We start from the raw sequence: 144,179 nt of genomic DNA, 5'->3' as shown, positions 1-144,179 counted from the left end.
GTGTGCCAGAAACTATTCTAAGCACTTTATAAATGTTAGCTCATTTATTTATTTCTTACAACAACCCTATGAGGCACATTTAGTACACCCTATTTAGTAGCTTATTTATTATTCCCCTTATTTACAGGTGAGGAACCAGAGGCACAGAGACCTTAAGCAAATTACCTAAAGTTACACAGCTAGTCAATGGAGAAACTATATTTCAATATATGTATGTGGCCAGGTTCCAAAGTCAGTTCTACTCATGCTATCCTGTTCTTTAAACCTTTATCTCTACTATTTCATAGCCATAATATTAAGAACCTTCTCCAACAATATTTTCACAGTAAGCAACACTTTATGTTAGATATTAGATATCAGGGTCTAGTGAAGCAATTCTTTGTAAAAGTCAAAACCGTGTAACAGAATGCAGAAAAAGGCTAAAGCTATTCCTGCATCCAGATAAGGCTTGAGGCAAGATCAAGATGCTGAGTGTATTTCTTTAAAAAGAAAAACAAGAAAGGTTAGACTAGGCACTTCCCAAAGAACGATATACAAAATCACACAAAAAGTATACAATATCATTGGTCATTGCGTCAGTTATCAAATTATGCCCACTCAGCTCCAAATTCCGCCTTCAATACGTGCTCTGTGATAAGAGAATTCCTTTTAAGTATTTCTCCCTTAAACTGAGCACAATGTTAAGCTTTCTCATTAGAGGGCGCTGGAGGAGCATCAGGAAGGAAGTTTTCACCCACAGTTTTCCTGGTGCTGCAAGGTGTGTGGGTGGTGTGGCTGTGAGGACATCTGCCCCATGTCCCTCAGTTGGGAAACCAGCAGCCAACACCTCCTGCTGGCAGAAGGATTCCCTCTGCAGGCAACAATGTGACCTCCTGAGACTCAGAAGGTTCCACCTTCCTGCGGTTCTCTCTGCAGAGCAAGAATGGCATGGGGCCCAGAGGAAGCCCACCCATCTGGGCTGATCTCCTGGTGCCTGCTTACAGTCCAGGGGACTGATATATGCTGCCATTAGCCTGGAAGGAAGCAGGCAATTTTTCACTGCTCAGTGGGCTGAAACCACATACCTCCTTCAAGGTTTTAACCCCAGCCTTGAGGAGTGAGTCCCTTTCCAGGTTTGTCCTTTCTTGGGCACTCTCTCTCAGTTCTAGGGTAGTGCAGGGTTTTCTTATCTGTCACAGTTACTCTTTTATCATAGTTTGATCATTCCTTATATTAAACTTCGGTTATTTCATCCACCATGTGGTTTCTATGTCTTGTTTCAATCCAGACTAATGCTACCAAGTACAAATTAAAACTACCAAGAGATACAATTACATGCACATTTGAATGACTAAACATATTTTAAAAATGGATAATACCAAATATTGGTGTAGGGCACCTGGAACTCTCATTTGTTGCTGACAGTATAAAATATTACTAGCCCCTTGGGAAAAAAAAAAAGGCTCACAGTTTCTTATAAAACTAAATATACACCTATCCTATGATTTATGAATTCCACTCCAAGAGAACTCAAAACATATATTCACAAAAAAGGTTTGTCTAGGAATGTTCTGATATATTTTATTAATAATAGTCCAAAGCTGAAAACAAATAGATGTCCATCAATAGGTACATAGATAAATAGGCTGTTAAATTCATTTGATTGAATGCTACTCAGTAATAAAAGAAAAAAAACTATTGATATATAGCAACATGGGTGAACCTCAAAAATATGCTGAGTGAAAGAAGCCTTAATAAAATGTTAATACTACATAATCCTATCTTTATGGTGTTCTAGAGCAAGTGAAATAACCTTTGATGGGGGGGGCGGGACTCCAATGATTGTGTCTGGGAGGGGTACAAATTAATTGGGAGGGAACTTTAATGAACTTTCTTAGGTGATGGTGATATTCTACCTCTTGATATTCTACAGCAAAGTATCAAGAGAGGATCTTTAAAAAAATGGGAGTTTAAATTATACAGGTTATGCTTTGGTTAAATTTATCAGATTTGTGCATTTCATATCACAATATTTAACCTAAAATTGTTTAACAAATCATATATATATGCAAGGATGGGGTCCAGCTAGCCCGCCCCAATGGGGGCCGATTGGGCCAGGCCTATGGGGCAAGGGGACGTGGAGGTTGGTAGCTGGCTTCATCCCCAATCGGGTGGGTGGTGCTGATCAGGCCGAGCCGGCCGGGGGGGCCTGGAGAGGTTAGTTGGCCCTGACCCCTTGGGGATCTATAAGGGGAGGGGCTGGCTGGGGCGGGGCGTGGGAGGTTGGTCAGCTGGCCCCGCCCCCGAGTGGGGTGAGGGGAGCAATTGGGGGTGGGGCTGGCCAGGGGGAGGGATTGTGGGCAGTTGGGGGGGTGGGAATTGGGGCTCTGATCCAGCAGCCATTGCAGTGCACATCATAGCAACCAGTTGTTCCGGTCGTTCTGGTCATTCTGTTGTTCAGGTCTGGGCTTTTATATTATAGGCTTTTATATATATAGATATATACCAAAGTGTTTAGGTAGGAAATATACTGATGCCTGCAACTTATTTTGAAATTCATTCAAAATATAGATGAACAGTTGGATACCTTGAGGATGGATAGATGAATGAATATAAGATAATGAAAATATAGAAAAGTGTTAATTGTGGAATCTTTAACAGGGTGATTGGGATACCCTATTAATAATTTTTTTCAATTTTATAAAAAAGTAATTAGAAAAAAAGCTGGAGGTGATTAAAACCATCTTAGATTTTTGTCTCTTAAACCTGTTCAAACTTGACTTTCTGTGAGATCATAGTGCCAGTTTTATGTGAGTGTTGTGAACTGAGAGTCTATTTTGAGCTCATGCGGGATCACCCATAATATAAGTACTTTTTCCAGTGCTAAAGACTAAGGCAAACTGACTGGCTTGAATTTACTGTTATAGCACCTCTCCTCTCTTACAATCCATCACGGTCTGTGTGATAGCCTGGAGTGTCTTTGTTTTATGTGATGAAGGCACATGTGCTTTCATGAGGCTATATTTGTACTCTCTAATTGTTATAGACAGCCTGACTTAAAACCATACCACCTAGAACTAGCGTATAAATTGTTTTTATCTATTGGCCTTTTGTTTCCTACATGTACATTTTGATTAAGTCTCCCAAAATCAGATCCATCTTCTATTAATTTTGCATTCTCTATCCAGAGAATAATGTATAGTGCCATAGACACAGGGGATACTTACATGATGATGGTGTCAATTATTTACATGTTTAAAAGCTTTTTGAAATATTCAGGTAATGCCAGGACCCTCACCAAATAATACTTAATTCACTCAGTCAGTAGTATAACTAACATTATGTAGTTTATTCAAATAAATAATCTTTGATTTAAAAAAAATCTGCATGTTAGAAAGTTCCAAATAGCTTTTATATTTTTATATAGGGGAAAAAGAATCAACAGCTACTTAAGTCTCCTTTGGACACAAAGTCCCTGAACTTCTAGCCATCATAAGGGTGCTGGTGAAGGGTAACAGCCCAGGTAAACCATGGACAAGTAAAGATCAGATGATATTACAGGTCTTAAGTAGTCATGGAAAAAAGAAAAGTATATAGACTCATAGCTCTGAAGTAATGATATTCCCTTAATCATTTGTTTATCTTTCAAATAGCTAAGGGAAATGCTTCAAATAAACAAAAAATAGAAAGCATTATTGTATATAAGTATGATAGGTTCTGAGTCAACCTTCCAAGTAACAGAAATATTTCCTACCTTCTATATAAACTATTTAGGACCAAATCTCAAATAAAAATAAATTTCTTTATCCCTAGGTAAAAATGAAAATTAATTTTAAAGCCAAAAGGCCATAGATTTATCAGCTCAGTTCTAACTTGTAGACCTCAAAACATGCCTAAAGTAGAAATCAGAAAAACACTGGGACATTTACAAAAGGCTATCATGCTTTTTTACTGCAAATAGCAAGACCCAGAAGGTGAGGTTAGCTATCTGCATGACGATTTCCCAGAAGTAGTCAATTCTGTACTAATATTTGTAGAAATTACTGTTAAGATTAAGGAGGCTGGCTGTTAGGCAACAGGAAATGATCAACGTAGAAGGCAATTATTGAAAATTTTAGAATGTGCAATGTGATGAAATGACAGAAATATACAAAATCTTTAAAATGATGGTGTAGGCAGCTGGGGGGAAAATTATCAATATTTAACGTTTTCCCAAATATGTTATCTAAAAGAGATAAGCAATCTAGTTTCAAGAAACTTAAAGGGACTGATCCATTTTTAACTTAGCTTAAATAAATAAAATACTCATTAACACCATAAACATCTTTTGCTCTCATGATATGTTGACCATAAGACATTGTAATTATTTAATTTTTCAGATACCATGATACTGAGGAGATAACCTTGCTAGCCCACTTATAAGGTTTACCTTTAGTTTCAAATTCATCACATTCTTACTCCTAAACAGCCTAACTTTGCCCATTCCATGTGCATACTTTGAAATTTGATAACCCCTGAATCAACAAATATTAAACTTTCAGATTGTGTAGAGTATTGTAACTGCATAATAGCTGGCATTTACACAATTGTCTTGTGTTTATTTCTGAGTTACACCAGTACCTGCTGATTAGGTTTTATTTAATCATACGTATGCAATTTCAAGTCATCCCCTAAATCACATATCTTCACCTGAAACTTTTTACACACCAATATAAACCAATATAACTTTAATTTCCTTGCAAATGAACATATGCTTACCAATTATTTCAAATTATTTCCACCATTGCATAAGCCCTGTAATAATTTTTTTTGCCATGAGTATAACTATACTTTTTAATTAAAATACTAACTAGCTTTTCCCTAAAGCCTTCTCCTCTAAAATTTAAGGTACAATGTTAGTCTTCCTCTCTTGTAACTTTCAGTACTCTTATGGGGAAAGGAGAAGAATATTATATATGTTATCATTAATAGTTACATATCTGACCATTTACTTTAACATATCAATCATAAGCCAGGGGCCAGAATTAAGCAGATTTTATTTTTAGGCACTGGCCTGATCTATGACATGTCTGCTAGTTGAAAAGTGTTAATGAAAGCTATTTAGCCCACATGGCTTCAGGGAACAGGTTTAGCACACCATAAATCCTATGTTTTGCCTTATTTACACCACTTACATGTGCAACCTTTATTCTGTTCATCTACTTGGAGCATAATTTAATTTACTGAAGAGTGCACATTACTCACTGAACCTTAACATGGACTTGATTCAACTATAACTATTGTAAGCTAATTGTACTGTGTTGGAATTGAAACTGATAATGATGTGCAGTGGCAAGTTTAACAAATTTTCGATTACCGCATTCAATTACTTTTGGTGCATCCCACTTATCAGTGAGCCAAACACTTAATTCATTTAAGGTTTTGACAAAGAATATGAGATGAGATGATTTTATTCAGGACAGGCCTTGCACTCTCAATGTTACTAAACAACTCCCTCTGTTGTTCTACAGGTTGATTTTAGACTCTAGTTGTGTTGTAGAAAATATAGTGCTTATTTGTCAGGTGTTCCAGTCTGGAAACAGGTTACCTAACATACTGAGATTTGCTTTAATGTATATGTTGGCAAATTAATATTTGTGGCTTATGAATTCATAAATAAAAATGAAGTTATTTTTGAAGATCAATGATGAGTCAATTACTATTTATTTTATAACTAATTTTAAGTTTACATTTATTAATGCTAACCTATTTAAAAACAAAGATTGTTTTTAAAATGTAGGTCACCTAATTTAATTATATTTTTGTAATTCTCTATAGATGACGTTAGCTAACACTTAGGAAATTTTACTTAGAAAACCGAACAATATTTAGTAAAAGTCCCTATTAAGTTTTTTTATAAAGAAAAGTTAATCATTTGCCTATAAATCTAAATGTTGATGAGAATTTGGAAGAAGATTTTTAAGGCAGAAAAACAAGAATAGTGAATGGTGACAGTTTCTTTGAAACAAGTTAAGCTATATGTCAAATAGAGGTTCATTATCTCTTACAAAACAAAATATAAATATATCTGCTTTGGTAGGCAGCTCTTCTTTCTTTTAACCTTTCTTTTCAGGAGGGAGATATTTGAGTAATACTGACATTCATCACTGTTATCATTTGAGTTTTATATTACTGAACTAGAGGCCCAGTGCATGAAATTCCTGCACGAGGGGTGGGGGGGTCCCCCTCAGCCCAGCCTTCACACTCTCCAATCCAGGACCGATCAGGGGATGTCCTGGGGATCAGGCCGAAACCAGCAGTCAGACATCCCTCTTATAATCCAGAACCGCTGGCTCCTAACTGCTCACCTGCCTGCCTGCCTGATCGTCCCTAACTATCCCCCCCTGCCATCCTGGTCACCCCTAACTGCCCCCTCTTATCTTCTCATTCCCTCTCCACCTCCCACCCCCGCCCCCTCCCGCTCATGCCCTCACGCCCCCTAGTGTCTGTGTCCTTTGGTTATGCTTATATGCATATATACAAGTCCTTTGGTTGACCTCTCCCCTTTATCCCCACCCTCCCTTACCTTCCCTCTGAGGTTTGAGCATCTGATCGATGCTTCTCTGTCTCTGGATCTGTTTTTGTTCATTAGCTTATGTTGTTCATTATATTCCATGAATGAGTGAGATCATGTGACATTTATCTTTCTCTGACTGTCTTATTTCACTTAACATAATATTCTCCAGGTCCATCCATGCTGTTGTAAATGGTACGAGTTCCTTCCTTTTTACAGCAGCATAATATTCCATTGTGTAGATGTACCACAGTTTATAATCCACTCATCTGCTGATGAGCACTTAGGCTGTTTCCAAATCTTAGCTATTGTAAATTGTGCTGCTATGAACATAGGGGTGCATATATCCTTTCTGATTGGTGTTTCTAGTTTCTTGGGATCTATTCCTAGATGTGGGATCACTGGGTCAAATGGGAATGAAAACATGCTCCAAGTCACTAATTATCTGAGAGAGGCAAATCAAAACAATAATGAGGTACCATCTCACAAATCAACAAATGACAAATGCTGGCAAGGATGCGAAGAAAAAGGAACCCTTGTTCACTGCTGGTGGGAATGCAAACTGGTGCAGCCACTGTGGAGAACAGTATGGAGTTTCCTCAAAAAACTAAAAATGGAACTCCCATTTGACCCAGTGATTCCACTTCTAGGACTATATCCCAAGAAACCAGAAACACCAATCAGAAAGGATATATGAACAGAGTGTTTTAGACATTATTTCCCAGTCTTAACCCAGATTCTATGAATATGATTAAAATCTTTCCTTAATAAGAACATGCAAATGTGTCCAAAGTATTATGTGCATCTTTACTTTTAGAATGATGATTTGAGGAACTCTCTTATGTAATAAGCCATCTTTTGACCAGTGGAGGCTGCAGGAATATTCCTGGAAAAAAAAAAATCAAAGGCTAGAAGGCTCGAAATTTAGTCCTCACCCTGTGGTTTCTTGATGTGAACTTTAGGCTAAGCATATAACTTCTCTATGGTTTATGTAACTCCCCAGAAAAAGAGGCAATGGTAATGAACAGCTAAAACTTACTTAGGATGCACCATATATTGTCTGTTATTTAAACATCCACTCATTTGATTATTTTGACAACCCTTTTGACATTATCATCTTTAGCACAGAGATAAAGAAACAGAGGACCAGACTCCTTAAATACTTTTCTCAGTATCACAAATCTTAGATGTGACAAAGTAGGAATTTAAACCCAGACTTATTGGATTCCTCAGCTCAGGTATTCCCCACTGTACTTACTTCTCTATATATTTAAAGTGTCCTGAGAGTGCAATTAACCTAATGGAAGTATTGAAATAGGTATTGGTTGGGATGGTAGAGCAGATGGGAGCAATACCTGGCTTGCTTTCATGATTCCATATTTTTTACACTATCTTTAGCTCCTCTGATGAAAGAACAATTTTTCACTCTAGTCGAGTAGTGTTAGAAAGATTTTCATTAGTAATTATAGTAGTTTTATATTGCTTTGGTAACAAGTTATCACAAAACCAGTGCCAGAAACAACACACATTTCTTATCCCACAATATTGTAGGATAGAAGTCAGATACAAGTCTTATTAGACTAACATCAGAATCTTAGAAGTGTTGCATTTTTCTGTGGAGGGTGTAGGAGAGAATGTTTCCTTGCCATGTCCAGCTTCTAGAGGCCACACTCATTCTTTGACTAGTGATTCCCTTCCTTAAGATTCAAAGCCAACAATGTTACATCTGTCTAACTCTTCTTTATCACATCTTTCTCTGACTGTAGCCCTAAAGATTTCTGTGTTCAAGAACTCTTGTGATTATCCACCAGATAATGCAAAATAATCCTTCCATCAGAAGGTCTTTAACCTTAATAGCATCTGCAAAGTCCTATTTGTTATGTAACATAGCCACCAGTTCCAGTTTTTTTTTTTCAAAAATAATGAGGATATCTAATCTTTAGAAGGATATTTTATTTTCTTATCTGATTTTTCCTTAGTGTTTTCTATTCTACTCCATGGTAGATATTAGGAACAGCAATGAGTACAGTCCCAAGTCTGGTTACAATGCCAACCAATAGAATGGTTGCTTCTTGGGCAAAATTCCTTAAGGAAGCAAAGCCTAAGGGAAGAACCAATGAAATGATGTGTGATTAGACTATTTGATTCAATAGTATTGACCATGACTAAATCAATGGCAGCCAGTGTAAGTACATCCAGCATCCAAAATCTCAAAAGTATATAAGCTTAATTAAACTGTTATGTAGAAATCATGTTTTGACCTCATATTTATCTGATCTTATTCTTTACCTTTTATACAAAACACCTGGTGACTTGTACATATTTCCCTTTGAGGTGAGCCTGGTTTGACCAGGTTTCATCACTCAGGTTCAGTTCATTTGCATAAGACTTTCTCTCATAAATCATTGCCATGAGGTAAAGACCCTGCTGTCAAGTTCATTGTGAGAGGTATGTGCAGTTCACTCTTACTGAGACTTGAGTTCTACTTGGCCAGATTCCACTTAATATTGTAGAAACAAAATGTAAATTATTTTGCAGCTCTACTATCTCCTTCTTGTTTTCTCTGTTTTTCTCTAAGACCTTTTGACTTGAATATACCTTCCTAAATTACTGACCTTAACTCAATTAAATCCTACACTTTGAATAGATTATCTTCTAATTAATTCTTCCACTTACCTTTCTCCTGAAGGAAAGAGTATCTGAAATAGTGTTGTTGTTTTTCTTGGCCTACATTTTTTTATTTTGATTTTTTCATAAATAAAATAAATTAGCCATTATTTTATTTATCAAATTACCTTATTTTGATTAAGGTAATCCTGTTAATAGTGAAAAGGTTTTTTTGTTTCTTTCAAAATGAAAATAATCCATGATGTGCTTTCTTTTTTATTCTTTCCTTTGAATTTTCAAATAGTGTTAATTTTTTTAAAAAATTTATTGTTAGAGAGAGAGGAATGAAGAGAGAAACATGGATAGATTGCCTACTGTGTACAGGAGAAAACTCCAACCAATTGAGCCACCCAGCCAGGGCAATGTTAACTTTTTGCAGAACAGTTTTTTTGTTTGTTTGCTTGTTTGTGATATAATCTTATTGTTTGGTAGGCAATCATTTTCTCTGACAATCTAGGAGTGTTAATTATCATCTAGTAGGATTCATAATTATTGTTTTCTTGCAATATCTTCCTAACTTTTCAGTTGCATTTTTTGGTGATGCTTCTATAGCTTAACTAATTATTATATCAGAATCATTGTCTTCAAGGCCTATAGAATGGTATTTCATAATTTTGTGTTGTGGTTGCTTTTTTTTTTTTTCTTTTCACTGATGCTATTATTTTTTGTCACCATAATGTAAGTATCTGGAAAAGGAAACTTGGACAAATCACTCATATGAGGAGCTGAATCCTTAAGACATTCAAATATTGTTGTCTCAATAATATTTTTTAATGGAGGTGTTTGAAGAAATGTCAAGGGATATCTGAATCATATTCTCAGACTAATTTTAAATGAAAAATACTCTACTTACTATTTAGTATAGCAACAACAATAAAATAGCTGTGGTAAGCAGAATTCTAAGATTGGCCCCATAATCGTACCCCTTGGTGGGAATCACCTCCTCTAGAACACAGGTGAGACCTGTAAACACAATGGGATGTCACTCCCAGGATTAAGTTCTTGTTCATGGCAAAGGGGAAAGTATTTAGCATGTGTAATTAAGGCCCATAATTGGCTGTCTTTAAGTTAATCAAAAGGAGATTATCATGAGAGGCCCTGACCTAATGAGATGAGCTCTGTTAAAGAGAATTTTTAAAGTTGAACATGGAAGAAGTCAGGGAGAGCAAAGCACCAGCAGATGTACAGTGGGCTTTGAAAAAACAAACGACCGTATCATGTAAGGGCAGCCAGCAATTGCTGAGGGCCTCAGTCTCTGAGGCCCTGAAGGAACTGAATTCTGCCAACAACAGGTGAGTATGGAAGAAGACCTTGAGCCTCAGATGAGATAGAATCCCCAGGGAATACCTTGACTTCCTATGAGCAGAAGGTCCAGTTCAACTGTGTTCAGACTAAGGCTACCTGTAAACTGTGATGAAGCAGAATTTTTGGGCTGGAGCTGTGAGATGATAAATTTGTGTTGTTTTATTATCTACACTAATAAAAGAGAAACATGGTAATTAGCGTACTACCGCTACCCTTTTCATTGGCTAATCAGTGAGTATATGCAAATTAACTGTCAGCCAAGATGGCGGCTGGCAGCCAGGTAGCTGGAAGTGAACATGAGGCTTGCTTGCTGTAGTGAAGGAGGACTCCAACGTTCCCCACCTGCGCTGCCAGCCTCTGAGTTGCAACTCTAAGAAACTATGTACTATGTTGCAAATAAGAAGATAAACAAAACCCCAGAAACTGGCTATCATTCAGCCAGGCTTTAGCAACATTGTATCGATGTTTTCAGCGGCCAGGCCTCAGAGCTAAAGCTGGCCCAGAATAAAAAAAAAAAAGAAAACAAGGAGCAGTTGGAAGCTTCAGTCACTCACTTCCGGAAAACAGCCCTCAGCTCCTCACCCAGACTGGCCAGGCCCCCCAGTGGGGACCCCCACCCTGATCCAGGACACCCTTCAGGGCAAACCAGCCTGCCCCCACCTGGCACCAGGCCTCTATTCTATATAGTAAAAGGGTAATATGCCTCCCGGCACCGGGATCAGCGGAGCAGTGAGGCTCCCGGCACCGGGATCAGCGTGACAGGGGGCAGCGCCCAAACCCCCTGATCGCCCTGCGGCTCTGTGTGTGACAGGGGGCAGGGCCACAACCTCCCTATCCACCCTGCTCTGTTCGTGACAGGGGAAGGCACCCCAACCCCCTGATCAGCCCTGCTCTGTGCCTGATAGGGGGGAGCTCCCCAATCCCCTGATTGCCCTGAGGCTCTGTGTTTGACAGGGTGCAGCGCACCAACCCCCTGATCGGCCCTGCTCTGCGTGTGACAGGGTGCGGCCCCCCAACTCCCCCTGCCACGGGCCCTGCTCTGTGTGTGACAGGGTAGTGCCATAACCTTTCCATCGGCCCTACCTCGAGTGTGACAGTGGTGGCACCCCAACCCCCTGATCCGCCCTGCTCTGTGTGTGACAGAGGGCGGTGCCCCAACTCCCCTATCGGCCCTACTCTGTGAGTGACAGCGGGGAGCTCCTCAACCCCCTGATCGGCCCTGCTCTGTGCTTGACAGGTTACGGAGCCTCAACCCCCCTGATGGGCCCTGCTCTGTGTGTGACAGCTACCCCCTGACCGGCCCTGCTCTGTGCATGACAGGGGGTGGCGCCGCAACCTCCCCATTGACCCTGCCTTGAGTGTGATGGGGCGGTGCCCCAACCCCCTAATCGGCCCTACCCTGAGGGTGACTGAGGGTGGCATCGCAACCTCCCAATCCACCCTGCTCTGTGCATGACAGGGGGCGGCGCCCCAATTCCCCAATCAGCCCTGCTCTGAGCCTGACCAGGGGCTGCACCTAGGGATTGGGCCTGCCCTCTGCCACCCGGGAGCAGGCCTAAGCCAGCAGGTCGTTATTTCCCGAGGGGTCCCAGACTGCGAGAGGGCACAGGCCTGGCTGAGGGACCCCTCCCCCCCCCCCCCCGAGTGCACAAATTTTTGTGCACCGGGCCTCTAGTATAGCAATAAAAACCCCCTAACTAATAGCTAACATTTATTTATCAATTTCCAGGCTCTGTGCACATAGATATTTCTGATAGCCCATAGATAGTTCTATTTAATACTCACAACAACCCTGTGGAATTGGATCTATTGTTTTTAAATTTTTACAGATGAGAAAATTAAGCATTTGAAAGGTCAAAACACTTGGTGCAGGTCACAGAGCTGGTTAATGAAGGAATTAGGATTTGAACTTGAGCTTTAATCACTTGGCTAGACTATGTTCTTTAATGGGATACATTCCATAGAATAATTCAAGTCAATTTTGTTCCGATTACCACCTATTCAGATACTGTCTTTATCTTGTGCATATCCAACAAAATGTGACAAATACTAAAGAATAAATAGGCTTTGATGAAATCCAACTTTTCTGGATGGTTTCATAAAAAGACCTTTATGCAAATACTTCACCAATTATAGAAGAAAGTTTTTTGAAAATAAATGCTTTTTTCAAAAGTTACTTAATTGCTATTTTACTTAGAAGAAGAACAATCTCTTTCCATCTAGCAGGTAGTAATGAGAAGTCATTATCTTGCACTCTTCTTTAATTAACATCAATCCTGATTAGTCAGAATAAATTAGGCTCTTTGTCTTTTTCCATAGTTGTGGTTTTTCTGGTATAGAAGCCATTCAATTATGTGTTATCACTTACAAAAGGTGTCAGTATAATTATACTACTGTATGTCAAATTTCACTTTTAAACATTTTAATATAAAAATGTAAGTTTTTGTTTCTTTTTTGCTTAAAATATGGGAACTTAATGTTCCATACATTTTTTATATTAATGACAAAATACACATAAAATTGATTATAATTTTTATATTAAAAACAATTTTTATATTAAAACAAAGGTTTAATAAGGCTCTGGGATTTTTATAGCTAGTATTTTTCATAATATGCAATGAACACAACAGTAAAAATATCAGAAGTACTACCTGATTGTTACTACAAATTGGGGAAAGGGCTGCAGTGCAGGATATAATGATTCTGACTAGAATATGGAATATAATTTAAAAATCCAAATTTTTAATTTGGTATATCTATATGGAAACTAAGGCCTTAATTAAAAATATTATTTTCCATTCTCTTTTTACGTTTTATGTATGCACTGATATAACTGATATTTTGCCTACTTTATGATCAAAATGATCTACCCCCTCCATATGATCACTGGAAACTAAGTGACATAATATAACTTTAAATTTTTAAAAAATATATTTTATTGATTTTTTACAGAGAGGAAGGGAGAAGGATAGAGAGTTAAGAAACATCGATGGGAGAGAAACATCGATCAGCTGCCTCCTGCACACCTCCCACTGGGGATGTGCCCGCAACCCAGGCACATGCCCCTGACCGGAATCGAACCTGGGACCTTTCAGTCCACAGGCTGACGCTCTATCCACTGAGCCAAACCGGTTAGGGCAACTTTAATTTTTTTAACAGAATGGAAATAGGTATTCAGGTCCTGCTTTACCTAAGTAATTGGCACTAAAATGGAAATAATTATTGGCTGCCACCCAGATTAGTTAGGATGAGAACAAATAAACATTCTGCCCTTCCAACGCCATTATAGAAGTACTATTTTCTGAGTAGGGCTGGCCTATCTAATCTATTCATTAGAATAAAAATAAGAAATTGTACTATATTTAACCTTGCTTTGAAAAGAAAACTTTATTCTCTAGCCATATCTAGAAAACGTTTTAAAGATCAGAACTCCTAGAGCAGGGGTAATCCGCAGATATTTGGATAAAAACAAAGTGTTATTTGCTGCCCTGGCAGCATTTATAAATCACACTTCTTAGTGTGGCTGTAGCTGCTTTCTCCACTTCCTTTGCTTTCACGTTTTCATCAGGGCAGGCTCTCTCTGTAGTGACTTACCAACCCAAACCGCCAACATTTATTTGTTTAAACTACAAAAATATACCTGAAGTTCTTTTTCTCTGAGACTTTCGGGTTGTGCTCTTTTCTGTGGCATTTATTTGGTATTTGTAAGGTTAACTGATTATGTGTGAAACATATATGGAAGCAGAACAGTCTTCATATTCCTCGAGCTAGTGAGGTTACAGATCATAGACTCTGCCCAGAGGAAGCCAGGTTTTTTATTTGCAACAAAAATGATTTCTTTTTAGAATCATTTGCTCTGTTTATTTGACATGGTCCTCTGACAAAAACGGTTGGGCATAGCAGTTACAGATAAACCAATCCTAAATATTGCCTCTTCTGCTTTAATTTTTTTTTTTTTTTTTTTTTTTTTTTTTTATTTTCCTCTTAAAGTATTACAAAGGGTATTACATAAGTATCCTTTTCCCCCCCCCCCCGCCCTTGACAAACCACTACCCTCCCTTACCCCCCAGTGTCTTATGTCCATTAGTTATGCTTATATGCATGCATACAAGTCCTTCGGTTGATCTCTTACTCCCCTCCCTCCTGCCCCCCAACTCTCTCTGGCCTTCCCACTGCAGTTTGACAATCAGTTTGAGGCAGCTCTGCCTCTGTATCTATTATTGTTCAAAAGTTTGTAATGGTCTTTATTATCCATGAATGAGTGAGATCATGTGGTATTTTTCCTTCATTGACTGGCTTGTTTCACTTAGCATAATGCTCTCCAGTTCCATCCATGATGTTGCAAATGGTAGGAGTTCCTTCTTTTTAACAGCAGCATAGTATTCCATCGTGTAGATGTACCACAGTTTTCTAATCCATTCATCTACTGATGGGCACTTAGGCTGTTTCCAGATCTTAGCTATGGTGAATTGTGCTGCTATGAACATCTGGGTGCATATATCCTTTCTGATAGGTGTTTCTGGTTTCTTGGGATATATTCCTAGTAGTGGGATCACAGGGTCAAATGGGAGTTCCATTTCCAATTTTTTGAGGAACCTCCATACTGCCTTCCATAGTGGCTGCACCAGTCTGCATTCCCACCAGCAGTGCACAAGTGTTCCTTTTTCTCCACATCCTCTCCAGCACTTGTCGTTTGTTGATTTGTTGATGATGGCCATTCTGACAGGTGTGAGATGGTACCTCATTGTTGTTTTGATTTGCATCTCTCGGATGATTAGTGACTTTGAGCATGTTTTCATATGTCTCTTGGCTTTCTGAATGTCCTCTTTTGAAAGGTGTCTATTTAGATCCTTTGCCCATTTTTTGATTGGATTGTTTATCTTCTTTTTGTTAAGTTGTATGAGTTCCCTATAAATTTTGGAGATTAAGCCCTTATCAGATATGACGTTGGCAAATATGTTTTCCCACGAGGTGGGTTTTCTTGTTGTTTTGTTGATGGTTTCTTTTGCTGTGCAGAAGCTTTTTATTTTGATGTAGTCCCATTTGTTCAGTTTCTCTTTAGTTTCAACTGCCCTAGGAGCTGTATCAGTGAAGAAATTGTTTTGGCATATGTCTGAGATTTTGTTGCCTTTGTATTCTTCTAGAATTTTTATGGTTTCCTGTCGTACATTTAAGTCCTTTATCCATTTTGAGTTTATTCTTGTGTATGGTGTAAGTTGGTGGTCTAGTTTCATTTTCTTGCATATGTCTGTCCAATTTTCCCAACACCATTTATTGAAGAGACTATCTTGGCTCCATTGTATGTTCATGCCTCCTTTGTCAAAAATTAATTGAGCATATTGGTTCGGGCTAATTTCTGGACTCTCTATTCTATTCCACTGATCTATATGTCTGTTCTTGTGCCAGTACCAGGCAGTTTTGAGAACAGTGGCTTTGTAATACAGCTCGATATCTGGCATTGAGATCCCACCTACTTTGTTCTTTCTCAGGATCGTTGCAGCTATTCGGGGTCTTTTTTTATTCCAGATGAATTTTTGGAGAGTTCGTTCTAGATCTTTGAAGAAGGCCATTGGTATTTTAATGGGAAGTGCGTTGAATGTATAGATTGCTTTGGGTAGTATGGACATTTTAATGATGTTGATTCTACCAATCCAAGAACATGGTATGTTCTTCCATCTGTTTATGTCTTCCTCTATCTCTTTTTTCAACGTCCTGTAGTTTTCTGAGTAGAGGTCTTTAACCTCTTTAGTTAAGTTTATTCCTAGGTATCTTAATTTTTTTGGTGCGATGGTAAATGGGATTGTTTTTCTGATCTCCCTTTCTGAAAGTTCACTGTTGGTGTATAGAAATGCCTCAGATTTCTTGGGGTTAATTTTGTATCCTGCTACATTGCCAAATTCATGTATTAAGTCTAGTAGCTTTTTGATGGAGTCTCTAGGGTTTTGTATGTATAATATCATGTCATCTGCAAATAAGGACAGTTTTACTTCCTCTTTTCCAATTTGGATGCCTTTTATTCCTTCTTCTTGCCTAATTGCAATGGCTAATACTTCCAGTACTATGTTGAACAGGAGTGGTGAGAGTGGGCATCCCTGTCTTGTTCCTGTTCTTAGGGGAAATGGTGTTAGTTTTTGTCCATTGAGTATGATGTTGGCTGTGGGCCTGTCATATATGGCTTTTATTATGTTGAGGTATGATCCTTCTATTCCCACCTTTCTGAGAGTTTTTATCAAAAATGGGTGTTGGATTTTGTCGAATGCTTTTTCTGCATCAATTGATATGACCATGTGGTTTTTTTCTTTCAATTTGTTTATGTGATGTATCACATTTATTGATTTACGGATGTTGTACCATCCTTGCATCTCTGGGATGAATCCTACTTGGTCATGGTGTATGATCCTTCTGATGTACTGCTGGATCCGATTTGCTAAGATTTTGTTGAGGATTTTGGCATCTATGTTCATGAGGGATATTGGCCTGTAATTCTCTTTCATTGTGATGTCTTTACCTGGTTTTGGTATTAGGGTGATGCTGGCTTCATAGAATGAGCTTGGAAGCGTTCCTTCCTCTTGAATTTTTTGTAGTAGTCTGAGGAGGGTAGGTTTTAGTTCTTCCTTGAATGTTTGGTAGAACTCCCCTGTGAAGCCGTCTGGCCCTGGGCTTTTGTTTGCTGGAAGCTTTCTGATGACTGCTTCAATTTCTTCCATAGTTATTGGCCTATTGAGGTTTTTAGATTCTTCCTGATTGAGTTTTGGAATGTTGTATTTTTCTAGGAATTTGTCCATTTCCTCCAGGTTGTCCAGTTTGTTGGAGTAGAGTTGCTCGTAGTATTGTTTAACAATCATTTGTATTTCTGTGGGGTCTGTTGTTATTTCGCCTCTATCATTTCTGATTTGGTTTATTTGGGACCTCTCTCTTTGCTTCTTGGTGAGCCTGGCTAGGGGTTTGTCAATCTTGTTTATCCTTTCAAAGAACCAGCTCTTGGTTTCATTGATTTTCTGTATTGTTTTTTTGGTCTCTATTTCATTGATTTCTGCTCTAATCTTTATTATCTCCTTCCTTCTGCTCACTCTGGGGTTTTCTTGTTGCTCTCTTTCTAATTCTTTGAGTTGTAGAGTTAGATGATTGACTACCATTTTTTCTTGTTTTTTGAGATAGGCCTGTAGAGCTATAAACTTTCCTCTCAGGACTGCTTTCATTGTGTCCCAGAGGTTTTGGATTGTTGTGTTTTCATTGTCATTAGTGTCCAGGATGTTTTTAATTTCTTCTTTGATGTCATCGGTAACCCAATCAATATTTAATAACATGCTATTCAGCTTCCAAGTGTTTGAGTATTTTGGGTTGTTTTTATTGTAGTTTATTTCTAACATTATGCCATCGTGGTCTGCGAAGAAGCTTTTTATGATTTCAATCTTCTTGAATTTGTGGAGACTTTGCTTGTGACCCAATATGTGGTCTATTTTTGAATATGTCCCATGAGCACCTGAGAGGAATGTATATTCCGCAGCTGTGGGGTGAAGTGTTCTGAAGATGTCAATTAAGTCCATCTGATCTAGTGAGTCATTTAGGATTGCTGTTTCTTTGCTGAGTTTTTGTCTAGCGGATTTATCCAGTGATGTCAGTGGTGTATTAAAGTCCCCTACTATGATTGTATTGTTGTCGATCTCTCCCCTGATATCTTCCAGAAGTTTTCTTATGTATGTGGGTGCTCCTGCATTGGGTGCATATATGTTTACCAGGGTTATATCTTCTTGTTGTATTGATCCCTTTAGTATTATGAAGTGGCCTTCCTTATCTCTGGTTATGGCCTTCACTTTGAGATGTACTTTGTCAGATATAAGTATTGCTACCCCAGCTTTCTTTTCCTTTCCATTTGCGTGAAAGATATTTTTCCATCCCTTCACTTTCAGTCTGTGTGAGTCCCTTCTAATGAGGTGGGTCTCTTGTAGACAGCAGATGTATGGGTCATGTTTTTTTATCCATTCAGCCACTCGATGTCTTTTGGTTGGAGCATTTAGTCCATTTACATTTAAAGTTATTATTGAAAGGTATTTGTTTGTAGCCATTTCTTTTTGTGTGTGTGTGTGTGGCTGTTTTCTTTCTGAGCTTGATATTTCTTCTTTTTACACCAGTCCCTTTAGCATTTCTTGCATGGCTGGCTTGGTGGTGATAAACTCCCTTAGCCCTTTTTTGTCTGTGAAGCTTCTTATTTCCCCTTCAATTTTGAATGATAGCCTTGCTGGATAGAGTATTCTTGGATTCAGTCCTTTGCTTTGCATCACTTTGTAGCTTTCCGTCCATTCTTTTCTGGCCTGATGTGTTTCTGTTGAGAAATCATTTGATAATCTAATGGGAGATCCCTTGTATGTTACTTTCCGTCTCTCTCTTGCAGCCTGTAAGATTCTCTCTTTATCCTGAACATTTGCCATGGTAATTATGATGTGTCTTGGTGTGGGTCTTTTCGGGTTCACCTTGTTTGGGACTCTCTGGGCTTGTGTGACTTTTTTCTTCCCCACCTCAGGGAAGTTTTCTGATATTATTTCTTCGAATAGGTTTTCTAATCCATGTTCATCTTTCTGTTGTTCTGGCACCCCTATTATTCGTATGTTGTTTCGTTTCATGTTGTCCCAAAGCTCCCTTAGGCTCTCCTCCTGTCTTTTAATTTTTTTCTCCATTTGCCGTACAGTTTGAGTGTGTTTTGCTTCCTTGTCTTCTAATTCACTAATTCGGTCCTCCGCTTCTCCCAGTCTACTGTTGATACTTTCAATGGAGTTTTTTATTGAAGCTATGTCACTCTTCATTTCTTCTTGGGACTTACTTAAGTTGTTGATTTTTTCATCTGTTTCTTCTAGCTTCTTGCATAAGTAGTTGAGTTTTTCATCTGTTTCTTCTTGCTTCTTGAACATGTGGTGCATGTACTCTAGGAACCTTATTCTGAATTCTTTTTCCGTCATGTTGCATATCTCTGTCTCACTTAGCTGCTTTTCTGGCGAGTCCTCCTTTTCTTTCCTTTGGGGGTTTCTTTGCCTACCCATGTTTGATCTCGCTGACATATGTAGATGTTGAGGTGTTCAGTGGCTGCTCCCTGGGTGGCAGGGGCTCCTTGGGTTGTGGTTGCTGCTCAGACGGTTGCGGTAGCAGCTGCTTTCCAGTTGGCAGCAGCTCCTCTGGTGGGTGTTGTTCACAGCTGTGTTGGCTCTTCTGGCTGGTGGGGGGAGGCTTCACGTACAGTTGCTGTTCCACAGACAGAGGGTGTGGTGATCAGGAGGCTGCGGTGATCAGGAGGCGGTCTGGGAAACGCTCCTCTTACCAGCACTGCATGGTCTGGGAAACGCTCCTCTCTTATGGGCACTGCATGGTCTGATCAGTTCCTCAGGATGCCCCCTTTAGTCTCAGTTCTCCGCAATCACAAAATCCAAATCTCAAATCTCCTGGCGCCAGCAAACCCGCGGAACTCCTTACCCTGGTCAGGGTCTGTGTCTGTCCCAAGAGACGCGGCTGTCTGCCATGCGGTCTCCCTCCGACCCTCTGGGCTCAGGTCTGGCAAACTTTCCTGCCCAGATCCCTGGTTTTTAACCTTTCCAGGGGAGGTCTGCCCTTCCAGGCTGCAAGCCGTCTCACCAGCTGAGTAAATTTGCCAATTCGGGGTGGGTGTTATTAGTTTCAGCTGCTTACTCCGTTTGCTCCGGGACAAGACCTGGGACGCGTCTGCCTATATCGCCGCCATCTTGCTTCCTCTCTTCTGCTTTAATTTAATCAACATGATTTAGAAATAAAGTCAGGGAGGGAAAGGAAAGAATGTCTATGGATTTTGTATTCTTCTATTAATAAATTCTCAATTCTTTTATTAACATAGAAGAGAAGGAAATATCAGAGCTACAGTAGAAATTTGAATATTAGGAGGAAAACAGACCATGTACTTAAAAACAAGACTTATAGTACAGTACAGAGCTTGAATCACTAATTTGTTATTTTTGACAAGCAATTCAGTATAATAACCACTAGGAAATTAAAAATTTAGTGTTTTTTTTTTTTTTAATAAAACCAAGATTGCCGAAACCGGTTTGGCTCAGTGGATAGAGCGTCGGCTTGCGGACTGAAAGGTCCCAGGTTCGATTCCGGTCAAGGGCATGTACCTGGGTTGCGGGCACATCCCCAGTAGGAGATGTGCAGGAGGCAGCTGATCGATGTTCCTCTCTCATCGATGTTTCTAACTCTCTATCTCTCTCCCTTCCTCTCTGTAGAAAATCAATAAAATATATTAAAAAAAAAAAAAAAAAAAAAAAAAAAAAACCAAGATTGGTTGAGCACATGTTTTGAACTTTGTCAACTAAGCGATTAAAGTTCAAATGTGCAAAATAAGTTATATATGACACACATTTTTAAAATTTTTAGGGTAGTTTTGGAAGAACTCATAGGAGACCCAAGAGAAAATGTCACTAGTTTACATAATAGTTTCTAAACAAATAAGACTATTTCCCACAAGCCTGTGAAATGCCCTGTGTTTAGTATCTCACACAGCATTCAGCGCATTTTGTTTAGCAGAAATGGCTTATTTAAAAGAATAGGGATCTTTTTTTCCCTCTCAATCTTTTTTACCCCTAGCATCTAATATAATAGCCGAGGCATTGATTAATCATGAATACTGACTGAATATCTGTTTCCACATCAATAGATTTGGCTGTGTCTTCTGAATTCCATTTGAATTTTGAGCACATGTTATTTTTCAGCCTTACGTTCAGCCTTTCTGAAATTACAAGGTGTGTTAGGAAAAAAGTCCAGGTGGCAGGAATGATAAAACATGTGCTAATCTTAGGAGAGACTGCTAATGAAGAAATCTTTATGTTCTCCTAAATCAGGGCTTTGTAAAACGTCTGCGCACCATCTGCATTGGGGTCCCTGGTATGCTTGGCCCACTCTGGAGCTGTGAATCAGAATATTGTAGGGAACAAAATTTTCCACCCCCAAATTAATGTGTCTCTTTGGCATGAGGGTTACTTTAGGCTAGTATATTTTCATCATTATTGTTGAAAGTATTACAAATGTCTCCTATTTCTCCCTTTGAGTTCTCCCAGCCCACTCCCACCCCCCACCCCAGGCCTTCACCACCCTATTATCTGTGTTCCTGGGTTATGCTTATATGCATACAAGTCCATAGGTTGATCTCTTCCCACCTGCCTTCCCTCTGAGGTTTGACGGTTTGTTTGGTGCTTCTAGGTCTTTGGTTCTACTTTTTGTTCACCAGTTTTATGTTGTTCATTAGATTCCACATGTGAGTGAAATCAATACTTATCTTTCTCTGATTGTCTTATTTCGCTTAGTATAATGCTTTCCAGGTCTATCCATCTGTTGCTAAGGAAGTTTGTTGTTTTTTTTTTTTTTTTTTTTTTTTGGTTATTGTTGTTTTACCTCTCTATTAACAGCCTAAAAAAGAATTTAAATAGAAAGCCTGATCTAGGAAGAGACCTATCACCAGAGGTAACTGGAAAGAGTATGGGCTAGGTGTGGTAACCTGGGGGAGAAACTTAGCAAGACCTCTTAGTGCACATTCCCCTCTGTGTCCCTCTTTCTCTGAATAGGATGGCAAATATTTGTTTACCAAACATTATCTCTTTCCATCTCAGATTTATTTCCAACGTCTCCTTGCAGAGCTAACTGATCATTACATTTAGCCAAGTCTTTTTTGTGTCTCTCAAATCACCATCCCAACCCCTCATTTTAATAGCCATAATTCTAATATCCTAGTAACCATGAATATATGGGAGGCAGAGCCCAGAGTGGTAAGTGGCCACTGGCTGGGAGAAGCAGGGGGGTCAACAAAGCTCTGCTATTTTGAGGCCTTTTCTTATTTTCAGCCTCAAGGCCATTCCAGATAACTGTACCAGAAATCTGAGCTTTGGATAATTGGCTTGAATATTATTTTGCACTATCTCTATCAATCAGTCTTTCTGATATATATATATATATGATTTTCTCTCCCTAGAATAACTATGCCTTTCTAAAGATTAGGTATAGTCAGTCTTTATTATTCTCAGTAGTTATCCTCTATAATAAAAGGCTAATATACAAATAATAGACCAAATGGTGGAACAACCAAACAACCAGTCGCTATGATGTGCGCTGACCACCAGAGGTTGCGTGCAGAACATGGCAAGAGTGGACAGCAGGCGGCAGAATGTGGAACATGGCGGGCGATGGCTGCGGTGGGAAGGTGGAGCAGGTGAGTGGGGGTGCCAGACCAAGGCAGAGCTCCAGTCGCTGTCATCAGGGCAAGCCTCTGATGGTTACTGAAAATTCTTTGCTCCCAAGAGCCACGGTCCCGCCTGGCACTTGTACCTGCTGTCAGCACGGGTCCTGCTTGCACCCGCTTCTGGCGCCGGAGCTGCCACTTGCACTCACTGCCAGCACCTGGCACTGGCCCTGATCACTCGGCACTGTCAGCAGGTGTGAGCAGCAGCTGCAGGCCCTGATCGTGCCTCAGGGCTTCTCCACCTACTGCTGCTCTTGAGGGGAGATCGGGGCAGCAGCCACTGCTTGCACCCACTGCTGGTGCCGGCCCCAATTGCTCCATGCCATCAGTGGGTGAGAGCTGTCAGCACATGGGAGCCCGGCAGTGGGAGCAGGGCTGCCAGCAGACAGGGGACCAGGGTCCATGGCAGGAGGGGCTGGGCAGGGACATGGAGGATGGGCTGAGACCCGCCCCTGTGCCCACTGTATCTTCACGGCCCACAATTCCTTTCAAGGTACACAAATTCATGCACTCGGACCCTAGTGTTCTATAAAGTCACCACAAACACCGATTTAGGGGATTCTGAACAATTGCTCTCAGGGGTAACGTAGGTTTAGGTTCCTGGGAACCTTTGTTTCCAACATTTTCATCAACTGATCAACAAATAACCTTGTTTTATGTGTCCTCCTGCTTAAAGATGCCTTATTTAATATATATTGTTGATTCATTAGGTTTGATTTCAAGGCCAAAAGACTGTAACTCATGCCTGAATAAAGCTTATCTAACACACGTGCTTTTTCCATAAAGTACATCACAGCCTTCTTACGCTTATGGATACTAGACAGCACTTCAGCACCACACATGGGGGCCATTATAAACCGCAGAACAGCCAACAAAATAGCCAACAAAAAAGTGAAAAATGGCACTAAATAAATCTCCAAAAGGACAATTTGCTTCACTGTGAGACCTGAAATAAGAAAGTAGAGGTTGCCTTCAGCTGGAATGTGCATGTCAGGTGGCTCAAAATTTTCACTCCTTTGTGTATGTTCAAGAATGAACTCTAAAGTGGTAGATTGATTTGGGGTTAGAAAAAATTTTTAGCAAGTCAGACAACTGAAAACTACACAATTTGTGAATAATGCAAGTCAACTATACCATGTTTTGGATGGTTAGGGACTTTCCTTAATATTTAATACAATCCTACACAGAGTACATATTGAATTAGTAAAGTGAGTCTATCTTTTTCATGGATGGACAAGTCTTCAAAATAAACCTGTAATTGATAAGTAATGATTAGGTGATGCCAGTTTGTATATATAAATATAAAACAATGTAAAAACACAAAATATATCAAGCCATGTTCCAAGTAAATGTAACCCTAAATTTGTGCTAGGTATTCTGCTGAGAACTTAACATGTATGGTCTCCTTTACGGAGGTTCAGCATAGTGAAGTCATATATTCAAGTTCATACCGCTAATAAGTGTCATTTACTTTCTTAGCTAGAGTGAATTTAATTGTATTGCATCTTTGTTTAAAGTAACAGCTAACATTATTTACTACTAGAGACCAGGTACACGAAATTCATGCACTTGGCTGGGGGTCCCTCAACCCTGCCTGTGCCCTCTTGCAGTTCTGGAGCCCTTGGGAGATGTCCTACTGATGGTTTAGGCCCACTGCTGGACATCCTTAATGCTGCTGGGGAGGCAGGAAAGGCTTCTGCCACCACTGCTGCACTCACCAGCCGTGAGCCTGGCTCAGGGCTTCTGGCTGAGCAGCGCTCCCCCTGTGGGAGCACACTGACCACCAGGGGGTAATTCCTGCATCGAGCATCTGCCCCCTAGTGGTCAGTGCATGTCATAGCAGCCAGTTGTTCCACCATTCATTCGAATTGCATATTAGTTTTTATTATATAGGATTATATGCATATATATAAGAGAGAGAGTGAGAGAAGTTTTAGTTTGTTTACAAAGTCATGTTATTATGTTAATTAATCACATGTTTCTATATCTATTTTTCATTATATTTTCATGTATAATCCATATTTGGTCTATTTTTTCTAAAATATAAATTGTTAATATATGTATATATTTTACATATACATAGATTCTGAATTTAATAACTTTTGCATGGTTTTCTAGCACATAAAATTAAGTACTTTTTGTGTCTTTGAACAAGGTTTTAACTGCTACAGATGACAGTGAGGTTTATAATTGTCATTATTGTCTCTTCCCTCTAATTTAACTTTCATAAATGAGCCTTCAGTCCAAATCTCTTTTTTTGAAGCATACTCCTCATTTCTATCTTTCCCATTTCAGGAACTTAGAGGAGATCCTCCTTCTCCTTAATTCCTGTCCCTGTGCCTACCTTCTCTCTCTCTCTCCATACACACACACTCATTTGGGTGTGACTTTTCAATTTTCAGGGTTTGATTTAGGAATCCTATTTACAGCAGATCACTAAGATGCTCTGTTCCTGTTATTTCAGCCCTTTATGATCATTTTGTCTGCCTCACTGGACTATAATAGGATATGACTGTGTTCAGCACTACTGCCTGTCTTGGTTTTGGTGAAACTTCATATAAGTTCCAGGTCACGATACATGTGTAGAGTAGCTATGAAGAGAGAATGAGATTAGTAAATAATTTGAAAATCAGTTATTTATCTTATTTAATGTTATATGTGGGAGTCCTCTTACTTCTATGCCTATAAAGTTTTAGTGTTTTCTGGGATCTGCCATCATGTTTTACCACATCGTGCTAATTCATCCTGCTATGAAAGTTATAAAATGCAGGAAGCTTAAATAAGTCTGGGGATTGCTAATCATCACCTTTTTCATGAAACATAATATATTTGCTTTCTTTACAGTATTTAATTTATGATAATCAAATGTATGTGAAATATTATTGCATCAAAAGGATGTAATGTGCATTTCTTGTGTGACAGTAAACTTATCCTTAAGAAACAAAGACAGACGAAATGACAATAGCTTCTGATCTCAACTTGCTAAATAATCACTTGCATTTTTGTGAGTTAAAAAGTTATGCTTTTGTTTCTTAATTATTTTCTAACTATGAGTTCCAGAATTGCATGTAGAATCAATATTCTATTAATTTTGAAAACATTTCATTTTATTAATCAGGACACAATAGTGCAAATGGGCATCACTTGACTAAACTGGCTGGTGGAAACCTGGTCCAACCTCTCTCTTGGGCCAGTAATGGACTCTGAGCTCAGAAGCCTGAGTTCAAAACCTGCCCTGGTCCAAAATTAGTAAGTAAGGCCAAGGTACAGTGGATACTGTTAATCATAGAGAGAGCTATAAAGAGGTGTGAGACCTAATTCTTGCCTTCTTGAAGCTTTTAAGAAAGACCTTTCACCAATGGATATTCAGAATGTGAAAATGTAAATCTTTTTTTACTCTTTCCAGAACATTGCTTTTGCAAGTTGGAACCAATTATGCCATAGGCCACAATCTCTTTTTTTAATTGAAGAGAAACACTTAATTAGCTAAGAATATAGGGTAATTAAATTCAGTTGAGAATTTATGATTATTACAAAGTAAAACACCTCAGAATGGGAGCAGAAAAAAAAAATGCTCAAGAAAGAAACGAAGATGCCATGGTGTAACCAAGCATAATTTACCTCGGTGTATTCAGCTAATGTTCATACCTTGCCTGTGTTGCCTGTGTTGCCTGTGTTGCTACTTAGTAGTCTATCTTAGAATATAAATGATACCCAAAGGGCCTGTTTTAGGTGCAGATCAAGGTAATGACTAAAATTCATGATATCCAAATTAGGATTTTAAAATTATTGTTTTAATTTCCAGGGATGTTAAGAATTTAACTTTTTGGTTTTGAAATTTCCTCATTTATTTATTTATTTAATTTACCTTTACTGTTGAGAGTATGACAAATGTACCCCATTTTTTCACCATTGCCCACCTCCACCAGGTTCCCACCACACCCGAAGCCTTTACCTCACTATCATCTGTGTCCATGGGTTATGCATATATGGTTAATATCTTTGGTTAATATCTTCCCACCTCCCCAACCCTCTTGCCCTCTGAGATCTGTCAGTCTATGCCATTTGTTTTATTCTCTGCTTTCTCCTCTTTTATTCCTTTGGGTAAAATTTATGTGAAACCTATGAAGATGTTATTTTGGAATAAGGACAAGTAGCAGTTTGGAGAAGTGCATTCTGGTTCATCCACAGGTAAGCCAGAAGAGCCCATGATGTAAGAGGTTGTCTTTAGGTGAGCACCAAAAAGAACATTAATCAGACTGTCTCCAAGGATTCGGAAATGGGTAAAAGGGGCCACTCTATTTTGGTTCAGGATTACAAAAATCAGCATTGAAAGGGTGAGGCCTTATGAGACCCTATCCATTATGTAATGCAGATAATTAGCTTTCTGGCTTGCTGAATAAAATGGTATTCATAATAAAATTGAAAACTTTTCTGAAGGTCAGTCATGCTATATTTATTGCTTCCTCTTCTCTATAAGCCAGAACATTCTGTCACTGTTGTAATACAAGCCAACAAGAGCCAAATAAATCTTTGATTCCTTTGGCTCACTCTCCCATTAAACACAAGCCATAGTAAAGTTGTGAAAATTGCCTGAGAAGGATGTATAGAAATTGGTTGGTTCAGAGAAGACTGACCATAGTTGTAAAAGGGATAAAAGTATGACTTGTCTGAAAACTCTAAAGAAGTTAGGGCTGTTTAATTGAAAGAAGAGGAGGCTATATTTCAAATTTCAAGATTATTCACTGTTTTATCCATCTCCACAGAAGTTGAACTAACAAGGTATTACTTTGAAATTTTCCTGTGACCAGCACATTTTACTCATTTTATGTTGATTATACTGTTTTGTTTCATTTTTCATTAAAAAATCTGAACTTGGTGTGGGAATGAAAATATAAAATAAAGAATCTGAACTTGTGTTTGTCATTCTTCCATTTTAAATAATAAGCAGTGAGGAGAGATAATAAAATAAAGAATATTATTCTCTTCTGTTGCTTCTAACTTCTGAAGGATAGTATTTTTTTCTTGGTATAAACAAGTTTTGACAAATTTTTGTTTATCAAACTCAAATACGTATGGATTAAACTCCCATGTTACTTGGCTCCAGCCGTGCTGTGAGTTATTACTGCCAAGACTTACTAATAATGACAAAAGGAAGAGATAAACATGTTAGAAGTTAAATTGCATGCCTTGTCATGAAATGACAAGATTTGGAATCATTACCTTTGTATTTCTAAATAAAGTTTAATTTATAGGGCCTAAAAGTTGTTTTGAGTCAATCAGTAATCATTTACGAAGTTCCAAATATTAGAGAGATTCCGAGTTCTAGATGTTTATGATCTGGTGGTAAGTTAATTAAATGAATTAAAGGTGGTGAGTAATGCCTAACCACATACATGTGCCCAAAGGAAGCACAAATCCTGGGTGCGCCAGAGAAGGTAGAGGGGTCTAAAGAGAAGCATTTCATGGCTGTTAACTCCAGTGCTTCACATTCACATAGCCCAGTTCCTTTCTGTGCCGCCATGCCAAGTACATTTCCACCAGACTCTCTCTCTCTCTCTCTCTCTCTCTCTCTCTCTCTCTCGTTTGTTTGTTGTTCTTTATATCTGATCTTCTCATTACTCATATTTTCTTCATGATTTTTTGCCTATCAAAGCCTCAATCCCCTGCTTTTGCATTCTTTAATATTCTGCTTTTAAGAACCACCTTCTTTTTTTTAAAATTAAATTTTTATTGTTCAGATTATTAAAGTTGTTCCTCTTTCCCCCCCCATAGCTCCCCTCCACCCAGTTCCCACCCCACCCTCTGCCCTTACCCCCTCCACTGTCTTCATCCATAGATGTACTATTTTTGTCCTGTCTCTTCCGCACCCCCCACACCCCTTCCCGCCCCCCCCCCAAGAATAGTCAGTTCACTCCCTTTCTATGTCCATGATTCTATTATAATCACCAGTTTATTCTGTTCATCAGATTATTTATTCACTTGATTTTTAGATTCACTTGTTGATAGATGTGTATTTGTTGTTCATAATTTGTATCTTTACCTTCTTCTTCTTCTTCCTCTTCTTAAAGGATACCTTTCAGCATTTCATATAATACTGGTTTGGTGGTGATGAACTCCTTTAGCTTTTTCTTATCTGTGAAGTTCTTTATCTGACCTTCACTTCTGAATGATAGCTTTGCTGGGTAAAGTAATCTTGGTTGGAGGTTAAGAACCACCTTCTTAAAATGCTTCTCCATTCTTATCTGGAGAAGGAACTACTGAAAATCGCTGCTCATTTGCACACCAGATCATGTCATGGGTAACAAACCAAAGCCTGGGTCAGGAGTCCTGTGCATCAGAGTCACACTTTCTCCCTAGTGCTTTTTAAATAGGAGCTTGGGCCTGGTGTCTTCCCCTGGGATGAGAGCATAACCAATGTTATAAATAAGGGTAAATAAGTGTGTCTGGTCAGGTAGTGTGAGGACTGGAAGCAAAAGCTCTCTAAAACAGAACAAGATTTTAGACTGATTATTTGTGACTCAAGAATTTAACAAACAGTAGTTAAAGAAATATATATCCTATGTACAAATTTAAAAACTGAATAGTTTTGAAATCAATAAGGAAAAAGAGAACCTTTTAAAAATTACGTTTTATTTTGATTAGCAAGAGAATCTCTCAGGGAGCATTCTGGAAATGTTTCACCCACAGGAAGAGATTGTGGTACTTTCACTTAGAGAAATATAAAACAGTAGAGGATCTAGAATATGATAAGCTGGGAACTGAGAGAGTATCACTGCAAGTATAGACAGGAAATTTCACATTTCAGCCTAGCCATAATGCTCAACTAAAACTAAACCAAATCCTAACCATAAGAGAGTTCTCCTTTGAAATGGCCCTTTTTCCTGGATAACATGGAAAGCAAACCTTTTTAAGCTTTAGTTTTTAAAGAGACAGTGCTATTTAGCATTAAATTGAAAATTGTATACACACAGAGGCATGTTAAAGCTGTCTTGTTTTTTCCCTTTAAATAGGTATAAGGTCACATGGGTGTGTTTTCCCCCACTACATTCAAAAATGTCACCAGTGATTATTTTATCATATGGTGATCCCGGATTAAAGTTTTAGTCTATGTTCATGTTAAAACAGATAAAGGACAAACGACAATGTAACCAAGAAAATTAAATATAAACTTGCTACTTGTTCTAATTACAAAGTTTAGTGCTTGTGGGTTCTAATTTTTCTTTTCCTGGGCAGTTGCTTTGTATTCATTAGCAAATCAATTCATGGCATTGAAAATCTCCTGCTCCCAGTATTATGCCATTTATCAAATGATACAGGAAAAGTAAGATATGACTGTTGCCCACAATAAGCTCATAGTTTATTTGAGGACACAAAAGTCATACACAGAAAACAATTCATTGATGAGACATAGTCATGTATTATATGTATGCAGGCCCTGCTTTCACTGTGTTTGCAGATATCTGATTTAAAATATATTATTGTAGGGTAAATTCTCTACTGGAAATGTGCTGTATGCTGGACACTTATCTTTGTCGTTTAGGGGCATATTTGGCTTACATACTACTTAAAAAATTAGTTTAAAGTTTTGTTAAATGTGAGTTCACTTAACACACATTATCTACTGTACGTAATGCATTATTTTCATATATCTTCCTTAATCTGCACAACATTTCAGCCTGCCGGGAGCCGGTCCATCCTTGCTGCTTGACACAGTCGCTGCAGAGAAGAAACATCTGCACAGCGTATGTTTCGGGGGACCTGGCGTATGTGGCATACTGTTCTTGATATGTTTGCTCCCCTTAGTGCTATGTGTTTTAACCAAGGTCACCTCTCCGAGAAAGGTTGTTTCCCCAGGTAGGGATTTTTCCCTGAAGTTAGGGAGGAGATAAAACCCCTTAACTAAGTGCCAGGTGGGTAGTTAATCATGCTTAAGCTACATAATCTTTACTCCCTGGAATGGAGATAAGAAACACCCTAACCTTTGGAATAGAAGTTGATAGGATTAAAATCAACTGGTATAAATACAGATGTAACAAGACAACAAAACACAGAACCTAGAGACAGGACTTGGCTGGAGATCCTAGACAGAACCTAGAGACAGAACCTAGAGACAGAACCTAGACACAGAACCTAGACACAGAACCTAGAGACAGAACCTAGAGACAGAACCTAGGGACAGAACCTGGACACAGAACCTAGAGAGAGAACCTAGGGAGAGAACATGGCAAAAGATCCTGGACAGAACCTGCCTACAGAACTTCGCTGGAGAACCTAACCAGAACTTGGCTGGAGATCCTGACCAGAACTTGGCTGGAGTTCCTGGCTAGAGATCCTGGCTAGGCTGCTGATCAACTGAATGCTGTCTCCGTGTCATTCCTTCTTCGCCGACTCCGTCCACACCTTTGGGGACCCCTGGACCTGCTGGGGCTGGACCCCAACATCAGCCCGGTCCATGTTCTTTATTTACAGATTAAGAAGTGGCTCAGAGAAGATTAAGTAATGAGGCTGAAGTTCCATACGTACTAAATGTCAATGCTGAGGTTTGAAAATTCATTTTTCCCATTCCAATTTTAGTTGTCTTTTGACTCTCTATCCTATAGGCTTCATCCAATGAATGTGTGGATAAATGATTGAGAATTGATTATGGTTCTTTACCAGGCATTGCCAATGCTTAATGCTCTAAAATGCAAACCAGAGAGGATACTACTTGTCCAGATATAACACATTCTATTGTCCAGATGATCAGAGATGAAAACCATTATATTTAAGATGCTAGTTGAAGTATCTGACACTAAGTAAGAAAAAAGAGAAAGTATGGCCAATGTGGACTAGCATCACTAGAGCAACTTCATGGGAAATTTGATGAATTTCTTGAAAGTGTAATAACAACTATATGAATAAATAGCTTCATTTTGCTTCTTTTCTCCTGCTTCCTTTCCTTCCTTTCTTTCTCCTTATCTGTTCCATAACTAGAATGTGCAGTACATTAGTTATGATTTTCTGTTGTAAATCACTTGGTATACAATTTCTCATGTTATCCTGATAAGAATCTTTTAGGTTAAGCACAGCAGGTGTTACCTCCCCTTTCTGATCGGGAAATCTATACCCTTGTTTCCCTACTTCTTTCTTGCCTTGCATACTAATATACGTCCCCAAGTTCACTCAAGTCCCATTAAGAACTGCTAGAGTCCTCAGGGAGTGTCTGTGTGTGTTCACACAGCTGATTTTCTAGGATTTGGTAGGGTTTCTCCGGATGGTACTTCAGCTACATTTTCTGAGTGCTGCCACCCAAAAATGCCATTGCTGCCACTTTCACTGGTCTCATCACCAGTGCATTGCATCTACACCCTCAGAAAGGCAAAACTGGAACAGCTGCACTTTTTCTCTCCTTCTCTATATCATGCTCTTAAAGATTCTAAATGTATCACAAGTCTTTAGAGTCAGTTTTTAGTCACAGCCCATTTGCAAGATCCAAATTCACAGGGAGCTCAGGGCAGGGCAAACACTAGCACTTAGTCCTGACTTTTCTTAACACTGTTATTTCAAAAGTAAACTCAAATTGTTTCAGATTATCTCAAATTCCAAATCAATGCCTGAGATTAAAATGTTTGTATTTGTCCATATAAAAGAGTCATGATCACTTTTGCTTTGACACTAATATTTGTATTATTATTCAGTCAAACTTCTGCTAGAAATTTCTGTATTCATAGGGATGGTTTCTTCAATTCCTCCTGCAAACAGGTCGCTGGCAGGCTTCTTTCCTCGGGTGGCCAGACATGATTGATCTATCATTGGTAGATGAAGGTGGAACCTGTGAGTAAGAGGCAGGTCTAAAAATAAACTTTCTAGCTATAGAAAAAAAATGTGTAATGCTTCAGAAAGGTAATTAAATCACTTTAAAATTTAATTTTTAATAATTTTTATATTAAAAATGAATACATTTTAAAGTAATAATTCCAGGGTAGGATATAAAGGTTTAACCCCTAGAGTGCCGGAGAGCGCAATTGTGCTCCTCGTGCAGTGTCACTATTAGGTGCTAGTAGTTCACTCTTTATTGACAGATGGCACCTAAGTGCAGATTACTTATGATGCCAAATGTTTGTAGTTCTAAAATTGACCACTGGCATTTATCTGCCTAATTTTTTACAGGTACTACGATTTTATGAAGTTTACTCAGATTTTGTAGCCCTAAAGCTTCGAAATGGTGTCCAGTTCTAAGTCTGCTTTTATTAGTGATGATGATATTGCTAAATATGTCAATTCTTGCTGTGAAGATAACGATTTTGTGGAAGATATTGGAGAAGGGTGTCCCTCTATGTTAACATTATATGTTTTGTTCAAGTTTTTTTTTCTACTAGTATTTTATAATACAATCAGCAAACAATATATGTCAAAGATGAAGACAAATGTAGTAAAGGTTTCCTTAAGTTTTTGAATATGTAACTTCATTTACTTGTGATTCATAACTTTTTTCCTAAGCTGCTGTAAAATCAGCAAAAATGCCTTGGCAATTTTAGCATAGTTCCTAGGATATTGGTTGGCACTCAAAGGGTTAAACAGTGGGAACTCAGACAGGAGCGATTTTGACAAAGGTACAGAGATGTATCTGAGTTTATTTTACTGGGAAAAGCCAGAGCTTCCCTTTGCCATAAGAGGTTGCTGCTGATAAGAAAATGTGTGCAGACCTTTGAAAGCTACACAAATAAATTTTCAAATCTCCTCTTAATATCCTATTAAATTATTTTTATGCCATGGCTTATTTGTAGCCTCCTATGCTATACAACTTATAGCTTCCTCTTGTTTCCAATTATTCAATATCATTTTATGGTTATTAGAATTTGTCTTAAATAAAAAATTTTAATTTGATGAATTCCATTGATTAATATTCTTTAAGAATCTAGAAAAACACACAGTAAAGTCAGTGTTTATAATGAAACAAATTGGTTTACTCATAACATAGTCATATCTTCTAGTAACCATCAGCTCTGCTACATTAGAGACCCTAACACTGGCTTTTACTTAAAAGAAAAAAAGTTACATAAAGAAAATATTTTAGAACTACTTTCAGATTCAAGTTCAAAATCTTGTTTTGGACTAAGGACTCAGTGGGACTTCATTAGAATTGCTACTGAGGCTTTGATTGAAAACTCAAAAGAGTGCCTGCATTCCTTTTGCAGAGGCAGCTCTGCAGAATTTGGAATAACACCCCTGAGAAGCATTAAGCAACAAGTCATGATTTCACACTTTCCTGTCTCATTTGTTTGAGAGGGTAGTTTTCTTTTGCGAGAAAGGGTAAAAATGAGGCCATTAGTTTCATTTTCAATCACTTCTAGCATTGTGCCAAGTTTAGGTCAAGTTAAGTTTTTAGCCGAATTTTTATCTGAATGGACATGTGCCCTTTAGAAATAAGATTGGTACTGAATTTTCAAATTAACAGTTAGCATTGTAAATAGATAGATTTTCGAATTGACTTCTGATCCACAAATCAAGTTCTATTACCTTTCCTTCTATCACACCAGTGATGAGGACACTTAACACCAAAGGCAGACTGGACTAGCAAGAGCTGCGTTGAACTTGCCTTTCCATTCGTTGGGTTAATTACATCATGTAAAGCTCTGTTAAGGTGCTGGTTTTTCTAAATATGAGTTATATGGTTCTCATATTTAACCTAAAATGTATTATTTATTTGAATACTGATGTAGCACTAGTTTTTAAAATGTTGGTAGAATGAGCTATAACTGATGGTTTAATATGCATTAGTCTCTAAGAGTTAATGAAGATAAAGGATTTCTTACACAAAATGTTTAATAACTCACTTAAATTCACACACTTAAAAAGTGTTCTAGTTCAGATTAAAAGTTAGGAACCCAATCAGTCCTATTATTATTTCTGCTAAACTGCACTGTTTATCAGAACTTTTCTTAACACTGTCATTTCAAAAGTAAACTCAAAATGTTTCAGATTATCTCAAATTACAAATCAATGCCTGAGATTAAAATTTTTGTATTTGTCCATATAAAAGGGTCATGATCACTTTTGCTTTGACACTAATATCTGTTTTGTTGGAAATGTTTATGGAAGGCATACTCACAAATAACTTCTTTTGCACTGCTATAAAAGAATATAGATTGTAATTTGTATTTAATTTTTTTTCTTTTTACATGCACCTTCCTTGTAGACTTCTTCAGAACACAGACTAGTTTCTTGAGCCTAGTATATTAGGCAGTAAAGAACCCGATGTGTGCACATTTTTAACTGAGGCAGAGCTAGCTGGTTTCTGGTTTAGTTTCTATGCCAATGCCTTCATACTCACAAATACATTAGGTAACCAGAAAGATGGCCTGATCCAATGTTGCTCTTGGATATCAGTCCACTCCCTCCTTTTAGCAAAATCTAGTATCTAGGCTTCAGGTACTCAGGGCTGGAATTAAAAAGAAAATGAAAGTTTTTTGATCTTAGTACAAATTTTTTCTTATTTTCTATCATCTAATTTTGTTTTAAAACCTCAGACAACTCATATATTGCTACACTTAATTTTAATTATCAATGTTATTTAATTAATATTCCATCCTATCTAATAAAAGAGAAACATGGTAATTAGCCGTACCTCTGCTACCCTTCCCATTGGCTAATCAGGGAGATATGCAAATTAACTGCCAGCCAAGATGGTGGCCGGCAGCCAGGCGGCTTGAAGCTAACAGGAGGCTTGCTTGCTCCAGTGACAGAGGAAGCCAACATTCCCAGCCTGCTGCTGCCAGCCTCTGAGTTTGCAGTTTGAAACATTTTTACAAATATAGAAGCTAAACAAAACCCCAGAAACCTGCTTTCAGCTAGCCGGGATCTCAGAGCTGGAGTTGATACAGTGTTTTGATTATAGAACCCAAACAAACCAGATACCTGCTTTCAGCAGCCAAGGCCTCAGAGCTGGAGCCAAGCCTCAGAGCTAAAGCTGGCCCAGAATAAAAAAAAAGAAAAAAAGGAGCGGTTGGGAGCTTCAGTCACCCGCCAGCCTGAAAACAGCCCTCAGACCCTCACACAGACTGGCCAGGCACCCCAGTAGGGACCCCCACCCTGAAGGGGGTGTGACCAGCTGCAAACAGCCATCAGCCCCATACCCAGGCTGGCCAGGCAGCCATACGGGACCCCCACCCTGATCCAGGACACCCTTTAGGGCAAACCAGCCGGCCCCCACCTGTGCACCAGGCCTTTAAACTATATAGTAAAAGGGTAATATGCCTCCCAGCACTGGAATCAGTGTGACATGGGGCAGCACCTAAACCCCCTGATTGCCCTGGGGCTCTGTGTGTGATAGGGGGCAGGGCCACAACTTCCCTATCCGCCCTGATCTGTTCCTGACAGGGGAAGGTGCCCCAACCCCCTGATCAGCCCTGCTCTGTGCCTGATAGGGGGGAGCTCCCCAACCCCCTGATCGATCTGCGGCTCTGTGTGTGACAGGGTGCAGCACCCCAACCCCCTGATCGGCCCTGCTCTGTGTGTGACAGGGTGCGGTGCCCCAACCCCCTCCGCCACGGGCCCTGCTCTGTGTGTGATGGGGTAGAGCCATAACTTCCCCATCAGCCCTGCCCTGAGTGTGACAGTGGAGGTGCCCCAACTCCCTGATCGGCTCTGCTCTGTGGGTGATAGAGGGCGGCATCCCAACCCCCCCCCACCCCCAACGAGCCCTGCTCTGTGTGTAACAGGGTAGAGCCATAACCTCCCCATTGGCCCTGCCCTGAGTGTGACAGGGCGCGGTGCCCCAACCCCCTGATCTGCCCTGCTCTGTGTGTGACAGGGGCTGGTGCCCCAACTCCCCTATGGGCCCTACTCTGTGAGTGACAGCGGGGAGCTCCTCAACCCCCTGATCGGCCCTGCTCTGTGTGTGACAGGGGGGAGCTCCCCAACCCCCTGATTGACTCTGCTCTGTGCGTGACAGGGTACAGAGCCCCAACCCCCCTGATGGGCCCTGCTCTGTGCATGACAGGGAGCAGCGCCCCAAGCCCCTGATCGGCCCTGCTCTGTGCATGACAGGGGGTGGCACCGCAACCTCCCCATCGACCCTGCCTTGAGTGTGACAGGGGGCGGTGCCCCAATCCCCCAATCGGCCCTACCCTGAGCATGACTAGGGGTGGCATCACAACCTCCCGATCCACCCTCCTCTGTGGATGACAGGGGGTGGTACCCCAACTCCCCAATTGGCCCTGCTCTGAGCCCCACCAGGTGCTGCACCTAGGGATTGGGCCTGCCCTCTGCCACCCGGGAGCAGGCCTAAGCCAGCAGGTCGTTATCTCCCGAGGGGTCCCAGACTGCGAGAGGGCACAGGCCGGGCTGAGGACCCCCCCTCCCCCCTGAGTGCACAAATTTTTGTGCACCGGGCCTCTAGTTATTTAATAAGCACATTTAATTTATAATGTCAGCAATTTGAGGAATCACAATAACTGTTCTTTGTTGCTTTGTGGTATATTTTGTATCTTTGCAAGCCAGCTTTAGTTAGAAAAATTTTGTCTTAGATTTGTTAACTCTATTTTTATATCACAAATCTTCTGTTTTTTAGGATGTGTCATATATTATATTAACCATTCTCCACTTTGCTGGTTTTAACTTAGCTCTGTGTGTACTCAGTGTTTTAAATGTTCCAAAAAATCATCATTCTTCATTTTGATTTGTTGGCGGTGCAATCCATTTACTGAACAAAAAGTCATTCTCAGATCACAGTGATTTTCTTTGTTTTGTTCTGCTTGCCCAATTTTGTTTTAATGCACAGTAGCAAGAGGCTAAAATTTCCTGTAAGTCAAATAATAAAACTAAGGAAAAATACCCATAAGAAAAATAATTAGATGTTTAATAATTCTCCATCAATATATAAAAGTTAAAGGACAAAAAAATAAAAAAGGATTGTTTTGTTCATAGTAAGAAACTATCATGACCCAATGCTTGATGGACCAAAATGTAGACTTTCAAATTAATCTGAAAACAGATTCCTTTACCTAGTATTTTTTTGTGATTTAAAAGATAGTTAATGTGGTCTTTTCCTTCCTTAGAAAATATTAAAAGTGAAAAGGACAAGATTTTGAAGAAATTATGTTAAACATATCTTTGTGTTATTCTGTATGGCAGTATTTTCAGTAAAGGTCAAACATTATCAAGTTAAATTATATCTAAGTAAATATATTTTTAAAGAGATTATTGTGTTTCTATGTATAGACATATGAATTCTTAGCCTATAAACTCTTTGTTTATGTGTAGTATAGAAGATGACAGCATACCCTCTCTATTTACTCAATATCCAGTCTGCAGCTTCAGCCACTAACAAACCCCATTTAGCATAAGACTGACTTAAACTAAATTATACTAAGAATAATTTAATACAAATGGTATTATAAATTTGGTGAAGGATAAATTGCATTAGTAAGGAAATATTATAGAAGAATGAATTAATGTGAAAATAATATGTCAATTTGAAACTCTTATTAAAAATTGTTGATTTTCACCCTGGCTAGTGTGGCTCAGTTTGTTGGCTGGTTGGAGCACCATCCTGTACACAGAAAGACTGCAGGTTCAATTCGTAGTGTGGGCACATATCCAGGTTGCCACTTTGATTCCTGGTCGGGGAGCTTTCAGGAGGCAACTAACTGATCTCTCTCTCTCTCTCTCTCTCTCTCTCTCTCTCTCTCCTCTCTCTCTCTCTCTTCCTCTTACTAAAATAAATTAAAAATATTCAAAATTGTTTATTTTCATTAAGAAAAATGATAGAATGAATATAATAAATACTATTATATTCACCTCTTTAATGATATAAGAAGAGTAATTTCTAAAAAAAGAAATATTGTGGGGTTGTAGAGTTACCTCACTGAAAGGCCATTTATTTACCTATATCACACCTGGTTGTGTAGGTGGCACAAGTTTAGCTATAGTTTAAACTGCCTAGCTTCTTTTTCATGTAGAAAATTATGTTTCTACGGCTAACCCAGATTTCCCATAATTTGACAATTTTGGGTCTTATTGATCTTAATATGTTTCTCATTAAAATATAACTTTGCCATAATTCACTTAGTTCCTGGAATTCTTAGAGTTCTTTCAGTTCACTAAATGTTCCATACTTTCTGTCCCCTTCTGTGGGGATTTATACCGCCTGCTATTTCTAATGTGACTGTCTTACACCCTCTTTTGAAATTGTTCCAAAACAGTTTTGGTATCACTTTCCCATCACTGTTTATGTCCACAACCCTGCATCTCAAAGCTCTATTATTTGCCTGTTTTACCTCTAGGCTGAACTAGATAGGTGGCACCAAAATAACAAGAATTGTAACATGATAACAAATCCATAAATATTTGTAGAATGAATGAGAGTTAGAAATAAATGCTTGAGAATGTTTCTGAACCTCTTGATTTTTTTCACAAAGCCCAGTGGAATCTTTCAGCCCTGAAAATGCATATGAAGATAGAAATAAAAGAAACTAACAATCATTATTGCTATCATGCTGCTATGGGATAGACAAGAAGCCAGGTGCTTTGCATTCAGTGTCAGAGAGAAAAGTCTCAATAATTCTAAACCCCTCCTGTGAGAAGTGAGTACATTAATAGATCATAATCTCATTGTAATTTGTTATTAATTACACCCTGGCCCTAATCGTATTCTTACACGCTAATCTCTAAAAACCACATTCAAGCCTGCAAAATTGAAGGCAATAATAATATTGTCATGTTGTCAAAAACATACAAATAAAATGTTCTTGAGATTATATATATATTGAAAGTGATTTCTTTTTACTATGTTACAATATGACACTATGTGCTCCATACACTCTAAATTATGAGTATAATAGGTAATACACATATTTGTGATGGATAAAGTCCTGAGATGTAGTCACCAATGAATGCAGAGAAAAGTCAGAGCAGTCCAGGGAATATGGCTTTCTCTGGCCCTACTCACATAACCTCTGTGCTAGAGAGCCAATGTTGTCTGTGAAGTTTGCATTTCTCTTATTTTTTATTTTATATACTTTTGTGATTAGCCTCCCCACACTTCCCATCCTATGTCAGATTTTAAATTCTTAGAGAAAGGCAGGTCATATTTTTTCCTTTCTTTTGTCCATTTCAATAATTTTGGCTGCATGCAAAAATGAAGCTGCTGACCCACAATTGGTAGTTATAATTGACTTTTCTATTTCTAGTGATGGATTTTTATTGATCCAACCACACACTCCCAGCTGTTTTGATCAATAGCATTTTGACACAAACATATACACATAGTGACTTTCCATGTAGGTTATGCCAGAACAAAGCAACATGTGTAACTAATGGGCGGTAGAGGTTATAGTGTGGATGGAGTTTATCAGAGTGTAATAACCAGAGAAAAGAAATAACTCATACTCTTGTTTTAGCTATTTCACAAGAAAAACAGATGAATTGCTTACTGATTCATGCATGTTTATGTTAATATTTTAACACTACAAATAGTATAGCACAATCTTATGGAGTTGTGTTGTGCAAGTAATAAATATTTATAATTAGACAATAAGAAACAGAAAAAAAATTCTCCTTTTTCTTCAATCTTGCTTAAAGGAAAAGTAACCTCCATGTTGGTCAATATATAATTTTTACCTCAAATTTTATTATGTCTCAGTTAAGAGCAATTAAAACAACATATTAACCTGACCAAAGCTGGAGATACTAGCATACTCCTACAGTTTAGCACATTTCCAACTCAGTGCAAGTATGAATATCATTTGAAAGGTGTACACAGAAACCCAGCTCTTTATATATGGCCTCTCTCATAAAGAAACATATCTTCTAACCTCCAGTAGTTTATTTAAATACACTCTTTAATTCTCGTGCAGAGCATAAAGTTATGGGAGTCCGAATGATGATTGCAACAAACATATCCTAGTTATTTCAGACTGATGGCGGGCTTTTGCCCCTCCTACAAATATGTTAGGCAGCTGTTGATGAAAAATGGAAAATCAGAGGGATTTTTATATTTTGTTATAAATAGAAATTTACTATTTATAACAAATGTCACACATGGTTTTCAAATGGATTTTTCATAGAGCATGAAATTATATGAAAACTGCTTTCAACTTGTTTGAAATTATGGTTGGGATCAGATGCCAACTCAACAGATTATACTCTGAAAAATAATTAATTGTATCTTAATTTCTTCCTTTTTTTGGAACTGAGCATTGTGATTCAGGATTGCAACAAATGGGACTTACTTTAGCTGAAAATAGAGTTTATAAATTGTAAACTATTAAAGAATATCTACAAAAATAAACAAACCAAGTTTGAAAAATAATTATCCTTCTAATATACTGTTACTCAATTTAAGAGCCCAAATCTCTTTACATCAGTTCCAATGATTTTTGTGATTAATCCCAATGCTAATGTTTGTCATTTATTAAAAAAGAAGCAAACAAAAATATGATTTTATTTATGAAATCACCAAAATGGTGGTCATTTATTGATTTGAAATTTCTCTCATTATCAAAAGCAAGCTAGAGACAGTAGACTTCTCAAGCAGTGAAAAATATTCATTCTAAAACAATATTATGAATACTTTTTCATGAGAAAGAGGTGGTAAATTGTATTAGTGATTAAAATATTTTTCTTATTTATTTTCCAGTGAGGTTTGTGGGAATTGTTTACCATCACACTATCTGCTCTAATTGTGTTTGCAGGTGTGGGGTGGAAGTCTGGAGGGAGAGAGGTGAATTTAATGCCTGGGGCCAATTCTTCAAGCTTGACTATATAGTCTTCAAACTGTTGCTAAGTGCCTGCCATAGATTTCTCTTTTGGAAGGTAGAGTAGAAAGGTCAAAAATGGAGATGCTGTGAGCAGCAAATCACAAAATCAACCTTTTCAATTCAAAAATTGAGGCAGCTTAGTAAAGGAAGTTGATGTGGGTATTCAAATATAATGTGCATCACTCCTATAGGACTGGATTTTTCATTTTGGTTTTAAGTTTAATATTCAAAATAACATTTAAACAAGTATCACAAATGGTACATACAATTATATATATTTAGCAGGCATCTCTAGATATATTACTTTACTATTTTATGGATGAATGGTAGTTAATAAGTTTTAGAATGTGTTCAAGTCATTTAGAAAATGTTTTTATTTTTTTCCTTACTTTTTCTGCATGATATATACCCTGTATTAACTTCTGACTCTTTCTTCCAATTTATAACTTACCCTTATTCATATTCTTACTTAAGCACTCTACCCAAAGAATATTCTAGAAGGAGAGTCATATAAGCATCTTTAACAAATTTCTGTTCTCTCCCAGTATAGAACACCTGGGGAGGAGGAATGGCTAATAAAGGAAGTCTGTTTGGGGGCAGGATTACTTGAATTTAAATGTCTTTCTTTTACCTGTAGAGCATTTACAGCATTATCTTGCAGTGTACTTATTTTTTTACTTAGGAACCCATGGTTTTAGTTTTTAAAAATGGCATTACATCTTAAGCACTGCTGCATAACATTTTTTTTCTTTGTTTAGCATTTCAGGAAGGCTGAGAAAGCATTGTTTGTGCTTGCCCATCTCTTAACTCGCTGAATTAAGAGCTGCACCTTCAGAAAGAAAAGGGAGAATTATAAATGGTCTTTCCCCTTCTGTTTTTATCCAGAGACCCAAGGCTCGAAGCAGTTTAAACAACACAAATACCACTCACTAGGCAGTCCCAGGGCCCGTCTCCTCTTGTTTAGCAGGAATCAGTTTTAATAACCTGCATACTAAGTACTACTGGATCTCCTAGGCCAGTGGCCGGCAAACTGCGGCTCACGAGCCACATGCGGCTCATTGGCCCCTTGAGTGTGGCTCTTCCACAAAATACCACATGTGGGCCCACATGTACATTGCGATTGAAACTTCGTGGCCCATGCGCAGAAGTTGGTTTTCTGCCTGGGCGAGTCTATTTTGAAGAATTGGCGTTAGAAGAAGTGGAGGATGTTGGTCAGTCGGGCGATGGGATACGCGGTGCAGGCGGGCCACGGGATACACAGTGCGGGGGAAGGTACATTGTTTTGAGGTAAGTTCGCTGAGGTCGACCCCTTCCAACTCTCTCATCCACACTCGTCTATCTGAAACAAGTATCCAAGAGGAGTGTGGAGGGGAGAGTTGGAAGGAGTCGACCTCAGCGAACGTACTTCAATCAGACTGAGGACATTTTTAGCAAAGGCCAGCTTAGGAGTACCCTAATTAAGTTAATAACAGTGTATCTACCTATATAGTTTAAGTTTAAAAAAATTGGCTCTCAAAAGAAATTTCAATCCTTGTACTGTTGATATTTGGCTCTGTTGACTAATGAGTTTGCCACCACTGTCCTAGGCCAGTGGTCGGCAAACTGCAGCTTGCGAGCCACATGCAGCTCTTTGGCCCCTTGAGTGTGGGTCTTCCACAAAATACCGACTTCTGCGCATGGGCCATGAAGTTTCAATCACACTGTACGTGCGCGTCGGCACATGGTATTTTGTGGAAGAGCCACACTCAAGGGGCCAAAGAGCCGCATGTGGCTTGCGAGCCGCAGTTTGCCAACCACTGTCCTAGGCCAGTGATGGCGAACCTTTTGAGCTCGGCGTGTCAGCATTTTGAAAAACCCTAACTTAACTCTGGTGCTGTGTCACATATAGAAATTTTTTGATATTTGCAACTATAGTAAAACAAAGACTTATATTTTTGATATTTATTTTATATATTTAAATGCCATTTAACAAAGAAAAATCAACCAAAAAAATGAGTTCGAATGTCACCTCTGACACGCGTGTCATAGGTTCGCCATCACTGTCCTAGGCCAACATCTCACAGAATCCCTTGGGGAGTCTCTGTAATACGTAATGAAAGGTGAGACAAGGGAGGCAGGACTTTCAGGAACTGGGAAAATAGCCAAATTCCTTCTATGCTCTTTTCACTCTGGTTTCATAATTTTCTCATGTTAACAAGAGAGCAGAGTTACCATTAGGAATTAGAGTTAAAGGAATGAAGAGAGCTCAGAGTTCCCAAGCAAATGGGTCCCTTCTCACCCAGTGGATTTGAATGGGTCTCAAATCACTGCAGATTTGACAGGTTTCATAAGGCTGATCAAACAAAGTTTTAATTTTGTCTAATAAAGGAAAGCTCTATCTTGGGCCAGTCCAGATTTAGCAATTAAATGGACACAGCTGAAATAAATGATTTTCAAAAAAATGTGCCGCCTTTATCTTGGACCCTCTGGGGGCTTATTTTAGTCGTTGGTAGATAGTAAGATCAGCTTTACTGATGAACTCAGCTTTATTTTTCTCTTTAATGTATTCTCTATAAAAAATATTTTCCAGGTGGATAGGTTGCTTTATAATGGCTTTACTAGCAGGTTGTATTAAGATACATTTTATCTGCCTTATTGATGCTACTTTTTGTATATCCCTTTATATATGCCTGACTCACCGTCACATTGACATTGATTTGAATTATTTTTTCTGGTGATGGGAATTGATTGTGCTGATCCATTCACATATTTTTGCCAGTATATAATTCACCCACACATTTTCCAGAATGGAGTGGTTTTTAGATCGTATGATTTTTTTTTTTTTGATTTTTCAAATATATTTTTATTGATTTCAGTGAAGAAGGGAGAGATAAAAACATCAATGATGAGAGAGAATCATTGATCAGCTGCCTCCTGCATGCAACCTGGTCATGTGCCCTGACCAGGAATCAAACTGTGACCTCCTGGTTCATAGGTTGACACTCAACCACTGAGCGACACCACTGGGTTCGAGTGATTTTTTTTTTAAATATGGAATCCTGGTCGTCATATTGGTATTTTCCATTTTAATGGGATTCAAGAGTCTGTATTGTTTAACTCCTCCACTAATTGGCCTGTAAGGCAAAATTTCAGGACCACCCTGCCAAGTTGCCTTGGAGATTCTTTGCTTCTATGTAATATGGCATCTCTCATCTCTGATTTCCTGGCAATCCATAATTCCTAATTTTTTTTTTATTTTTTTTTTGTTTCTTTTTTTTTTAATATTTTAATAATTTTTATTTCTTAAAGTATTACAAAGAGTATTACATATGTCTCCTTTTTTCCCCCCCTTGACATTACCCCGGTCCCTACCCCCCGCCCCCCCCCCCCCCCGTGTCTTGTGTCCATTGGTTAATCTTATATGCATGCATATAAGTCCTTCAGTTGGTCTCTTAATCCCCCCCCCCCCCCCGACCCTCCCCAGGCTTCCCACTGTAGTTTAACATTCTGTTCAATGTTGCTCTGCTTCTGTATCTACCCCTGTTCATCAGTCCATACTGGTCCCTTTTATTTGTCCCAACCTCACTGGAGTAGTCTCAACCTCACCAGGGCCGTCTGAGCCTCATCAGGGCCGTTTCAACCTCACCGGGGCCGTCCCTACCTCACGGGGGCCGTTTCAACCTCACCGGGGTCGTCCCTACCAAACCGGGGCCGTTTCAACCTGACCGGGGTTGTCCCTACCACACCGGGGCCGTTTCGACCTGACCGGGGTTGTCCCTACCAGACCGGGGTCGTCCCTACCTCACGGGGGCTGTTTCAACCTCACCGGGGTCGTCCCTACCTCACGGGGGCCGTTTCAACCTCACCGGGGTCGTCCCTACCTCACGGGGGCCGTTTCAACCTCACCGGGGTTGTCCCTACCACACCGGGGCCGTTTCGACCTGACTGGGGTCCCTACCTCACGGGGGCCGTTTCAACCTCACCGGGGTCGTCCCTACCTCACGGGGACCGTTTTGGCCATGACTGGGGTCGTCCCTACCTCACGGGGGCCGTTTCAACTTCACCGGGGTCGTCTCTACCTCACGGGGGCCGTTTCGACCTGACTGGGGTCATCCCTACCTCACGGGGGCCGTTTCAACCTCACCTGGGTCGTCCCTACCTCACGGGGGCCATTTCAACCTGACCGGGGTTGTCCCTACCACACCGGGGCCGTTTCGACCTGACCATGGTCGTCCCTACCTCACGGGGGCCGTTTCAACCTCACTGGGGTTGTCCCTACCACACCGGGGCCGATTCAACCTGACCGGGGTTGTCCCTACCACACCGGGGCCGTTTCGACCTGACTGGGGTCGTCCCTACCTCACGGGGGCCGTTTCAACCTCACTGGGGTCGTCCCTACCTCACGGGGGCCGTTTCAACCTGACCGGGGTCGTCCCTACCACACCGGGGCCGTTTCGACCTGACCGGGGTCGTCCCTACCACACAGGGGCTGTTTCAACCTCACCGGGGCCATCCCGACCTCACCGGGGCCATCCCAGCCTTACCGGGGAAACAGGAAGTTTGGCCCTCTGTCCCCTGCCGACGGCTCCCCACCAAACAAAATCTCCAGGCGTTCCTGGTGGTTGAACATCCAGCACTCCTGCCCTCCACCAAGTGCACAGACTGCCTGTCTGCTGTCCCCCAGCGCCCCACAAGAGACTGGGACCAGTGGGCATGTTTGTGCGCTTGCTGGTACAGCAGTTCCACAGTGCCGGCCCAGTCAGGCCCAGCCCTGGCCGGCCCCGGACCCGACTCTGCCCCCCGATTGCGTCCCTCCCAGATGCAAGGAGCTGAAATCTGCAGCCTGCTGGGATGGGCTCTGTACTTGGTGCCTCTGCACATCCTACTCAGTCTCAATGCGCTTCTTTCTATGCGAGGAGTTGAAATCTGCAGTTTGTTGGGTTGGGCTCTGTACTTGGTGTCACATCCTACTCAGTCTCAATGTTCTTTCTCTCCTTCCAGTTGTAGAGCTTCCGCTGGGCCAACTTTCCCATGGTTCTGTATGATAGGTGTTTGTCTGATATTTGGTAGTTTTGATGTTGTTGTGTGAGGTAGCACGCACAGGTCTCTTCCTTATGCCGCCATCCTGGTTCTCCTGGGTCTGCTTCTTGAGTGTGTCTCCCATGGCTGCGAGCAGTTGAAGTCTGCAATTTGTTGGGATAGGCTGCAAAAGCGCAGGTGGGTCTTTTTGTGCACCTGGCACAGCTTGGATGGGGATGTAAATTGATTAGGGCTGAGTCTCAGGGAGTCGCCATGGCGGAGCAAATAGCACTGGCTGAGTCTCCGCGGCCCCTTGAATCTCTGCCAGGGCTTTGTGTCCCCCAGTGCCGGCGAGCAGCTGTGCAACAGAGTCTCCCTCGCTTTCTGATGGCTGCAAGGCCGTGCTGCCTCTCCCCATAGGGTCTGGTGCCTCATGATCCCGCCTGAACCAGCTCAGTGGATTTGAAAGTTTGCAGAAGCAAAGGCATTTCTACTTGTGAGTCTGGCACAGCCCAGATGGGAATGTAAATTGCGTAGGGCGGGTTCACAGGGAGTCGCCGGGGCGGAGACTCAGCGGCCCCTTGCTATCCAGGACACCAGGACTTTGCGTCCCCCAGTGCCGGCGAGCAGCCGAGCGCCAGAGCCTCCCTCGCTTTCTGACTGCTGGAAGGCCTTGCCGTCTCTCGCCTTGGGGCCTGGGGCCTCAGAGACCCGCCCGAACTAGCTCAGTGGATTCGAGATTTTTTAAAAGCACAGTCATTCCCTCTTGTGCCTCTGGCACAGCCCTGAGGGTAGGGCGGGGTCACAGGGAGTCGCCAGCTCGGAGGAAATAGAGATGGCGGCTTCTCCGCGCCCCTCGCCTCCCCGGGACACCAGGACTTCTTGTCCCTCAGTGCCAGCGAGCAGCCCTGTGTCAGAGCTTCCCTCGCTCTCCGACCACTGCTAGGCCGTGGCCGCCTCTCCCTGTGGGATCTGGGGCCTCAGAGACCCGCCCCGAGCAAGCCCAGAGGATTCGAGGGTTCGTAAAAAACCGAGAATCCATTTGCAGCCCGCGTGGCGTGTGACTGCGTACCTCTGGTTTTGGTGCCTCCGTAGCTCCCACTCAGTCTCACTGCGCTTCTTTCTTTTCTTCCAGTTGTAGATCTCCCACTGGGCCAACTTCCCCATGGTTCTGAGTGGCGGTTGTTTACTTCATAGTTGATAGTTTCAATGATGCTGTGAGAGAGCAGCACACACAGGTCCGCTCCCTACGCCGCCATCTTGGTTCTCTAGATCGTATGATTTTTAAGGAAACCCATAGGGTTGTATGTCCCAAATAATTTTACACAACCTGGTGCTAGAAATGTCACCAACAGAGATACATTCTTGGGGTTCTTAGGTGTTATCCAGATTTAATATCCCTGTTTAAAATAATGTAGGTCTGTGATGCATAACATCTTAAGCTATTGTAAGTAACATTTTAAAAGTGATTGGATGGTAATCTTCTATATAGTCCCTAGAAGGTAGACCACAAGAGAGAACTCAACTGACTGTAGGGGGAGAAAGGAATGACAAGTAGAAATGTGAAACCACCAAAGGCATAGTGCTTATTATAATTCTAACCTGAACATAGTAAAATGAGAGCACTATTGTGATTCTGGGTGAATCAGTGTGTGTGTGTGTGTGTGTGTGTGTGTGTGTAGTGTTTCTGTATCTTAACCCCTGGCAACAGATTATCTGTTCTTTTCTATAATTTTTCATTTCAAAAATGTTATGTAAATGCAATCATGCAGTATACAAACTTTGGGGAATTGACTTTTTCACTCAGCATCATTCTCTGGAGATTCGTCTAAGTCAGTGGTTCTCAACCTTCCTAATGCTGCGACCCTTTAATACAGTTCCTCATGTTGTGGTGACCCCCAACCATAAAATTATTTTCGTTGCTACTTCATAACTGTAATTTTGCTACTGTTATGAATAATAATGTAAATATCTGATATGCAGGATGTATTTTCATTGTTACAAATTGAACACAATTAAAGCATAGTGATTAATCACAAAAACAATATGTAATTATATATGTGTTTTCCGATGGTCTTAGGCGACCCCTGTGAAAGGGGTCGCGACCCACAGGTTGAGAACCGCTGGCCTAAGTCATTGTGTGTACCTGCCATTTGTTTCTATTGCTCAGCAGTACATCATGGTACGGATGTAGGATAGTCTGTTTAATCATTTACCTGTAGAAAGTCTTCTGAGTTGTTTCTAGTTTGGAGCTAATATGAGCAAAACTGATATAAACATTCATGTATGGTTTTTTTTTGTTAACATAAGCCTTTTTTCCTCTGAGATATGTAACAGTGCAATCACTGGTCATATGATAATTGCATGTTAAGTTTTTAATAAACTAGAAAGCTGTTTTTCAGAGTTACTTTTGCATTCCCATAGGTGAGATATGAAAGATACAGTTTTTCTACATTTTTGTCAGCATTTAATATTGTCACTTTTTTTTTAGCCATTATGAATGTTGTACACTGACAGCTCATTATAATTTTAACTAGAGGGCCGGTGCAAGAAATTCATGCATGGGGGGATCCCCTCAGCCCAGCCTGCACCTTCTCCATTCCGGGACTACTCAGGGGATGTCCGACTGCCAGTTTAGGCCTGATCTGCAGGACATCCCTCTCACAATCCGGGACCATTGGCTCCTAACTGCTCACCTGCCTGCCTGCCTGATCACACCTAATTTCCCCCCTGCTAGCCTGGTCACCCCCTCAACTGCCCCCCATGCAGGCATAATTGCCCCCAACTGTGCCCCCCACCGACCTGGTCACCCTTTAGTGCCCCCCCCATGCCAGTTTGGTCGCCCCTAACAGCCCCCTCCTGCAGGCCTGGTAGCCCCATGCAGCCTGCTGCTCAGTCATTTGGTCACCCCTCACTAAACTAAGCCCCCTGCTAGCCTGGTTGCTCCACACAGCCTGTTTGGTCATCCATTCGGTTGTTTCAGATGCGATGGTCATATATATATATATATATATATATATATATATATATATATATATATTATGTCTTCCTAATTTCTAAAGTTATTAATATTGTTTTGTGTTCTTATTTTCCATCTACATATCATCTTTGGTGAAATGTTATTTGTGTCTTTCATCCATTTTCTAATTGGATTGTTTTTTTTTTTTACTTGGTCTTGATGTATAATTCCTCTAGATTGCTGAATTCTATTTGCTGTTATTTTGTTATGATATTTGTTTTCATGAAGGATGTTGGTCTCTCCCTTTTTTGATTATATTGTCTTTAACAGCTTTATAAAATCAATTGAGAAATCCTTTCTTTTATTTTCTGGAAAGACATCATCTTCTAGTCTTGCAATAAATCAAAACATTCATTTGTGAATTTCTGAATGTTCATCTCTGGGTGAATCAAAATGTGTGTGTGTGTGTGTGTGTGTGTGTGTGTGTATGTGTGTACTAGACTTGTTTCTGAACATGACCACATGACCTTATAGGGTTATACAATAAGAAGCTAATAGCTTGAATTACTTCAAAAATATCTCTTGATGATAGGGAAGTTATTATGTGAATTCTTACTATATGACTCAGAAGAAAGGTGAAAATTTTATTATTAATTTTTAGTGATAGAGAACTATTTTATAACAATGAAAGACAGAAATTAAACTGAAACACGTTGTTTTCCTCTGGGCAAGATGCAAAGGTGGCTTCCTGGTTCCTTGTCGAGGTGGATTAAAAGAATGAAGCCACGGGCAAAAGGTGGTATAGGAAAAGGTGGGAATTTTGGGGGAAATAAGCACAGACTCCCACGTGGGGAGGAGGAGAGACCCACTAAGTCCCTCTTTCCTAAGGTTTATAAAGGCTGCAGTTCTTTGTGTCCTAATATCCCCTCTGATTGGTCACTATAGCAGCCTCAGAGCTCAAACCCCACATGGGGCCCCCCTCCTTTTCTCCTTTTGTTTTTCTACTCCCTGTGGCTTTGTCCTTTATTCTGTGAATGGGTGGCTTCCTCTCCCTTTATTCTGTGAATGTAGGCCTTTTGGCAGCTCCCAGTCCCCCAGCTTTGCAGCCCTGCAGTTCTCCCCATGGACCCTCTAATCCAATGGTTCTCAACCTTCCTAATGCCTCGACCCTTTAATACAGTTCCTCATGTTGTGGGACCCTAACCATAAAATTATTTTCATTGCTACTTCATAACTGTAATTTTGCTACTATTATGAATCGTAATGTAAATATCTGATATGCAGGATGTATTTAGGTGACCCCTGTGAAAGGGTCGTTTGACCCCCAAAGGGGTTTCGACCCACAGGTTGAGAACCGCTGCAATCCCTAAAACTCCCTAAACCTGCCTATTTTACCCCTAAACACTCCTTTCAACAGTTCTGTAATTTAGCTCTTTTTAATCAAGACACTTTATAGAAATATCCAGATTGCCTTGAATTTGCCTACCCAGAAAGATTGCCTTGGAATTGTCTACCCAGGCAGTAATCCATAAGGAATGATGTTGCCTGCTTGATTTTGCCTATAATTTGCACTAAATATTGACTCTAATAGTCAAGCATGGTCCACTTAAGCCATATGCCTTTATGTAAGAACACCTGGATGGGTTTTTATAACTTAGAACTCTGTGAAAAAGACAATGAAATGATTAGTTGATGGTAAGTGAAGGAACACTCTGGAATGTGAACAATGAGCACTGTGATTCTCAACATAGTTCCTAAAAAGTAATTACCAAAAAAAGTTAATACATATATACATATGGTTCTTATAATAATCTCCAATGTCCAGTTGACTAGGAAGAAAGGTGACTTTCTTTGGACTGAAAACCTTTAGACTGCTATGGACCTTTCTTAGTTCTAGACTAGATTTTTCTATCCTGCATTATTCATGTTCTGCTTACCTTTAAAGTATCTTATAGTGCAGAGCCCCATCTTGTATTCTTCTGAGATTTTTTTTGTTTGGTTGAATTAGAGTTTTTGGTTACTTTTCATGGTCCCAGTCATTTATTCTTAGATGCTTATTAATATGATTTATACTGTACTAAATCTTTATCGCATATAACATGTTAAAAATGTTTTGTATTTTACTAACATCTTCTAAATGAACCTTCTTAGAGTATGTTCCACAGAACACTATTCTTTTGAAATATTCTGCACGCATAACAAGAAAAAAATATTTAGAAAAATCGAAACTAAACTCAGCACTGACTTAGGCATTGGAGATACAATGTAACAAAAGGATCTGTATTGTGTGAATAAAATAAAAATTCCTAGGTTATTCCTAGTTTATAATCCCTAGACATTTTTTGGTAATAAAAATTCCAAAAAATTTACTTTTAAAACTATGTTTTTGGTATTTTTTCTGAAATTTATATGAGATCTGAAAAAACATAATGTGAGATTGTATAGAATAAAATTTGTAATATGATGCATTGTTAATTAAAATAAAAAAAAGACATTGAAAGTATATTCTTGCCTAATTTGATCAATTACCAGGGAGTCTACCTCAATGGACTTATCAAATAGGAGCAAGAGGTTAGAGTACTCAAGAAAAAGGGCTAGTTGGCAGCAAACAGCATTTGTATAAAAAACGGTTTCTTCCAAATTCATTGTCTGACACAGATGGCTTTCCAACATAATCTATTCCAGTACAGATTGAGGATATGATTAAATTTTTAAGAAACTGAGAGTCTCCAAGCCTAGAAATTCCAAGTAATTAAATACTAAAAAACAAAACAAACAAACACAAACCATGAGCAGAGTGGTGGAATAAAGCAGACTTGGTAAATTGGTGTATTAATTCATTTTAATGTTTCATTTCCTAGAATTCCTTTAGATATGTTTGCAACTTGCCAAAAAGACAATTAAATGTTTTGGCTCATAATTTATAAGAATTAAAGATAGTGCTTCAATAATTAATGCATTTTGAAATAAGTTCCCAAACTTTATTATAATTCTTATTTGATTCTCCAAGCACTATGAAAAGAGATGCTCAACCACCTAGCCATTCTGGCTGCGGCATTTTAGGAAGATGGAGAAGGATTGTATTAATACATTTATTTTTGTATCTGCTGAGTTTAAACTAGATGTCAAGTAGTCAGTTGCATATTTAAGTCTGACATTCAACTGTCTAGTCTAGATGGAGAAATAGATTAATGAGTAGTTATAGTGCATGCTTATGATGTGCCAGCATTGTTTTAAAAGTGTGTTAATTCATTTATTGCTCATGAGAATCATATGAGATAGCATTATTTTTATCTCTAGTTTATAAATGAAGGAATAAAGACATACACTGTTAAGCAATGGGCTCAGTATCATTCAGCTGGTAAAGGGCAGAGGCAGGATTCGAATCCAGGTAGCCTGATTCTAGAGCCCAGACCCTTTTACTGCTTCTCCAATGTCTGAATCCCTGATACATGGAAAGAAGCATTCTGGAAATTCGTGGCAACATAAAATATTCCACAATTTCAATTAAATCATGCAAAATGATTATCTTTTTCATGATAATAATTTAATTTTAAAGAGATATTTAATCTTAAAGAGAAAGTTAGGATTAAATATCTCTTCTTAAATCCAGTATTTCTATTAAAGGAATCATTCTCATAGACAAAGTGGTTAAACGGGCATATATGATATATTCCATGTTCTTTTTCTCACATTTAATGAGTACTTAATCCAATCAATGCTTTCACATTTAGCTTCTAATTTTGCATTCTCTCACAGTTATCTAAATTCATAACCTCATTATTTCTTGCCTGGACTATTCTAATATCCTCTAAATTGTCTTTTTTACTTTTAGTATTCCTTGCTCCAAATTTATTGCACATACAATGGTCTTATAATATAACTCAAAAAGCCACCCATCCCACAAAAAAAATTATGAAATTATGCATAGAGAGTGAAAGCTTCAAAGGGAGAGACTGTTTTTTTATCTCTTTATCTCTAACTCCTACTACAATTATTGGCACATAGTAAATTATTGGTAAGATTTTCTTGAATAGGTAGTTACATGGATGTTACCTCTCCCTCCTACATTGGTGACATTTTCTAGTGTTACAAATCACATTTTTAAGTTCTGTGAGAAAATATTCTATTATTTATCTTTAAGTTAATTACACTTACCTAGCATAGTGTACTTTCTATATCAGAGTTCAATATATAACTGATGAGTGAATGGATTATTAAGTCAATGAATTATTAAACAATCATAGATAATAATAGAATGCTAGTAAGAAGAAAAATATAAATTCTCATTAACTAGTAAATAATGGCTATCATCCAGTCCGAGAAAGACAAGTATCATATTATCTCATTTATATGTGAGATGTAATGAACAAAATAAGCTGACCAACAAATATAGATCCAGAGACATGGAAGCATGCAACATTGACAAATATCAGAGGGAAAGGGGAATAGGAAGAGAACCAAAGAACTTATATGCATATATACATAACCCATGGACACAGATAATAGTGTGGAAACAGACTGGGGAGGGGCCAGGAGCAGGGTGGAGGGGTCAATGGGGGGAAAAAAGTGGACATCTGTAATACTTTCAATAATACAGATAAATTTTCAAAAATTAATCAATAAAATTGAGCATAAATTGTATGTGGATGCTTTAGAAAAGATCTATAAAATATATTTGTCTACACTTGTTATATAATAATTCTGAAGCAAACGAGTTAACAATACCTTTCTCATTTTATGGTCATATTCACCTTTAAAAATTAATTATATCTTAAAGCATACCTTTTGCAAGTGGACCATATCTGTTTTACTTTAGAAGTAGAAAAACAAAGATATAATAAAATCCCAAAATTTGTGTGCTTCTAATTCAATCTTAGGTAAAAACTGATATTCAATAAATGTTTCCTTAGTGTAATTTTTTGACAAGCCATGTTGAAATGACCTTTGACTGATTAGAGAAGGAATGTAGATATAGATATAATTGATCTGACTTGGGTAAATATTTAAAAGTAATTGTAGTTAAAATGTGGAGATGTCTGTTTGGTAATAATATAATCAAGTATATTGGAAACTGGCTGAGTACTACCTATTGAGCCAATGTCAATATAGAAGCCAAAGCAGTGTTCTCCTAAGTATTATTTGGGTCCGCATGTTAGTTAATGAATATGTGAGTTAGTAGAAGATATAAATTGAATAGGACATGCAGACAATGGGACTATGAAGATGTACAGAAGGAAAAATTCTCCTCTACTCTTTTCAGGGTCTTCAGCTGGGCCTATGAATTAAACTGACATAAGATGGATTCATAGAGAAAAGCATACAAGGTTTATTAAAATTTTACACATACATGGGAGCCTTCACATGAGATTGAAGACCCAAAGAAGTAGTCAGAGCAGAAAGCTTTTATGCCTTTTGGACAAAGAAACATTAAGTTTGTAAATAATTTATAAGACAAATGGTTTGGGCTTGGGGTAGTAAATTGTGGAGAAGTGACTAGGAAGATGGGGATAGTTTAACAAGGTTGATTTGTATATATTTCTCAGTCTATATTCTTCATCTCTGGTGATTCCCTCTAGGGCAGCGGTTCTCAACCTGTGGGTCGTGACCCTTTTGGGGGTCGAATGACCTTTTCACAGGGGTCGCCTAAATACATCCTGCATATCAGATATTTACATTACGATTCATAACAGTAGCAAAATTACAGTTATGAAGTAGCAACAAAAATAATTTTATGGTTCTGGGTCACCACAACATGAGGAACTGTATTAAAGGGTCGCGGCATTAGGAAGGTTGAGAACCACTACTCTAGGACCAGGGAGGGTGCCTTTCACATGAGAATTTTATCTTTCACTTTTAGAAAGAAAAAAAGAGGGCCAGTGTGCCCTTCTTGCAACTGCTGTTTCTCAAGTGCTTTTATCTCAAAATAATCAATATGCCAAGTCAGTGTATTATGGGATGACATGCTCTGAAGTAAAAAAAAAAAAAAAAAAGAAAAGAAAGAGAAAGTTTACAAATGATGCATTCAATGATCACAATAGGATCTCAAGAAATCTTAAAGAATTTAATAATGTAATTTAATAAGAATCAATATACCTTGAATCCACAAATATTTACACTTAAGTAGCCATAATTCATAATATATTACAAAAAAGTTAAGATAAACTAAACTATAGATTATTGGCTCAATATTTTTACATGACTTTAAAAAAATGTTATTTCCCTCTTGAGTTGCTTCATAGAGGAATGGAATTCCAGTCCAATTAATGATAACCCTTTGTATTACAAAGCAAAAAATACAAAGAAAACAACCAGAACAATATTGAAAAAAGTAACTAAAGCATAGTGTTCAGTTGTAGACACTAAAATTAAAGTGTCCAAGAAAATTTTAATGGGATGGTAATGGCGATTGGAAATCATGCTTCGATGAAAGACTGATGAAATTAGACACATGCAGTTTGGAGATGAAATCAATCAAAAATGAAAAATTTCAGATGATTTCAAATATTTAAAATAGAGATTATCCTTGTTCTTTGTAAATCCTAATGTTAGGATGAATTTGAGCTTCAGAAATAGAAATTTAATTAAGTAAGAAAATAGAGGTTTTTTCTTTTGAAAAACAAGTTTTTGTGTATCTATTCAACTATCATTTATTGTGCAAAGATAAGTGTGAGTTCCTAGTATACCAAACTAAGTAAAGCATGCTTGCTTCCTTCAGGGGGTTCATAGTCAAGGAAAATCTAGGCTTGTGCTTATCAAAATATGGCATGGGTTCATTCTGGAAGTAATAAAGTGTCTTAAGAAAATGTTCAAATGCGTGTGTGGCTTGCAGAATTCTAAATTGGCCCTCAGTGTCTCCAGTCATTCATTTTAAGATGGGTCCAGGTACACCTGGTATTTATCAAGTACTAATTAAGGAGCTATTATGAAGGTATTTTGCAGATATAATTAAGGACCCAAATGAATTGATTTCATGAAAGAAAATTTGTCTTGAGTGAGCCTGACCAATAAGTATTCTCTTAAAAGAAAGTGGTCCTCCCAGGAGGGAGAGATTCAGTTACTAGGACGATTTTGCACACCGTTGCTGACATGAAGTTGGAGAGGGCCATGTGGCAAGGAGTGCAATGTCCTCTAGGAACTAAAAGCAACCCCTGTTGGCACATAGTAAGGAAATGGGGGGCTCAGTTCTCCAACTGCAAGGAGCTGAATTCTGCCAATAAGAAGAGAGAACTCAGAAGCAGATTTTCCCCCAGAGCCTCCAAAGAAGGATTCAGATCAGCTGATACCAGGATTTCAGTCTTGTGATTCCTTGAGCTGAGAGCCAATTGCATCATGCCAGATTTCTGACTGACAGAGCTACAGTGAGCATGTGGAAATAAGAGAGCCCATAGGCATTGTTGGTGGGAATGTAAAATGGTGTAGCCACTATGAGAAACAGTATGGAGGTTCTCAAAAAATTAAAAACAGAACTATCATATGATCTAGCAATTCCACTTCTGGATTTATAGCCAAAGGAAATAAAATCACAGTCTTAAAGATATATCCTCATTCCTATGTTCATTGAAGTATTATTTATAATAGCCAAGATGTAGAAATAATTGAAGTGCCCATCTATAGATAATGCATAAGGAAAATGTACAACACATTAAAAACACATACATACAATAGAATACTGTTCAGCTTTAAAAAAAATGAAATCCTGTAATTTGTAACAACATGGATAATTGTGCTAAATGAAGTAAGTCATACAGAGAAAGACAAATAGGGTATGATCTCACATACATGTGGAATCTAAGAAGCCTGGACTCATAGGAAAAGAGAATAGATCAATAATTGTTGAAATGGGCAAAGGTTATCAAAGGGTACAAACTTCCAGTTACAAGATGAGTAATTTCTGGATATATAATGTACAGCCTGGAAAGTCCAGTGAAAAATACTGTATTGTTTATTTGAAAGTTGCCAAGTGAGCAGATCTTAAAAGTTCTCAACACACACACACACACACACACACACATATACACACACCTACACACATGTAAATTGTAGTTCTGTGAGGTGATAGATATATTAACTAACCTTATTGTGGTAATCATTTTGCTATATGTGCATAAATCAAATAACATATTATATATCTTAAACTTGCATATGTTATATGTCAATCATATTTCAATTAAATTGGGGAAAAAGTTACACAAAATTAAAAAATAAACTAACATAATATGCTGACAATTATCAAGTATGCCCCAGACATCAATTGAGGAGCTGTTAAGACAGGCTTTGAGAGTGAAGATATGCTCTTCTCCTTGGTCTCCGAGTTATAGCATGGAAGTCAGTCACATAACAAATCTATTCAACATGTTACAAAAATGCACAGTGAGGTCTATCAGTGCCCCAAGCCCAGAGATGCACATACAGAACTATGCACAGCATGCGATGCTTAGAGACATTTAAATATCAGATCCATCTTGTGTGGCCACCTTTCTGGTGTATTTATTTCATTGGAATGTGTATTATTTCTTACACATACCAATGAAATAAATAGCTGGTAGCTCTTCAGATTAAGCTTCTATTGCTCTATGACTATAAAGGAAATCATTCTGAAACTGACACTGTCTATAGCACTTGCATAGGACTAAGGAAAAAAATATGTATCTATAAAACTAAATCTATAGAAAAATTGCCCTTGAACTATAATTTCTATCTTTCTTTCATACTAGTTTATAAAACATATGTAATGATTGTCCAGAAGTAAATGAGTTACTAGGGTCTTTCTGTTCCAAAGATATAATTGACTTCATATATCACTTGATCCATCTTTTTAAAATTTATTTTGTTTAAACTTAAAATTATTAAAATACTGATTCAAGATCCTTCAAAAGGGAGATGTCAGGAAAAACCAAGATGACTTTTAAAAATCTACTGTCTGCAATTCCACGTGATGGATAATTGAATTGCAAACCCGTTAGCTTTACTGTTGTCATTCTAGTGAATTCAGTCTGCATTTGTGAGTATAGAGGAGACTATGTCAGATATACTTTAAAAAACTTCCGATCAAATATATGTAATTATTTTCCATTCTCTTGAACATTTTTTCTTAGAAGGAAATAATAACCAAATGCCTGACTAAAAGAAGATCTCCCCACCCCCCAAAAATCTCAATTTTCCTGGTCCAATTATTCAAGTTGCCGAAGAAAGTATAACTTTTTAATTTCAAATGATGTAGAAATACTTCTATTATAAGAAGATAAACATAAACTATAATAAGGCTTTTTATTAACCAAAACAGCAAAATGCAAAATGGTTGTATTATATATATATATAATGGATGTGATATTTAAATGTCTCTAAGCATTGCATGCCATTCATAGTTTTGTATGTGAATATATCATACATACTTACACACAGATGTATATACACACTTATGAGAGATTTTTGGTAGTATGAGGGGCTACAAATTAGTGTTCCTGGAAGAAAACTCTCATATATTTTTATGTTGATTCAACCTTCTAGGATATATTACCACATATTGCTACCCATTGTTAGGCCTGCATTTTGCATAATATTCACAACTTGAATTCTTTTTCCACATGTTGGGCATAAGTTGTGAATCACCATCTGTATTTACAAGGTAGCATTAAGCAACTGTCTCATTTACAAGCACACTCTCCTCATAAGCAAGCAAGCAAGCATTCAACATTCCTCTTCTCTGTTGTAAAAATGTACTTAACTGAAGATGGATTTGCATTCAGCTTGAAATGCTCTGCTGTTTCTCACTTTGCTCATTAGCACGAAGTGATTGGCAAGTTACCCTCCAGACAGGGCACCATCTTCTATGTGCCTACTTAGGAACAAGCTCCGGTAAAACATAGCCAAAAGGAAATGTATAAATCTGTTTTCAGATTCAATAAATTCATAAGCCTTGCTACCCACCAAGGCCTGTGGGAGCATATACATCATAAAACACCACCGTAAGACTATAAATATTTTAAGCAGTTAGTAACGGCTGAGAGCACACGGCTGAAAACCTGGTTAAGGGTGGGCCACACAATGCCCTAGTCAGAGTTGGTGCAAGGTCTTCGGAGCAGTTTGTTTTTCTAGGCAAATGAAAAAGCACAATCCCAGCTGGCCTCCAGCACTCCTTTATTTGAGGTTTCGGGAGCTGGAAATCATCTGAAGTTCAACTCTAGGTTTTGTTTGTTCTCTCCCATAACCCTCTTTCCTTTTGTCACCCACGCTGTGGGTCCTGTTTCCCACCATATAGGAGACGAGGAAGAAGGGGCCTATGTAGGAGACGAAGGTAGACTAAGGTCAGCAGGATCAGCCTCAGCAATGTCTTGGGTAAGTGTGTCTCTACTGTACATCAGCTTACAACCCAGAGCAACCACTTTCAACCCCTCATGTTATTTTTGGATACTGCTGTGTTTTATTTCACTAATATTTACTCTTTCTTTTTCCTTCCTGCTGCTATATTAGGCTATACTCTATTAAGGTAGATGATTAAATCATGTCTTTTCAGTATTTCTTCTTTCCTAATATGAGCATTTTAGGCTTTAGCTGTTTTCTAGGAGTATATAGCATTAACATATCACATCTAAATATTGACTTTGCTTTCATTTTCACCACATTGTCTGGTGGTGGTTTTCTAATTTTTCTGCATAGGGTACAGAAACCTTGAATCTGAACATTGTTGTTTTTTATTTGTTTGGGAATATTTTCAGCCATTATTTCTTCTAATATGACTTCTCTCTTTTGAAATTTTTATTTTTATTTTTCAATGATAGTTAATATTAGTTTCAGGTTTACAGCATAGTGGTTAGACATTTATATAACTTACAAAGTAAACCCCCCAATAAGTCTAGTGTTCACCTGGCACCATACATAGTTCTTATAATAGTACTAGAGGCCTGGTGCACAAAAATTTGTGCACTCGGAGGCGGGGGGGTCCCTCAGCCCGGCCTGTGCCCTCTCGCAGTCTGGGACCCCTCGGGAGATAACGATCTGATGGTTTAGGCCTGCTCCCAGGTGGCAGAGGGCAGGCCCAATCCCTAGGTGCAGCCCCTGGTCGGGCTCAGAGCAGGGCCGATTGGGGAGTTGGAGCGCCTCCCCCTGTCATGCACAGAGCAGGGCGGATCAGGAGGTTGCGATGCCACCCCTAGTCATGTTCAGGGTAGAGCCGATTGGGGGGTTGGGGCACCGCCCTCTGTCACACTCAAGGTAGGGTCGATGGGGAGATTGTGGCGCCACCCCCTGTCACGCACAGAGCAGGGCCAATCAGGGGGTTGGGGCGCTGCCCCCTGTCACTCACAGCAGGGCCCATAGGGGAGTTGGGGCACCTCCCCCTGTCACACACAGAGCAGGGCCAATCAGGGGGTTGGGGCGCAGTCACTGTCACACTCAGGGCAGGGCCGATGGGGAGGTTATGGCTATACCCCGTCACACACAGAGCAGGGCCTGTGGTGGGGGTTGGGGCGCCACACCCTGTCACACGCAGAGCAGGGCCAATCAGGGAGTTAGGGCGCTGCACCCTGTCATACACAGAGCCACAGGGCGATCAGGGGGTCGGGGAGCTCAACCCTATCAGGCACAGAGCAGGGCTGATCAGGGGGTTGGGGCACCTTCCCCTGTCATGAACAGAGCAGGGCAGATAGGGAGGTTGTGGCCCTGCCCCCTGTCACACACAGAGCTGCAGAGCGATCAGGGGGTTTGGTTGCTGCCCCTGTCATGCTAATCCCGGTGCCGGGAGGCCTCGCGGCTCCGCTGATCCCGGTGCTGGGAGGCATATTACCCTTTTACTATATAGGCTAGAGGCCTGGTGCACTGGTGGGGGCCGGCTGGTTTGCCCTGAAGGGTGTCCTGGATCAGGGTGGGGGTCCCCACTGGGGTGCCTGGCCAGCCTGGATGAGGGGATGATGGCTGTTTGCAGCTGGTCACACCCCCTTCAGGGTGGGGGGCCTGGCCAGTCTGGGTGAGGGGCTGAGGGCCGTTTTCAAGCTGGCGGGTGACTGAAGCTCCCAACCTGTCCTTTTTTTCTTTTTTTTTTATTCTGGCCAGCTTTAGCCCTGAGGCTTGGCTCCAGGTCTGAGGCCTCAGCTGCTTAAAGCAGGTATCTGGTTTGTTTGGGTTCTATAATCGAAACACTGTTTCAACTCCAGCTCTGAGATCCCAGCTGGCTGAAAGCAGGTTTCTGGGGTGTTGTTTAGCTTCTATATTTGTAACAATGTTTCAAACTGCAAGCTCAGAGGCCGTCAAGGCTGGCGGGGAACGTTGGCTTCCTCCATCACTGAAGCAAGCAAGCCTCCTGTTCACTTCAAGCTGCCTGGCTGCCGGCTGCCATCTTAGTTGGCAGTTAATTTGCATATCACCCTGATTAGCCAATGGGAATAGTAGCGGAGGTATGGCTAATTACCATGTTTCCCTATTATTAGGTAGGATTGACTATACTAGTGGCCCAATGATGTAATTCATGCACATTAAAAGGGAATTAATTAGAGGAAATATTTTAATAATGCTATTTGCCCTTTCTCTATAATAGAAGTATCAGAGATGAAAGAAAATTAGTAAAATGTATATGAAAATCTCCCTCCTGTCAGAGTCTGGGGTGCGCCATGGGACCCAGAGTCAAGTTCCCGCCCACCCGTGCATGCCTCAAAATTGTGTGAGACCCAGACCTGGCTGGCTCCACCCCTGTCAAGCCCTGCATGGCAGGGGGCGTGGCCTCAGGTCTTCTGGCTCAGGCGTGAGGGTGCGAGGGCACAAGGGCACAAGGGTGCGAGGGCGAGAGGGTGAGATGACCATTTGCATATTAGCTCTTTATTATATAGGATTTCTTATGCTGTACTTTACATCTCCATGACTATTTTGTCACTTCCAATCTTTACTTCTAAATCCCTTCACATTTTCATCTAGATTCCCAACCTACCTCCCATCTGGCAACCATCAGTTTTTTCTTGGTATCTATGAGTTTGTTTTTGTTTTGTTTGTTTGTTTATTTTGCTTTCTAGATTCCACATATTTCATGAGATCTATTTAAATATTCTAATCTTTGCCTCTGAGTACTTTCATCTCATTCATGTCTCATTTTTTCTTTTTGCCTTTCTTTTTCTTCAAAATATATTTAGCTATATCTTTTGATTTTGGGGGGGGTGGGTAGGGTCATGTTTACCTATGATTTAATGTCATGAGACATATTTAAAATATATATTATATATATTTTACTTTAGCTATTTTAGTAATTTAATTTCATTTTTATTTGTGATTTTAATTTTTGATTTTCTGATATCTAATAACATTAAATACTTATCTTGTGCAGATTTACATTATTTGTATCTTATTTTCATAAGTGACTGTTGAAATCATTTGTCCGTTTCTATTGCATTATTTGTATTTTCATCATTCATTATTGGTGTTCTTTATATATTCTGATATTACTCATTCATATATATGTTTGTGTATGTTTATATAATCCTATCTAATAATAGAGAAACATGGTAATTAACCGTAACTTCTCTACCCTTCCCATTGGCTAATCAGCAAGATATGCAAATTAACTGCCAACCAAGATGGTGGCCTGCAGCCAGGCAGCTTGAAGTGAACAGGAGGCTTGCTTGCTCCAGTGATGGAGGAAGCCAATGTTCCCCGCCTGCCGCTGCTGGGTTCTGAGCTGCTCTCTAAGAAACATTGTTGCAAATATAGAAGGTAAACAATCCCCAGAAACCTGCTTTCAGTCAGCTGGGATCTCAAAGTTTCAAATACAGAAGGTAAACAAAGCCCAGAAACCTGCTTTCAGCAGCCGAGATCTTAGAGGTGAAGCCGAGCCTCAGAGTTAAAGCTGGCTCTCAGCTCCAGTGACAGGCATAGAAGGTAAATAAATCCCAGAAAAAAAAAAGTAAAAAAGGAGAGGTTGGGAGCTTCAGTTACTCGCCAGCCTGAAAATGGCCCTCAGCCCCTCACCCAGACTGGCCAGGCACCCAAGTGGGGATCACCACCCTGAAGGGGGTGTGACCAGCTGCAAACAGCCATCATTCCCTCATCCAAGCTGGCCAGGCACCCCAGTGGGGACCCCCACCCTGTTCCAGGACAGCCTTCAGGGCAAACCGGCTGGCCCCCACCCGTGCACCAGGCCTCTATCCTATATAGTAAAAGGGTAATATGCCTCCCGGCACCAGGATCAGCGGAGCAGAGTGGCCTCCCAGCACCGGGATCAGCGGAGCAGCAAGGCCTCCTAGCACTGGGATCAGCAGAGCAGTGTGGCCTCACTGCCCCCGTGTCAAGCGGAGCTGCGAGGCCTTCCAGCACTGGGATCAGCGGAGCTGCGAGACATCCTGGCCCCTGGAGCAGCATGACAGGGGCAGTGCCCAAACCTCCTGATCTCCCTGTGGCTCTGTGTGTGACAGGGGCAGGGCCACAACCTCCCTATACGCCCTGCTCTGTTGGTGACAGGGGAAGGTGCCTCAACCCCCTGATTGGCCCTGCTCTGTGCCTGATAGCGGGGAGCTCCTCAACCCCCTGATTGGCCCTGCTCTGTGCCTGATAGTGGGGAGCTCCACAACCCCCGGATCGGCCCTGCTCTGTGTGTGACAGGGGGGAGCTCCCCAAACCCCTGATCGGCCCTGCTCTGTGCATGACAGGGGGTGGTGCCACAACCTCCCCATCGACCCTGCCTTGAGTGTGACAGGGGGCAGCGCCCCAACCCCCCAACGGCCCTACCCTGAGTGTGACTGAGGCTGGCATCGCAACCTCCTGATCTGCCCTGCTCTGTGCATGACAGGGGGCGGCGTTCCAACTCCCCAATTGGCCCTGCTCTGAGTCCGACCTAGGGCTGCGGGGCAGGCACCTAGGGATTGGGCCTGCTCTCTGCCACCTGGGAGTGGGCCTAAGCCAGCAGGTTGTTATCTCCCGAGGGGTCCCAGACTGTGAGGGGGCACAAGTAGGGCTGAGGGATACCCCCCCCCTCACCAGTGCATAAATTTTTGTGCACCGGGCCTCTAATGTAATTATAAATATATTACAAACTTTTGTCCAATAGTGTTCTTTCTTTTTATTTGCTTAACAACATCTTTTGAAAAGGATATAATTTTTTATTTTTTTAAGACCAATTTATTGCCTTTTAAAAATAGTGCATTTTGTGCCCTTAGAATTTTTCAATTTTATTTTTCTTTTATAATTCTGCTGTGGATAGTCTAGATCTTTTGTATTTCTGCATATATTTGAACAACTTTGTCATTCTATATAAAAAAGCTTGCTTTAATTTTGATTTGAATGGATATTACATTTATAAATCAATTTTCAATGATTAACAATAATATTGAATCTTCCAACCCATGAACATTGCATATTTATTCATTTATTTAAGTATTCTCAGTGGTATGTTGATAAATGTTTAATTTCCTGTTCTCTAGAATACACAGCTCTCATGTGTAAATTTGCCAATTGACATGGTATAAATACTCCTACCATGACACATTTCTAGTTACTAATGTGATGTGACTGAGCATAAATTAAACTATGAAATTATGTTTAATTTATTTTAATATAATGTTTTAAGGTTCATCTGTGTTGTAACATATAACAGTACTTCATTCCTTTTTATGAGTAAATAACATTCAATTTATGGATGGATATACTACATGTTGTTTATCCATTCATCAGATGATTAATTTGGGGGTTATTTTCTGTTTTGGGGTATTATAAATATTGGTGCCATGAACACATATATACAAATTCTTGTTAATATGTTTTCAATTTGCTTGGGTATAATAAAGAGTAGAATTTTTAGGTCATATGTTAATACTAGAAGCCCAGTGCAAGAAATTCATGCACTTGTTGGGGGGGGGGGGGCGTCCCTCAGACAGGCCTGCACCCTCTCACAGTCTGGGAGCCCTCAGGGGATGTCTGACTGCCACCTTAGACCCGCTTCCTGTGGAGAATGGGCCTAAGCCGGCAGTTGGACATCCTTAGTGCTGCCGCGGAGGCTCTCTCCACTGCCACTGCACTCATCAGCCGTGAGCCCAGCTTCTGGCTGAGTGGTGCTCCCCAGAAGTACACTGACCACAAGGGGGCAGCTCCTGCATTGAACATCTGCCTCCTCATGTCAGTGTGTGTCAGAGACCCATCGTTCCTCTATTTGGTCTATTTGCATATTAGTCTTTTATTATATAGGATTACGTCCAACTTTTGAAGAACTGTCAAAACAATGGCAGCACCATTTTATATTCCCACTAGCAATGTATGAGAGTTCCAGTTTTTCCACATTCTTACTAGCATTTGTTATTTTCTGTTTCCTTTTTTCTTAGTAGCCATGCTAGTTGGTATGAAGTAATATCTCACTGTGGTTCTGATTTATTTTTCCCTAGTCACTAATGATGTTAAGCATAATCTCATGTGCTTGTTCGCCATCTGTATATCTTCTTCGGAGAAATGTCTATTCAAGTCCTTTGCTCAATTTTTAGTTGAGTCATCTGTCTTTTTGTTGCTGACTACAAGGTTTCTTTAAATATTTTAGATATTAGAACTTCCTCAGATATATGGTTTTCAACTACTTTCTCCCATTCTGAATTTTTTTTTTACTTCCTTCATAGTGTCCTTTGACACAAAACCAATTTTAATTTTGATGAAGTCTAATGTTTCTATTTTTTTTTCCTAAGTGAACTGGCAAACAAAAGTGTTCACTTTAGTCATCTCTTTCCTATATGTTTTTTTAAAAAATGTATTTTATTGATTTTTTTACAGAGAGGAAGGGAGAGGGATAGGGAGTTAGAAACATCGATGAGAGAGAAACATCGATTAGCTGCCTCCTGCACACCTCCCACTGGGGATGTCCCCGCAACCACGGTACATGCCCTTGACCGGGATCAAACCTGGAACCCTTCAGCCCACAGGTTGGTGCTATATCCACTGAGCAAAACTGGTCAGGGCTTTCCTATATGTTTGACAACAAATGAATTAAATGCAATTCTGTTTACAAATAAGTAGGTAGCCTCATCACTTCAAATAAAATGGTTCCAGGAGAAAAGAAAAGAAAACAGATCCAAACAATATATTAAAATACCAAGAGAAACTGGAAAACAATTCAGAATCATGCTTCCATATTAACAGAGAATTTCTGGACTTTACTTGAGAGTGTATATAAACTGTCCATTTTAGTGTTACCCATCTCAGCAATGTCCACCTGGCCTCCGAAGCTTAGTGTGAAAACAGAAAAGACATTTCCTGAGAAGGCACTGTAACTTCCTGCAATTCCTCCAGAATCCAACTGCCTCATAAATATTCTTACGATGACAAGTTGTTTGTTATGTCACTTTTATGAGTTTCAGAGTATCCAGTTACAGGTACATTGGTCATTTGTATGACCTGGCCTATCAATCATAGATTTTAGTTGCTCCCTGTGCTTAAACCATGAACTCTCTTTGAATCAGTTAAGAAAATCTTTTTCTTTTGCTTTTTCTCATAATCTAGTGATGAATGGCTGCCTGGTGAGTCTTTGACTGAACTGGTTCTAAGTTTCATGTTAGTGTCTTGAAGTGTAATAAATAGGAAGAGTTGTATGAGCTAAAATATTACAGAATAATTTCTCCAAAGGTGTTGTTAATTTAGTTGAAATCTTAAAATTAGACACAGTTTGGATAAAATAATCAAGATGTACTCTAATGATTCTATTTTTTGTCAGTGACTAAATGACAACACCCAAATGTTTCCAATCTTCACCCTCACACTTCACCATTAGCTACTTGTGAGTAGAAGGTAGTAACTAACGTGATTTGGATACTTTGTGATCCTTGGCTTCTCTCATCAATTTTCAGTTTTGATAAATCTCTGTCATCCCTGGTCCTTTTCAACTAGATTTTTAAAAAAAAATCTTTATTGTTGAAAGTATTACATATGTCCTATTTTTTTCCCCATTGACCCCCTTAAGCCTGCCCCAGGCCCCTACCCCAGGCCTTCATCACCCTATTGTCTGTTTCCATGGGTTATGTATATATGCATACAAGGTCTTTGGTTGATTACCTCCCACCCACCCACCCTCCCCCAACTAGATTTCTCAACTAGATTTTAGGCTTTCTGTGTTACATTTCATACATCAGTAAATTTTTCCATACTTTGCATGATGTCAGATGTACAAACGTTTGAAGCACTTAAGTCATTTTTAAAATAATTTTCAGGTGGGAATGCAAACTGAATTATATTTCCAGTGAGGTTAATGGATTAAGGCTAAAATAGATATTTTAAAATTTGCATTCTTGTTAACCGATGCATACATTACTGCGTGGCACATTGACGCTAGAGTAGCCTTCCATAGCAAGAGTCAAAGAGAAGCAATGTATTATCAGCTCCCTTTACTGAAAAACCTGAACCTAAGGAAATGCAACTGTTGAATCACACCATTGAAAACAGGGAGATGAATATATCTAAAAATGGGAAATCTGTCAAAATCATCAGACTCCTTGATTCCAGGAAACAAAAAATCATTGCCTTGAAGCAATTCTACTGCAATTTCACACGAGTTAACAAGTCATCTTGTGTTGCATGTCAACGACTGTCATGGATCCTTATTTCTAATATTCATTTCTGGGTGTTCCGTGAAACAGAATATTAAGAAGTAGAAGTAATAGATGCATAAGAAGGTATTCTTTTGTTAGTACTTGTTTAGTCTTTTTTCTTTCTGGAAATAGTATCAGGCAGGATTAATATTTAAGTTTTGCAGAGATTACTGGTTAGATTAACTTCCCAGGATAGCACTACCCGCCCCCCTCCCTCACCCCCAAGGCATATCTACACTAAGCAATTTTTAAATCAACTTCTCTGGTAAATCTTTACTCACAGAAATTCTCCCCCACCTAACTAAGTTAGACAGAGATGGGAATATTAAATTGTTGGTACAGGATAAAGTAATTATAAAGAATCGTATAATTTTAGATATTATCTCAAATATTATTGAGGACTAAACTCAATTGCAGGTGCCTAATGATCTGTCTATCAATAATAATACAGAAAAATACAAAAAGGGAAGAATAAAGCATCATAGAAATCATCCCCTCAGAATAACTTGAAGACAGAGAATGCTGAAATTTAAAATAACTGTGAATAAAAAGAAAAGGAAAAAAAACCAAAAAACCTCACCAGATCCTAGTGCATGATCTTTCACACTTCTGACCCCATCCCTGCCCTGATTCTAGGCTTTTTGGTGAGCCAAGGAAACATGAAAACTGCAGGGAGGACAGAAAACGGAAACTAGAAAAGGGACCTAAAGTGGACCTGAAATCATGAACCACAGGAAAGGGATCACAAAAATATGCATGAATTAAGGAGTATCTTTGAAAGGTTTAGTTTCAGGGGCAGAAAAAGGGAGCCTAAAAGGAAGAGAGAAGAGCTCTTAGTGATTGGGAAGTGAAGGAGGATGGTGCAAAAGGGGAAAATGCAGGGTCCTGTGAGAAAAAGAGGGCCCACCAGCCCTTTGCCCACTACCAAACAAACATAAAAACCTGTCAAAATATCTGGGCTTTACTAAAATAGAAAACATAAAAAAAACAACCAATACTATTCAAGTTAGAGAAAGTGAAATGAACAAATCCATGTAGAGCTTCTTGCTCCCCATGGGAGGGCATGATTGACTTGTTTGAATCATTCTGCATTGTGGCAAAGAACTGAATCCCGCCTCTCAGAGATAAGCAGGAACCACACTTACACCTTTGTTAAGGAGGGTGTTTGACTAGGAGGCGCACTTCCTGTTAGGCCATTTGAACCTTCTAATTTTACCAAATGTCAACCCAGCCCATTAAATTGGGCCTTAGTTTTAGGTCTCCCACCTCACAGAACCACATCAAAGAGAGTTTCTAAGAAATGAACTAACCTAAAACACTTCAAAAAACAGTTTTTTGACTCCATACTGTAAGACTAAAAAAATAACTACGTCAGTACTGTTTTCTAGTTATTAATTTTTTTCTTTGCAAAATTATGAGTTATCAATTCTGAAAGTAATTTCTGTATACTAGGATTGAACAAATAAACAAATTTATTGTAGGTAAATGAGAACCAGGTATCTTACTGGTGGAGAAAAATGATAAAAATAAAGAAAAGGGGGAGGCTTGAAAGAATTCTGCTGGATTGGAAAATGAGGTAGGGTTGTCAACTCATAGGATGAATACACAGACAGATAGATAGATAGGCAAATAGAAATACGTAGTCATAAGTAGAAAATTAAATGTAGATGTATATGTGTGCATGGGTTAGCATATATACATATATTTCTAAACTTCCTGTGGGCAGTGCCTAGAACCAATGAAACCTCTATAGTAAGGAACACACCTAGTGCTGAGATTATGGTTTCTACAGTCAATTCTTCAGCAATGGAAAACATGGCTCCTTGGAGAAATTGTTGATTTCAGGAACAAAGGAAAACTTATGAGAAGCTTAGAATATCCTGTGGTGTCAGAGAATAAGGAAGTGTTGAAAAATATAAAAGGATATATTGAAAGGAACTTCTAATTGCCAAATATGGAATAATTTGAGCTATAAAAACAGTAATGATAGTACTTATAATATAATTATAATGTAACTTCACAGTGGAGACTTGTGATAGAAATGACTTGAACCAAATGACAAAGGTTATATGACATCACATACTTCTTGATAGGATGCACTGAGAAGGGCTCATCGCTTCTGTGGTACTTTTTCCAACATACATGAGAAAACAAAATTAATCATGAGAAAACAAATCCAAGTTAAATAAAATAACTGAGAAGTACTTTACAAAAAAGTCAAGGTAATGAAAGACAGGAAATATAGAGGAATATTCAGAATTGGGGAGACTGAGAAGACACAAATAAATACAATGTGGAATCCTGGATTGGATACTGGAACAGAAGAAAAAAAGGGCACTAAGAAAGACAAACAACCCAATTAAAAAATGAGGAGAGGACCTGAATAGACACTTCTCCAGAGAGGACATACAGGTGGCCAAGAGACATATGAAAAAATGTTCAACATCACTAATCATCATAGAGATGCAGATTAAAATGACAATGAGTTTTCTCAAAAAATTAAAAAATGAAACTGCCATTTCACACAGTGATCCCACTTCTAGGCATATATCCTAAGAATCCCAAAACACCAACCAGAAAGAATATATGCCCCCACCCCCATATTCATAGCAGCACTATTTACGATAGCTAAGATCTGGAAACAAGCCAGGTACCCATGAGTAGATGAGTGGACAAAATAACTGTGGCACAATTACACAATGGAATGATATGCAGCTGCAAAAAAGAAGAATCTACTACCCTTTGAAACAGCATGGAGGCACCTGGAAATTATTTTGCTAAGCAAAGTAAGCCAGTCAGAGAAGGACAAATATCGCATTATTTCACTTACATGTGGAAACAAATGAACAAAACAAACTGATGAGTAAAATAGAACCAGAGGCATGGAAACATGGAACAGACTGACAAATCTCAGAGAGAAGGGGGAAGAGGAAAGGAGGTGACTAAGTAGAAAGAGATTAGCCAAAGAAATTATATGCAATATGAGTTGCCCATGGACACAAATAATAGGGTGGTGAAGGCCGGGTTGGGTTGGGATCTGGGTGGAAGGGAACAATGGGGGGAAAGGGGAACATCTGTAATACTCTCAACAATAAATTTATTTATTTATTTATTTGTTTGTTTGTTTGTTTGTTTATTTATTTATGTTTAAAGTATTACATGTACTATTACATATGTCTCCTTTTTCCCCCATTGACCTAATCCCGGCCACCCCCACTCCCTGGCACATGCTGTCACCCTCCTAGTTCTGTATCCCTTGGTTATGCTTATATGCATGCATACAAGTACTTTGGTTGATCTCTTACCAACCCTCCACTGAACCCTCCCCTGCCTTCCCACTGAAGTTTGGCAATCTGTTTGATGTTTCTGTCTCTGTATCTGTTTTTGCTCATCAGTTTATAATGTTCATTATATTCCACAAATGATTGAGTTCATGTGATATTTATCTCTCTCTGATGGGCTTATTTCGCTTAGCATAATACTCTACAGGTCCATCCATGCTGTTGCAAATGGTAAGAGTTCCTTTTTTTTTTTTTTTTTTTTTTTTTTTTTTTTTTTTTTTTTTTTTTTTACAGCAGCATTGTATTCCACTGTATAGATGTACCACTGTTTTTTAATCCACTCATCTGCTGATGGGCACTTAGGTTGTTTCCATATCTTAGCTATTGTAAATTGTGCTGCTATGAACATAGGGGTGCATATGTCCTTTCTGATTGGTGTTTCTGGTTTCTCGGGATCTACAGTATTCCTAGAAGTGGAATTCCTGGGCCAAATGGGAGTTTTATTTTTAATTCTTTGAGGAAACTCCATACTGTTTTCCACAGTGGCTGCACCATTCTGCATTCCCATCAGCAGTGAATGAGGGTTCCTTTTTCTCCACATCCTTGCCAGCACTTCTCATTTGTTGATTTGTTGATAATAGCCATTTTGTGAGGTGTGAGATGGTATCTTATTGCCATTTTGATTTGCATCTCTCGGATAATTAGCGACTTAGAGCATGTTTTCATGTCTGCTGGCCTTCTGTATGTCAGTTTTCGAAAGGTATCTATTTAAGTCCTTTGCCCATTTTTTGCTTGGATTGTTTATCTTCTTTATGTTAAGATGTATGAGTTCCCTATAAATTTTGGAGACTAAGCCTTTATTGGATATAACATTGGCAACTATGTTTTCCCATGCAGTGGGTTTTCTTGTTGCTTTGTTGATGGTTTCTCTTGCTCTGCAGAAGCTTTTTATTTTGATGTAGTCCCATGTTTATTTTCTCCTTAGTTTCCATTGCTCCAGTAGCTGTATCGGTAAAGATATTGCTATGACATATGTCTGCTATTTTGCTGCCTATGGATTCTTCTAGGATTTTTATGGTTTCCCATCTTACATTTAAGTCTTTTATCCATTTTGAGTTTATTTTTGTGTATGGTGTAAGTTGGTGGTCTAGTTTCATGTTTTTGCATGTATCTGACCAATTTTCCCAGCACCATTTATTAAAGAGACTGTCTTGATTCCATTGTATGCTCTTGACTACTTTGTGAAATAGTAATTGAGCATAACAATAAAGATTTTAAAAATTGGTGAAATTTGAATTAGGTCTGTGCTTAGTCAATAGTATTGCATCAATGTTAGTTTTCTGATTTTCATAATTGTGCTATGGTTATACAATGTTAGTGTTAGGGGAGCTGTGTGACAGTATAAACAACTCTGTACTATATTTGAAACTTTTCTGTAGGCTTAAAGCATTACAAAATAAAGAGTAAAAAGGTTTTATCTTTAACTCTGTAATGATTTTTGTGTGTTTCATCATATTCTAAATATTTCCATTAATAGAGAAAATTGTGCTTAGCTAAGGCTAAATAACTATTGCCATTAAGCTTGTCACAATATGGTAAATGTTTTGCATAAGGATTATAGGTGTTATTTATATAAGTTGCAACTGTGTAAGTATAGTATTTCATCAAAACCAAAATTCTCCTTCAAAGTAAGATAAAGCCAGTATGGGATAGAAAGGACCAAGTCTGAAAATGGGCCCTTGAGCTGTGATAAATCCAAATACATGTTAGAACTGCAGAAGGAGCCCTGACTAAAACTTGCAGAGAACAGTGTAATAATTTTATGTCTATGGCATTGCCTCTTAGGTTATATTCTTTCCAAAAGAGACTATGATAGAACTCTGTCATCTGTCTTCATGATGCTCAAAAGTTGGCGACTTAGCCTCATAGACAGTGAATTGGTGCTAAATTTAAGAAATATAAAATGTTATCACTTACTATAGCGGGGTCAGAATAGAGGGAAGTATAGTTTTAAATTACTCATACATCTTATCTATCTATCATCTATCTATCTATATCATCTCTCTATCATCTACTTAGTGTTATATATACAATACAATCCTCTAATTATTCATTAGTAAATATCTCTGGGAATCTAAATTAATTCTTCAAATTTTCCTCCAGTTTTTCAAGAAAGTACTGATCATCTTGCCTGCTCTCATTAACAGTGAAGTTAGCTCTTTATCATCAGTCAGAAAATCCTTGAAACTATATCCCAATATTTCAGTGGATTTTACCAGTCAATACTAAATATTTCAGTCTTGTGCGTATCCACTGCTTCAGATACACTTGCATTAAAACTGAGTGGAACAGCAGTTGCAATTTCAAGAAAATTGAAATGGATCTCTTCTTTCTTCTCTATGCTTCTTTTTTTTTTTTTTTTTCATTCTCTGTTTCTTGATGCCCAAGTTATGCAACATTCATGGCTATGAGGAAGACTCCTGAGGATTACTCTTTATCAAAATGCAGAGGACCCATTACCTTAGTCATCACACATTTCTGGAGCAAAATTCATCAGGAATTAGAGATTTCTGTCATTAGACCAACCCAAAGATGTAGATGCTGTCCTTTTATGAGCCTGAGTTGTGTCGGAATGTGGAGGTCTGTCAATTCCACTAGGCATTCCTCCATACAAAATGAACTTTCAGAATTATTTTAAGTGGCCTTGATAGGGAAAAGGTTAGAAAATCTCATATTTATTATATGCTAAGCACATAGTAAATGTTTAATCATTGTTAACGATAATGATAAGCATCATTGTAGTTAATAGAGGATGACAATCCTTGTTTAGATGTCTGCAAAATTTTACAAGGTATACTAAATGTATTGGTGGCAAATATGGCAATGCAGAATTGCCTAATTTACCATCTCAATAGATATGTCATTTGATGGTTTGGTTGTCCTTGAATGATGACCAATGAAGGATCAATTTTTCTCTGAATTCAGGTCCGGAGCCTTAATTGACATATCATTTACCTTCTTTCCTTTTTATTAAATTTGTAGGAATATCATTAGTTAATAAGATTATGTAAGTTTCAAGTGTGCACTTCTATAATACATCATTGGTATATTGCATGGTGTGCTTACCACCCTAAGTTTAGTCTCATTTTGTCACCATCATTTAATTTATTTTTGTCTAGCATATTGTGTCTTGCTCCATGGTAATGACATTTTTAGGGTCACTCTGTTATAATGATAAATACCTAAGAACTTATAAAAGTCTTTCTATGAAAAATCTCTCCTACTTTGAATAATATAATAATAAATATCATTCCTCTATCAAGGTCATCAACATGTGTCAAAGGAAAGAGTATCCAATATTTCATAAGTTAACTTCTAGTAAGCTAAAAATGATAAAAATCTAAAATAAAATAAATTCTGTGGACTATAACTTTGAAAAATTCATGTTTTTAAAGCAGGTCCTTGAATTCTTTTAAAATCTTTCTTCATTAGATGGATAGGATCTAGACTTCTTTGCAAATAGACTTTATCACAGGTACATGTAATTCATCATTTCTGTGGCTCTCATTAATCTTTTTTCCCCTCAGAAATGATACCTCCTGCTTTAACTAGTGCATTTTGAAAACAATGAAATGATGTCCCATCAAGTTGATCTATGTATCTCAAATGTGTTTAAGATACCTAAAGTCTTTGTCACTTATCCATCTTTTAAATCCATGTTTTTCTAAGAGGATAAAAGAATATATATTGTTAACTACTCTTTCTTATCAGGGGATGTTTTATTATCTGATTTATAAAATAAAGAAAGAAAAATGAAGAAAGGAAAGAATTTTAAATTTAAATAACCAATTAAATGGAATAATACTGTTTAAAAAAAAAGAAAGGAAAATAATGACTGAGGAAAAGGGGGAAGAAAGGAAGAATGCAGGAGGAAGGAATGAAATTTTATTTGAAAGAGAGCCTTAAAATAGAATAATAACTGAAAAGGAAAGTGCCTTTTTTGAATATTTTTCTGAATGAATAGATATGGAAGATAAACTACTTGAGGAGGAATAATTTATTAATTTTTTTCTTGACTGTGATTTTAGAATTTGAAACTATTTCCAATATGTTACATTTGCACATTAAAGGAAAAATTGAATTTATTTCAAACTATCTTATGAACTTGTACAAGCACGTGAACATGATAGAAAATAAGGTTCTCATATTTATAGGTGGTGAGATGGAAAAGAGTCAAATTTATGTGAATGCTCATTTGCATCTGAAAATAATTATCAACATAATTATGGGAAAATATCAGGACTATATATTACAAGTGGGTATATGGGAAAAATTATTGTTAAAGTTCTAAAAATAAGATTTCAAAATAAATATTTGTAATTAATTTAAAAATTGGAAATATGGTCAAAATATAATTTTTTAGAAATTAAAAATTAAAGAATAAGTTACTTAATATAATAATGATCACAAACAACTAATTCAGAGAAAATTAATTGCAAATGACTAATTAAAGATCACAAGTAAGTAATAATGTTGTTGTCATTTCCACTTTTAAAGTAAGTAAAAACTGGCCCGACCGGCATGGCTCAGCAGTTGAGTATTGACCTATGAACCAGGAGGTCAGCGTTGGATTCTTGGTCAGGGCACATGCCCTGGTTTTGGACTCGATTCCCAGTGTGGGGCATGCAGGAGGCAGCTAATCAATGATTCTCTCTCATCATTTATGTTTCTCTCTTCTTCTCTCTTCCTCTCTGAAATCAATTAAAATATATTTAAAAATAAATAAAGTAAGTAATTAAAAACTAGAAAAATCATTATATCCATTGCTGGGGAATGTAGGATAATGGTTCCTCTAATGCAGTGATGGCGAACCTATGACACTCATTTTTTTGGTTGATTTGTCTTTGTTAAATGGCATTTAAATATATAAAATAAATATCAAAAATATAAGTCTTTGTTTTACTATGGTTGCAAATATCAAAAAGTTTCTATATGTGACACGGCACCAGATTAAAAGTTAGGGTTTTTCAAAATGCTGACACGCCGAGCTCAAAAGGTTCGCCATCACTGCTCTAATGCATTAATGGTGAGACTGCAAATCAGCACAAACTTTTTAAAAAAACATTCTAGCATTATTTAGATTAAAATTTAAACTACCATAATCTCTAACCTAGCAATACCATGGTTGGGCCTCCAACGCATAAAAATAAAATAAAAATATATGATGATATTGGATATATGTAAAAAGATGTTTTTAAGAGATTATTTTTTATCAAAAGAAAAGTTGAAAAAGTTTGAATATTAATAAGTAGGGAATGGTTTATCAAATATATTCCATAATCTTTCTTTATTTTTCTCATCACTCTCTCCATCTCTATTTCTATTTAACTATATATTAACTTTAAAAGAAAGCCATGATGTATATAATCCCCAAAACAAATTCAAGTAAATATATTGGGATATTATTATATTTTTGTCAAAACCAAATCTACATACTTGTATAAACAGAGAGAATGATGTGGAATTGTACATCTCACAGTGTGAATTCTTACTCTGGTGGGGAAAAGTATAAAGGAAGCCTACTAATTTTTATTGTTTTTACCTATACCTGTATTATTTGATTTGTTAAATCAAGCATTATATTAACTTTGCGATTAATATTAAAAACTGGAAAAGTTTAAAAACTAAGGTCTTTTTCATTCATAGTCTCCTTTCTTTGGGTATTTTTACTGTAGTATTCTGCTCTACCAAAAGCTATGCAATAACTTCACTTGAGAAGGCACACTCAAACTGCATGGGATAGATTTATCTCCAGTTCGGCCCATCAGGGTCTGTTCTGACCCTTTGGAAGTTTCTTTCTTTTGACATTTTTCCTAGCCTATATGTTTCATAGGTGACTTCAAACTCTAAGAGCAATTCTTAACATGGTGTGAGAATTACCTGAGAAGGTGTTCATCCCACACATGTCCTCTCTGCATTTGATACCTGACTGTCCCATCCCAAAATGTGGTCAATATTAAGGTGAGCCAGTTACTAAGGGGAATGTGCTTCATTACTTAGTACTTTGGGCTGCGAAATGTTTTAGAGGCACTGACCTATAAAATGCATTTGCAGAGTACCCAAAGTCAGAGATGCTCAATTCTCTTCAGCAGAATAGCTCCATTCACTCCAAATATAAAGACATCAACTTGAAAGATGAGAATAATTTAATTCTTACTGCTTTGTTAAAGCTGAGTATCATCACAGACTTTTGGACTGAACGAGAACTCATTTTACAAAAGGGCAAGCTAAAGTCAAGAGGGCAAAGTCACTTGATCAATATCTCACAGCTTAATGGTTAACTGGGATGTGATTTGATTCTAGAGGTTCCTGAGAGGAGGCCAAATCTGAGCCTAAAGAGGAAGGAGAGCCCTTTGGTCACCCAGAGTGGCCTTCTTACTGAATTTTTAATTCCCTTTCCTTTTATAGTAGGGGGTTTTACTACATTTTTTTCAGGGAAACTCTTGCTTAGCTGAGCATCCCTCATTACTTTCCTTCCTGATGCTGTCGGAATTTAAGAGCCACAAACAGTATGACACGGACAGTGGCCCAAGCATTCTGTCCTCAAGATGGTCAGTGCCATTTCTAGTATATAAGCTACTTCTCAAGGACAAGTAATCCTAGAAGCTCATAGCTGTACTCCCACCTGTGCCTTTGTGAACATGTCCTCAGGTCTAGGATTTGTGTCATGAGAAATATATTTTAATATTATGTCCTATGCTGTTGAGAGTCCTGGGTCCTGGAATAGTTCATCAATAGAACTAACTCCTTAAGGAATTTCATGGAGCTCAAATCCTATGTGAACTTATTGAGGTATTTATATATGTGTTTGCCCTGCCTGATAATAATAGCTATGAATTATCACTAGTATTTATTGAGCATTTCTCTACACTAGACACCAGGGAAAAAATGTTTATATTTTACATCATTCAATCCTCTAGGTAAACTGACGTGATTTCTCAAATAGCAAAAGTCTATGCAACATTCCAAACAGCAAGGCAATTCTCTACACATGTAGGAAGCTAGTGGCTGTGAGTGAAAATAAAATAGTGGCTACATCAGCTGGTGATCTGTGAAATAGTAAGGAAAATGACTGATTCTGGAAATTTCAATTCATGCTTTCTGTTCTTCTTTGAATATTGAGGAAAGAAGAAAGCTAATATTTACTGAAAAATTTGGGGCCAGGAATTATGCTAGGTAATTTTCATAAAAGTTATAATTTATTGCACTTGGAAAACCTTTTATGAAATGCCTTATTATCTCCATTTTACCAAAGAGACATGCAAAATCCTGCAGCTAGACTGTGACAGACCCAGGAATCAAATGTATGTTTTTCTGACTTCAAAATGTGAAATTATTAGCCATGTGGAAATTTCATGGATACATTATCTGACTCTCTACCAAACTATGTCATCTTCAAACTTCTAGTAAAATTGGAGCAATCTCAGGCAAAATAAGGTTATGAAACATTTTTCCAATTTCTTCAGTTATTAGGCTAAAATATTACACAAAGAAAACTACACATATAGCTATCGATTTTGTTTTTTACATTTATAAAACCCAAAGCAAATTTTAATGGTGACTCTTTTCATGTTTTAAACTGCCAATAGTCCTGGCCAAGTAGCTCTTTGGTTAGAGTGTCATCCCAATATGCCCAAGGTTTGGGGTTCACTTCCTGGTAGGGACACACACAAGTACCAACAGATGAATGCATAAATAAGTGGAACAACAAATCTTTCTCTCTCTCTCTCTCTCTCTCTCTCAAAAAAATTAATCAATAAATAAAAAATTTAAACTGCCAATAAGATAGCCAAGCACACAGTAAGTACAATATCACTATCATGTTGGTTAAATAGGACTGAAGCCAAAATCTGTCTTCTAAGAACCAGTAGTCTCTGTTCGATATAGGAAAGATATAAGAATCCATATGTGATCTGGATTACAAGTTTGCCTTCCATCCTGAATTCCAGTCCTCTATAGATTTCTGCTCCTCTGTGCCTTTCATTCAACATTTCTCATGCTAAGCCTTTACTAGAAAACCCACAAAGGCTCTCTTTTGTCTAACTTCTTATATCTGAACATTTTTTCTTAGCTTTCAAAATTTTTAATAATCTATTATACTCTAACCAGCCAACTTTAGGATACAAGCACAGAAAGAAACATTTGAGTGAGAATAGAAAGAGAAGCAGAACATGACTATTATGAAAGTTTGTGGCTTTAAAATTTTTAGTGTGGGGAGAAGGTTAGGGGGAGGTGTACAAGGGTATAGTGGGGATAAATGGTGATAGAAGGAGACTTGACTTGGGGTGGTGAACACAATACAGTATACAGGTAATGTGTTGTAGATTTGAGGACCTGAAACCTATGTAATTTTGTTAACCAGTGTCATTCCAATAAATTCAATAAAAAGGAAAAAAATCTTGGTGTGAGTCATGTGTGACTGTTTTAACTCTCTGAGAGATGTGTCTGTGGTTTGTCAGTCTGTAAGAAAAAGGTAATGCTTTTCTCACTTAACTCTTCTCCACTATCTCCATCTCCCTTCACACACTGTCACTCTCTGTGGACATCCTTGCCAGATCTTCTGCACACTAGTGGAAAGATCACAGTTGACCCCCAAATTTGTATTTGCACTCTCTTTATGGCCCATTTCTGCAACTTCCTTCAATCAACCCACTTGGTCTATTTGGACCTTAAACATAGGATATAAAAAATGAATTTTCATAATCTTAAATACCATATAATAAATAAAAATGAGATGGAGAGATATCATTGTGGTGGGAATGAGGCTCTGTCTACCAAAAAATATATAAAGTCCAAATTTGATCCAGAATTAATTTCAACTCCCATAAATTCTTTAAATTAAGAACATCAATTCTAAAACAAGATTATTGGATCCAAGCAAGCAGGGAAAGATTTGGATCAGAGAAAAGGTGGATACAGTCTGATTCTCCTTTATGTTGTTTTTGCGGTGGTTGTTGTCATAAGTTAGTATACGTTAGCCAACAGGCCTGCACTGGAGGTCCAAATTATTTTCTATACAATTGCAATCTGAATTTCATGTAGTAGGATTTTAGATGGAGGCAAATAAACACTACTATATCCAAGCTATAGCATAGCTACACAGTACAATGGGAATGGCTCTAGCTTTACTTAAAAAAAGGTAATGGTAACAAACAAACAAACAAACAACAAAATAAACAAAAAATCCCAAGAGCTAACATTGGTCATATGTAAAAATTCTGAATGCTCGTCAGTATTATTGACTACTGACAACAATCCTCAGAGCTATATTCTATTCTTTCTCCATTATAGAGATGAGGAAGTGGAGAATCAGGCAGGTTGAATAATATGTGCAAAGTCACACAGTTCTGATTGAAGAAACTAGACTTTTGAGCCTGTACTCCTAACTAATGTGTTGTTACTCTAGTGCTTATATATGAAGTCAAGGTCACAGAAATAATTTGTATGAAAATTCATATTTGAATATTTCCACTCCCTGATGTTTGTCTTTCTCTTACCAATATTGCAGTTGACAGAATCCTACTGGTATTTCACATTCCTATTGGCATTTCCTTGTTTCTCTTGAGTCTTTCCCACAGACGAGCAGAATTAAATAATCCCTATTCTTTGCTTCCGAGCACTACACACAAATTTATAAAAAGTACACATCACACTGTTTAGTTATTTCTCCCCGGCCTTCTATTCTGTGACTTCCCTGAGTGCAGGAGGTGCTGTCAGATTTCCCAGCATTTCTTTATGACCATCATCACCATTTTGATTGTTATTATAATTATTGTTGCTGTTACTATTATTTTCTAATTGGAGTTGAGCACAATATCTGATATCTTGGAAGGGCTCAATGTTTGTTTATTAAATGGAAAAATCAGTCTATTTTAAAATTGTTTTTCACACAATTAGTGGTTTACTGAAAATGTCAGAGCTTCTGACTTATTCTAATTTTTCATGATTGACTGGATTTTTGAAATGAGTTTGCGTTGGGATCCACCCAGTTCTGCCAACTGGCAGCCTTTCACGCTGCAGGAACCATGCCTGGTCTACTTGTGTTACACTGGTCCCCAGATCACTATAGGTTCCTAATAAATCTACATTCTAATCAGCTTTGGAAAATGGAGTTTAGTGTTTTATTGCAGTCAGTTATGTAGATAGCTGTCACCAGGGCTTTCTCTTTAGCTACAACCACCTTCCTAGAATTGCTTTTCTTTCCAGTTCCATTTACTTACCAGGCTGCAGCTCTTCAGAACCATATGTTGCAGCCAAATTGTGCTTTCCCCTAGTAGCAGGCTATAATTTTTTTAAAACACCATGTTATTTACTGGTCCCTTGGTTATACAAGAAAACTAGGAATCTTACACATGTTAGCAATTGTAGCTCCAGTAGCTAAAGATTTACTACAGGCAAGCACAGGTTTACAAGCTTTTAAATCTCATCTCTTAACTTCCTGGTAATACAGCAGAAGTATATCTGGGCCTGAAACTTGTGCAAGCTCCAGAGGTGAATGCGCACGTGTGTGTGTGTGTGTGTGTGTGTGTGTGTGTCTGAATGAATACATAATCCAAGAGAAGAATGCATTAAATTTAGTTATGTCTTTAATATTTATACTTGTGTTGCACATTAGTGATTATTTTCCCTCTGGCAAATGTAGCCTTCATTACAAAATCCAGTCATGAAATTTGCATGCTTTAGAGATAAGGCTAAGGCTCTGTCAGAGCACTTAACCACAGGTGTAAAAATGTTGTGATTAAAAAGAGACTGCACATTTAAGTAGGAGTAATTAGAAGTGAATTCTTAATTGCAAAGTTACACAAGCATTTATGCTTTGCTTTTCAATCCCAAGCCTTTGAACGGTGCTATATAAATGCAAATTGCTTGTCACATCATTCAAGCCATGTATTCATGACATTGAAAATGTGCATTTATACTGAACAAAGTTTAATAATAAAATACTAAATATAAAGCACCCATTAAACAGAGCTACATTTTCATCAGCCAAGAAAAGTGCATTCTATATTTTCTTTTTAACATGTACCTGTGCCGATGAGGTGCAAGTTCTGTCTTTACATCTGATTAAGAGAATGAAGTACAAAAATAAAACGCTTCAAACTGATTAAGCTACAAAAATGTAAACAGTTTTTTAAAATGTTTTTATTATAGCTTAACAATATTTAAATTAGACAATTTCTGAATGTGAACAACATGCTAGTTGTAGTACATTTATTGCCTGTTGGTGATTTAACGACTTTCTTCCAAGACTCAGAGATGGTAATTTATGAGTTATCAGAATATTCTCTTCCTATAAATATTTTAGCCTTTGTTTTTGACCTCTTTATTTTTTTTTTAATATATTTTATTGATTTTTTACAGAGAGGAAGGGAGAGAGATAGATAGTTAGAAACATCGATGGGAGAGAAACATCGATCAGCTGCCTCCTGCACATCTCCCACTGGGGATGTGCCCGCAACCCAGGTACATGCCCTTGACCAGAATCGAACCTGGGACTTTGGTCCGCAGGCCGACGCTCTATCCACTGAGCCAAACCGGTTTCGGCTGTTTTTGACCTCTTTAACTCTCACATCAAAAGCTTGAGTTGTGGACTATAAATGGTAACTTTCATGAATACCATGCTTTAAAACCACATGGGAGAGCAGTAAGAGCCTAACCGTCTCAAATGTATATGCCAGAAGAGGATAACATCATGTCCCTTTATACCCATATGTTTCATATATATTTCAACAAAAAGAAATTATTTTTAGGGCAGTGCTTCTCAGTCATTGATGTGGCATTATGTCATTTGGGGATTTTGTGAAAGTGTAGATTCTGATTCGGTAGATTTGAGGTGGAGCCTAAGATTTTGAATTTCTAATAGTCTCTCTTGTGATGAAAATGCTATTGGTCTATAGACCACCATTTGGAATAGTAATATTTTGTGTAGGGGTCTGCCAACTTTTTCTGCAAAAAGACAGACAGTAGATATTATAGCCTTTTCAGGCCATAGGGTATGTGTCGCAACTAGTCAACTCTGCCATTAAAGCACAAAAACAGTCATAGTTAATACATAATAGGTAAGCATGGCTATATTCCAATAAAACTTTATTTACAAAAACAAGAGGAGACACAATATACCTCTGGGGCTGTAGTTTGAAACACCTGTTTTAGGGAACTAATGTGTTCTCCCAAGAAATTCATCTATACTCTAAATTTATACCTCTTCAGAGACTAAACAAAGTTCTTGAATGATCTTCACTGACCATCAGGTTCTGGAATTTCTAAATATAAATTTATATTGTCACTATTTAAATTTATCTATCTTCAGTTTTCTTCTCCTGATATCTTCATTTCCTTATTTCCGATGTTACAGAGTTCCAAGGCAACAAATATCAGAAAATATTTAATATAGAATTCTCAAGATACTCCTCAAAGAGCAGGGTTGCAGAGTAATAGAGTTCTTTTATTCACTGGGTGATCTCTTCCTGTTTAGTTTTCCACCTGGAATAATCCAGATTCTCAAAGAAAGCCACACAATTAACCAGACTGTGTTGGATATCAATGTTGAAATATTCGATCAGATTAGCCACATTCACTCCTTTTCCCATTCTCAATCAGGATCAGAGTCCCCCTTCTGGACAGACTTTTATCTTTCCAATTACCTAGCTTTCCTCAGTTCTTCCAATGGCTGTGTCATTTGACAACTGCAGAGCTGACATTTCATGAAATTGATCAGGTAGGCAGTTTACATTGTCTATCCCAGAGTGAACACCTCAGTATCAATTTCTGAAGTACCCTTTACTTTTTTCTACATGTCAGGGCAAACAAAATTAGGGGATATTTTAAACTGTGTTTAATACTGATAGCTATTAGGACTGTTAATATTATGATACAATATTATCCCATTAATGTGTCACGTTTAGTAATTTGACTACTAACTAGTCAAGAATTTTGAAAGAATTTACATATAATTATTTTTAAGTACATGATGTAGCAGTTAAGAATTGTTAGTAGATATACTGGATTAGAGCAGAGTTAGATAAACTACAGCCTGAGGGCCAAATACCTTTTACTTCCTGTTTGTGTATGTCCAGCAAGCCAAGACTGCACTTTAAGTGTTGTTTTTTCTTTTATAAATGGTTGAAAAAAGAAAGATGGATAATATCTTGTAACACATGAAAATCACATAAAATTCAAATTTCAGTTTCCATAAATTAGGTTTCATTGGAACATAGTCATACCTATTTGTTCGTGTATCCTCTGATTGTCTACAGTTATTTTTGTCCCACAATGGCAGAATTGATTAGTTGCAACAGACTATGTGGCTTTCAAAGCCTAAAACATTTACTGTTTGTCCAGTTTCAGAAAAAAAAAAAAAATTGGCAACCTCTAGGTTAAATTAGAACCTAAAATGTTCTATATACTTCACTAAAACCTGATTACTCCTAACATAAATTAATTAGTTAAAACAAAGCATCTAAGAAATTTGAGCACAATGAAGGTGGGTAATGGAACAAAGAAATTGTTAGAATATCTAGATTTTGTCTAGTTCACAATATAATAACCTTTTTATAAAAATGAGCACATGCCTACCAGGCACTGTGCTAAGAGCTTTGTGGGCCTCATGGTATCTGTCATAGCTAGTCAACTGGAATTGTCTCTCACAACCTCAACTACCATTTGAAATAGGCCTTATTGTTATTCTTATTTTGGAGAAATCGAGTTGAGACTCAGAAGATTAAATAACTTGCCCAGTGTCACCCAACCCGCAAATGACAAAGCCAATATCTGAACAGAGACAATTTGACTCTTGAGATAGTACCAACTTTCTTTTACATGTTTTGATCATTCACTAATATGTATGTGAGCAATGATCCATTTGCTCATGATCTCATGGTCTTGTTGCCTGAATGTGGTCTTGGTTAGTTTGAGATTAAATGAAATCCTGTAGATTATTATTGTCACTGAGGTGTACACTTCTTTTAAAATTGATTCTCATATTTTGTTCAGTGTTTGAATGGCTGTGAATAAAAATGAAAGCAGGCAGGTTGAAGTTTAATCCAGGTAAAATGAAAGATTTGGGGGAATCTGAAGAGCATTCTTTCTACACTGAATTAAAGTCTTCACGGAACAGAAATGATTTAGGATGCTGCCTCAAAAAAGAGAAAATCTGTATTATATTTTGCATAGCATACACCTTGTTACCTTTTTCTTTACCTGGTTGTCTCACTACAATTCTTAAAGGCTGATAACCTTTACTTAAATACATTTCTTCATAATATTACATTTATACATGTATATATACATAAAATCAGGCGAGTCAGGGCTCTTATTACTGAAATAGATGTGTCACCAGCTTTTACTTTCACCAAAAATTCAGCTAGCACAGAGAACAATAGGATATGAGTGTAAAGCAATTAACAATATCAAAGCCTGAGTAATCACTTAAATCCTGAGCAAGCTACTTTAGAGTGGATTATTTATTTACCCTTGACTTATTTTACTGCACTGTGGGATTTCGTAGGGCTTAGAGAGAGTACATTCTTGTGGTAGTAGACACTGTCTTTATGCAAGTCCACAGTTTGAATTAATATTTGTCTTTCTCTGTCTGACTTACTTCACTTAGTATAATACTCTCTAGTTCATCTTATAAGGTATATAAAGATCTGATCACTATGTTGTACAGTTGAAACTAATATAATATTGTATGTCAACTATAACTGAAAAATAAATTTAAATAAATGAATAAATAAATAAAATAAATTGGGATAGATGTTGGGTAACCTATAGATTCTTTTGTTTGGAGTTGAAGAAATAACAAGGAGAGTGCTTTGAATTCTTTGTTTATTTTTCTTCCCCTTATGGAGTCATAGACTTCCTCTCCTGACCTTCAGGAGGGTCCCTTTACAGAGACCTTTGCCCAAATAATTTGTGGCAGTCTTTTGAGTGGTCATTGGATATTCGGTTGGAAGTTTTACTTTGACAGTGGGCTAATAGGTTAATTCTGTATACAGACATGCACCCATAGTGTAGACTTTTCTTTTTTTTTTTTAGGAATGAGTTGTCAAGCCAATTTACATTTTCCAGGCATGTTGCTTTCTTCTGATGGCAGGCACTTTTGATAAACAGATCATGTTATTTAACTATAGTCACTCCTTCATCCCCAGCATAAATCTTGTTTCTTTTCTGAAGAGAAACTTAAACGTGATATTTATATATAAGGCTCTGAGAGCTAGCATCCAGTGATTATGATTATATTCAGATGATAAAAAAATACAGTGACAGTCTAGTAGAGCTTGTTTACTATTGTTGGACTCAAGTGCAGCATCATTTAAATTCAAACAGCACTGCCCTCTGCTCTAAAAAATTGTCCAACGGGCAAAGAGTTTTCTTCGGGGCTATTAAGTGATGTACATTAAAACTTGGTAGGGAACAGATTTCCAGTATAAAAGGGAAAACCAGAGTGTTTTGTGGAAGACTACTCATTTCAGTAAATGATTTCCAAGTGGTTTCATCAGATAATTGAGGCTTTTCAAATATGAATTTACAGATAATTAAAACAGAAATACGAATACTGACATTTAATAATGACTCACCATAAAAGTAGCCTTTCTACCATTCTAAAAGTGAACATATAATTACCAAAGCCCCATCATCTTATTTTATTAGGGGTCATGGTCTATTAAGTCTCCTACATCCTGAAGAAAAGGTGAATAACACAAAGTTAATATTGGATTTGATTTTACCAATCAAAGGAAGACAGCAAACACACATGCACACACACGCACACACACACCAAATTGCAGTAAGGGAAAACATCAATAAACAAAACATAATCTAACAAAGATATAAAGACAGTAAAAAAAAATGGAAGGTGGAAAATTAACCAATTTCTCTATTTCTATGTTTATTAAAAATTGATGAATATTTACGTCAAGTGATTGACTTCTTTGGCAAAATCATACATTTCTTAGAGAATATTAAGAAATCGCACTTGAGCCGAAACCGGTTTGGCTCAGTGGATAGAGCGTCGGCCTGCGAACTGAAAGGTCCCAGGTTCGATTCCGGTCAAGGTCATGTACCTGGGTTGCGGGCATATCCCTGGTGGGAGATGTGCAGGAGGCAGCTGATTGATGTTTCTCTCTCATCGATGTTTCTAACTCTCTATCTCTCTCCCTTCCTCTCTGTAAAAAATCAATAAAATATATTAAAAAAAAAAAAAGAAAAGAAAAGAAATCGCACTTGAACATACTGGTGGAATGGTAAGAAGCAACATTCTATTTCTTTAATATTTTTCCCTTTTTGAAAGTGTGAGACATTTTTATCATTGATGATAAATAATTATGAACATTTATCATCACATTAGTCATTTATCACAGTTTTGCATTAATTCCCTTTACAATGAAATGTGGAAAATGGTATTTACCCTGTTTTCCTCATGGGAGAGTGATAATATCAAGCAAATTATTTCTTTAAATATTATTTTAATCTGTTTACAAGCTATCCTAAAATATTTTAAATAAATCAAATATTTTTCTTTAATTTTCTTGAGACACACACAGAATTACTTTTTCTTTATTAGTGAAAGGAAAAAGTAATATTGAGCAAATTCAGTTCAATTCAGTTAAGCAGTTATTTCTGGTTCTCTCTCAAAGAAAATAATGCAAGGCAAACAAACAGGTATCCATATTTATGTGTGAATTAAGAAAAGTGGGTAAACATTCCCTAGTGTTAATACACTGCTTATCAGCTCCTGACCTGTTGTCCCTTTGTCCCCAGGTGCCACTAGGTTCCGGTATCATCCAAAGAAACCAAATTTAGTTTCTGTCTCTAGTTAATGTTTTGCATTTGAACCACATCCCATTAAATCATTCTACTTAGATAATTCCTTAATTATTACTACCTAGATTTTAATTTTCCTTTAAGTCTGCTCCTTGGCTGCTTTTTAATTAGATCATTTGGCATTGCACTTCTCTCTCTCTTCCTCTCTTCCCTGAAGAAGTCATCAATTAGGCCATCCTTCCTCAATCATGTCATCATCTCCAATAGTTAGCTGAAAAATAAAGCACATTCTAGCCAAGTAGGCATTTTGGATAATATCAGTTACCTCTTATACTTGGCAAAGCCAATCTTTCATTTTGAAATATAGTGCAATGCAAAATAACTGAGAAATAAAATGGTTAAAGATAAAATGAGATAACACAGTACAATGTTTTAATCTACACACAAATCTGGCTTTTGGTCTGCTGAAAGCTTTCCATTTTTAAGGAAGTTAGCAAATTCCTTTTTTCTACTTCCCTTCTTTCTTAATTTAAATCTCTGCATCCCCTCCCTACCTCATGCCCATGTTCTCACCTTTGTCTCTGGATATACTTCTTCTGAACAACAAAGAAAACAACCATGAAGATCATGTACATCTGGAGACTATAAGCATCTGGAAAGGACTTGGAAATCAATATATACTTACCACTCGCATTAGTTTACAAATGAATCTTTTAGTGAGTTAATGCTATTAAAGGATAGAAAAAAATTATACTAAGGGACTGTTTTCTACTTAGCTTTGGTTTCTAGTTTTAGTTTTCATTTTTTTTGATGACGTCTTAGTGCCACATTTAATCTATAACAACTATGTAATGCTAGTATCATTAACACTAGTTAAAAAAGTAAAATAACTTTAACACTAATTCATAGGATGAATTCATTGACCATAGGAGGTCATATAGTTGTGGTTTTTAAAACTGAAATATCTAGTCCCCTGTCTTTGGACACTCAATGTCACGATGACCATTATATATATGAGGCAACTAAGCCCCAGGTGGGTAAAAAACAAACAAACATATTTGTTCAACTTCATATTCAAGTTCCTTGATAATACATGGGACAACCAAAACTATTCTTCAAACTTATCAATCTCCACTTGAATAATTGTAGTGTTAAGAAATGCTCAAAACTCGAAGGGGAGGTAGGGGAGGGTGGGGGTGATGGGGAGAGATCAACCAAAGGGCTTGTATGCATGCATATAAGCATAAGCAATGGATATGGACAACAGGGGGTGAGGGTGAGGGCAGGATTGGGGGGATAAGGACATATTGGTAATATCTTAATCAATAAAGGGGGAAAATAAAAAAGAAATTCACTACATTTTTTATAACATTTTTTATAATAATCATTGGAAATGTCTTCTTTATATCAACCTAACATTGACTTCCTTCCTATCTCTGGTGATCCCAATCATGTTGCCAAAACCAGATGGTGGCTATATCTGGTTATTTTCTCAAGGTGGTCTAGAGCAGAATTTCATGGGAGGCACTTTGTGATACACTTTAATGTTTCTTTTAGGCATATATATATATATATATTTATCATAAGTGATATTTGTTAGAAGTGTTTATTTATTTTTTTAATTTTTTATTGATTAAGTTGTTACATATGTGTCCTTATCCCCATGTTACCCCCCATCCCCCCACTCATGCCCTCACCCCCCTGTTGTCTGTGCCCATTGGTTAGGACTATATACTTGCATATAAGTCCTTTGGTTGATCTCTTCTTACCCCCACCCTCCTTTACCTTCCCTCTGAGGTTTGACAGTCTGATGGATGCTTCTCTGTCTCTGGATCTGTTTTTGTTCATCAGTTTATGTTGTTCATTATATTCCACAAATGAGTGAGATCATATGATATTTATCTTTCTCTGACTGGCTTATTTCACTTTATTTTTATTTTATATATTTTTAATAGAAGGTTTTTTATTTTATTATTTTTTTAAAATATACCTTTATTCATTTCAGAGAGGAAGGGAGAAGGAGAGAGAGATAGACACATCAATGATGACAGGGAATCATTGGTCGGCAGCCTCTTGCAAGCCCTACACTGGGGATCAAGCCTGCAACCCAGGCATGTGAATCAAACTAATGACCTCCTGGTTCATAGGTCAATGCTCAAACATTGAGCCAAGTCAGCGGGGCTGTTAGAAGTATTTAAATGGAGGTATTGGTTCCTGCTTTATCACTAAGATTTGGCTACTTATTGCTCCTAATGACTTCCACTTTATTTTAAATTAGAGGCCCGGTGCACGTATTAGTTCAGGTGGGGGGATGTCTTTCAGAATGGCCTGTGCCCTCTCGCAATCCGTGACCTCTCAGGGGATGTCTAACTGCCAGTTTAGGCTCAATCCCCACAGTCCAGGCTGGCCTGCAGGGATCAGGACTAAACTGGCAGACATCCCCTGAGTGATGCAGCAGTGCGCCAAGCAGCAGGTGGCCAGAGGAGCCTGAGATGGAGCCTGTTGCTGCACTACTTGGACTTATCCCGGCCTGTTGTGTCTGCCGCCACTGCTTGGCAGCGCTGCCGCGGTGTCGGGAGCTGCACTCACCAGCCGTGAGCCTGGCTTCTGGCTGAGCAGGGCTCCCCCTTTGGGAGTTCACTGACCACCAAGGGGAAGTTCCTGTGTTGAGAGTTTGGCCCCTGGTGGTCAGTGCGCGTCATAGCGACTGGTCTTTCCAGTCGTTCAGTTGGAATGGTTTCTTAGGCTTTTATATATATAGACTAGGCTGGGTGTTCCTTGCCCAGCCTGCACCCTCTCTAATCTGGGACCCCTCGGTGAATGTCCAACTGCTGGTTTAGGCCCGATCCCTCTCGGACCTAAACCAGCAGTCGGACATCCCTCTCACAATCCGGGACTGCTGGCTCCTAACCGCTAGCTTGCCTGCATGATTGTCCATAACCGCTTCTGCCTGCCAGCCTGATCACCCCCTAACAACTCCTTTGCCAGTCTGATTAACACCTAACTGCTCTCCTGCCAGCCTGATCACCCCCAAGTACCCTCCCCTTCCAGCCTGGTTGCCCCCAACTCCCCACCCCTGCTGGCCTGATCTTGCCCCCAACTGCCCTCCCCTGCCTGCCTGATCTCACCTCCAATTGCCCTTCCCTGCTGGCTTAATAGCCCCTAACTGCCTCTGCCTGCCTGATCACCCCTAACTTCCCTCCCCTGCTGGTCTGATCTCACCCCTAACTGCCCTCCTTTGCTGGCCATTTTGGTTTTGATTGGTCAGTTTCTATGCCAGTCTGGTCAAAAGCTTTGTCTTCTAGGCATCCATTGGCTCCTCACAGTTCATCTAGATTTGGTTCTGATTGGTCGGTTTCTATGCCAGTCAGCATCAAAAGCTCCGCCTCCTAGGCAGCCATTGGCTCCTCACAGTTCACACAGATTTGGTTCTGATTGGCCGGTTTCTATGCTAGTCAGCATCTCTGGGCCTATCAATGGAGCTTGATCAGAAAGGTGGAGCTGATCAGCAGCCATGGTGGAGGCCTGGAGAGAAATAGAGGTGCAGCTGCTGGAGAGAAAGAGAGAGGCAAGTGCTGATCAACAGCTGCCACAGAGGCTACAGATCAGACCCTGCTTCTCTCTTCAGGCCTCACTCCCGGCCTGACTCACAGCCCCCTCAGCAGTCAGTGCTGGTTCACCTTGCCTGCAGCTGCAGCAGTCAGCAGACTGCAAGACTGACTTCTGGTTGGTTGAGCCTCCAGTGTGAAGGACCCAGGGTTTTTATATATTAGGATAACACAGTTGAAAAAGAGGCTCCCTAAGTATTTGCACTCGCTATCATGCTTTACTATTTAATTGTTCATTAAAATATAGACGTTCTGGTAGCAGAGCTCCTATTGGCCCTACTGAGACATATATCTCTAGAACTGCACTGTTCAAAGTGCTAACCACTAGTCACATGTAGCTATGTAAAGTTACATTTAAATTCATTGAAATAAAATAAAATAAAATAATAAACAGTTCCATTTTCAGTCACATTGATCACACAGCAAATCCTCAATATCTACACATGGTTAATAACTACCATATCATATAGTGAAGATTTCGAACAGTTTCATCATTACAGAAAGTTTTACTAGACAAGATTGTTTTAGAGCCTAGCACAGTTCCTAGAGAAAAGAAATAACTATTAACTGAAGTAATTTATTTATCCATCTTTAGGGAGTAGAAATCCCATTTATTTTGTCTTTGCTATAGGGAAATGGATTTTGGATGCCAGTATAGGAATATATGAAAGAAGCCTTAATGAAATTGCTCTCCCTTATAATCTACTTCCTAGACAGAAAGGCAGCCAGGAATTATTATATTCTAAGAAAAAAAAATTCATAAGTCTTTGTGAATATTGCTAGGCATTCAAAAAAATGGTGATAGTTGTGGGGACTTGAGTCCATTCAGGCTGCTCTTACAAAATACCACAGACTGAGTGTTTTAGAAACAACAGACATTTCTTTCTCACAGTTCTAGAGGCTGGAAGTCCAAGGTCAAGGTGTTAGCATGATCAGGTGAGGCTCCTCTTCTGGGTTGCAGATTTCTCCTTGTGTTCTCACAGGTCAGTAGGGGCTGAGGAGCTCAATCAGGCTTCTTTAATGATGGCAATAGACCCTTTCTGGAGAGCTCCACCATCATGACCTAATCACATTGCAAAGGCCCTCCCACCTAATGCCATCACCGTGGGGGTTAGGTCTCAACATAAGAAGTTTTGGGAGTCACAAACATTCAGACCATATCAGGACCTTTTACAAATAATACTTCTGATTGAACTGCATGGAAAGAACTTAACAATAAAAGAATCTGAAGTTTCAGTTGAATCATGGTTATTTCTTTGGCTAACTAAATAGGATTGAGGTGAAAACTTTGAATCAAATATATGAGTTTATATGACAGCAAAGGGAAAAACTGTTAAAGAGAGGTGTTTTAAATTAAATATTCTGTTTCTAACTTTCTCTCATGTTAGTATTTTTCCACTAAATTTTTGAAAGCTAGATCCAGTTGAAGGCTTTTCACTCCATATTTAGTTCACACTGCTTTCTTTAGACACGGTGCCACTATGTTAATGCACAATATTGTGCTCTGGCAACAGACCCCAAAATGATAGAATTTATTATTTTTGTTATTGGTGAAATTTAGCCTGGTATTAGTATATGTTTATCATATAGAACTGTTTTCTTTTGAAGTGTAGTATTGAAACACTACAATATTGAGATACCAAGGAGAAGGAAGTGATGAGGTTCTTTCAACGTGGTGCTTGTAATTTAAATTGAAGTGAAGAGAACATCTCCTTAGACCACAAATTAAGAACCATAATTGGAGCATGGCAATTTGAAGAAAAAAAACACACCCAATCTTAATGTTAGTGTTCTTTCATCTAAGAAACTCTCTAATCTAGTGGAAATGTTAAAATAAGAGAAAATTGACTGAATAGAGGCTCTGAAGTCATTTAGCCAAAATTCCTCACTGGGTAGAAGAGGACTTGGGACCACCAGAGCTCTTCCTTAGTTTCAGCAGCAGAAGTCCAGAATCCTTGACACATAACATGGATGTTAAAGAGGATTTTTGAAATGTGTTCTTGTATTAACAGATTTTTATTGAGAATATGTGTCAGGCTTTTATTCAAAGATGAGAGAGAGGTCATTTTAAAGAATGTAGAAGTAAATTGTGTTAATTTTCCCTGTCTCAGAAACATGCTTTTTAGCATCTACTCTTATCAAAGATAATTTGATTTTTTATAACTTAAATGTGCCTCCTTCATCTTGTTTAATTGACATTTTAAACTTTATTTATTTATTTTTTTTACTTAATCCTCACTGGATGATATGCTTTTATCAGTTGTTAGAGAGAGAGAGAGAGCAAGAGAAAGAGAGAGAAACATCAACGTGAGGGAGAAACATCAATTGGTTGTCTCCCATACCTGCCCCAATAGGTTTGAACCTGCAACCCTTTGCAGTGGTTCTCAACCTTCTGGCCCTTTAAAACAGTTCCTCATGTTTCGACCCCCTATTTTTGCTAACCCTATTTTTGCTACTGTTATGAACCATAATGTAAATATCTGATATGCAGGATTGTCTTAGGCAACCCCTGTGAAAGGGCCGTGTGACCGCCAAAGGGGTCGCAACCCACACTTTGAGAACCGCTGCTTTAGAGTGTGTGGATGATGGTCCAAACAACCAAGCCATCTAGCCAGGGCTTAACTGACATTTTATAAGTAACACTCACCAGACTTCAAAGTAAAACACGATATTAAGCTAGTAATTGCTTTAAACACTTAGCAAAAATATACCCTAGAAGAATTATATTCATTAATGTTTCCCTGGTGGAACATTATCCAACCAGAGTAGTTGCTGACTCTTTATGCTACAGCTCTAAAGCACAAGATGACTAGACAGAGAACAATTTTGGTTGGAGAATATGAAGGTGCTTCCATTCTTCCACTTTTTCCTTCAACAAATATTAATTCAGTACCTAATATTTAGGCACTGAAGTACAGCTTGAGGTCAATATTGAACAAAACAAACATTCTTGTTCTCCAGGAGCTTAGCAAGATGACAAGTGCCAAAATGGCTAGTTAGTGGTGGTGGGGGTGGTGGGGGGGGGGAGGGGGAGCATAATATTTAGGTAGAGTGTTTAGAGTTGGCCTTTTTAATGTCTTCTACCAAGTGCTTGAAGAAGACAGAATAACCCAGAAGAAGGTTCTGGACAGAAAGAACAACGAGTATTAATATTTTAATATGAGAAGGCACTTAGTTTGTTTGAGGAGTAGTCAAGAGGCCAAAGGAACTGGAACAGGGTGAGTGAGGGGGACAGCAAGAAAAGTTGAGACCAGAGAAGTAGCCAGTGCCCCGTCATAGATCACTGCAAGGTTCTCACGCAGAGAAAAATGTGGAGCCATTTTGGGAACTTAGGCAGAGGAGAAGAATGTTCATGATTCCTGTTTTAACTTAAGTGTGTGGGAACAAAATATATTTATCTGATCATCCATAATAATCTTATAGAAATTGCATTTTTGAATAGATATGGAACTTGTATTCAAGTTAAAGTTACATTGCTCATTCAATAATAAATATTTACAATAATAAAACATATTCTATATGCCCTAGTAAAAACTTCAGGGTAGGAAAATGTTACGCCAGATTTAATGCTTTTAAAACTTTTGCTTCAAGTTTAGATATTCATATTTCTAATTAGATATCATTTGTGTGAAGCTTTTCCGTAAGTATGTTGCCAAAGAAGAAAGGTGAGATATGACAAAAACCAGGCAATGAGCTCACTGTTATTTTTACTTTTCCATAACAATCTGTTTTAGATGAAATTTTATAAGAGTTTACTGTGACAGGATTTTCAATGCTATCTTTCTGTCTGATCCAAAAGAAACTGAAGAAAAATAATCAGTTGGAAAGAAGCCTTTAGGAGACAGATAAGGACAACACTAATTTTTCTTAAGGGACCTATCAGCGAAGCTGGTTTGTGTCATTTCTACTGAACACATATTGGGGGGAAATTATTCAGACAAAACCAAACCATCACCAACAGAGCAATCTGACAAAATGAGTGTATTCTGAGACATCTGCAAATTGTTTTCATCTTGAATTTTCTGTCAAAGCAATTTAGGATAACTGGCTAGCATTAGCATGACCATATACTTCAGGAAAAGGAGGAAACAGGTTTCTACAAAGAAAATGCACATAATATGTGTGTAGTTTGGGGATCTTGGGGACATTTTTGAACCTGTCTTAGCCTTATCTTCTCCCCTGTAAATTGGGATTATTATAATAGAAGCCTCTAAGCATGTTTTAGATGAAATAATCCATGTTGGTCACCTAACAGTGCTGTTACACATAAATGCTGAATAAATTTTAGGTATTAATATTATCTTCCATCCAACAAACCATGTTATTTCTCATACCTGGGTTAATTTTTGCAAAATATTAATACCTCAGATAAAAGACTTTCAAGAATTTCTGTTGTCTAATAGGATAAAATGTTCTTTTCATAGACCTGTATTATGTATCCCTAAGGACTAGCATGTCCTTATGGTTTGGAATGATCTAGAATCTAACTGGTTTTCAATAAATATAGCCTACACCTGTTTTTCTTTTTTATTCAAATCTATCCTGGCCAGATGGACATGTATCCTCTCCCTAAACCAATCCCCTACAATGGGCCTTACACAAGTCCGCCTCCCTTTACTCACACAATTAGCCACATCTAAAATGGAGTTTTCTTTTTCCTCTGGGAGTCTGAATCCCACTCATTATCAAGCTATAGTTCTAGATAAATTTCTTCTATGAAGTTATGACTACCCTTCTTCCTTAAAAAAATGCTACAATACTCTATTGCTTTTTCAATTCATTTGCGTGTATCATGTTGTTGCTATTTCACTTTGTGTGTGTGTGTGTGTGTGCGTGTGTGTGTATCATTAATCCCCAGATAGTTTAGAAGCTCCTAGAACTGAAGGACCATATTTCTCTGTATAAACTATAAAATCAGACACAATATCAGGCAAAGAATCAAACCCAAATTTTGATCAATGTATTGTCATAACACAATGGTCTATATAGCATGTACACTAAATTGAATCTTGATGAAGTGATGAGTGAATTCTGAGAGCAGTACAGATATGTGCCATAAGGAAAAGCAAGGACACTAAATCATTCAGGTATTCACGATGGAAGTCCTGGAAAAGATGTTTTATTAAAAAGATAGTATCTTTTTATATGAATACTGTTTCAGATATTATTGCTGTAACTTTATATGGAACCAGGCAGAAACAGGTAATTTATGGAGATAGTGATCCCTAGAATAAATACAATCATTAAGTTAGAAGTTTTCTTAATGTGTGTGTGTATGTGTGTGTATGTGTATGTGTGTGTGTGTGTGTGTGTGTGTGTGTGTGTGAGAGAGAGAGAGAGAGAGAGAGAGAGAGAGAAATAGAGAAAGAGAACTTACTTTATTATGTGCCTGTGATAATAAATACATATAAAATACCATACACTAAATTTAAAACTTCATTATTGGAAAGACAATTTAAAGTGAAACTCACATTTTCAAAGAATTTTAGCAAGATGGCCTCAAGGACTAGAACAAACATTTTAAGGATGAAATGTTTTTAAAATCTTCTAGAAGATTATGTATTATATATGCATGTATTTTCATTTTCAGAAGAGTTGAACACAGCTGCACTTCCTGTGTATACCTGATGTCCAAACTTTCCCACTTTTGGATATTTCCCCATTTTTCAAATGCTTGCTGGAAACTAGGGATCTGATAAGTCTGTTGACCTTGGTTATGAAAACTCTGACTAATACATCTTTACCAGCCTTGTGTTGTTTACTCTACATCTTACTTTTTTTTAAATTGAAAAGACTTATTTTAAATAGATTCAGAGACAAATGTCAGGGGGGGCATAGTAGAGATCAACCAAAGGACCTGTATGCATGCATATTAGCATAACCAATGGACACAGACACTGGGGCGGTGGGGGCTTGCCCTTAGGGGTGGGAGTGGGAGGGGTCAATCAGGAAAAAGGAGACATATGTAATATTTAGTTTAAACAATAAATAAACAAAAGTAAAAAGTAAAAAAAAAAGTAAAAAGTCTTGTTTTAAATGTCTCTATCTAAATAGAAAAACAATTAATTAAAATGCAGCTAAACTTTTAAACAGGTAAGTCTCTCTCTCTTCTAGTAAAAGAGCAAAGGAAAAATACAGTATATCATTAAACAAGGAATTTAATCTATACCAACAAAAATGATTAGGAATTAGAGATAAATATCCACTTTGTTTTGCAGTTACTTAATATTTTCAGAGAACTGTACAATATTAATGGCTTTAAACAGGAAACCATCCAAATGTTTGGGTAATTACTTGCTGTCTACACTGATGACATATGTTATCTCATTTGTCATTAATTAATTTTGGTTATTTTTACATTGATGTAAATTATAGAAATAACCACATGCACTATTGTTTTTATAATAATTTATTAACTTAATATAGCTCAAGTTCTAGTTTAATTTTCACTTTAAACTTTAAAATGTTGTGATTATGATTGTCACTGGGTTGTGCTCTTCAAAATTCAGTTCCAATGTTGAGCACTAACTCTTTCTCAAAGCATTTTCTCTGTTGAAGTTTTGTTTTGATTTATTTTTACAACATGATCATCCTGTGGTCTATGGTTGATTAACTTTAAACTCTTAAAGTGGGTTGCATGTGGACTATATTAAAATATATCATATTTAGCTAATATAATTGAATATTAGCTAATTTAATTTAAGTGATGAATGCATAAATAATTAGTCATGGACATTTCCTTACTAAGAATTTATTCTGCAGATGCAGTCACGGAGTAATGCAGTATATTTAAATATATGTAATTATTTTACACAAATTTATATAAAAATAATAATTACACATAAACATATCCATAAATATCTATATACCAATTCACAGGACATGTTGAAAGGATCAGGAAATTATTAATAATTCATTTTTATACATTTTAATCAGGTTATCCAAATGATAGGAATTAGGCAGCCTAGGTTTGGGAATGGAATAGATTTCAATCTTTAATTTCTCTTATGTTATTTAAATAATTTATTATGAGGGTATATTTATAGTTAAACAATATTAACATAATTCAGTTAAGATGTTTCTTTTTGAGGGTAGGAGAATTTTGATAGATATGATATAATCATATTCACCTCAAGAAATAAAAAGGCAGGAGTGAGACTCCAGGATGTTTATCATTGTTTGTAAGAATAAAGGGTGACTGCATTAAGGATGTGAACTGTTGTATTCACTATTCAGAGAAAAGATTATGGATGTCATTTTTGACATTTTTTTGTAACAGGACTGCAAAACTATGCAATTTCACAAATTTAAAATGACATTTGAAAGTGTATCCTTCTGTATAATTGTGTGGCTGTGTTGTCCTATTGTCAGTTTTGATAGACACTTAATAATTAGGTGTGGAGATATAAAGGATGGTAAGGTTTTATTTGTTGGTTTTGTTTTTTATTTCTGTTTTGTTTTTAAATAGCTTGGATACCGGTGGAAATGTTCAAATGTCCCCTCAGAATGTCTGTGTAGAACATCAGGATCATAAAGTATCTTTTTCCAATTTATCTGAGTAAAAGGAGAGGTCTCTATGTTACAAAGGCAACTTATTAAAAATAACCTAACAAAATGGAAGCAGAAGCATGAATACATGTAACAGATTAGCCAGTACCCAAGGGGAGAAGATGGAGGTGACTGGATAAAGTTGAAGGAAATAGCTAAAGAATATGTATGCATACTCCATGAACAGTAATTTGGTAAAGGCCAAGGAAGGGGTAGGTGGGGAAGAGTGGGGGTGAGCAAAGGGGAGGGAGGCGGAGAGGGAACTCCTGCAATAAAGTCAACATTAAAAATATATATATAAAATGGGGGGGAAAAGTAAAGACACCATATCTCTTTGAATATAAATTACAAAGCAGTCTGAGCAAAACATTAATTTGCTCTCCTAATAGCATTTAGAAACAAAATTTCTCCATTTTAATCAGACTATCCATATGAACCTATTCAACTTCCAGAAACACCTTATTAGTGATATATATATATCACTATGAATGTTAAACAATGTCTATATTATGTAGAAAATAGAGATGTCCATTACTTCATACATCTAAAAAGAAAGACATCAGAACACAACCTTGACTGTGAATGTAGGAAATAACCAATTTTTAAAAACGTGTACTTAAGGATCCCTAAAATCTGAAACATAAGCCAAAAATATATTTTATGTATTTTGGAAAGCTCTGAAATGCGATTATATGTAGAATTTTATTGGTGGACTCCATTTTTTTCTATTAAAAAAGTAATACTTTTACCATATGAAATGCTGAAGAAAAAATTATTTTGAAGAAACTACCTCTAAAACTTCTCCTATCTTATTATTTTAAGATCTATGGTAACACTTTTCCTTTGGTAAAAAGACTTTCATAAAATCACCTTTTACTTATTCTAAAGCCGGTTTTGGTGGCTCTGGAAAACCATAAGAAATAACCTGGTTATAATGCTTATGCTGTTGTCACACCTCAAATTTATACATTTCAAGTTTTCTGGTTTCTCATTTTTCTTTCATTATTACTACATTAAGCAGATATGTCTTCATATTACTCTTTTCATCTGTTCTTGATAACTTCCCTAATGTTTTCTAACATTTTGTCTAATTAATCACAAAGAAAATAATTTTTAGAAATTACTTCAGTGTGTAAAAATCAAATATGCTTAGTAGAATTTTGAAACTTCTTATTTATAATATGTAAAACTGATTGTGGCGACTTTCTGTTGCTAAGTTCAGGTCAGACCTTACACATGTGTTTTTGCTAATCATTATTTAATTATTTATCGAAAAAGATAAATTGGATTTTATATGAGATACATTGAATACACACTTCATGTGAGAAAGTGAAGATTCAATAAATTAGACAGGAAGAGAGAAAAATTAGTTAATAGAAAGAAGTACTTCTTTTTCCAGGAAATGTCTCCTGCGTTGATTGGCGAGGGTCCATCATGCTTGTATTCAGACTGAAAACCCTGGGCTTTTCCATAACTTTGATTATCTTCCAGTTTTCCCTTGAGGAGAGTCAGGGGCCTCTTCTGTAAGTAGCCAAACTGCAGATCATGCTTCCATATATGTTCATAAGTTATTTAGGATATTGTGTAATTCAGTGAAAAGCTCTAAAGATGCTCATATTCACCCATTTAAACTTTTTGTTTACACTGATATTCTATTTAACAATTTGTAAAAATAAGAACTATTTTGAAAACATATGCTAGTTTAAGACATTCCAAAGATAATTCTTCCATTGACTCCTTGAGGATGTGTAATAGAAAATGGGAGATAACACTTAATGAAACTGAAAATTGGTAAAAATCGAACTTATGAAGAATATAGTCATAGTCTAATATAAGGAGGCTACAAAATACTAATAAACAAGCATTGTAGATGAAAGATCAGTCGGGAGCCGAGAAGCAGGTATTACAGGCTTTATTAGGAGAAAGACCTGCCAGACTGTCTCGCAACGGGAGGGCAGCGCCCTGGCAGAGGTGAGCACTCCTTTTGAAGGGAGAAATGAGGAAAGAACAGGGCTTAGGGTACTGGGCGGGTGCTGATAGGTGATTCAATGTATAGTCCATATAAGATACAGAATTGGGACTCCTGGTATTTCCAGGCTGCAGGCTGTGTCATGATTACCCTTACACCACACGCCACTTCAGGGAAGGGGTGTTCTATGAGTAGATGAACATCAGGTTTGAAACACACAACTCTTAAAATGTATATTCTGGCTAGAAACAAGTAGGGTCCCCTCAGTGCATTGAGGGCAGTCTAAGCCAGTGGTTCTCAACCTGTGGGTCGCGACCCCTTTGGGGGTCGAACGACCCTTTCACAGGGGTGGCCTAAGACCATCGGAAAGCACACATATAATTACATATTGTTTTGTGATTAGTCACTATGCTTTAATTATGTTCAATTTGTAACAATGAAAATACATCCTGCATATCAGATATTTACATTACGATTCATAACAGTAGCAAAATTACAGTTATGAAGTAGCAACGAAAATAATTTTATGGTTCGGGGTCACCACAACATGAGAAACTGTATTAAAGGGTCGCGGCATTAGGAAGGTTGAGAACCACTGGTCTAAGCCGATGTGACGTTTAGTGTGGTCAGCTAGTTAGTTATTAACAAAGGAGAATTGAGCTGAACAGGCTAAGCCTGATTGACTAGGAAGGTACAGTTTCCACACACTCCAGGGGAAAGCTGCATTGCTCCACCAAAAGGATTAACATCCTCCTTCCCCTAAACTGGGAGGAAGGACCAGCTTTCCAATATCCCCAGAGAACAACCAGTCAGTTACCCCAGATTCAGGAGTCGGGGGCGGAGGGGGACCAGTAAATGGGAAATTCCTTTGCGAGGTTCATGGGCAATAGAAGTCAAGATGGTGACTATAAAGGGGAGGAGTCTTGCCTAGGAAAATCTGGGAAAGGGATTATGTAGGGAGAGGGCTCAGCACAGGCCGGGAAGAATTAGGAAGATTGATTAGTTTGAAAGAAAGCTTACCCATTCCAAAGCCCAAGGTAATATCATCAAAACTTACTAAAGGCCAAGGTTCATTCCTTCAGTGTGTTCTCTTTCCATAGCAGCCACACAGGCTGAAACGTGGCGCCTATCTGGCCTGAAGGAGACCATGCTGGGCTACTGGAGCCTAGGGTGATGGCCTCACAGTTCTGGATCCTGATCCTCCTGGTGGGCACTTGCCCTCATCAGGCCCAGGACTTCTTCCGCATGGAGACTGAGCTAAGCCACCTGGTCCTGGTTGAGACACTGAGCACTTGGGGGGCAGTCCTTTGTTTTAGCTCCAATAAATCTTGCCACAATGCCTCAATTCCTCCTATGCATGGGTCCTCAAAATGCATTTCCCCTGACGCCACAATAGAATCCTATTTCCACCAGCAACATAACTCAGCATTGATGTAGAGCCCATTGAAGGAACCTGAGTGCAGGGGAAAGCTCTGAGACAGACTGGCAGTATAGCCTACTGCCTCAGAAGAGCAATTCCTTTGAAGAATTGCATTGTTTGCCCCAAGATATTTAACACCCCTTTCAGGCTCAGTACTTGAGTTTTATCGTTTGCATTTAAAATCTAGTTAAACCTCTGGAGCTATGGTTGCTAGGAAACCGGCATTATTTGGAGGCTGCTTTACCATCTCCCTTCTAGTCACAAACTTAATTGGAAGAGCCATAAGATTGCAAAGTTGTTACGCATGTTCTTCTTCACTTTGAAAGGTCATTGAGACTCAAGACCACCTCAGCATTTTCCATGTCACTATATTTAAAAAACTGTTATGCAATACATTCCTTTGTGGTCTTGATTAAATTGCTTCCTTAAATAGACCCCTACCTCTCCCATTGCGCTTTGCATTTTTAAAATTCTCCCAGTGCAGGTAACAACTGTGAACAAAGCAGTTTATTTTTTCCTCCTCAGGGAAAACTGTTGGTTTATGAGAAGAACTAAAGGGTTAATATTTACAGTTGGCAATTAAAATACCAGAGATCTTTAAAGGAGAGCTAATCAGTTATATAAATCACAATAGTATTCCTTTTACTGCTTTTCTTAAATTGACAGAATTTGGGGTCCATTGGACAGATAGTTGCTATTTCCAGTCTGAGGCTTACAAGAGATTCTTTGTTGCCATTTCTTCTTTTTACATCTCCTCCAAAATAATGTTATTTTCTCAAGTTGTTAGGCTGTGACGCTACCAATTTCTTGAAATGGTGGGAACATAATCTTCCAATTTAATATTTTTAAAAGGTTGGGCAGAGCTTAATAGCCTGAGAAAATAATATCAGTAAATTATGCATGCTGTCATCTACACCAGTCACGCAGATTATAGACTTTCAGATTAGCGTTTACCCAAGGCACAGAAGAAAGAGATTATAAAGACGTTTAATATATTTTACATCTTCTTATTATAAACCTGCTAAATTTTTAAGAAAATAAGTGTGGGAATGTGTTCTGAGGCCACATTTGTACTTGGCATATGATGAGAAAGATAGGCAGTCTGCTGATGTTTCAAGGGATCAGAGGATGGTTCATTCATCAAATAAGTATTTGTTGGCACCTAGTAGTTTGCTAGTGGCCAAGGATAAAATGAAAAGGCAATTATGTTTTCTCTGCTAAAGGAATTTTTATTCCAGTTAAAGGAGAAAAAAGAGATGCATACAAGAAGCATATAAAAATCTAAAAATATATTTATTGAGGACAGGAACTGATTATTTGTTCCTTTAAACTAAATAAAAATGCCTTGCTTATCCTGGACTGCCAAATAGTGTACGGTCATGATCTAATACAGGGTGGGGCAAAAGTAGGTTTATAGTTGTTCATATGGAAAATGATACTATAATGAATAAGTAATATTACAAGAATAAACTCTGTGTTTCGCATACTCACAACTGTAGACCTAATTTTGCCCATCCCTATATGATCATTTGGGCATGTAAAGAATGAAAACTATCTTAGCAAGCATTTATCTCCCTCAAATATTCACCTTAAGACCTTATACAACTCTTCCTAAGATATCAACATCACTCCAAATATTTCTGAGCACTTCTTTGTAAATTATAAATGCTTCAAATCTGTCTGTCACTTTTTGAATATCCTTTATCATGACATATTTATAGATGTTTAAGTTGGATTTGGGTGCTGAAAACCATTTGAATACATCTTAAAGATGAGACTGGTGTCTATTGTAGGTGATCCTTGAGTACTGTTGCACATATTATAAAAGTAATATGTGATCCTAGAGTAATGAGATGCTAAATAATTTTTTTCTGTGTGCTGAAAAGCAATCTCTCTCTCTCTCTCTCTCTCTCTCTCTATATATATATATATATATATATATGTATATATATGTATATATGTGTATATATATGTATATATATGTGTATATATATATATATATATATATATATATATATACACACATATATATTGTCAATTGACAACATGGTTAAAGATGCTCATAACCTCCAAACTGACTATATTTAATGTCGTTATAGACTCAGTGATTTTTAAAATGATAGTATTTTTCACTTTGCTTTGGCTATGTGGGATCTCACAGCCAAATTGAGGACTTATATTTAAAGAAATGTTGGTATGCATTCAGTGTAACCTTACCCTGAATTTTGTGTTCTATTTACCTTATTTTTACTGTTCGCTTTTTCTTGTCATCTATTTTATGCTACTTCAGTGTATAAGTTTTATCAGTTATTTCAAATATCTTTAAAACAAAGGTGGGTATAAATATCTATATTCTTTGTAGCCTTAATGGTTTTTATAGAGGCGTGTCATAATAATTTATTTATAGTTATACATTTTTCTTTTAAGCAAGTAACTTAGGGAAGTGAGGATAACTAGGAAACTGCTCAGTGAAAGACCAATGGAGGGACTAAGTAGGTTTTGCATTCCATCAACTCTAACTTAATAGTAAATAATTGTATAATTCCTTTGGACTCTATAACAAATTTACTAAAAATATAGCATAATATTAAATAACAAGATGATTTGCTAGGTTCTAGAGATTAACAATGAACAAGCTAGTTATATTTCTTAATTTTCAGAATGTGAATATGTCTCAGAAGTAATAACAACTATTTTATATTTTTGACTAAAATATGATTTAAAAGTTTATGTTTTCAAAGTGAGAGACAACACATGTATATATTTAATTAGAAGTATAAGCTATCATCAACCAATTTGATACAGAGGAATAGGGCTCTCTCCTTGAACTTTTTTGAATTATTGGAGTTTATACCTGAATTAATACCCTGGTGTCCATGGCCATATGTGATGATAATGCAGTATTTACAAATGATGTCTTTCCAGTAGGTTTCTTTGAGATTCAGAAAAATAGATTCAAATTCAAATCAATATTCAAAATCTATTTTTATCTTACTTAAGAAGATACTGGTAGTGTTACATGATGGTGGTGTTAATTATCTGAATCCTCATAACATGTTAAGCTTTGTGAAAAACATTTTCATCAAATAAGAGATGCTCTGGAATTTTAACTATTAGGATAGTTGGTTATACATGACAACATGAGGATGAACTCTTTCTTACTCTCTATATTACCCACATAAATCTGGGTTCATTATTTAACAAGTTGTATAATTTTTTGTTGTTCAATTTCTCTACCACAAAATATATATATATTTATACTTACATCATAAACTTGTTTTGAAAGATATACATATATCAATTGTTTAGCTCAGTGCCTTATCAATAAATATTAACTAGTAGTTATAAGAGTTTTAATAGTAAAAGTGGTAATAAAAGTAAGTAGTGATTATAGTAATTATCTGAGAAACAATTGAGGATTACATATGGCATATTAAAATGTAGATACTAAATAATATTTCTCATATAAAAATGCTATTAATCTGTGTTTCTATTGACTAATTTGCCTCATAGGTTCAGAGTATGAGGCACATGTGTATAGGGAAGTAAGATGGAAAGGCAGCAGAAATGAGGTCTTAACACTTTTGATGATTTTAACTCTGCACCACTTCTCAGCTAGTGTACACTAGCTGGAGACCATTCCAATCATCTCCTGCTCGTGACAATATCTCCACTTCCCCTTCCCACATCTCCTTCTTGGCTAAAAGAAGTTAGGTTACAGTCAGGAACGGGGGCTTGGGAGAAACAGAAGTGGATAGTGTGGGAGTAGGAATGCTCACCTATATGTCTTTTACCTCCCTTTCTAGGCAAACAGAAAGAGTAACTGTATCTGTCCTTGCATTTAACCTAGTTCATGTGGCCAATTTCTGCCAAAGGTTGTTAGCAGAAGTGGTGTATGTCACTTGCAGGCCATAGCAATGAATTGCTATGGTGAGACCTCTAACACTCTTCCTTGTTTTGCCATTGAGGCTAAGTGTTCCAGATGATGCAACTACAGGATGGTGAATCCTTTATGCAAGTAGGCTTGTTATTTTGAAGCTTTACCTGGGCTCATAGCAGTCCCTGTATGAACAAGAAATTCATCTGTGTTGTGTTAAGACATAAGATTATTTTTTACTTCACCCAGTATATCCTGATTAAATATAGGTAGGTAGAAATGACTTCACATTATTTTAATTCTTCTTCTTCTTCCTCCTCCTCTTCTTCTTCTTCTTCTTCTTCTTCTTCTTCTTCTTCTTCTTCTTCTTCTTCTTTTTCTTCTTCTTCTTCTTCTTCTTCTTCTTCTTCTTCTTCTTCTTCTTCTTCTTCTTCTTCTTCTTCTTCTTTTTCTTCTTCTTCTTCTTCTTCTTCTTCTTCTTCTTCTTCTTCTTCTCTCTCTCTCTCTCTCTCTCTCTCTCTCTCTCATTATTCTTAGTATTTTGTGGTAGGAGGGAAGGAAGTTGAAAGTAAATGCCCAATTGATATAAAAGAAGTTAGTTTCCACTTTACAAAGATGAAAGGAGATAAGCAGGAAAAAAATGTTATGAAAACATATAGCTGGCTTACAAAATATTCTTATCCCTCCACATAAATTCAAGGTTTTTTTTTAATAAAGCACATTAATAAGTAAATAATATAGTTACACATTTTACCTGCTATGCACAAGCTAGTGATATTTTATCAAATAATATCTATTTTGACATGATTCTTCAACCAGCAGGACAAATGTTGAAGGACTTGAAAAACAAGAAGGTCTCCCACATCCTAAAGACTAGGAAATAGGCAAATACGATGATGATAATATGAGATAGGATTAAAGCCCTTACTCAACTTTGAAAACAGAGGTGACCTAGCTCATAGCTCAAAATAGTTTGTGTGATGCACAAATTATCTGTTAGGGCTTCCTGTCTCTTTTTGTTCTGTACTCTAGAAGTCTGAAAGAAAAAAAATCCCTAAGGCAATATGAATTAAGCCCAAATACAGTATATTTAGAAAGACCTTAGCCTACCTAAAGCCCACTAATTATAAAAAATTGTGAAATTCTTTGAAACTTAGAAAGATAGAAAGGTAGAAAATTTCAGAAGAAATGGAAAACCAGGGTCAGTGATACATGACCACAGCATGCCTTTGCATTTGAAACATTTCACCATGAGGATGACAGGTCAGTGTGCACTGATTTTAGAAATGTTAAATATCCTATCTAATAATAGAGAAACATGGTAATTAGCTGACCTCCACTACCCTTCCCATTGGCTAATCAGGGTGATATGCAAATTAACTGCCAACCAAGATGGCGGCCGGCAGCCAGGCAGCTTGAAGGGAATAGGAGGCTTGCTTGCTTCAGTGACAGAGGACTCCAACGTTCCCCGCCTGCCGCTGCTGGCCTCTGAGCTTGCAGTTTAAGAAACATTGTTACAAATATAGAAGCTAAACAAAACCCCAGAAACCTGCTTTCAGCCAGCTGGGCCTCAGAGCTGGAGTTGAAACAGTGTTTCGATTATAGAACCCAAACAAACCAGATACCTACTTTCAGCAGCCTAGGTCTCAGAGCTGGAGCCAAGCCTCAGAGAGAAAGCCGGCTTTCAGTTCCAGTGACAGCCATAGAAGGTAAATAAATCCAAGAATAAAAAATAAAATAAAAAAAGGAGAGGTTGGGAGGAACTTCAGTCACCTGCCAGCCTGAAAACAGCCCTCAGCCCCTCACCCAGACCAGCCAGGCACCCCAGTGGGGACCCCTACCCTGAAGTGGGTGTGACCAGCTGCAAACAGCCATCATCCCCTCATCCAGGCTGGCCAGGCACCCCAGTGGGGACCCCCACCCTGAAAGGGGTGTGACCAGCTGCAAACAGCCATCATCCCCTCACCCAGGCTGGCCAAGCACCCAAGCGGGACCCCCACCCTGATCCAGGACACCCTTCAGGGCAAACCAGCCAGCCCCCACCTGTGCACCAGGTCTCTATCCTATATAGTAAAAGGGTAATATGCCTCCCAGCACCAGGATCAGTGGAGCTGCGAGGCCTCCCAGCCTAGGATCAGTAGAGCCACAAGGCCTCCCGAACCCGGGATCAGTGGAGCCTAGAGGCCTCCTGGCACCGGGATCAGCGGAGCCATGAGGCCTCCTGGCCCCTGGAGCAGCATGACAGGAGGCAGCGCCCAAACCCCCTGATCGCCCTGTGGCTCTGTGTGTGACAGGGGGCGGGGCCACAATCTCCCTATCCGCCTTGCTCTGTTCTTGAAAGGGGAAGGCGCCCCAACCTCCTGATCAGCCCTGCTCTGTGCCTGATAGGGGGGAGCTCCCCAACCCCCTGATCGGCCCTGCTCTGTGTGTGACAGGGTGCAGCGCCCCAATTCCCCCATGGGCCCGGCTCTGTGGGTGACAGGGGGTGGCGCCCCAACCTCCCCATCGACCCTGCCTTGAGTGTGACGGGGGCGGCTCCCCAACTGCTGGGGTCCAACCCCAGCAGGTCCAGGGGTCCTCAAAGGTGTGGACGGAGTCGGTGAAGAAGGAATGAGATGGAGACAGCGTTCAGTTGATCAGCAGCCTAGCCAGGATCTCTAGCCAAGTTCTGGTCAGGATCTCCAGCAAAGTTCTGGTTAGGATCTCCAGCCAGGTTCTGTGTCCATATTCTCTTGCTAGGTTCTCCAGCCAGGTTCTAGCCCGGATCTCCAGTCAGGTTCTGTCGCCAGGTTCTAGTCAGGTTCTCTTGCCATGTTTTCTTGCTAGGTTCTGTCTCTAGGTTCTGTCTCTAGGTTCTGTCTCTAGGTTCTTCAGCCAGGTTCTCTAGCCAGGTTCTGTCCAGGATCTTTTGCCATGTTCTCTCACTAGATTCTGTCTGTAGGTTCGTCTCTTTGGTAGCCTATGCCCCCGTGGCCTCCACGCCCCGCAACTGCCTTGGGATCCCCTTGCCTACTGGCGGGGTCCAGGCATTGATCACATATCTTGGGGAACCGAGGTTTCTTCTCCAGGGAGGGCCCAGCTCATGCCATTGGGTGAGAGACAGATCCATGGTACCAGCCACCATGAGGCTTCAACCTCAGCATGAACAGAGAGCTCAGGCAACAGCTATGGGCAATTGGATTGTAAGAAGAGGGTCCCTCTTGACACGAGGGTAAGAGGGGCCAATACAGGACAAAGGAGTGTCCGGGGACAGGGCTTTCTCAGCCCAGGATGTCAGGCTCTTGGCACAAGACAACTCCATGTATGGGACATATACCAGACACCCCTAGTCACGGCATAAAAGGGAGGTGCCCTTCCTGGAACAGTAGGGTAGGGAGATTCTAGAAAAGGCTGTGTTCAGGAGAGAAGGAGAAAGGCCAAAGACTTGCTTACAGGAGCCTGGAAGGGACCTGATGTACTTTTAACCCGGGGGAGAGGATATGCTTATATATTTCCACAGGACGCAGACTCACCTGTGTGGATTCCAGACCGTCTAGTCCGACCTTATGTCTCACCGCCCTCCATCTCTGCCTCATCCTAGCACACCTGACCAGTGCCTTTTTAATATGACTATTTGTTTGTTGATCTTTGGCCTTTCTCCTTCTCTCCTTTGTGACTAGGGGTGTCTGGTATATGTCCCATACATGTAGTTGTCTTGTGCCAAGAGCCTGACATCCTGGGCTGAGAAAGCCCTGTCCCAGGACTCTCCTTTGTCCTGTATTGGCCCCTCTTACCCTCGTGTCAAGAGGGACCCTCTTCTAACAATCCAATTGCCCATAGCTGTTGCCTGAGCTCTCTGTTCATGCTGAGGTTGAAGCCTCATGGTGGCTGGTACCATGGATCTGTCTCTCACCCAATGGCATGAGCTGGGCCCTCCCTGGAGAAGAAACCTCGGTTCCCCAAGATATGTGATCAATGCCTGGGCCCCGCCAGTAGGCAAGGGGATCCCAAGGCAGTTGCGGGGCGTGGAGGCCATGGGGGCATAGGCTACCAAAGAGACAGAACCTACAGACAGAACCTAGTGAGAGAACATGGCAAAAGATCCTGGACAGAACCTGGCTAGAGAACCTGGCTGAAGAACCTAGAGACAGAACCTAGAGACAGAACCTAGAGACAGAACCTAGCAAGAAAACATGGCAAGAGAACCTGACTAGAACCTGGCGACAGAACCTGACTGGAGATCCGGGCTAGAATCTGGCTGGAGAACCTAGCAAGAGAATATGGACACAGAACCTGGCTGGAGATCCTGACCAGAACTTGGCTAGAGATCCTGGCTAGGCTGCTGATCAACTGAATGCTGCCTCCGTGTCATTCCTTCTTCACCGACTCCGTCCACACCTTTGGGGATCCCTGGACCTGCTGGGGTTGGACCCCAACACCCAACCACCCAATTGGCCCTACCCTGAGCGTGACTGAGGGTGGCATCGCAACCTCCTAATCGGCCCTGCTCTGTGCGTGACAGGGGGCAGTGCCCCAACCCTCTGATCGGCCGGCTCTGTATGTGACAGGGGGTGGCGCCGCAACCTCCCCATCGACCCTGCCTTGAGTGTGACGGGGGCGCCGCCCCAACCCCCCAATCGGCCCTACCCTGAGTGTGAGTGAGGGTGGCATCGCAACCTCCTGATGCGCCCTGCTCTGTGCATGACAGGGGGCGGCACCCTAACTCCCCAATCGCCCCTGCTCTGAGCCTGACCAGGAGCTGCGGGGCAGGCACCTAGGGATTGGGCCTGCCCTCTGCCACCCGGGAGTGGGCCTAAGCCAGCAGGTCATTATCTCCTGAGGGGTCCCAGACTGTGAGAGGGCACAAGTGGGGCTGAGGGACACCGCCCCCCCCCCCCCCCCGGCCAGTGCACAAATTTTTGTGCACCGGGCTTTATATATATATATATATATATATATATATATATATATATATTCCATTACATACCACTTTACTGAAACTAGAACAAGGTGATAAACTGAGCCCTTAGTTCACTTAATCTTACTAACAGGTATAGCAAAAAGCTAAGCAGGATGTGCAGAAATTTGAAGTTATTTATTGGAGATTTTCTTCCATATTGTATCTCAAGAAGGGTACAGACATTTTCTCTTTAAAACCTAGCTATTCTGAAAGATTTCCACCACATGACTTTATATGGGACTGGCTTAAAAAGTCCAATAAAAAATATGTCCTCTGTGCTGGAAGCAAAGCTCAACAGTAATTAATACAAATGCAAGAAGTCCAGTCAGAGGCTGAATAGGGCTTTGATATTCAGAAGGCTGAATATCTTCATGTTATTACCTGCTGCTGAATAAATGGCTGAAGGCAACCCCTCTAACCTGATAATCTTTTGCTGTTTACTAAACATTACCTTTGATATGCCTGTTTGCATTCCTAAAAGGCAATTATGTATTCTAGTAAAAAAAAGAAGATGGGTACAAAGATTCAGTGGAGCTTAGTCACTTGAACTAAGTTCACATCTGGTTTCCCCCATAATTTCCAAATTTATATATTTTTTCATGTGTATTAATTTGCGCGTCAGCCCTTTCCTCAGGACTTTGAACCCAGGCCAACCGGGCCATGGCTTCACACTCTGGATCAATACCTAGAGGTCCAGAAATCCACATTGTTCTTAACCATAACCCCCCAACCTTCTTAGAGCTCCCCAACCCTTATATTATCCTGGGCCCCCTGACAATTTCTGCATTCTATTTCAGTTCTGGATCATATCAGTGATAGGGTAACTCATAGAGAGACTAAATTAAAACCCTTTCATCTCCTAACATCTATAAAGCCCAGCAACTGAATGGCAGAATGACCAGAACAACCAGCCAGCCAGTCGCTATGACACACACTGACCACCAGGGGGCAGACACTCAACGCAGGAACTGCCCCTTGGTGGTCAGTTCGCTCCCACAGTGGAAGTGCCGCTCATCTAGTCAGCCGAGTAGCACTCCCATATCAGGCTGATCCCTGCAGGCCACGCCCCCACCAGTGCACAAATCCATGCACTGGACTTCTAGTCTTCAATAAGCATGTGGCAGAGGAGACTGCATAATTGGCAAAACAAAGTAGAAGACACAAAGAGCTATTTTTAAAAATATATAGTTTTATTGATTTCAGAGAGGAGGGAGTGGGAGAGAGAGATAGAAACATGAATGATGAGAGAGAAACATTGATTGGTGGGGCAACGTGGGCATGTGCTCTGACCGTGAATCAAACTGTGACCTCCTGGTTCAATGTTCAACCACTGCGCCACACCAGGCAGGCAGAGCTGTTTGCACAAAGCAAAGATCTTTGTGTGTCTTTGTGCATGCATGCACACATGTATACTATATGTATGTCTGCTCTGTAATCCTGAGTTGGTAATTTATTCCTGAGATTGCTCATATTCCTAAGAGCACAGTGCAGAAATGAAGGATGCCAAGTTAAAACATACAAAAACAGAACACAACTAAAGCAATTACCTTTAAAGATGGGGATAAAAACATAATGGCCATGTCATATTTCACACAGCTGGGCACTTGGTATCCTGAAGGGAAATAATGCTGAAGGTATAAGATATATAAGGGAGCAAATAAAAATCATACTGGTCCAGTCTATAGACGTGGTAAGGGAGTAGGAGTCATCAGTACTGCAACTATTTGCCCTGACCACTGCCCTATATCATCTCCAGGTACCACTTTCAGAAGTTCCTTGCCCTCTGTTGCTGCAGTGAGTTTTGAAAGACCTAGACAGGAAAAACCTTGGAGATTATTAAGAGAGTAGCTTTCATAAAAGGTGCCTCTGGAGTTGAACCTAACAATCCTACCATATTTTTCATCTTTCTGTCAAAAATATCTTCACTGGAGCCTGTAGTAAGCTTGGTTGGCAGGTCTGGGAGCAGATCTTGTGAGCAGATTCTAAGGAAGAGCAGTGGCAATTCCCTCAACATCCCCACTTGAATTAGGAGGCAAACTGGATAGAGCCATTCTTCCTTTACTTCTCCTCTCACCAGTGAAAGAGCTTTGCTAGTGTGAACTCTTGCTTATTCCTCTCAGTCTGGCTCTCCTTACCTGTCCAACCCTATTTCTCCAGTCCCTGTAAATATATCCTTGTTTCTCAAAGCTTCATAATTTTATGGGAAACTTCCGTTCACTTCTCAGTATGGGATAGTCACAGCTTGCTCTTATTACATGTTGGGATAATTTTCCACTCCCTACGCAATGTCATGCCAGGAGTCATGGGGGAAGCCAATCACAGCCCTATTTCATGAGCTGACTTGACACAATTTTAACTGTAGGTTAACTGTAAAGTTAGACTCAACTTTATGCTTACTGGCCCCCTAGAGTTCTGGTGCCTAGTTAAGTGAATTGACCTAAGATAAGCCGAGAGAGCCCAATTTATGTGCTTTTATATGTTTATTGATTTTAGAGAGAGAGGAAGTGTCCCAATTATGCCCCAATTAATTAATTATCTGTCTAGATTTAGTGGGACATACGCAGGTGACTAGGGGTCAGCAATAACGGACTATCCCCTGGTACTTAAATGACAGTTGAGCTGAACCGGAACACATGAACACACAAGACAGAATTAGTATGCGATCACACAAGGTTTATTTACCTATTCCTAGTGGGTCCTAGGCTCCAGCAAAGGCTACCCGGCGATGCACACCGAAAGACAGACGACGAAGACGGAGACAGACAGGCGGCCGCAGTTGGTTCAGGCTCACACAGAGCAGTCAATCAGGAGCTCGTCTCCCAGAGCGACGTGGAGTCCTCCTCTCATCAGGCAGGAGAGGTCCACTGAAGAAAATCTGGTGCTTATATAGCCAGTAGTAAACAACTTGTGTCTTACCAGTGTGGGCCAGATGGTGTGCCTTATGCTAGGAGCAGGGTGTTTACACTTTAAGGGCTTAGGGTGTTTATATAAAGATAGTGGGGCATTCACCACATTTTGGAAGTTACAGAGTATTGGGGTCTTCACACAACAAACATTTCACACAATAATTATTTCCACACATTAGAGGGGTTTCCTTATGACCATAACATTATTATAACAGGAAGGGAGAGAGAGGAGAGACAGAGATAGATAGATGATAGATGATAGATAGATAGATAGATAGATAGATAGATAGATAGATATAGATTTGAGAGTGAAACATCGATCAGTTGTCTCCCATACTCACTTTGACCAAGGATAAAACCTGCAAACAAGGTATGTGCTCTGCCCAGGAATTGAACGCTCAAACTTTAGGAGTATGGGATGATGTTCCAACCAACCAGACACCCAGCCAGGGCTCCAGTTTGCTTTTATTTATCCTGACCAAACCTGCTGACCTCAACCCAGGCTATGGATGTCTCTCAGGATTTGATTTTCTCTCAAAATAGTCTTATATCTGATAGGCAGCTAGTGAGGCAGTGAAAGTATCTGAGCAGTGTCAGACCCTTCCACAATCTATTAAAAGTTCTTATGTTTACTTTAAAAAGTACTAAAGTGTTGCTGTTATTGCTTATCCACAGAACTCCTAGTAGGTGCTCAACAGGTATTTATGAAATAAGTTATTGATGGGCCTTCAAGTTGGTGCCCCTGTGTTACATGCTTTAGTGATGTTCCTACTAAATGATGGGTATCTGTGGACAACAGTTTAAGGGTGAAGCCCAAGGTCAAAGACATGACCAGCAGAAACTGAATCCATGATGTTGCCATTGTTTCTATAAGATCTCAGTTAATAAGACAAGATCCTGGCATAACATTCTACTTTATGCTGGTACCACTGCCAAATGCACACAAAGTGTTCTCATTCCTGAGACCCCCACTCCCCCAAGAGACTTCTTCAACAGAACCTCCTACCCTAACCCTAGTTTGAGGAAAACCCCTGCCATGGAGTCATATGTTCACAGAAACTGGTATAATTACAGCAGATCAAAGAGTTTCATTTTGCAGCTGAATTTCAAAATGAGCTGGATAATTTTATGACCAGCAATAAAACCAGTAGTTATGAGAGCTAAAATAAAAAAGCTAATCATGTCTCATGTTTCAGGACATAAACTTGTCACCATGAGCATTAACAAGATTTCCCCCTCTTAGGTGGCAATGCAGTAGATTATAGAGGATTTTCACTTTTTAGTCATCTGTACAATATGTTTGTCCCTGGGAAAATTCAAATCAGCATGCATCTATTTGGTGCCTACTGTGCACAAAACACCATTATAGGCAAGATTTCCATAGGGTTGAGAGGCTTGCAAAACAGTATTAGGCATAATCTAGTTGCAGGGGGAGATGTGTGGAATCAGAGTTTACATCAGTGACTCCAGGGCAATAAGATTGTAGGATTCCTAGGACTTCTCATTGCAAAAAGCACCTAATATTCTTTGGGGCAACTGTAAATGGGATATTATGACAAGGAGTTAGTTTTCTTTAAATGTAAAATCCTTATCGAAGGCTGAGTTGGAGGGTGTCCACTCAACCCTGGGGAGGGTTTCCTGTGACCACACTAAAAATCAGGGCATATCTAAGGGACCAGATTTGAGAGAAGAAGATTTTTAAAAAGCCCAGTTTGCCTTAGTCTGGTATGAGTTTTATCTAAGGGAGTTTTTAATCTAAAACAGCACATATTTTTTTTTCTTTTCCTTTCTTTTTTTTTTTCTTTATTGATTAAGGTATTACATATGTGTTCTTATCCCCTCATTGTTCCTCCAACCGCCGCCCCCCCCCACCCGCTCATGCCCTCACCCCCCTGGTGTCTGTGTCCATTGGTTATGCTTATATGCATGCATACTAGTCCTTTGGTTGATCTCTCCCCCTTACCCTCACCCGCCCCTACCTTCCCTCTGTGGTTTGACGGTCTGATCGATGCTTCTCTGTCTGGATCTGTTTTTGTTCATCAGTTTATGTTGTTCATTATATTCTACAAATGAGTGAGATCATGTGATATTTAGAGGGATTTAAAAATTTACAATTTCTTAGGGGCAAGTCCATCTCTGTGAATGCTTTTCCATATTTGATAGAAAGTTTTCTGTCTTCTGTGGTAGGTAGAGCCCTGGTTCTAAATGGGAGTTCATCTGGTAATCTAGAGACTTAAGAGGAAATGTGATGGCAGGAAACTCAGAGCACCAGGGGGGAGAGGAGAAATGAAGCATAGGCAAGGTCAAGTTCTAAATGCTAACGGGGGCACTAATAGAAGAAATACCACTGCAAACTTTGGGTATCAAAATTGTCCAGCTACTTGGGGGGAGGGAGGAAGTTGTGGGCAATTCTGTTTTCACTGTGGCAGTAAAGCAGCTATCAAGAAAGAAAACTTTCTAGGCTGGGCTGTGGACTAGGAATTCCAAAGAGGCGTGTGGGGACTTCCACAGGGTTAGGGTAGCCCAAGATTCACCTATAAACAAAGAATCCCTACCACAGCAGGCAGAATAAAATAGGCACTTTACAATAGAGAAGCAACAAATGGGCTGTGGGGCTTCAGAAAGATAAGCACCTAATTCTGAATGGAGGGTCAAGGAAAAGCTGCTTCCAGAGAAGAGATTTAAAGAATAAGCAGATTTCAAATAATGGAAGCCTGAGGCCTTCCTGTGCGGGCCTTCCTGTATGGCAGATAGCACGAACAGCAAAAGAAAAGAGGTCAACTGTTCCTGGTTTTCATCAAAGGACTGGTACTACAGTGAAATTGAAATTGAACTATAGTGTTCTTTGTTGAAGAAGATGAAACTGGAAATGTAATCTCAGGTCTGTAATGTCTTCAGTGGACAACAGGGAATCTTTAAACAGAGGATGGCCGTGAAGTGAAGTATTTTTAAGGACACGAATCTGTAAGCATTGTGAAGGTTCGGATTGAGAGCCAAGAGATAAGAAACAGATCATTCCCCTTGTCTAGAAAATTATTCCTTCTTTCTGTGTGTAATTGGAGAAGGGGCTCACCACTAGGCTTTGTCTTAGACGTTTACTTCTTCAAGACTTCCTGATCCTCCAGGCTGGATTAGGACTAAATTGCAATTATTGGTTTATTTGTCAGTATCTGCCTTAGACTATCAACCCCATTAAAAGACCTCCTGTCTGCCTTATTAGTCATTCATCATTTTCTTCCTCCTGCCTGGCCCCTCATGGATACTTCATCCATATTTATTGAGTAAGTACATGAAAACAATGTGTGAATACTTTGAACAAGTCGGTTGGAAGAAGAATGACAAAGGGAATAAAAAAACATGGGGAATGTGAAAAACACTATACAAAGGATTAGAGACATGTGAGATGGAGAAAGGGAGATATGGGTTTAAAGGTGCCTCTGGCCCTGGCTGGTATTCTCAGTGGTTAGAGTGTTGGACTGCTTACCAAAGAGTCATAGGTTCAATTCCAGTTGGGGTGCACGCAGGAGGCAATCAATGTGTCTCTCTCACATCGATGTTTCTCTCTCTGTCTCTCTCTCTCTCTCTCTCTCTCTCTCGCACGTGTGCTCTCTCTCTCTCCTCCTCTTATTCCTCCTCCTCCTTCCTTCCTCCCTTCCTTCTACTCTCTCTATAAATCAATAGTGGAAAAATCCTCTGGTAAGAATTAACAATAAACGAACAAACAAAAAAATAAATAAAGGTGCTTGGAGATTCCTGGTTAATTCTAGAAATGTAGACATGTTCTCCCATATATGTACCCTCAAGATTGATTCCTGGGATGGGTAAAATCCTGTACCAAGTTCTAGAGTGGCTAAGCTAATTATGGTGCCTGGGCTGGAAATTAAATCTTCATATGAAGATACCTGTTTTGAAGCAGATGTATAAAATGAATAATTATATAAAGTAATATGTTTTAATAGATTTATTGTAATCAAAACATTGTTTCATGAAAAAAGAAAAATAATATTCTTATTTAAAAAGAAAGTTAATTTTATTGAAAAAATATCTGCCTAATTTGTTAACCAAATAGGAATTTAAAAAAAGAGGAAATTTTATGATTCAAAATCTGAAATAATGAAATTCTTAATTTAGAATGGAATTATTATAACTAGTCATTACTTTTCTGCACATTAATATAAAATACATTTCTATTTGGATTATTTTCACACCCAGACACTTGGCAATTTAGCTATTGTACATACACCTGCTTCTCAGATTGGCAAGGCAATAGTTTACTGTGATGAATCAGTTGTTTTGAATGGCTAATTGATTACAGGTGCAATGAATTAACCATCTGCCTTAGACACTGCTCAACTAAGGGAAGAACAACCCTTTCTTTTCTGTCATTTTGGGAGCATATCAGTAAGATGTGATTCTAACTGGGAACTTATGGATTCCAGGGTGGTTGGGGTGAGGTGAGTGAGAGGAAAAGGAAGCAAGTTCATTGGTTAATTAGAAGAACATTACAGACTCAAATGTAAGACCGGCTTATTAATTTTATCAATAATCTACTTATCTTTTGAAGTAAACAACTGCTAAACATTTGGAATATAAAATTAAAATATTTGGACTACATCTAAAAGAGAGACTATAACCCCACTGGTGGATTTACATCAATGCACTTAATGTTGCCTTGGTGTAAGTTATTTCCTAGCTGTTCTTTTTTGTTTCAAATCTAATTTTTGAAATATTCTGAAGGTTTATGTTTATGACATTTACCTATGGCTGTGTCATAATACTTAAAGTCAAATCTTTCATTTAATCAGGTGACTTCCTCATTGCTCAACTGAAGTCAGTCATAACATTTCTAAGTGTGCAACAATCTTTTTTTTGTGTGTGTGTGTGTGGATGGTCACAATCTTCTGAGTCCAAGAAGATAAAATTAAGTGCTTGTTAACTAGGAAATGGTTATCTTCAAAGGGCGACTGGTGGGAAATGATGTTAGAGAATTGTCAGACTACACCTCTTTGACTTCAGGTAAACACTTTATTTTTTCTTCCCCATACCTAACTGCATTCATGTTTTATGTGTTTAGTATACCTAACTTTTATCAAACTTAAATATTTAAGAGTTGTTTTGGCTTAATGTTTCCATGTTAACCTTTTTCTTCAATTGGCTGAGATGCCCAGAGTCCTGTAAATTGTTCTGATTATGGATTTTAATACAAGCTTCTCTGCTGATCCACATTTATGTTGGGAAATTGATTCGATAAAATTTAACTTTTTATCACAAAGTGATATGGAAGCTTGCAAGATGTATGCACCCAGAAACATAATTTTCTGTCTGGTTGTATTTTTGCCATATTTAATTATTTTAAATAAAACAATAGTTTGTGTTTACATGACTGCCCTTAAAAAAACACATGACCTCTGGCCATCACTGTTAACATCAATCAAAGCAGCTAAATAGGGAGGAGGCTTCTGTATCATTTTAGTCATTAAGAGTATGTGAGTCCAGCCAGTGAGGCTCAGCAGTTGGGTGTTGACTCAGGAACCAAGAGGTCACTGGTTTGATTCCAGGTCAGGGCACTTGCCCTGATTGCAGGCTCTATCCCCAGTAGAAGGCATGGGGCATGTGGGAGGCAGCCATTTGAAGATGTTTCTCTCTCATCAATATTTCTTCTATCTCTCTATCCCTCTCCTTTTCTCTCTCTCTAAAAGTCAATAAAAACATATTTAAAAGAAAAGGTATGTGAGAATGAATGGGAATGTTAGGCATGATATACTGTTTTCTAAAAGTGCTTAATTTCTTTTATAAAATATCTTTAATTCAAACAGATTTGGGGATAATCCTATGTTCAAGATTCTAATTAAGGATTAGACTGTTTTAAAAGTACTTCATATCAGATAAGAGTTGGAAATTGAGTAGATGGGATAGAATATAACTTGAGTTTTCTGTATCCAGTCAAAATGTCATAAAATGAGATATGTCTTGGTAGCATGACATTTTCTTTTTTTTATTTAGAAAAATCAATTTCTGAATTTTATATTTGCTTTGAATATATATATATAATTTTATCGCAATTAGATCTTTGTCCAACAATGAAATATTTCTGACAAATCTCACTACTTTCATATACTATTAAATAAAACAATATTTCATTTGATCAAAAAATTTAGTCTAAAAGTTTTTTAAGGTTATTGCAAACAGACATAATTTATGTAAATATAAAAATTCTCTAGAAATAATTTAAGTTATTAATTAGCACTACAGAAAAATGCTCTCTCACTGTTACAGAGAACCAGAATAAATCAAGCAATGCTCAGAGAGTTTGGAGTCACACTTTATTCACCGCAGTGGGCTTAGAGAAAATGAATTCAAATTCTAAGCAGAGCTACAAGCAGAACTTCCCTTTTTATGAAAGAGCCAGCCCTATGTATGCTTAGTGGTTATCTTGCTGGTAGCTTTGAAAACTACACAGTTCTATCCAATTTAAAAATGCACCTGGCATGGCATTGAGAGTATAGGCATATCTAGTATCTGGCCTACAAGGTCAGACAGCTAAGTTTATCTTCCTCATTATTCAAACAGGCTAAAGCAGGCTATAAAGCAAAGTTATTTTTTAGAATAAGAGGCCGTCTAAAGAATAGCAGAGAATTCCAAACAATAGTTTTACAAAATAGGGATTAGCCTTCTCATCACTTTCATATATACATAATCTTTTATACCTCATTCAGTGGAGAAGTTATCATTTTTCTACTTGTTTCTGAGTGTATGCAAATGTTTATATTAATTTTCTGTTTTACCAAAGTGAAAGCTCTTCATTGTATATCTCTACTATATTCCTCCCCTTCATTTATCTCTTAGTAATGCCCACTCTCTAATGTAATTGGTGTTAGTAAAAATCCCTGTGTCACAGAAGCTGTGTCTACATAGGTGACTAATGGTAGAGTTGGGAATTACATAAGTTATATAGAATACTTGTGCTATCATCAGAGGTGGAAGTCACTTTAGAATTTTATTTTTTTTACAGATTGCTAATTTTTTCAAACATTTTATAGCAACAGGACTCCTTCAAATTAAAAAGTAAGATGAAATAGAATGTAATACTGCTACAGTTGATGCAAAGATAAAGTACTCAAGTCCATTTTTTTGTTACATTCTTTGTTGTATTCTTCAATCCTTAATGTTCTGGGTAAAAAAGTCATTTTCTAAACATATATTTTTCTTGCTATAAAACTGAGTCATAGAGAAATCTTTTGACTTACTTAAAAGCAACCAGTGAGTTATTAAGAAAATAAGAAGAAAAACTAAGTTCTCTTGAATTGGAATCAGATTTTTCCTCTACTGTTAAAATATGAATTTTAATATTTGAATTATCAATATGATTTCTTTTTATTGGTCAAATAGCCTGAATTACTTATTGCTACATTTGCCCTAACCTATGTATATGAAGATACTGTGCTAACCCCTTGCTAGATCCACCCTTCTCTGAACTCATAATAACCTTAAATCCCAGTACCTTGGACATTCAATCTCTTAGACAGTTGATTATATCAAATGCTTAGCACAGAGCCAATAGCTGGCTCCAGGCTATTGGTGATTTTATCAAATCTTTCCCAATCTATTTATTTACACAATTTCTACTGGAAAAAATGCATTGAAATGAAACATCTCATTTCCAGGATGGACCCGAGGCAAACAGAGACAATGATACATATCCCCAATTTGGACTAGATGAAAGTAGCCCCATTTCAGATAGAGAAGTCAAATTGTGAGTTTAAAACCAAGTTAACCTAAAAGGAGAAATTTTCTCTTTATATATCTGTGCACAATTTCAATTGATGGCACTATGAACTGTATGTCTGAACCAAAGACCACCTTTTTAAAAAGAAACTTTAATACTGGCAATTAACTCAAACATTGACTTGGAGTAGTGGTGGTTTCTGTGGCATTCCCTGGTGACAAACAAATGAAAAAGTGTCTTACTGAATTATCTTGATTGCCATATTGGTTAGTTTGGGGGCTTTTGTTCTTATGCACAACAGTCAAAGAAAGCAGTCCAGCAAGGTTTCACGTTTGCCCAAAGAAAAAGATTTCAGGACAGAATCAATTGGTTCCAGTTAAGAATTAGTTAATTTTTTTTTTTTCATGTAAGGGTTTTGTTTTGTAATGAGGACTTGCCAATTAATCACAAATGAACTCGAGCACATTTCCTTGATAATAATGAAGCATAATAACTGAATGGATGAGCCACACAGATTTTACAGTTTCTCCCACTGCCCTGGGTCTTTTCTCTACCTACTGTGTTCCAAGTAGTTACAAATATTAAATTGCTAATAACTGATCAACATTTTAAAGGAAGGTTTTATAAGAAATGTAATTAGATTGCATAACTGAGTTTAAGCTAATGTGTGTTTCTACAAAAGTTCAGGTGTTTAGATTACATTTTAATTTACATTCGCCATCTGCTAAAGCTTTTTTCTTCCCTCCACTTCTCTCCTTTCAACATCCTCATCAGATCTCCAAATTTCAAAATCAGCCTTTATTATTCAAGACTCACTATAAATTTTAGATACCATGTTGACGTCTTTGTCTCCATGTTCTTTATGTCTTGCTTAGGGTTTATATAAGAAAAGACGTTTCTTATTTATCATGCAGAGTGATATTAATATTTTTTTTACTGTGCTGTATTCTTATCATTAACAGCATGTTCTTTCACAACATCTCATTGGAAATATTTATGCTTTGAAATATTTTTTGAATTGTTAAATGTAAATCATTTATATTGTAATACTTTATGGGTAGAGCATATGCTGAATCTTAATTTTCACATACTTTATTAATTATCCTAAAATTTCTCATCTTATTTCTATTTGTAATAAAATATATCAGGCATATAAGAAAGTGTACAGTTTTATTATTGGTTGATCCACTGATTTTATTGTGTGTTTGCCTTTATCAGTGAGAATGTATATCAACTTAGACTAATGAGTAGGTACAAAAAAACACCGAAATTACCCATATCTCCTCATAGGATCAGCATCTTAATGAAACAATTAAAAATGTTACAGCTGCTTCTCCATTTGAAAGAATGACAAGAGGAAAACACTTTATTGGGATGGAATTATTGATTTTTTTCCAGTTAAATTTATGTAGGCAAGAGATATTGATTCATTCCCCACAACCTGATAATTTTGTGAGCTTCAGCATCTTTTAGTTAATGGATTTTCTTATTATCTTACTATAATAATTATGGTATTCTTAATATATTCTAGGTACCATTTGTTTTAGCACTACATGATATCCATATCTCCCATCATGGAAATTGAATTAACAGGAGCATTAAGGGCAAAAATAATATATCAGAATATATTGTTTTACTTGTTAAATTTTTAAAAAATTTTTTTCAATTGCAGTTGAATTTCAATATTATATTACTTTCAGGTGTACAGCATAGTGGTTGGACATTTATATAACTTATGAAGTGATTCCCCAAATCAGTCTTACACATACCTGACACCATATATAGTTACTAGAGGCCTGATGCACGAAATTCATGCAAGGGCCTTAGCTATCACAGCTGCTGTGGCTTCATCCAGAAGGTCATCTGGAAGGTCATCTGGAAGGTTGTTCAGCTGTCCGGTCTAATTAGCATATTACCCTTTTATTATTATAGATTACTAGAGGACCGGTGCACAAAAATTTGTGCACTTGCGGGGGAGAGGGGGTCCCTCAGCCCGGCCTGTGACCTCTCACAGTCTGGGACCCCTCGGGAGATAACAACCTGCTGGCTTAGCCTGCTCCCGGGTGGCAGAAGGCAGGCCCAATCCCTAGGTGCAGCCCCTGGTCAGGCTCAGAGCAGGGCTGACTGGGGAGTTGGAGCACCGTCCCCTGTCATGCACAGAGCAGGGCAGATCGGGAGGTTGCGATGCCACCCTCAGTCACGCTCAGGGTAGGGCCAATTGGGGGGTTGGGGCACCGCCCTCTGTCACACTCAAGGCAGGGTCTATGGGGAGGTTGCGGTGCCACCCCCTGTCACGCACAGAGCAGGCCAATCAGGGGGTTGGGGCGCTGCCCCCTGTCACTCACAGAGCAGGGCCTATCAGGGGGGTTGGGGCTCCGTAACCTGTCACGCACAGAGCAGGGTCGATCAGAGGGTTGGGGAGCTCTTTTATGTCACACACAAAGCAGGGCCAATCAGGGGTTTGGGGAGCTCCCCCTGTCATGCACAGAGCAGGGCCCATTAGAGGGTTGATGAGCTCCCCCCTGTCACTCACAGAGTAGGGCCCATTAGGGAGTTGGGGCACTGCCCCCTGTCACACACAGAGCAGGGTCTGTGGGGGGCGGTTGGGGCGCCGCCCTCTATCACCCACAGAGCAGGGCCAATCAGGGGGTTGGGGCGCTGCCACTGTCACACTCAGGGCAGAGCCGATGGGGAGGTCATGGCTCTACCCCGTCACACACAGAGCAGGGCCCGTGGGGGGGGGGGGGGGGTTGGGGCGCTGCACCCTGTCACACACAGAGCCTCAGGGCGATCAGGGGGTTGGGGAGCTCCCCCCTATCAGGCACAGAGCAGGGCTGATCAGGGGGTTGGGACGCCTTCCCCTGTCACGAACAGAGCAGGGCGGATAGGTAGGTTGTGGCCCTGCCACCTGTCACACACAGAGCTGCAGGGCGATCAGGGGGTTTGGGCGCTGCCCCCTGTCACGCTGATCCTGGTGCCGGGAGGCCTCGCAGCTCTGCTGATCCCTGTGCTGGGAGGCATATTACCCTTTTACTATATGGGATAGAGGCCTGGTGCACGGGTGGGGGCTGGCTGGTTTGCTCTGAAGGGTGTCCCGGATCAGGGCGGGGGTCCTGCTTGGGTGCCTGGCCAGCCTGGGTGAGGGGCTGATGGCTATTTTCAAGCTGGCAGGTGACTGAAGCTCCCAACTGCTCCTTTTTTTCTTTTTTTTTTTTTTTAATCTGGGCCAGCTTTAGCTCTGAGGCTTGGCTCCAGCTCTGATGCCTCAGCTGCTGAAAGCAGGTATCTGGTTTGTTTGGGTTCCATAATTGAAACACTGTTTCAACTCCAGCTCTGAAATCCCAGCTGGCTGAAAGCTGGTTTCTGGGGTTTTGTTTAGCTTCTATATTTGTAACAATGTTTCTTAAACTGCAAGCTCAGAGGCCGGCAGCGGCAGGCGGGCAACATTAGCTTCCTCCGTCACTGAAGCAAGCAAGCCTCATGTTCGCTTCAAGCTGCCTGGCTGCCGGCCGCCATCTTGGCTGGAAGTTAATTTGCATATCGCCCTGATTAGACAATGGGAAGGGTAGCAGAGGTATGGCTAATTACCATGTTTCTCTTTTATTAGATAGGATAATACTAGAGGCCCGGTGCACAACATTTATGCACTCGGGAAGGGGGGGGCCTTCATCCCGGCCTGCGCCCTCTTGCAGTCCTCCAGGACCCCTCGCTTCTTACCTGCTCGCTGCTTGGCTCACTGCTCCTTAACACTACTGGAGGTGGGAGAGGCTTCCGCCACTGCCGCTGCACTCACCAGCTGTGAACCTGGCTTCTGGCTGAGTGGCCCTCCCCTTGTGGGAGCGCACTGACCACCAGGAGGCAGCTCCTGCATTGAGCGTCTGCCCCCTGGTGGTCAGTGTGTGTCATAGTGACTGGTCATTTTGCTGTTTGGTTGATTTGCATATTACCCTTTTATAATATAGGATTATTGAATATTGCCTACACTGTAACTTATATCCTTGTGATTATTATTATTTTTAAAATATATTTCAGAGAAGATTTCAGAGAGGAAGGGAGAGGGAGGGAGAGAGATAGAAAAGTCAATGATGAGAATCATTGATCGGCTACCTCCTGCAGGCCCCACACTGGGGATCGAGCCTGCAACCTGGGCATGTGCCCTGACCAGGAATCGTGACATCCTGGTTCATAGGTTACCAGAGCCACACCTTGTGATTATTTTGTAACTGCTAATTTGTACTTCTTAATGTCTTCACCTTTTTAAAGCAGCTCCCTATACCTTCTTCCATCTGGCAACCATCAGTTTATTCTCTGTATGAGTTTGTTTCTATTTTAATAGAATCCACATATAAGTGAAATCATATGGTACATGTCTTTCTCTATATGACTTATTTCACTTAGTAATATTACCTTTTGGGTCCATTTTCATAAATGATAAGATTTCATCCTTTTTATGGCCCAGTAATATTCCATTATATATGTGTACCACTTCTTTATCCATGTGTCTTTTATTTATTTATTTATTTTTTATATTTTAATAATTTTTATTTCTTAAAGTATTACAAAGAGTATTACACATGTCTCCTCTTTTCCCCCCCTTGACATTCCCCCGGCCCCTACCCCTCGCCCCCCCCACCCCGTGTCTTGTGTCCATTGGTTACTCTTATATGCATGCATATAAGTCCTTCAGTTGGTCTCTTAATCCCCCCCCCAACCCTCCCCAGGCTTCCCACTGTAGTTTAACATTCTGTTCAATGTTGCTCTGCTTCTGTATCTACCCCTGTTCATCAGTCCATACTGGTCCCCTTTATTTGTCCCAACCTCACTGGAGTAGTCTCAACCTCACCAGGGCCGTCTAAGCCTCACCAGGGCCGTTTCAACCTCACCGGGGCCGTCCCTACCTCACGGGGGCCGTTTCAACCTCACCGGGGTCGTCCCTACCTCACGGGGGCCGTTTCAACCTCACCGGGGCCGTCCCTACCACACCGGGGCCGTTTCAACCTGACCGGGGTTGTCCCTACCACACTGGGGCCGTTTCGACCTGACCGGGGTTGTCCCTACCAGACCGGGGTCGTCCCTACCTCACGGGGGCCGTTTCAACCTCACCGGGGTCGTCCCTACCTCACGGGGGCCGTTTCAACCTCACCGGGGCCGTCCCTACCACACCGGGGCCGTTTCAACCTGACCGGGGTTGTCCCTACCAGACCGGGGTCGTCCCTACCTCATGGGGGCTGTTTCAACCTCACCGGGGTCGTTCCTACCTCACGGGGGCCGTTTCAACTTCACCGGGGTTGTTCCTACCACACCGGGGCTGTTTCAACCTGACCGGGGTTGTCCCAACCACACCGGGGCCGTTTCGACCTGACTGGGGTCGTCACTACCTCATGGGGGCTGTTTCAACCTCACCGGAGTCGTCCCTACCTCACGGGGGCCGTTTCAACCTGACCGGGGTTGTCCCTACCACACCGGGGCCGTTTCGACCTGGCCAGCGTTGTCCTACCTCACGGGGGCCGTTTCAACCTCACCGGGGTCGTCCCTACCTCACGGGGGCCGGTTCAACCTGACCGGGGTTGTCCCTACCACACCGGGGCCGTTTCGACCTGGCCAGGGTTGTCCCTACCTCACGGGGGCCGTTTCAACCTCACCGGGGACGTCCCTACCACACCGGGGCCGTTTCAACCTGACCGGGGTTGTCCCTACCACACTGGGGCCGTTTCGACCTGACCGGGGTTGTCCCTACCAGACCGGGGTCGTCCCTACCTCACGGGGGCCGGTTTCAACCTCACCGGGGCCGTCCCTACCACACCGGGGCCGTTTCAACCTGACCGGGGTTGTCCCTACCACACCGGGGCCGTTTCGACCTGACCGGGGTTGTCCCTACCAGACCGGGGTCGTCCCTACCTCACGGGGGCTGTTTCAACCTCACCGGGGTCGTTCCTACCTCACGGGGGCCGTTTCAACTTCACCGGGGTTGTTCCTACCACACCGGGGCTGTTTCAACCTGACTGGGGTTGTCCCAACCACACCGGGGCCGTTTCGACCTGGCCAGGGTCGTCCTACCTCACGGGGGCCATTTCAACCTCACCGGGGTCGTCCCTACCTCACGGGGGCCGTTTCAACCTGACCGGGGTTGTCCCTACCACACCGGGGCCGTTTCGACCTGGCCAGGGTCGTCCCTACCTCACGGGGGCCGTTTCAACCTCACCAGGGTTGTCCCTACCACACCGGGGCCGATTCGACCTGACCGGGGTTGTCCCTACCACACCGGGGCCGTTTCGACCTGACTGGGGTCGTTCCTACCTCACGGGGGCCGTTTCAACCTCGCCGGGGTCGTCCTTACCTCACGGGGGCCGTTTCACCCTCACCGGGGTTGTCCCTACCACACCGGGGCCGTTTCAACCTGACCGGGGTTGTCCCTACCACACCGGGGCCATTTCAACCTGACTGGGGTCGTCCCTACCACACCGGGGCCGTTTCAACCTGACCGGGGTTGTCCCTACCTCACGGAGGCCTTTTCAACCTCACCAGGGTCGTCCCTACCACACTGGGGTCGTTTCAACCTGACCGGGGTTGTCCCTACCACACCGGGGCCGTTCCGACCTGACCGGGGTCGTCCCTACCACACCGGGCCGTTTCAACCTCACCGGGGCCATCCCAGCCTTACCGGGGAAACAGGAAGTTTGGCCCTCTGTCTCCTGCCGACGGCTCCCCACCAGACAAAATCTCCAGGCGTTCCTGGTGGTTGAACATCCAGCACTCCTGCCCTCCACCAAGTGCACAGACTGCCTGTCTGCTGTCCCCCAGCGCCCCACAAGAGACTGGGACCAGTGGGCATGTTTGTGCGCTTGCTGGTACAGCAGTTCCACAGTGCCGGCCCAGTCAGGCCCAGCCCTGGCCGGCCCCGGACCCGACTCTGCCCCCTGATTGCGTCCCTCCCAGATGCAAGGAGCTGAAATCTGCAGCCTGCTGGGATGGGCTCTGTACTTGGTGCCTCTGCACATCCTACTCAGTCTCAATGCGCTTCTTTCTATGCGAGGAGTTGAAATCTGCAGTTTGTTGGGTTGGGCTCTGTACTTGGTGTCACATCCTACTCAGTCTCAATGTTCTTTCTCTCCTTCCAGTTGTAGAGCTTCCACTGGGCCAACTTTCCCATGGTTCTGTATGATAGGTGTTTGTCTGATATTTGGTAGTTTCGATGTTGTTGTGTGAGGTAGCACGCACAGGTCTCTTCCTTATGCCGCCATCCTGGTTCTCCTGGGTCTGCTTCTTGAGTGTATCTCCCATGGCTGCGAGCAGTTGAAGTCTCCAATTTGTTGGGATAGGCTGCAAAAGCGCAGGTGGGTCTTTTTGTGCACCTGGCACAGCTTGGATGGGGATGTAAATTGATTAGGGCTGAGTCTCAGGGAGTCGCCATGGCGGAGCAAATAGCACTGGCTGAGTCTCCGCGGCCCCTTGAATCTCTGCCAGGGCTTTGTGTCCCCCAGTGCCGGCGAGCAGCTGTGCAACAGAGTCTCCCTCGCTTTCTGATGGCTGTAAGGCCATGCTGCCTCTCCCCGTAGGGTCTGGTGCCTCATGATCCCGCCTGAACCAGCTCAGTGGATTTGAAAGTTTGCAGAAGCAAAGGCGTTTCTACTTGTGAGTCTGGCACAGCCCAGATGGGAATGTAAATTGCGTAGGGCGGGGTCACAGGGAGTCGCCAGGGCGGAGACTCAGCGGCCCCTTGCCTATCCAGGACACCAGGACTTTGCGTCCCCCAGTGCCGGCGAGTAGCCGAGCGCCAGAGCCTCCCTCGCTTTCTGACCGCTGGAAGGCCTTGCCGTCTCTCGCCTTGGGGCCTGGGGCCTCAGAGATCCGCCCGAACCAGCTCAGTGGATTTGAGAGTTTGTAAAAGCACAGTCATTCCCTCTTGTGCCTCTGGCACAGCCCTGAGGGTAGGGCGGGGCCACAGGGAGTCGCCAGCGTGGAGGAAACAGCGATGGCGGCGTCTCCGCGCCCCTCGCCCCCCCGGAACACCAGGACCTCCTGTCCCTCAGTGCCGGCGAGCAGCCGCGCGCCAGAGCCTCCCTCGCTCTCCGACCACTGCAAGGCCGCGGCCGCCTCTCCCCGTGGGATCCGGGGCCCCAGAGACCCGCCCCGAGCAAGCCCAGAGGACTCGAGGGTTCGCAAAAAACCGAGAATCCATCCGCAGCCCGCGTGGCGTGCGACTGCGCACCCCCGGCCCTGGTGCCTCCGCAGCTCCCACTCAGTCCCACCGCGCCTCCCTCCCTTCCTCCAGCTGTAGATCTCCCACTGGGCCAACCTCCCCATGGTTCCGAGTGGCGGCCGTCCACCTCATAGTTGACAGTTTCAATGATGCTGCGAGAGAGCAGCACACACAGGTCCGCTCCCTACGCCGCCATCCTGGTTCTCCCATGTGTCTTTTAATTGGAGCATTTAATCCATTTACATTTAAAGTAATTACTGATAGGTATGTGCTTATTGCCATTTTATGAATTGTTTTTGCAGTTCTTTGTTCCATTTTTGTTCTATTGCTCTCTTTTCTTGTGTGTTGATGGCTTTCTGTAGTGTTGTGTTTGGATTCCTTTCTCTTTATTACTTGTATATCTCCTGTAGATTTTTGATTTGTGGTTACCATATACTATATATATTAAGCACATGATATATATATATATATACACATATATATGCCAAGCTATGTGTATAGCAGTGTATTTTAAGTGGATGGTCACTTAAATTTGAACACATTCTAAAATCACTATCATTTTTACTCACCCCTTCCATGTTTATGTCTTTTTTTTTAACTTATTTTGCATGTGTGTTTGTATGTTTCCCTTAATTTACTGTTCTAAATTAATGATCTTCTTTTGCCTTTTACATTTTGTACTAGTTTTAGTGTTGGTTGATCCACTAATTTTATTGTGTGTTTGCCTTTGTCGGTGAGAATTATTTTTTTTGCAATATTTTCTTATTCATATTTTGATTGTTTTTCCTTCTTCTTAAAGAAGTCCCTTTAACATTTCTTATAATAGTGGATTGGTGTTGATGAAATGCTTCAGCTTTTTAGGAAGCTCTTGATTGATCCTTTGATTCTAAATGGTAGTCTTGATGAGTAGAGTAGTCTTGGTTGTAAGCCTTTGCTTTTCATCACTTTGAATATTTTGTGCCAGTCTCTTCTGGCCTGTAAATTTTCTATTGAAAAATCAGCTGACAGTTTTATGGGAAATTCCTTGTAGGTAACAAACTGCTTTTTTCTTCTGCTTTTAAGATTCTCTCTTCCTAAAAGAAGGAACTCCTACCATTTGCAACAGCATGGATGGAACTGGAGAGCATTATGCTAAGTGAAACAAGCCAGTCAATGAAGGAAAAATACCACATGATCTCACTCATTCATGGATAATAAAGACCATTACAAACTTTTGAACAATAATAGATACAGAGGCAGAGCTGCCTCAAACTGATTGTCAAACTGCAGTGGGAAGGCCAGGGAGGGTTGGGGGGGAGGAGAGAGGGGATTAAGAGATCAACCGAAGGACTTGTATGCACCCATATAACCATAACTAATGGACATAAGACACTGGGGGGTAAGGGAGGGCAGGGGCTTGTCAAGGGCGGGGGGGGAAAAAGGACACTTATGTAATACCCTTTGTAATACTTTAAGCGAAAAATAAAAAAAATAAAAAAATAAAAATCTGCAAAAAAAAAAAAAAAAGATTCTTTGTCTTTAACCTTTAGTGTTTTAATTATTATATGTGTTGGTGTGTGCCTCTTTGGGTTCATCTTTTTGGGACTCTCTGTACTTCCTGGACTTGTAAGCCTATTTCCTTCACCAGGGTAGGGAAATTTCCCACCATTATTTCTTCAAATACATTTTCAATCCCTTGCTCTCTCTCTTCTTCACTGGTACCCCTATGGTACAGATATTATTGCACATAATGGTGTCCCAGAGGTCCCTCAAGCTATCTAAATTTTTAATTTTTTTTTCCTTTTCCTATTCCTATTGGGTGTTTTCTGCTACCTTGCCTTCCAAATTGCTGATTTGATTCTCTGCTGCTTTGTCTAATATGTTTTTTGTTTCATCTAATGTATTCTTCATTTCAGTTATTGTAGTCTTCATTTATGACTGGTTCTTTTTTATGTCATTTTAAAAAAAATCTCCCCTTTTATGTTTCCTATCTGTTTAAGGTCTCACTGAGATCATTTATTTTTCTCCTAAGTTCATTGAGCATTCTTATAATCAGTGTTTTGAACTGTGCATCTGTTAGATTGCTTGCCCCTGTTTTGTTTAGCTCTTTTTCTGGAGTTTTGTCCTGTTCTTTTATTTGGGACATGTCTTTTTCTCCTCATTTTGGCTTCCTTCCTGTGTTGGTTTCTATGTATTAAGTAGATCTGCTATGTCTCATAGTCTTAGCCAAGTGGTCTTATGTATAGGGTGTCCCAAAATTCACGCAAGAAGTAATTTTGATAGAAAACACAGGTTTATATTTAAAATTTGTAAATTTTTTATTGATTCATAAAATATACAGTATAAGGTTATGTATGGAATAGCACATCGGGTAAATGGCCTCCACGGCTTTGCTGGCACATACGCAAAGCCGTGGTCTTCATTGGTCTTCATTGTCCCTCCTCCTCAGCCATAATTGGTACTTGGTAATGCTTATCAAATTGAAGGGATTGAAATCAAAGGGCAACAGATATTAGAATCTGATTCAACAAACCAAGAAAAATTAGGCTTTAATTTGTTGTTCTTGTTGTTGTTAATGCTCACGCAAAATTAAAATCTTGCGTGAATTTTGGGACACCCTATAGTAGGTGTTGTGTGCAGTCCAGTGGCATAGTCTCCCAGTTCGCCTGAGCTGGGTGTTCCAGAGGTATTTCTTTTGTGTGTGTGTGTGTGTGTGTGTGTGTGGGGGGGGTGTCTTTCCTCTTGTATTTGAGCCTTGATTGCTGTTGGTACTTCAGTGGATGGATTGATCCTCAGGCTATCTGTGAGGTCTGGCATGACTACTGTGGACAAGCTGTTGTGTGTGGGCTGATCCTATGGGGCAAGAATTGCTTTAGTGGGGCTCTAAATGCCTGCCAAGTCCACCTTTTGGATGTGCCCTTTGTGGTATTAATTGAGTGGTACTCTGGTGTGGTCTGAAGCTGGCCAACAGGTGTGTTGGTTCTGGGACCTCTTGGGAGAGCCTCTGGTGCAGGCCAAGGTCAGCCACTGCTATTTTTGGCCAAGAGCCACCTGGTAGGAGGTACAAAGTGATCTGCAGTTGGTAGCTGCCTGTTCTGGGATTGAAGGCACCTGAGAATGGTTATGCTGTAAACCAGTGGTTCTCAACCTTGGCTGCACATTAGAATCACCTGGGAATCTTTTCAAAATCCTGATTTCTGGGCCTCATCCTCCGGAATGCTGTAAACAGAGGCCAGCTGCCACTAGTGCCAGGCTGGGGGCCACTTAGCAAGAGGTACAGAGCACACCAAGCTGCTGCTTATTTGGGGTTTGTGGACTTCTGAGAGATTTAGGAAAGTCTGCAGTGCAAGCCCAGGCCAGCCACTTGTGTGTATAAGCCTGTGAAAGAGGTTTGGCCTGGGTGCATAAATGGGTGGAGTGCAGTCTTAGAAAATCATCAGGGTGGGGTGAGAGCTGTGCTAGCCAGGTTGATGGAGACTCAGATTTGGTGCTGGTCTGCACATGCCAGCTGTCTGGGGAGAGGGCTCTTCAAAGTAACAATGGCACTTGCCCTCACTGTAGTCCAGGAGAGAGCTCCCTCCAGCCCTCAACCTGAGGCAGATAATGCATTCCCTCCACATATGTCTCTGGCACTTTTGGAGCTACTTTCCCTTCTGTGGAGCTTGGAGTGAGTGTGAGTCTGTTCTCGGCCCTTTAAGAGGTTGCCTGATTCTACAGCAGCTGTCCATCTCACCCAGACTGAGTCCCTGCTGTTTTCATATCCAGCTATTTTGGGGACTCCTCTTCCCAATAGTGGTGCTCTGGACTGGGGAGCCCATGTGGGGTGGGGACCCCTTGCTCTTTAGTGGAGACCCCCACAGCTGAGATATTGCCTCACATCTTCACCTCCAGTGAAGTGGGTGTGGGGCCAGTGCATTTGATGTCTCTTCCCCTCCTACCAATCTTGATGTGGATTCTTCTTTATGTCCTTAGTTAAGGGAGTTCTCTTCAGCTAGTCTTCAGTTGGTTCTCAAGAGTGGTTTTCCTAGAATTTAGTTGTATTTTTTTGTGTGTGTGATGAAAGAATTTCTTTTTTTTTCTTTAATTTTTTTTTCTTTATTGATTAAGGTATTACATATGTGTCTTTATCCTCCCGTTGTCCGTATCCCACCTCCCCCCCCCCCCCGCCCCACTCGTGCCCTCACCCCCTAGTGTCTGTGACCATTGGTTAGGCTTATATGCATGCATACAAGTCCTTTGGTTGATCTCCCCCCCTTACTCCCACCCTCCCCTACCTTCCCTCTGAGGTTTGACGGTCTGATCAATGCTTCTCTGTCTCTGGATCTGTTTTTGTTCATCAGTTTATGTTGTTCATTATATTCCACAAATGAGTGAGATAATGTGATATTTATATTTCTCTAATAGGCTTATTTTGTTTAGCATAATTTAGTTGTAATTTTGATGTGTCACCGCAGGAGGTGAGTACAGCATTCACCTACTTCACCATCTTGACCAGAGATTTTTTAAAAACAAAACAAAACAGATTGTATCATTTCTGCAGTTAATTGCTATCTCGAATTAAAGGTTGGGGGAGTGAGGGGACAGTTATAGGTAGAATGGAAAGGAACACCTTGCTGAAGAGGTGACATTTAAACAGAAAACTTTGTTATTTGAAGAAATAAGCAATGATAGGTCTGGGAATAAGCATTCTAGCCTTGTCAGTTTAAAGGCCTAAATAAATTGCTTTCATATAGGACAGGACATGACAAGATAAAAAAAACATGGAGGAGCCCCAATACACAGGACTTAAATACAGTGTAAGTGAGGAATTACAATTTTATTCTAAGTGTGATCAAAATCAGCGGATAATTTTGAGCACAGAAATTACATATCTGATTTACATTTTAAATAGATCATTCTGTGTGCTCCAAACCAAATCAACAAAAGGAGACTATATAGGCTAGTGCAGTTGTTCAGGTAAAGTATATTTTCATTGAGAGAACAGTGGAAGAGGTAAGAAGCGGTTTGATTTTTTATAGAATATGGAGTGAGGAAAACAAGATACCTTTCAATTGACAAATATAAATGTTGAATGAAAAAGCTAGATAATCTATAACTATATCAGAAAAAAAGTGTAGAACTCTGTACACTTGTGGTTAGGAAAGGCTATCTTAATTAAGATATAAATATCAGAATCCAAAAAGGCAAAAGAAAATATTTGATATTATATAAAATAAATTTTTAATCTATAAATATTACCTAAAAGCCAATTAAAAACAATAAAAGAATGGAGAAAACATATAAATAAGGATTTCAAAAAACAAATATGTTCAATGAATAAATGAAAAAAAATCTCAACTTTATCTCAAATTAATGAAACACAAATTAAAACAAAAATGTCTGAATTATTACACTAATAGATATTTAAAACTTGGTTAATATCAAGCATGTGAGAAAACAGGTAAGAAATATTTTCATATGTTGTAGATGTTTATAAATTATAGATGAAGACATAAATTGACACATCCTTGTGGAAGGCAACTTTGGTAGTGTTGATCAAAATGCAAAATGCTATTTCCTTTGATTCTTAGGTATCTGCCCTGGGTGTGCAGAAGCATACACAAGTGTATTCATTTTAGCATTGTTTGTAGCCGTGAAAAACTGAAGCCTGAGTATCCATCAAAAGAGGAAAATGAACTAAGCTATGACACATATCTTACATAATGCTATGCAGTAGTTTAAAGGAATAAGATCCATCTGTATTTCCCTATAAAGGTCCCTAATCTGTTGTTGGAAAACAAAGAAATAAGCAAAATCAACAAAAAGACACAGACAACAGTAATGTAGTTACCAGAAGGGAAGGGGGTGTTGGGGAAAGATAAAGGGGATAAATATATAGTGAGGGAAGGAGACTACACGTTGGGTGGTGAGCACATGATACAATATACAGGTGATGTATTATAGAGTTTACACTTGAAATTTATATAATTATCAACCAATGCTACCCTAATGAATTTAATTTAAAAAATCTAAAACCCAAACAGAACAACTTGTAAAACAATTAATGAAGTATGACCCTGTTTATGTAAAAAACAAAACAAAACACCCAGAAACAAAGATACCTCACAAGAATTATACATGTATGTATTTGGATAATAGTATATTTTTATATATGTTTACATAAGTGCAAAAAGGCATATATGTGTGTAGATAAAATTGTTGATTTGGTTACTTCTAGGAAGAGGAACTTACTTGAGCTAGGAATGCAAAAGTCATTTTAGTTTTAGCTCTATATAATTTGTAATGTTATTCATTGTCTTAGAAATGCACTCATGTATTCCTTATCTAATTAAAATGAATTTGTAATATATTCTGATTAGTCAATTTGGCAAGTCATATAAATTCATCAATTTGAATTATTCTAAGAATGAGACTCTCATTTTTATGTCTTAACTTGAAATATGTGGTTTCTATTTATCAACCAAATGTGCATCTCCCAACTTATTTAGCCCTCAGCTCTGCCAGGCAATAGCCCCCTCCAAGATGAATAGCCATCCATTTACCAAGGAGGAGAGGGACACTGAAAAGTTGCATAAGTTGCCCAGGGTCACATGGCTAGAAATAACCATGCCAGGTTTTGAACTTGATTTTATTGCATGATAAAGTTCATGCTTCAAGGAAGCTTCAGTTCAAAGCCATGGCCAAGAAGCAAATGGTCATCATGAAAAAGAAGTAGGGTTGATGCAGGGCTGAGAAACAGGAGGCAGCTCCCACCCCAGCCTGTCCTCATTGTGAACATGAGGGAAGTCCTGATTGTGTGAATGCTGGGGCATCTGGTGTCATCTGGAGAATGCCCAGTTTAGCTAACTTACTTAGTACCCACATTAGCCTTGAGAAAGGAAAGGAAGGTGTTGAAATATAAAACAGAAAAAAATTAGAAGTGAGAAATATTTTAGCCAAAGGAAAAAAATATCTAGACTTTAAGGTCATGAAGAATCATTGTAAAAAGAATAGTGTTCCACAAGGTTTTTTAAGAAGATGGTCTTGTCACTTCAAATTAAATAAGAGGGAGGATGCTATAAAGATACTGTGAGAAATTATCAACTTCATATAAAGCAGGAATTAATTTTACTAATAAACTAGAGGCCCAATGCACAAAGATTCATGCAAGAATGGGCCTTCCTTCCCCTGGCTGCCGGCACCGCCTTTGCTCTGGCCAGGAGTTGCCTTTCCACCTTCCCACACTGCCCAGGGGCCCAGAGTGGCTGGGGCTGTGCGGAACGCCTGTGTCGTTACCATGGTGATGATGCAAGCATCCTGCCCCACCCCTGGCCCGTTTGGCTTCTGTGTATGCAAATTAACCCACCATCTTTGTTGGGATAATTTGCATACTCTCTCCTGATTGGCTGGTGGGCATCGCAAAGGTATGGTCAATTTGAATCTTTCTCTTTTATTAATGTAGATGTTTATCGAGTGCCTATCATGTACCAGTTGTTGTTCTAGTTCATTTTCTGTGTTGTGTTGTGTCATTTAGCTCTCACAATAAACCTGTGAAGTAGATAATGTGACTAGATGACTTTTATCTGTATGTTTTGTAGTTATCAAGTTCCCATAGACAGTACATTAAGAAATTTCTTTGACCAAAAATAAATAAGGGGACAATATTACAGAACATCAAAAAGCCATAGTAAATTTTAAAATCAGCCTGACATAAAACGTTGACCCTGAAATACTTTAATGACAGAGATATTTTATTTAGAAAAAAGAGAAGCAATGAAAAAATATGCATGAGGGATATCAGGTCTTCCATCGCTCATTTCAACTGAGTACACTTTTATGAGAAATGTAAAGTAAGAAAGCTTATCCTGTGATAATAAAAAGTTGGTCTAGAAACTCCATATATCAGGTGTGATGATGTAATGTATTTTACTTGTTTTGAGACTTAGAGAAAAAAAACTAGCTTTATTAAACTTTTTGGGGGGTCTTTAATTAAAGCTATTAACTTGGGTTGCGGGTGAATTTCCCGCCAAAATATAAGATGGCGCGTTAAAATGCCTATATCTTTTGAAGTATGGGTTCGATTGAAATGAAATATTTGGTAATACGCAGTTACAATCGGCCCGAGTTTACACGTTTCCCGCACTCCACCGCAAATCTATATGAACCGAGTTTAAGACGGCTCCCGCAGAGTACGCGCAATTCACGCGAGCCGACTTAACTCGTTTCCCACAACCCAAGTGTTAAACCACAAGTAAATGATGATAAGCAATTTGGCAACAGGGTAGAAAAAATGCTAGAGTACAATCTATACGTGTTATGTACAAAAGGTAAGAAGGTAAGTTCCTGTATTAAAGCAAGCAAAAATTCAGTCATTTACAAGAAATAGACAATTTGGCTTATTTGGGAATCAAAAGTGGAAATTCTATCTCAGGTCACTTAAAGGAAAATTGAGTCTCATCAGATAATTTATAGCCTTCTGTGGCAGTGACCAAGTGATTATGTTAGGGTGCGAAGTAGATGTAATTTCACAGGAGTTCAAATCAGACTTTTGACAGTCTTATCATGAAAAAGTTAATGAGCAAAATGCTACACTTCAGTCTAAGTGCCAACCTAGCTAGAAAACTGATTGTAGTCTAAAATATATAGGATAGCAGTAAATTGTAGCAAATCCTCATGGAGAGGTGACAGATGGGGTCCTTCAGGAGTGATCACCAAGCCCATTACTTTTTAACAAGTATGGTAAGTTATGGTGTCTGAATTAGTTGATAACATTAAGGATACAATTTTATCCTTTGGAGGAGAAGTTATTGGGTAGGATATTTCATTGCTTTGTACTCTTTTTAAAGCTATGACTATTTAGACTAATTTTATGAATTCTCATATTTCTTAAGCTTGGCTAAGAGAGGGAATTTCAAGTTAATACCTAGAAAATATATACCTATTCAGTACTGCTTGTAATTATGTATGAATTTCTAATTGTTGGAAATATTGGGTAATAAATATTTATTGAATATTTATTGTGTGTAGGAAATAAAGAGATGAAAATGTTTTCATTCTCCTTAAGTCTGGGAGGTATTTGAGTACTGTAAAAATTATAATACATTTTTTTAAGTATGACTAATCCAAGGATTTTAAGATCACAGAAGGGAACTTGCCTAGCCTGGAGTTCAGGACAGTCTTCCTAATAGAAGGAATATTGGCCTAATCTTGATGTGTAAGTGAAAGTCATTAGAGAAAAGGAGTAGTGAAGACACAGAAGAGTCACTGTTATGTAAAGACTTGGAGGTAGTACAACAATGAGAGTACCATACATATGCAATCTAGAATCCCAGGTATACAGTAGATGGTACAAATGGATGTAATTATTGCTCTCCCTGGGCCCATGATGTTATCAATGTGACTTTTTGTGACTTACTTTGGCCAATAGAATGCAGCAGAAGAAATGTTCCAGTTGTGAGCATAGACTCAAGAGGTCTTGACACTTCTCTTCACTCTCCTGGAAACCTGTCCAGCTACTAGGTAAGCAAGCATTAGCTGAGTTGCTGGAGAATGAGAAACCATGTGGAGCAAAGCCAACCATTCCAGCTGAAGCCACCCCCAAACAACCTGCAACAAGGCAACCTGGCAGCTCATCACAAACATGAGTAAACCCAGTGGAGACTAGGAGAAATGTCCTGCTGAACCCAGCCCAGTCACCACACTGAGCGGTATCAATGATCGTTACTTAAGTAACAAAGTTTGAGCTCATATGTTATACCACAAAATCTAATTAATGCAGTGAGAAAGATGAGACTGGATAGAAGCACAGGGGCAAGATTACGCTATGTCTTTTAGGCTCTAAACTGAAGGCAATAAGGACTAGTAGTCCCCACATTTCAGGCTTTGCTTCTTTCTTCTTAAATCGTTAGTTTTAGAGAACTCTAAACTTATGCTGCAAGGCTGTAAAATGGTACCATTTTAATCAGTTATTTATGGGCTCCGAGAAGCAATAGCCATACTTAAGTTATGTCTAATGCTAGAACCAAATAGCTTTATACATATCTAATTCCCAAGATGGGTTCAACTCAGCCAGAAAAATTAATCCTATCTCATGTAAATGCACTCAGGAAAGTATATTCTGGGGAAAACAAGATAGCCCACTTGAAATAGTGTTCTGAAGTCTCTCTTATAATTTATGGATAGTACTGCTGCCCAGAATCCCTTACCCTACCTTATTTTTGCCAACACATCTTTATCCTCTTTCTTATCATTAGCTGCATGCTCCCAATAATCTTATATTCAGCCTGAAAATTATAAGTCGTCATTGAAAAGCTAACTGTTCTGGCTGATGTATGATGATGTATGTCTTTGAAGTACATGCTGCAGCTACATTTGAAACATGTGACACAGTCACATGCTACAGGTACACAAAGTTAAACAAACAACCCCTGATTTATAAGGAAAACATTGCACCAGGCTAGCATATGCACCTTGGGGAAATGCCCTTCTGCTAAGCCAAAACCAGAATGATTGGCAATGGCATTGTTTGAAGGAAGATCAAGGTGAGATTTGGGGAGCAGAAGTGCTGCTTTTCATCTTCTTTCCCCCATGAATAGGGAGGTTCACAAGGCGTCTGTCGTATTTCCCTGTGGGCTCATTCTACATTTCAAGGGTATATGAGCATCCTGGTGTGTATTTATGTATATTTAAAGATATTGCTGTGTCACATGTATTTGCAATAATCATCGATCTTGATCCGTGGCATCAGTGGTTATGGTTAAATAACACCAGCTTTTCACTAACAATTTATCCCCTTCCTGGCATGATACTGGATTTGAGATGGATTCAAAAGAAAAATAAGGTAGAATCCCTAAGTTCACACACACACTGGATAGCAAGTCTAACACACCAAATGGAATTAAAGCACAGCACACTTGTAATGTTCCATTTTATGAAAAGTCTCATATACTAATTTGAACACAGCATTACCCAGGGTGCATGTTCTGGGTTTTTGAAAAGTTTTTCTCAATTATCTGATTGCTTATATTTCATACTTGACCTGTTGTGTCTGGTGAAATTCTTATATGGCGATAATATTATTGACAAGACATTATCTTATTCAAAGGTATGTTATACAAAGGGAATAGAAGGCAGGAGACCATTAGACAGATGCCTCAGCAAACTTATTTCATGTCTACATTCGGAATCTGGCCTTCCGTGCCCTCTCTGATAAAAAACGGTGACAACGCTCGCTTGCTAAGTCAAAACATCTCCTCCTCTCCTGGTGGATTCCTCAAGTTCCTGTCAAGAGCCACGTGGGGAAGCAAGTCTCCTTCAGATGTTCTCTTCCCCGGGGAGATGATATGTACGTGACTGAAAGGGGGTGTTTACACATCAGGGGGCGTTGAGGAAACTTATACAGCAGGTAGGTTTGTCTGAGTCTTCCTCTCCTCCACTTTCTGAAGCCTCATACCCGCACCCCACCCCCCCCCCCCCCCCGGGGTCCCCGGCATGAGTTCTTGCGATCCTATCGCAGTGAGGCATCTCACGAAGGGGCCCCAGATCTGCCTGCTCTGGGAATAGGTTTTGACTTTTGCTTTTCTTCTCCTCCCTGTCCAAGCTTATCTAACCGCCCCCCCCCCCCGCCCCCGCCCACTTGCTTCAGGCCTGTTTTCTATTAGAAAGTGATAATCCAGTTTGTGTTAAGGTTTTAATGAGATCCTTTCACTCTCTACCCACCCACCATATAACACATTACATTTTAACAGGGCCTTTGGGGAACAATGACTTAACCTATGAGAACAATTTCAGGCCTGAAGTGTTATAATTTGGTACCTTTAAGCCGTCATCAAACACTTTCGGCGCCATCTTTTTGTTGCAGTGAACATTTATTCTTTCCTTTCTGAGTTGTTGAGAGTCAAGTACGTTTGATTCTATCTGTACATTTGATCCTATCTGAGGAGAATGTAAAAATGCTCGAGTCCCAGTTAATTGCCTCGCCTTCTTTCTATTCCTCTGCCAAAGCCTGTAGCAAAATTTTGAACACTCTTTTTTTTTCTTAACCTTTAATCCTAGTAAAACAAAAACACTTTTCAAAATTTATATTTTTAGTGGTTTAAAAGAGAAAAACAAGTGAGTGAATGAAGGGCAAGTTTGTTTCTATGTATGTGTATATGAGTGCGTGTTTGTGTGTGTTTGCTAGGGGCTTGTATTAACTTTCTATTTCTGAATAAGAATGGTATTATGCACTTAGCATGTGAAAGCAACACCCTGTTATTAGCTCACCTTTCTATTGGTCTGAAGTCCAATGGCTCAACTGGGTTCTCTGCTTAGAGTCCTACAAGGCTAATATCAAAGTGACAGCCAAGGCTGGGTTCTCACCTGAGGATCAAGGTCCTCTTCCAAGGCCATTCAGTTTGTTAGCAGAATTCAGTTTCTTTTGATTGTAGGACTGACGTCCCTGCTTTCTTGTTGGGAATTATAATTTCTGTGGTCAAAATTTTGGAGACTTTTTTAGAAATCTACTTACCATAGAACTTTTCTTCTAAATATTCAGTGAAAGTATAGAAGGAGAAAATAAATAATCTAGAATATCATATAGGATAAGAAAAGAATATAGAGACTTCTCCTGAAGCTAAAACCACAGACTCAAATATATCTAGTACCTGCGTTTCTCTGTTCAATAGAACTTTCTACAAATAAATGTTCCATATCTTCCCTGTCTAGTGCAGTAACCATGTGGGGATTCAGAATTTTAAAAGTGGCAGTAAACACTGATTATTTTATTTTATATTTTTAAATAATGTAAATAGCCATATGCCTCTAGTAGCTACCATATAGGGCAGTACAGCTTGAGAGCAATATGTAACTTCCAGGCCTTCTTCACCTTCCTGAGTTACTGAATCATCTCCCACATGCTGAAATACCATCTTCTGCTTATATTCTGCCTTTATTCTCTGCCTATGTCTGGGGTTCCAGCTTAAATTCCAGTTACTTTATTTATATCTATATTTTACATCAGCCTCTGGCTTGCCAAATTCACAGTTTTAGATACTGAGTCATTTCCTGTATAAATTCATAATTGTAAAAAGTACTAACATCAACTATTCTCATCTCCTACTCAGAGTAGAAATCCTTTCTCCTTGCTACCTTTGTCACACATGTACTGCAAAAATAGTAATTGTTTCCTCTATTGAGCATTTACTACTGTGCAAGACACTGAGTTTAGGTGCCTCATACATAGTCTCATTCAATCTTCACCATGTCTAACAAATACTCTTGCAAAGTGCAATTGAACCTGTTTCTAATAGTATTAGTGACAATGAGCCCATAAACTTGAGAGACATGGCACTCTATTCCCTGGCAGCTCTAAGAGAGCTTTGGTCTTAAACTGGTTTCTCATGCAACAAACCGCTAAGTCCTCCATCTCTCTGGATTGTTTCCCTTAGATTTGATCCAGGTTGTAAGTGTTAGTTCACAAGGCATAAGCTTTAAAAAGAAGTTATTCTTTGGTTCTGAGAGCAAACCTTTCTTCCAACAATTTCTACTCATTGTTCTTAATTTTAATTTTTGGGCTGTTCTAAACAAATGGGTCACCTTGATTTAGGATAGAGATTAGAAGCCAGGGTTTGGAATCTAGAGAGAACTAAGTTTAATTTCTGGCTCCATATCTTAGGAGTTGTGTGAACTTCCAGTTCTCCATGCCTCTCTCTTATCTATAAAATGGGAAAAAATACCTATCTCAAAAACATTGTTTCAAGGAAGAAATGAACTGAGATTGGTGAAGCACCTGGAAGAAAGTCTAGCATCTAGAAAACACTTAGTAAGAGGCAGCTACTCTTATGATATAGTCCTGTTGTAATCGAAGACCGTCTTCAAGCTCCCCATTCCATGCCCATTACCCAGTTTTCCCTATCTTAGGCCACAAAATAAGTTTTTCAGTGCTTCCCATGCA

The sequence above is a fragment of the Myotis yumanensis genome, unplaced genomic scaffold (genome assembly GCF_028538775.1).
Source record: "Myotis yumanensis isolate MYYU_CA2020_CCGP unplaced genomic scaffold, mMyoYum1.0.hap1 SCAF_2, whole genome shotgun sequence".
Classification (NCBI taxonomy): domain Eukaryota; kingdom Metazoa; phylum Chordata; class Mammalia; order Chiroptera; family Vespertilionidae; genus Myotis; species Myotis yumanensis.
This window is presented reverse-complemented; position numbering follows the sequence as displayed.